This window comes from Podarcis raffonei, chromosome 14 (assembly GCF_027172205.1).
Source record: "Podarcis raffonei isolate rPodRaf1 chromosome 14, rPodRaf1.pri, whole genome shotgun sequence".
Taxonomy (NCBI): Eukaryota; Metazoa; Chordata; class Lepidosauria; order Squamata; family Lacertidae; genus Podarcis; species Podarcis raffonei.
In genome coordinates, this window is record NC_070615.1 from 35,209,687 (window position 1) to 35,327,892 (window position 118,206).

General features: G+C 47.0%; 1 protein-coding gene and 1 non-coding gene across 4 annotated transcripts; both read left to right on the top strand.

Moving 5' to 3' along the window:
* Positions 1–16,240: 16,240 nt before the first annotated feature.
* SBK1 (SH3 domain binding kinase 1) lies at positions 16,241–95,641 on the top strand. 3 transcript variants are annotated; one of them, XM_053365322.1, is made up of 4 exons: positions 16,241–17,218; positions 87,173–87,375; positions 88,128–88,330; positions 88,714–95,641. In XM_053365322.1, exons 1-4 carry the CDS (start codon positions 17,157–17,159, stop codon positions 89,500–89,502), a joined length of 1,257 nt encoding a protein of 418 aa, XP_053221297.1. In that variant the 5' UTR covers positions 16,241–17,156; the 3' UTR covers positions 89,503–95,641. The 3 variants fall into 3 exon arrangements, with proteins under 3 accessions (XP_053221297.1, XP_053221298.1, XP_053221299.1); XM_053365323.1 differs by lacking the exon at positions 16,241–17,218 and adding an exon at positions 52,790–53,411; XM_053365324.1 differs by lacking the exon at positions 16,241–17,218 and adding an exon at positions 79,985–80,191.
* A 20,652-nt stretch (positions 95,642–116,293) lies between these two features.
* Positions 116,294–116,365, top strand: TRNAC-GCA (transfer RNA cysteine (anticodon GCA)). The gene has a single exon. It is a non-coding gene; the product is annotated as a tRNA-Cys (tRNA).
* The last annotated feature ends 1,841 nt before the right edge of the window (positions 116,366–118,206 follow it).

The following is a 118,206-nucleotide window of genomic DNA, read 5'->3' on the forward strand; positions in this document are numbered from 1 at the left end:
GGTGGAGAAAGAGCTTCTTCCCACCAACCACCAGTCTTCCTGCCTCGCTTCTTACTGCCCACCCCCCAACCCAAATGAGATGCCTCTGCTCTGACAGGTTTAATTTTCTTAAGTGTTTGCGTGTGGAGAAATAAACAGGTCTGTGGCGGTAGCCAATGCTAGTCCTACTCAGAGTAGACCGCTGAACTCCCTGTTAATGAACTTCCCCCAAAGAATCCTGGTGGGAACGCTAGTTTACCCTTCCCAGTACTCTTAACAAACTACAGATCCCAATATTTTTGGGGAGAAGCCATATACTTTAAAAGGCATGGTGTGTATGCAACCAAAGGTCTTTATAATCATATTTATTTTGACCCTGAGATAGTATGTGACCTATACTGCCCTGGGAGCTGACATGATTAAATGTCCGTCCTTACCAAAAAAATAACAACCCCAGAACAAATAACATGTTAGATTTTTACCTTTTTACTACTGACTTCACCTTTACTGTGTTGAGTATAGAGAAAGAGAGAGAAATCCCCGCTTTCCCTTGTACTAAAACTCAGAGAAATCCAAGAAGCTGAACCCTGGAAGAGCCAGGGCAGAGGGAATAATGTATTCTTGCACACAGTGCATAGTCAAACCATGGAATTTGCTACAGTGTGGTGATGGCCTGTTGTCTTTGTCCATGGAATTTTCTTGGCAGGGATACTGGAGTGGCTTGCCAGTTTCTGCTCCAGGTGGATCACGTTCGGTCAAAACTCTCCACTATGACCTGTCCGTCTTGGGCATAGCTCCACGGCATAGCTCATAGCTTCTCTGAGTTATTCAAGCCCCTTCGCCACAGCAAGGCAGTGATCCAAGAAGGGGTGATCCATGAAGACAGGAGTGCCTGGCGTGCTCTGGTCCATGGGGTCACGAACAGTCGGACACGACTAAACGACTAAACAACAACAGTGATGGCCACCAACGTGGGTGCCTTTAAAAGACTACAGTGGTACCTCGGGTTAAGTACTTAATTTGTTCCGGAGGTCCGTTCTTAACCTGAAACTGTTCTTAACCTGAAGCACCACTTTAGCTAATTGGGCCTCCTGCTGCTGCTGCTGCGCCGCCACCACGCGATTTCTGTTCCCGTCCTGAAGCAAAGTTCTTAACCTGAAGCACTATTTCTGGGTTAGCAGAGTCTGTAACCTGAAGCATATGTAACTTGAAGTGTATGTAACCCGAGGTACTACTGTATTCTCTAAATTCACGGGGGATAAGGTTATCCTCCGTGAATTTATCCGTAGCTACAAACCACAATGCCTATGCTTCGCCCCCACTGGCAGAGACTGTATGCCTCTGAATACCAATTGCTGGGAATCACAGATGGGCAGAGTGCTGTTGCACCCTGGTCCTGTTTGGGGGCTTCCTCTGGTGATCTGGTCCGCCACTGCGAAGACAGGATGCTGGGCATCCTGGGTCTTTAGCCTCATGCACTGTAGAACTCCTCTTATATTCTTATGTCGTATGCAAACAGTACCCTCTGCTGGAAGGAAAATGCCATATCACCGTTATCGGTGCTTCCGTACCGCTGTCATCCGTGCCTTAGAGTTGGGTCTTTATTGGATGTGTGGGGAACCACTAATAGGTTTCAGGCCTTACCTTTGCAGAATATTAAGAGAAATGGCCTAAAAATGGGCATTTCCCCGCAGTCCTGAATGCATCATTGCCCCATCATTGTTCTGAAGCATGTATGGTAGAATTTCACATACACAGCAGACATTTGTGCAACCAGCCATTCATAGAATCATAGAATCATAGAGTTGGAAGAGACCACAAGGGCCATCGAGTCCAACCCCCTGCCAAGCAGGAAACACCATCAGAGCACACCTGACATATGGTTGTCAAGCCTCTGCTTAAAGACCTCCAAAGAAGGAGACTCCACCACACTCCTTGGCAGCAAATTCCACTGTCGAACAGCTCTTACTGTCAGGAAGTTCTTCCTAATGTTTAGGTGGAATCTTCTTTCTTGTAGTTTGGATCCATTGCTCTGTGTCCGCTTCTCTGGAGCAGCAGAAAACAACCTTTCTCCCTCCTCTATGTGACATCCTTTTATATATTTGAACATGGCTATCATATCACCCCTTAACCTCCTCTTCTCTAGGCTAAACATGCCCAGCTCCCTTAGCCGTTCCTCATAAGGCATCGTTTCCAGGCCTTTGACCATTTTGGTTGCCCTCCTCTGGACACGTTCCAGTTTGTCAGTGTCCTTCTTGAACTGTGGTGCCCAGAACTGGACACAGTACTCCAGGTGAGGTCATTCCCTCCAAGCAGGGCATTCTAGCCTATCCCCATTATTCCAGTTTTCTTTCCTATTCTACATTCCATGGCTGGTGAGCATGTTCAGTTCTCACTGGGCTGTTGGATTCCCCCCTCCAAAAAAAATTTTAAGGCTGCATTGCTGCAAATATTGAGGTTCCCCTGAGAATGATTGTTTAATAAATTTATAGTGAAATTCAAATAACTAGTGCCACTAGTAGAAGCCTATCTTTGTCCATGGAGTTTTCTTGGCAGGGATACTGGAGTGGCTTTCCGGTTCTTGCTCCAGGTGGATCACGTTTGGTCAAAACTTGCCACTATGACCTGTGCATCTTGGGTGGCCCTGCACAGCATAGCTCATAGGTTCTCTGAGTTATTCAAGCCCCTTCGCCACGGCAAGGCAGTGATCCATGAAGGGGGATGTCTGGTGTGCTCTGGTCCATGGGGGTCACGAAGAGTCGGACACGACTAAATGACAACAACAGTAGAAGCCTGTGCAAGGATCTCTGCTAGTGCAACAGGACTCCTCCCCTCCTCTTGTGCCCCCAAAATGACTTGGGAGGGGTCAGGAGAAACCCCCAAACAGCACATGGAGGAGGAACAGGGAGGTTGTTCTGTCAGGCAAGCAAAAATGCTTGCTCTGGTGGAATGTTTGTAACAGTGCAACATTGAATTTATCCCTTGTTATGCTATACATTCATCATTTAATAAATGTATGTACCACTTTTCAAGAAAATGTGGTTTGTAAGGCACACACCAAATGTACAATAAAATACAAATTATAACCATAAAACACCACAAAAAATCTCAAAAATTTCAAATAATACATTACTAAAAGCTATGGGGAATATTCACACTGATATCCCCTTCTTGTTTCTTAGTTGCTTAATTTTGATGACAGTCCTGTGGCCACTCAACACCTGAATTCTCCATTAGGAGGAAGATTTCAGGGCAGTGAGCAAACACAATAATAAAATGACATTAAAATTCTGAACTGAAATTATAACAAGCCTGGGTAAAACAATTTTTTTGGCAGGCACTGAAAATACTATAGCAGAGTCTGCAGGAAAACCGCTTTAGGCTCATCTTCTAAAACCTGACAGTGCTGAGCTGTGCAGGCAGTCTTAAGTTAATCTTCACACAAAAATGACATCATCAATGCCCATTCAATGAACAGCCTGCATGTGAGTGACTGATCAGAATAAAGTGGGCTTATTTTTCATGTTATTTGAATGGAATAAATCATGCATGCAAATTGTACACCAAGTCATAGCTAACAAATGCAGCTGGAAAAACAACAAAACAAGTTGTAAAAACAGAAGGAATGCCTAAGACTTCTTGCTAGAGGTATGTTTTTGGGGGTAGGGCTGGTACTGCTTGTAACAGGGCTGGGGTATTGATCAGGGGGGTAGACCCCTGAAGTTAATGGAGATGACTAACTTAGGTACATTGATTTTAATAGGTCTACTCTGAGCAGGACTTATTTGAATACAACCCAACACCTCCAGGGATGATGAGAGAAACAGCCACTCCAGTGGGAAGAGACCAATTTGTGTTCCGGACACTTTTTCTTTTCTTCTAGATGTGGCAGTCGTTTTGTGTTGTGCCATATCCCCATGACAGCCATTTTGTTTGGTCGCATGCCCCACAACTGCCATTGTATGGCTGATGCACACACAGCATTTTCTCAACATTCCACATGAGCCAACTGGCCGCCAAAGGTTGGCTACCCCCATTCTAAATTACGTAAAGGCTTTATTTAAGTTGAAAAGCAATGCATTAAAAGGGTTAGAGCAACCAGCCAGTGTGCATGCTTGCTTAGGAAATAACAAGAATTTTAGAAAAGGAAACTTGATTGAACTCAACAGGCTGTATTCTGGGTTAATCGTACAGTGGTACCTCAGGTTAAGTACTTAATTCGTTCTGGAGGTCCGTTCTTAACCTGAAACTGTTCTTAACCTGAAGCACCACTTTAGCTAATGGGGCCTCCCGCTGCCGCCGTGCCGCCAGAGCACGATTTCTGTTCTCATCCTGAAGCAAAGTTCTTAACCCGAGGTACTATTTCTGGGTTAGCGGAGTCTGTAACCTGAAGCGTATGTAACCTGAGGTACCACTGTATTTCAAGTTTGCCCATTGGAATGGATGGACATGACTATCTTAGGTTCACTGATCTAAATGGGTCTACTCTGAGTTGAACTTGGTTTGATGCAGGCCATTGATGAAATCCCTCTTTTTTCCCCCTTGATGATTTAAATAAATGATTTGCATTGCCTTAATTTAAATTCATCCACCTTAACCCATAGCCCTTCACTGTATGCAATGCTGCATAGTTCGCACATAGGGGCTTCCTGTGCCGACGATCTAGGATGGAAAAACATCCGATGTGTCTTCTGCAGGTCCCATGAAGAGTTAACTTTTTCTAATCCCCTAAGAAGCTAGAAGTATAAATCTATAAAGTCTTTCCAAATCTGTTTCTGAGCTCTCCAGCAGCTCAAATTTAGTTAAATGGATTAATATGCAAATGGGGTATAAAACTTGCAGGAGTGCGAAGCTGTCTTTAGCTTTGATCTGATCAGCTTTTGGGAAAGGGGCAGGATCCTTTCTGTCTCTGGGCAGAATAGTGTTGATACTGACATCTGTTTGCCCCCCCCCCCCACTCCAATTTCACTGGCCGCAGGCTTATCTGGTGGTAGAGACCTGTTCTGGGAAGCCACCCATCATGTTAGAGTTCCCACAATGGCCCCTGAGAGCCCACTAAGAGCAGGCACTCTGGGCCAATGTAAGATATTAGCCACATTGACTAGGTTCCACCTCCGCAGTCAGAGACAATACGTGGGGACAGTGCTGTTGTGCTCCTGGCTGCTTGCAGGTTTCCCGTGGGAATGGAAAATGATGCCCTCTTACACCCCTAACATACGTATGCAGTTAGTTGCTTTGCAATATTCCTAATGATACGTGTGTACTAGATTTAGGTTTTCTTGTATCTCTTTACATGATGAATGCACACAATTTATCAACAAATTGGTCATAACGCTTAACCCCCCCCCCCACTTCTATCCAAATCTCATAAAGAAAACTCAAGCGGTGCCATCTGATTCAATCTTGAGTGCATCAAGAAGCTAAGAATAGGGTTAACAAAGAGCAGCCAGGGGGATCAAAGTAGATAATTTCTGACTTACCAATTAAAGATCTTATTGAATTGAAGAGGGATTATACACACACACATTGAATTATAAGAAGTCCCGTCATCAAAGGCACTTATGGTTTTGCTTGAAGGAACACGCCATTAAATCAAAGAGCTCTGTCTTGTTTTGGAAACTGGTTAAATGTGGCTGTCAGATGTAGAGCAACCTTTGATTGGCAAGCGATTCAAATGGAGCCTGGGAACATCACTTCCTTGCTATTTTTAATCAAAGTGTTTTCAGATCCAAGCTCTGAGCTTCACCATTAGGGGTGGTGAACTGCTTCTCCTTGATCCCCTGACCTCCCTCTCATCTGGTGCAAGGCACCAGGTCTTTCCTGCACCAGCAAGGCAAGATGCAGAGATTGCAGAATCAACTGTGTCACCCAGAGATGTGTAACCTCTAGCCTCTCTGTCTGCCCCCCCCCCCGGACTCTCCTCAACCCTACCTTGCATCCTTCTTGAGTATTCTTGCCTTGACCTCCCACCCTTGCGTATCAGGATGAATGGAACATAGAAGGTGGCCCATGAGTGTGCATGTGTAGACTCTAGCCTACTGCACAAGGTGAGCAGTACACTCCTTGCACCTCTTGACTTCTAACATCATGCACCACGTAAACATTATCCCCTAGTCTTGGTAACAGAAAGACTACAAGTTACTCTTTATTTTCATCTCCCTAGGGATGTGTGTGTTTCTTTTTTGTTTTAATATGGCTTTTATTGATTTTCAAAAAGAAAAGAAAAAGAATTAAAGAAAAAGAACAAAGGAGAAAATAAAGTTACATCATAATATCATAAACATTCCATATATCAAGATTGCTGTGAATCTCTTGACTCCACCCCCCCCCATCCTGTTCACGGGTCCTATTAATTCTATTTTCAACCGCATATCAATACTTCTCCAATTTTTCATATTTCTAGATTATCTGTATTTTCTGTTACCCTACAAGTGTAATTAAAATCCTCTTAATGTTTTGACCCGTTTAAAATGATTTTTTATATACATAATAAACATTTCCCCCTCCTTTTTAAAAAATAAATAAATAAATTCTTGCTTTCTTGATTCCTGAGCTTCCCAGATAGTTTTGCCATTTCGGCTTAGTCCATCAGCTTGATTTGCCATTCTTCTTTGTTGGGTTTGTCTCTTCCTTCCACCTCTGGGCTAACAACATCCGAGGAGCTGTTGTAGCATACATGAACATTTTATTCTGATCTGATGGGATCTCTGTACTGGGACTTGTGTGTTTCAATGAGGGCTTCAGAACAAAGTGGACAGTTATGAGATTTAATATTCTAAAACAAATGGGGAGCCATCAATTTTGTAAACTATGGAACTCTTTCCCACTCTCACCGGAGGCAGTGGTGACAACCAACTTGGATGGCTTTAAAAGAGGACTGGACAAATTCATGGAGGACAAAGCTATCAATGGCTACCAGACATGATGGCTATGCTTTGCCTCCATGGCTAGACATAGTAATACCACTTGCTGGGAATCTCAAGTGGGCACTGTTGCCTTCACATTCTTCCTGTTTGCTTCCCATTGAGGCAGCTGCTTGGCCACAGTGAAAACAGGATAATGGCCTGATCCAGTAGTCTCATATTATGTTCCTTTGTTCTCTCTGCCTCTTACCTTGAAAGTATGGTCCAAATATGTCTGCATACTCATCCTGCATCCCAGCTCCAGATTATTAGAAGTTGAGGAACTGAGGAACAACCACATCACTCCTAGCTTCCCCTCCACCTGCTTGGTTTAACTTACTGCCTGATAAAAGAGTTCTGTGGAACTCAAAAGCTTGCTCGCTAATTTGTTATAAATTAAATTTATCATCTAAGTATGCAACTTTCAAGTTAGGGATGTCAAATAATTCTGACGATAACAGAAGTGGGATCAGAAATTGCCCATGTTTGCTTCTTCTTCCTATTTCCAGAATGCAACAGAATCCAGCAAACTCATAGGCAGTATTCACTGTTGTTGCTGCTTTCAGTTCTGTACAGTAGGACCCAGGACTACCCTAGATTGTTGCCTTTACACTCTGTTTGTAAGACGCTGTTAGAAAATCCAGGACTAAATCAGGGATGGGGAACCTATGCCCTCACTCCAAATATTGCTGGATTATAATTCCAGTCATCCCTGACCACGGTCCATACTTCCTGGGTCTGATGGGAGTTGGAGTCCATAGCTCAGCTGGTAGAGCATGAGACTCTTAGACTTAGGGTCACAAGTTTGAGCCTCACATTGGGCAAAAGATTCCTGTATGGAATCCCTAGGGATCACTTCCAACTCCATGATTCTATGAGTCTAACATCCAGAAGACCACAGTTTCTTCTCTTCTAGACTAGATAAAGCCTTGGTCTGATCCAGAAGAGGTCTCCTGTTCTTATCCACCCCCCTGCCACCCTCTTCTTAAATTACACTTAGCCCCAGCCACATTCAACCAATCCCACCATCCCTGCTGAAATTCCTGCCACAAGTGGTGCCCCCCCCAGCAGTGCTCTGTGTCTGCGAGATGGCCTAGAAACTTAGCACTTGGGGGCGGGGAGGGAAATATCCCAAATTATTTAAGTGACAGTGCATGAAATAAGCTGGCTCAAAGCCAACAAACCAGGCAAAATCAGCCACCCGACTATGACTATTAAAACCTTGCAATTTGTCTGAGGCTGTGATCAAGCTAATGGGTTTTTATTGAGTTCTATATTGTATTTACACTCAAGGAAAGGGACGGGGAGGGGGAGAAATTAAGCATGGGCAAAGCCAAAGAAAGGTCTTGGATCTGGACACCCGGCAATGTGATTCTTCCAGGACTCACTTCCCAGAACTGCTGTGGTTTTAGGAGTGACTCAGGCTATGTTTATGAAATATCATTGATGCATGGCGGGCCTGATGTCCCCAGAGAACAAGGACGCTGCTTCCAAGTTCCTTGCTACCAGCAACTATACGGTGCCTTTTGGGTTAGCCATCTATCGCTTCCTGGAACTCATTAGGGGAATCCCAGGAGCCCTGATGTTTGTCAGTAGATTCTCTCTCTCTCTCTCTCTCTCTCTCTCTCTCTCTCTCTCTCTCTGCACCCCATTAGCTGACACATTAAATTTTTAACATTTCTTTTTGTGGATGTGTGTTTGTACTGCCTGCAGCAGCCTGGGCCGGTCCTGGAGATTAAGCCCCTTACATTGGTGCTAAGGCTGCATCATGTAGGGGACGTTTCAGGATTGGGTTAGGGGGGCCTGATAGGGATGAGCTGATCTGTCAAGTCTTGGTTTCTCTCCGTTTTTCATTTTTCCAGTCTTAAATTCAGTTCCTCACATTTGCACATCAGTTTTCAATGTGTTCTTTGTTTGTTAGGCAAGTTTTTGTGAAATTTAATCAGTGTTTTACTGCAGATTTCTCCTGATATGCACATTTCTGTGTGAATTTTGCATAATGTACAGGGTTTTCTTTTTCTTCCTTTTTTTTTTGGCAAAGCAGCCTTCCCTAATAAAGTGCATTTTTTGCATGTTATTTTCACAAACATATGCATTTTAATGCACACCTTTGAATATGCATTTTTGTACTCATTATCTGGCTTGAGAGCTGCATCACAAAATCCAGAGAAGGGCAAACTTCAAAGGATGGCTGTGGTTCAGTTGGTATGTTGTTTTGGAATGAAGTATAACCCTAAGTGTTGTATTTTATAGAGGACAGTCCTCTTTTAGAGGTTATCCTCCATTCTGAAAGGCTGCCTAGTCCAACTCCAACTTGCATGTTGTGATTTCATGATAGCTCGCACCTGACAATGGGGATGTGAAACCAGGCCTTGCTGGGACAGTTCATAGCTTTCTGTTCAACACACCACACTGATGTCACACAAAGTCTGCCATTTTTAAAAAGCCTAATCAGCAGCTTGATCTTGATCAGGAGAGAGTATAATTTATTATATTTTAAAAATTTTCATTCTACCTATTTCTCCAAGGAGACTCGAAGTGGCTTTGTACAGAATGAAATGCTATGAAAAACTTCCTTGGCTGATCCCCGCAGGTCAATCTGCTGCAAAAAGCACAGGAGCAGATCAAGACAAGTTTGTATCTAGTCAGCTGGCAATCCTAACAGCAATTGTACTCACTGCACACATCTGGATGCAAATTCATGGTTCTGAATTCGCAGGGGATGCTTTGTTTCCCCTCTGAGCCTGATGCTTACAAAGAAGCAGAACAACTGAGATACTGGCCTTAAATTTCACCAGCATCAGAGGCCAAAGAGAGCCCGTCCTGATCCCATTTGTCCAGATAATGCCATTATCTCTGCCTATCACACAGCCCCAAGGCTGCCCAGAGGTTTGTTCTTTTGGAACCTGTTCCAAGCTGCAGGGGGAAAAAACAATTGTTCCATTCTGAGAGTTTGTTGTTTTGTTCTATACGCTCCGGAGAATTTCAATATCATCTGAGAACATCAAGGCCTTGAAAGGCCTTCCACTAATGGGGATGATCTTACCGTCTAGGAGGGCCCTGGGAGGCGTCTGCAGAGAAAACCGATCTAAGTGGTTGAATACAAACACTGGGGCCAGAAGTAATGCTATTCTGAGCGTACTTAAAATTCTTACCCAACCCCTAAAGAAAACTTTTAAAAGTTGGGTTCCACTGAATGGAAACAGGTCCTCTTTTTATAGATTTACAGTGGTACCTCAGGTTACATACGCTTCAGGTTAGGTATGCTTCAGGTTATAGACTCCGCTAACCCAGAAATAGTACCTCGGGTTAAGAACTTTGCTTCAGGATGAGAACAGAAATCGTGCTCCAGCAGCATGGCGGCAGCAGGAGGCCCCATTAGCTAAAGTGGTGCTTCAGGTTCAGAACAGTTTCAGGTTAAGAACAGACCTCCAGAACGAATTAAGTTCTTAACCCGAGGTACCACTGTATATCACATGCTTCCATCTTCAGAGAGCTGCACATCCCATTAACTTAGTCATTTTTACAATACTCCTGTAAAGTAGGTCTGATTATCCCCATTTTGCAGACAGGGAGACTGAAAGTGACTTGCCTAAGGCCAACATGTATATATTGCAAAGTTAGGGGCTACTGCCCCTGCTCCTCCACACACCAACCTGTCAACCCCTTTGCCAACCCTCCTTCCCCACACCTCTACACCTGCTCAAACTCCTCTTCCTTTACACCTCACCTATTCCTTTATAGCTTGCCCTGAGCCCTTCCCCTTACAGCTCACCTCAATCCATTTTAAAGGAGGGGGTATGCATTTGAGAAAGCATTAAAAAAAACATTAAATGCCTCCCCCCACGCAGCCATGTTCAACTGGGGATGGGTGAGGTAGGTGCATGGATCACAGAGTGAAGTGCTTTCCCCCTTCCTTTAAACAACTCGTCTGGGCCCCCTGCTGGGCCCCCTGTGTCATGCTGGACTTGGTGTGGCCGCCTATTGGTGGCAATATGAACTGCAGCATGTCAACAGCCTTACATTTTTATTATACGGGATGATGGAGACAGAGATAGCCTTGATAGTTCTAGCAGAGTGACTGTACGACCTCCCTTTTTTCAGGGACATTGACTGAATGGTGACAAGAATGAGTCCTCTGAATGGCTAAGAAATACCTGAGAAGGAGGGCTATCTCCCCTCCCCCTCAACTAAGGATGATGTTATCTAAACATCCTCCTCTGAAGGGAAACTGGCATTTGGACCCTGTAAGCATCTTATGGTGCTGGACCCTAGCTGCTTGTCCATGTGTCAGCTTTGGATCTGACCACCACGGCTGGATCTATGTTCTACCACCACTGTTGGAGGCAGGATGTCTCTGAATACCCGTGGCTGGGAATCAAAATTGGGAGAGGGTGCTGTTGCGTCCAGGTCCTAAGCTTCCCATCAGCATGTGGTTGACCACTGTGAGAACAGGATGGTAGTCCAGCAGGGCACTTCTTATGTCTTAGGTAGCAGAGGTAGGACTCCTACCAGAGACAGGACGCGGAATGATGTGCAGATTGTACATGTTTACCTCTGGACCTTTTGCAGGACACAATGCTGGCTGGGGGAAGGAGGAATGTACCCAGTGTGCATCACCTTGGGTTACTTCCCTTCTGGCCTGCTCAGGTTCCCTCCAGAACAGCAGCGACATCCCCTCACTGTCCCAGCGGATCGTGCCGTCCGGCCAACTGCTCTTTACGAGCTGCATTCGAAAACCTCCTGGCCCCCATAAATTAATAAGCGATTGATTTTTCCCATTAGCGGGGCCAGGGCTAGGCTGGGGAGATGCATTTCAAACTGAGGAACACTAAATAATTCAGAAGGAGAAATGACAAAGCCCCGTGCTGGGGGGAAAGCCAGGAACCTGTGCCCACCACCCGCTGCTCCCTGTGCCCCAGAACGCAAGGTCATGGCCACGACACTCTCAGCCTACCTACAGGTAAGGACGTCAAAACTGTCAAGTTGAGGCTTCCTCTACGGGCAACGCAGGCCGCTCACCATGAGGCCACACTAGTTTTTTTCCACACAGAAGAATTCCGTGCAGCTCCCCTAAAGTCTGCATTAGTAGTTCTGTGTACACATTCCTATGCCAATCTAAATGAGTCCATTAAAAAAGGAGAAGAATCAGATGTGCAGCTTCCGTCCTTTGGGAGCCATCGAGGGCCCACTGCTTACTAAGGAACACAGAAGACAGAGCAGATGGAAATCTGGGATTGATCTGCTGAGAGCAGCAGAGTGTGCTGGTCCCGGGAGGGGGGGCGGTTACCGTGCGGCGTGGTCTAAGTCTGGTCCTAGGTCGAGGGTAAGGAAGCTGTCCGTCAGGGGTGAAGCGAGGTTCAAAGCGAGGAGTCGGGCATGGTTAGGAACTCAGGTCAGGGTGCCAGCAGGAACAGGTTACCAGCGATATTGCTCCTGCAACCTGGGACTGGGCTGACTGGCCTTTATCTCCTCTGAGGCCTAGGGCGGTCCCGGCCCACAGGTGATTCACCTCTCCTGGCCTTAAGGCAAGCACTCCTCCTGAGAGAACTTAGTTCCCTCCGCCTCTCTGCCCTGAGCCTCTGCAGCTCAGGAGAGGCTGGAGGGTTACTGGACCCAGAGGCAACCTCACCTTCCCCTGGCAGGGCTGGGAGAGGAGCACCTGCAGGCAATGGGTCCTCAATCACCTCCGGAGCCAGAGTGGATTCATTTGGTGTCTGCTCCTGGGGATCCGGCACAGGTGCGGGCCCTTCAGATTCAAGCCCCTGCCCCAGCTCAGCTGGCCCTGGAGGCGGGGACTCCTGTGCAGGCTGGGATTCCTCAGGTTCAGCCTCTGAATCAGATTCCCAGGCCATCACACAGAGGCTGGTCTATTGGGGCAATGGGGCACTGCCCCACCTACCTCAGTCTGTCCTCAGTCAACCCCTACTCTCCTGTCTTCTTGCTTACAACCAGCCCAGGAGATGGCTCTGGCTGTCAGCTCCCCCCCCCCCCCAGTCTCTGTTTTGCCCTGGTAGAACTCAGCAGGGAAGACTATGGGGAACTAGTTGGCTCTGCCTGCCATTAGTTGTGGCTCCCCCTACTGTTGGGCTCCCTGCCTTCTGACTTACCAGTCTCAGTGGGCACAAGTCACCACTGGCTGAGAGGTTTTTTAAAAGAGCCATATGCACTTTTGGGGCCATCTGGTTAACCCATCCCATGTGCCATTATTTTCTGATTTAAATCCCCCCACTGCTGCAATTTGCCTAATGAAGAAGGTTGGTTGGTTTTCCCTCTATCACCCATTCAACAAATGGTCAAAAAAATAACATTTGGAAGTTTCTCCCAGTTTCTTTTTAGCAGACCACAGCATCACAGCAGGATCTCTTCTCTGTTGCTGACACAGTCTCCAATTCTTTCAGGCTGGCTCCTAAATTCTGAGCCCTCCCCCAGGCACAAGGCAATAGCTCTCCATCTAGAGGTTAGGAAAGGCTTTCTGAGGACATCATAGACACACAGAGACCAAGCAAATAAATGAAAAAGATGTCCGAGCCAACTTCATTTGCTCCAGGCTTCATCATAGAACAGCAGCGTGAGTCCAGACCACAGAACCAACCCCAATCTGAATCCTCCTTCAGTCCCACAAAATTGTAGTCTTTTCTCTTAAATGGTAGGAAGGGAATGTCTCATGTATTAGATATTGTGTGGTGGATTTTAATCAGTGAGACCTCGATTCAAATCCTTGCTCCACTATGGTGGCCTCAATCTGCTTCCTCTTTCCCTGCCCAGCCCACCTCACAGGGTTGTCGCGAAGGTAAAAAAAGATGGCCTGAGTTCATTGGATGGAGGAATGCAAAATCAAATGTTTCTTAGCATCGCTTGAGCCAGACCACATAAATATTTTTGGCATCCTTCCGTTGCAAGCAGGTGTGAATTCCAGGTGTGTGAAAGATGACTTGTGTGACAATGCAGATTAGGCACTGAATTTAATTATTGTAATGACTAGTTCGCACATATGCAGAATGAACAGTGCTCTGTTGACTGTGCACACTTGGAGAACAGCAGCTGAATGTATGGACTGACTCCACTGAGAAGCACTTGGGGATGGGCTATAACTTAGTGGTGGGGTGCGTTTTTCTCATGCAGAAGGTTCCCATGTTCAGTTCTAGCCTTCTCCAACTGAAGCATCTCAAGTAGCAACCTTGGGGAAAGAAAGCCCCCTTCTCCAAGACCCTGGTATGCTACTTCTAATCAGAGGAGACCAGAATGAGGCCAGTGGACCAATGGTCTGCTGTGATGAGCAGGGTCTGCATGAGAAACATCAGAAGCAATGGATTCAAATTACAAGAAAGGCAATTCCAACTAACTGTCAGGGGGAACTTTCTGACAGTAAGAGCTGTTCAACGGTGGAGCAGATTTCCTCTGAAGTTGGTGGGGTCTCCTTCACTGAAGGTATTTTAAGCAGAGGTTGGGTGGCCATCTGTCAGGGATGTTTCAGTTGAGATTCCTGCACTGCAGGAGTGCAAACTTGCTATGAAGGACACATGAAATCCTTTATAAACCACTTTCCACACACTTCTTAGTCCAACAACTAGTGAGCAATAGGGTGGCCAGGGGAAGTAAGCTCCTCCTGTGCTCTGCTGAATTAAAAAGTGTATCCAGTAATACACAGAGCAGCTTCTTCACATGACGAAGGCACAGGCAGAGATTTGCGTGATGTTGCAGAATATATTACAGACACAAGAGGGCTGTACTGCAACACTGGAGAATGAGAAGAGGCCAAAGCCCGAGGCTGTCAAGAACAGGACACAGGTATACTTAGGGACAGAAGGATCTGTCCACTTCAGTTCTCTCAATTTCTAACTTTTTCCAATCTTAAATCCTGTTCCCCACCTTTTGCAGACATTTGCACTTTATTTATTTATTATAAAGAACCTCACAAATATTCATCAGCACTTTTGTGCAAATTTCTGAACACAAAATGTGTGCATTTCTATATGCAGTTTTGCCTAATGTGCACTTTGCAAGCCATTCCCCCTAATATAATGCATTGTTGTGCATGATTTTCACTGGTACATTCATTTTTATTCATGTTTTCCTGTTTTTGTAAACATTGGCTGGTTGGCGAACTTGCATAGTGAAATTTGGGTAAGTGCGATTTTTTTTATGGGTAACCGTGTTTCAGTTCGCATATTATTTTGGAAGGTGCAGATTTGATATATTCAGTTTCAAGTGAGACCCAAATCCAATTTCTCCTTCTTTCCTAGCACGACTCAACTTATGCATCTGCAGGTTTCTGCCTGTCCCTCTCCCTGGGCTCCAAGATTAAACAGACATATGGGTCTGTGCTGCATGTCCATATTCTGACATTCCCTACTATTAAGGGATCGGCTGGCTGTGTGTGTCCTCAAAGACTTAGTGGGGTACACCCATCTTGCCCCTAAATAAAAGGACTGCACTGGGGCTCAGGAGATCTGATCCACACTGGGGATTCTACTGCCAGCCGACCTAGCAGCAAAATAATACAAAACAGAGAACAAACGAGATGGGGTATTGATTTAACCTACTTTAATGCACAATAGCTAAGGGGAAAGGTAGGGAGAGAGGAACGGCTTCCCCACTGATCCCCATCTTTGAAAATCAGTGCAAGCTTTGGCAGGGAGCTGCTGGCCCTCTTCAGGGGCCTTCTACCTCCCCGTTGGGCTGCCAACTTCCAAAACTGCTCCTGCTCTTCTGCAGTTTGAAGCATAGCCCAGAGCACAGGAATTAGGGGTTTTTTTTTGCCATGGCTTCTTTTGCTTTTGAAAGGAGAGCTTCCCCCACTTAGAGTGGGCTGTTGTTGAAGGTGCAGGAGCATGGGCAGTTGAAAAGCAAAAAAGAAACCCCAATCCAAATGAGACAGTGGCAACCTTCCACCCCACACCTCCTGGAGACTGAGAGAGCCCGTCCTTGAGCACACGAGCTCCAGTCGCCACTCGGTCCTAGAGAACCTGTAGACGGAGGAGGCTGGGTTGCTGGCAACACAAGAGTTAACCCGCCAGCCTCTCCGCATGAATCTTGAGCTATTAATACCCACGCTGCTTTATCTGTCAGAGGGAGCCGGCTGCTCTGTCAACGAGACAAGCCCTGCGGAACTGGGTCTCTTTGGCGGACCCATAAGTTTTTATTCCCGGGGCGAGAGAGGCTGTGTGCGCTTGGCCAGCCTGGGCTGCTCTCCCGGTCTCCTTGGCTGCGCAGCCTGAATGAACTGTCAAGGAGGAACACTGCTCTCCCTCCCTCTCTCTCTCTCTCTCTCTCTCTCTTTCTCTCTCTCTCTCTCTCTCTCTCTCTCTCTCTCTCTCTCTCTCTCTCACGCATATCTTTCCATACAACTTGCTGCTACCAACTCCTTCTCCTGTCCCACAGATCCGGACTGCTGCAGCTGGCAACGTCCACGCAGATGGTCCCTGGAAGAGAGAGCTTCTCTCGTTGCGCTGGGATGCTTTGAATGCCAGGTTCCGCGGTCTGTCACAGCAATCTGGCCAGCCCAGGACTGACCTCCTGTCCCTTCCAGAAGAGCGACGGCACTTTCAGAGGAGCATCGCCGCCACCACCAACTGGGACGTGCAGTCAAGACTACCTTGCACCTGCTCCTGGGAAAAGACGCCTGGTGATGGTCCTGGCCTGAAGGGAACATCTCCTGTCTTGCAAAGCTCCTCACTCGAAGCCTGAGAACTTCTCTGCCTTCTGCGCCCATGCCAGAGTGGACCTGCTCTGAGGTCTGGTGGTCCACAGCCAAAGAGAGAGGTGCCAGCAAGGTTTGACAAAGAGGGTGCTGAGTGGAGAGGAATCTACCCAGGCCTACACTCCTGCTGAGCAGGCTTGGGTTCTATAGAAGCTACAAGGTGGGCTGAAAGGACTCCCCATGGTGAGACGGGGCAAACCAAGCATGGTAGGAGATCGTCAACCCTTTGAGAAAGAAGGTGTGAAAGCCTGCTTTGGTCTCACTGCCTGTCAGAGAGCCTGCTAAGGCCTGAGATTGATAAGACCCCTTGCTTAGGCTGCAAAACACCACCGCCCACCTCTTTGGCCCTGGAGGCTCCTGGTTCAGCTCCCAGCCTGGCAGGGCCTCTGCAAGGGGAGCTGTGACAGCTTTGCAAGCTGGAAGGAGAGGCAGGTCATGAGAGAGACCAAGGGCTGAGATGCTTCCTCTCAGTGACTGGGCCAGGACAGCAGAGGGCAGCCCCACCCCGTGCAAAGAGAGATGCTAGCGCTGGACTGGAGTTGGTTCGCCCCCTTCCTTGCATCCTCGGGGAGATGGATTCCTTCTGTTTCGCCTGCTTTCAGAAGGAGGAGCTGCAGCCCTTGCAAGTGAACAGGTGGGTCAGAGGAGACTTCCCTGCACGATGGGCAGGTGTTGGGATGTGCGCGGGAGGCGAAGCGGTCTAGGGATGTCCTGTGTCCCATAGTAGTCAAGGCTGCTTATTTATATAGGTCCCAGGGGCTCAACCCTAATTAGAAAGCATGCGTTCCGACATGGGACCCTGATGTTTGCAGGATAGTTCTGATGATCCCACCAGTCAAGAAGAGGTCCTTTGTACATGCCTGGGCACACAGTTGCTACTCTGCTTTCTTAGGACTGAGTTCTGATGCTGAAACCAGACTTGTTTCTGGCATGAGCAAAAACGTCAGCATGCATAGCATTTCATTAGTTAGGTATCTATTGCATTTATATCACACCTTTTTCTCCAATAGGTTCAAGGTGGAGTACATGGTTCTCCCCTTCCTCAGTTAATCCCGGCAGCAACCCTGTGAGGTAGGCTAGGCTGAGAGGCAGTGACTGGCCCAGGGTCACGCAGTGAACTTCATGGCCAGGTGGGGATCCTAGAATCATAGAATTATAGAGTTGGAAGAGACCCAGGGGTCATCTAGTCCAACCCCCTGCAATGCAGGAATCTCTCAGCTCCTAGTCCACAGAGGAAGTTGTTAGCCTATGGGTCACCTCCAGCCAACTTTTACTCAAGAGGCACACCCATGGAAATCAATAGATCCAGGCAAGGCCATGCCCATTAATTTCATTGGGGCTGCTGTGAGTAGGACTAACATTGGATACAGCCCTATGGGTCCATGATGCTCAGATCTGCCTGCTTTTGGCCAGCGGTGGCCCTCCAGGGTCTTGGGTAGAGTTCTTTCCCAGCACCGCCTGCCTGGCCCTTAAACTGCCGATACCGGGGATTGAACCCAGAACCTTCTGCATGCAAGACCACCTGCACCACAGCCCTTCCCACAGAGGCACTGTGTGGACTCTCCACTTTGCATGCTGTGCTTATACATCCCTCCCAAGGTTGCGAACCCTCCAAGGTTATTTCCAGGGCTTTGCTTCAGCTGCAACTCACCAGAACTCAGTTCCTCTCAGGTGGGCACCACTGCCATTATAAAAGAACAAAGGAGGCATTCGTGGTTGAGTTCTGGCACCTCTTTTTCTAATAAAATAGCACTGGTTATTTCCTTACATACTGCAGTTATATTCCACCCAAAGGAGTTCAAGATGGTGACATCCCTGGTTCCCTTCCTCCCCATTTTGTCTCCAAGTAGGCTCACTCAATGCCAAAGGTAATATCAGGTTAGATCCAATTCAGAGTAGACCCACGGAAATGGAAAAAAAACTCAGGTTAGGCTTGCCAATTGATTCCAAGAGGTCTACTCTGAGTAGGAAAAGCATGGAATCATACAAGCCCGTGTGGCTCTTGAACTCAGCTGAGCTGTAAAGCATGAAAAAAATAATCTTTGTGGACTTTGTGGCATTTTTCTACCCCAGGAAACTCACTGCTCGTCCAGATGCCCATTCGTCACGGCGCGACTCACCTTTAATGGAGGTGGTTAAACAATGCTCAGTTTGTATTGACACAAGAGTAGGAGTGCCGTCTTTACTTTTGCTCTTTACTTGCTCTCTGCTCCTGTGTGTTGAATAAGGAAAGGCTTTTCCCGACATGGAGGAAAACACAGGGTGCTTGGGGCCCCTGGGAGCATCTCTTGCGACATTTCTGCGTGTCAGCCATACTGAAGAAACACAGGAGCAAGGCCCCTGAAGAGGAAAGAAATGGTGGCAACCCCTACCTGTGCCCCCAACAGCAGAAAAACAGGCAAACAATATCTGTGTCGCAGACGCCTCTCTGTCTAAAAATAGTTGTGCAAACCAGCCTTGAAATTCATTTCAGAGAGGTGCCAATTTGTAAAACACCCTTGCTTTAGAAACATGGCGGAATCTGAAACGTAGGAAGCTGGGCTTAGGCTGAGTCAGACCATTGGTCCCTCTACCTCAGTGTTGTCTACACTGACTGGCAGCAGCTTTCCAGGGTTTCAGCTCCCAGTCCATCTGGAGATGCGAAAGGGGATTGAACCCGGGACCTTCTGCATGCGACGCAGGTTCTTTCCTACTGAGCTACAGCTCCTTCCTGCAGAAAGCTGCCTTGTACTGAGCTTGAGCAACACTCCCATATTGGGGTCCTGGGTCCATCCAGCTCTGCACTCTCTACACTGACAGGAAGCGGCTCTCCAGGCCTCCAGACAGAGGTCTCTCCCAGCTCTGCCTGGAGATGCCACGAATTGATTTTAGGACTTTCTGCGTGCAAAGCAGATGATCTGCAACAGAGCCAGGGTCTCCTCCCGGCTCACTCCCACCCTTAAAATAGTGGCCTTCTGGAACCACTCACAGTGCAGATGCTCTGCAATGGAGCCAGGATCTCATCCCTTCCCCACAAGCCCTTCCCAGCTGTTTGTTTGTTTGTTTTTAGCAGTCCTTGTTTCAGGAGTCCAAGATGCCTCTTTTACCTTCAAATCTACGGAGGAGTGCTTGAGTTTCCTGGGAATTACCTTTTTGTGCCAGACTCTAGCAACCATTTTTGGAAGGCTACATCGGAGAGACACTATTTTATTAAAATTGCAGGGTGGTGGTGATAGCATTGTGAGGTGGGTATGGATTAAAGGTAAAGGACCCTTGACCATTAGGTCCAGTCACGGACAACTCTGGGGTTGTGGCACTCATCTCACTTTATTGGCCGAGGGAGCCGGCGTACAGCTTCTGGGTCATGTGGCCAGCATGACCAAGCAGTTTCTGGTGAACCAGTGCAGCGCACGGAAACGCCGTTTACCTTCCTTCCTGCCGGAGCGGTACCTATTTATCTACTTGCACTTTGACGTGCTTTCGAACTGCTAGGTTGGCAGGAGCAGGGACTGGGCAACGGGAGCTCACCCCGTCGCAGGGATTCGAACTGCTGACCTTCTGATTGGCAAGCCCTAGGCTCTGTGGTTTAACCCACAGCGCCACCCATGTCCCGGGTATGGATTAAGGGCCCTCTATTCCCTCCCCAAAGTAATGGAAGCACTGCAAAGAAGGGGGAATCACAAGACTGAGAAGGACCAATTCAGCAGCAGAGATAAAAAGGTAAAATCTCTGGGTTGCCAATGGCCAGCCAGACTTCTTCTCCCTGCATACCTTCTGGGTTCTGGTCTTCCTGTTCCTTTAATAATAGCAGCTGATAGGCATTAGTAGTTGATAACGCTCTGCTCCAGGCTAGGGGAAAGCTTCCTTTACGGATTTCTGCCCATGAAGCTGCTATTAAAGGCACAGGAGCAGACCAGCTTCTGGTCAGTTGACAACCTAGCCTGAGTTCTGCTGGCAGCCACTGGGTGGGGTGGGGCTGCTAGCAAGGAACCGTCATCGGGCAGCCTCCACACAACTCCCATGCAAAATTATTCTAGAGGCAATGAGAGAAGGACCTGCCAGGGATCTTGAACTGAAACAACCAGACCGTGGCCTCTGACCTGACGGGACCGCCTTTGATAGGCTAAAGACCTCTTTTCTCACTGTAGAACCTGGTTCCTGGCACGTATTGAACTAATTCCTAATCCCAGGGCAGCAGTTCATGGCCAGCAACTAGGCAAAGCTCCCCTGATCCATTCCAGCGATTAATGTGTGTGTGTGTGTCCCGCTCTGTGTACTACAACAGAGGCTCCGGCTGACTGAATCCGCAAAGTGCAAAGAGCTGGAGGAGAGTGGCACTGTGGGTTCGTTCCAGAAGGCCACTATTTTAAGGATGGGAGTCCGTCACACACCGGCAAACTCAGGTTGTGGAATTTACAGTTTGTCCGGTGTTCTTGCGCAACAAATCCACTTCCCCAAAAGACAGGAAATGCAATGGAAAGTGTGGGGTGACACTCGCTTTGATGCAGCGTTGTCTAGCCTCCCTGCAAACAATTCAGAACAATAGCATTGTAGAGTTGGGAGGGACTACGAGGGTCATCCCCCTGCAATGCAGGAATCTTTTGCCCAATGTGGGGCTCGAACCTACAGCCCTGAGATTAAGAGTCTCATGCTCTACTATCTAAGCTATCCTAGGAATTGGTTGTCTGTGTGTCTTTTAATTTGTCTAATGCAGGGGTCAGCAACCTTTTTCAGCCGTGGGCTGGTCCACTGTCCCTCAGACCATATGGTGGGCCGGACTATATTTTGGAAGGGAAAAAAACAAATATGCCCCACAAATAACTCAGAGATGCATTTTAAATAAAAGCACACATTCTACTCATGTAAAAACATGATGATTCCTGGATCGTCTGCGGGCCGGATTGAGAAGGTGATTGGGCCGCATCCGGCTCCCAGGCCTTAGGTTGCCTATCCCTGGTCTAATGTAACACAGGGATGGGAACTTCTGGCTGAGGACCAAATATAGCCCTCCGGACCCTTCTATTGAACCTCCGGACTGTCTGCAGTTACACCCCTCACTGGCGTCACTTTGCCTGGCTGGAATGTGCCTCTGGACTCTGATAACGCTTCTTGCTTGCCTGGATGAAAGATAGAGAAATCTATTACAGATAATAATATTGTGCAGCTTGAAGCGACTGGGTGCAAAAAACGGGACTCCTTTTAGAAATAAAACATGGTTGAGGCCCACAATTTAATCAGAACTTTACTTGCAGAAAAAGATGCATGGGGGGCTGTTTGTGTGCACATTTAGATACTAGCCTTCTGTACAAAGAAAACACATTGATTGCTGTGCCTACTTTCCCTCCTATTCCTGTGCAGTTCTAGCATAAAACGCCCCTCCCGGAAGATGCCCAGAAGGGAATGTTGCCCGCAGACTAGGGGCAGGGGAGAAATCAGACTCAGCTCACACTTATTTTTAAATATTGTATTTTTCATTTCCACATTTTACAGTTAAATCCCAAATCTAAATATACACATCCAATCAAAGCATCCAGTCGTGATTCGACATTTCCACTTTCCAAAACAATACGCAAACTGAAACATGGGCTTCCTTCCAAACGTGCCCTACCACAAATTTTGCAATGCAGTTCGCCAGCCATGCGAGCCAAGGAATATATAGGAAAATTAGCATACAAGGTGGAGATATGCATTAAAATGCATATCCTAGGGAAAATAACACAGAGACACATGAAGGAAATTGCTTTGCAGAAATATGTACATATTGGGCAAAATAGCACACATGGATGTGTATATTAGGGGAAATTCTCATTAAAATGCTGTGGAACCTGCCCCTTTTCCCCAAAAGAGGAAATGCCTCACCAACAATGGGCAAAAGGAAGACATAGATTTCCATAAAACTTGCATATGCCTTGCACATGTAGAAAGAATTGCTATAATTTTATCCCTGCTGTGATTAGGTAAGCTGTGGGCAGCCTGCTCAGTCTGTTGCCCAGGTGTGGGCAGGCGACTTCAAGGCCTCTCATCCTCTCTAAAAACTTCATCTTTTAAGCTGGACTTGGACCGGACCATCCTTGAAATAGAAAACTGCCTGCTGACCTGACCTTCCCATGCCAGTCAGATCCTAGGGCAAGTGCTTCATTCTGGGGGGGGGGGGCGCCCCTGCATTTGGAAGGTGGGCTCTACCTTTCCTCCGCAGTTCGGAGAGCCAGCCATCGTGCCTGCCTCTCTCATCGCAGGCCTTCCCTGCTGGGACCTGGGACTTGTGCCTGACCCAGCACGCCAGCCGGCAATGATGGAAAAGTGTGATCAGAAGCATATGTCTGAGCAGGCTGTCGATGGTCGGGTCTGCTCTTCCCAGGCTGCCGGAGATTGCTGCAGGAAAGTGGGGGGGGGGCAAGGAAGCTCTCCACCATTCCCCGTGGCAGGGCTACCCCTTTTCATTGCCCATTAACTGCTTCTCTTGCTGCCACTTTATCAAGATCCCTACATTTGAGGCTCACTCCCCTCTCCCTTGCATTATGTGGAGCCCCCCCCCCGCAATAATAGTGCAATCCGTCTTCAGAGAAAGACCCTGAGTACCATCCATATTTGGAGATGGCTCTCTCTGGGTTGGAATCCTGCAACTTTAATTCCTGAAAAAAAACCCAAATCATCCCAGGGTGTTGCTGCATATTGAGGCAAAAAGTCACATTGATGTGTATGAGATGTTAGGGGAGCATTAGGACTTCTGTTGGGGGCATAGCTGTCAACTTTTCCCTTTTCTTCCGAGGACTCCTATTCGGAATAAGGGAATTTCCCTTAAAAAGGGGGGGGGAGTTGACAGCTATGGTTGGGGGACACATTGTGCTCCTTCTGGGGCAGTTTGTGTGGGAATGTTCAGGGTGGCAGGAGAGGATATATATTGTTTATTAATATCCTTCCTAACTTGCGCTAGCAAGTTCCTTTACTTAGCAGAGTTTACATTCCCCTTTTTACATGCACAGCAGATAGCTGGTTGCAGGCTCGTGTAAGCCTCTCACTATTATACAATTCAATCTGTCTGTGATTGAATTGTACATTCCTGGTAAGTTCTCTTGAGTCCCTCTTAAAAGAATAAAGACCCCACAATCTTATTCAAAGTCAATAAAAGAAGTTTACGTACTTACATCAGTCCACAGTTGGATCCATGAAGGCAGACTTAGTTACAAATATGTACATGTGGATCTACCCCATATGGGGAGGGGCAATCCCAGTGCTTCTGCTAGCTGAGAGCTAGCAGAGCAGTCCTAGCTAAAAGCTGGTCAAACGTAGAAGGAAGTGAAAAAGAGAGGGGTGCGCTGCGTGACTCGCCCTTTTGTTACCTGGACAGGTAAGGTCATGTTACAGAAAGGTAGCCGTGTTGGTCTGCCATAGTCAAAACAAAAATTTTTTTTCCTTCCAGTAGCACCTTAAAGACCAACTAAGTTAGTTCTTGGTATGAGCTTTCGTGTGCATGCATACTTCTTCTGAAGAAGTGTGCATGCACACAAAAGCTCATACCAAGAACTAACTTAGTTGGTCTTTAAGGTGCTACTGGAAGGAAAAAATTTTTTTGAGGTAAGGTCATGTCCACCTTTTGTCACATGCAAAGGAAGGATACTCCAGCCAGGAGGAACAGGAAGTTTCATCTGGCTGGACCAAACATTCCCTCACATGTCTTCTCTAGCATTACAAGGAATGTTGTATTTGACTGCTCCCAGTGGATTACCTCCCACAGTTTGTCCACCTTTGGTTCTCATCTTGCACTCAGCTCTCACCAGCGGCTCCCAGAAGCTGTCAGCTTGCAACAGTAGCCGCATCCCGGAAATGGCTTCAACTGGCCAGCTAAACCAGGTGAGGGTAGCTGATGGGTCTTAAACTCTTAGTGAGTTAGGGACTTCCCCTGCATGCAAAGACAAACAGGCAGATTGAGTGGATGAGACCAATAATGGGTCAAGAAGGCAGTTTATGTGCTGTATAAAAAATCAGAATGAGCAAGCATCTGATATCGCCCTAAGAAGCAATCCCAACTTAGTGGATTATTTCAGGTCCAGAGCTAACAGTATTTGTCCTGGAATGAGCCACAGCCTGAGCAACTTGCCTCAGAATAGCAGCCACCTGTCTCGTATATTGGGCGAGCTGAAGATTGCAAAGTACTTCTGAAATTGAAAGTGCCATATAAATTAATTATTAATTGTCCCTTTCTTGGCATACGCCAGTTATTGATCAAAACATCATTATGTCTCGAGGCCTAATGATGTTGGTTCTCCACCAACACCATCCTTTTATAGGGAGGGGAAATCAAGGAACCGCCTAGTCACAAGCGGATATCTTTACTTGCAGAGTGACTATTGTTATTATGGTGTAGTTGTCAGCATCTGTGGGATGCTCCGAGGTGCTCAAGCAGCATCACATCAGACAGCAAGTGAAAGCTTATGTGATGGAATGTTCATCCATGTCACCCATCTAAAGGAGGGAAACTCCCTGCACATAGAAAACTAGCACCTCAGGGAATAGGCCAGATTGGGGTAACCAATGTACTACTCCTCCAGGTGTTGCTAGACTCTAGCTCCCATCAGCCCCAGGGATGTTGTAGTCTACCAGAACCTAGAGGGCACCAGGTTGGCCACCTCTGGGCTAAGTTCACACTGATGGGCAGCATCACTCCTGGGTTGCAGATATGATTTTTCCCCACCCCTAGTACCTGGAGCTGCTAGCAATTGGACCTGGAACTTCCCTCAAGCAAAGCCTATGCTCTGTACCACAGAACTACAGTCCTTCGCCAAACATTTAACCCCATACCACAAATTCCAGGACAATACTTCGTAAGATCATGATCATCATAAGAGCTATTTAACTTTTAGTATTGTTTCCCCCCACTTCCTACCCTGTACTTTTCCTTGTGTGCTGTGTCTTTTGGGTTGTGAGCCTGCTGTAGTAGGACTGGGGGAGACATTCAACTTGCTTCACATTTCTGAGGCAGTACCGAAACTGAAACCCAGCCATCCTTTGAAATCCATGCTTTTCAGAATTTGCGGTACAGTTCTCTAGCTAAATAACATGTGCGAAAATGCAAAATTTAGGGGAAAGTGTGTATTAAAAATATTGTGTTGCTTAAAACAGCACACAAAATGTATTGGGGAATAGTGCTTTGTATTAGGCAAAGTTCCATACAAAAGTGTGTATACTAGGAGAAATCGTGCTAAAATGCTGATAAATTTTTGGACTTCCGGGTTAGCGCCATCGGCGAATGGCGGAGTTCCTCCAACTGGAGGAACGGGCTCCGTGGAAACTGGGGTCTCCCGCCGCGGCGAAGGCGGGGGCCCGTTAGAAATCCCAGGCGGAGGAAGCCTGGGACCGTGGGGTTCGGCAGGCACCAAGAGCGCCTCCCCTACTCACGAGGAAACCCTTTTTTGGGGCTCCGAAGTGAAGTGAGGGTGAGCAGCGCGGTGCATCGAACCGATCGCTATTTCCATGGAGGGAAGCTGCGCAGCCATCGCCGGAGAGCGCTGACTTTTTCCTGAGAACATTCGGACTTTAAATCAAGTACCCATGAGTAAAATGGAGAATTGGATTAAGAACTTACAAAATTTATGAATTAGGCACGAAGGGGGAAGGTGTAAACAGGAAGTCCGCCTCCCGTTTTGTATATGGATTGAAGCAAAGACCTTGCAAACTAATAGCTTAAAAAGTCTTTTTAAAGTTGGAATTTTCCTGCACCCTTAATCAACATAACCCCCCTTGGAAGCAGGAAAGGGGGGGGAATTTGACTGCTTAATCCTGCAGTTTTAAGATTTTTAATAATAAGACAGGCTTAAATGGAGTAAGGTAAATTGAATAACAGTTTACTCTAAAAGAAGGAAAAGGTATGTTGTTTAATAAATAAGATAGAGTGTGATGACTAACTATTTAAATTAAAATTGAATTGCGAGAAGAATTTGCTGAAACAAGGACCTAAAGTGGAATACAAAAAGGGAGGTGTGAGGAGGTTGAAGAACTAAGCAAACGAAACTGTACTTTGAGATTTGTATTGTATTTTTTCTTTTTTTTATTCTTTTTTCTTTTTCCTTTTTCTGGGCTAGGGGTTTTTCCTATGTATTGTAAAAATCTTGAATAAATATTATTTAAAAAAATAAAATAAAATGCTGATAAATTTTCATGTGGACTTAACCCCCCCCCAACACATTTCATACTGATATGGAATCGTGATAAACTGAATTGCAGATTGGGGAAATGAGAAGCCGAGACACACTGAATACGACAGATCCTTCCCTCCCTAGCTGTACGGCTATTAAATCCAGTGTCTAAAATTATCTTGGTGCCCTGCTGCCTGCCCCCCTAGCTGCTAGCTTTCTGCTTTCTCGTGTCTGCTGTTCACCCTGAGTTATGCCCTGAGATCATGGAGATGTCTTGCTTTTTAAATGAGCCTGACTGAGGCGGGGTGGGGTGGGGGGGTGGATGAGAAGAGGTGCTTGATTCAAATGAACCTTCTAAGGAGAAGTAAACCAGCTGTTTGAAAATCTGCCAGCAGGTGTCTCTGAGCTATCTATCCCCTTGTTGTTTTAAAAATCCTTGCTTAATCTTTGCAGTTAGCTTTCTAGTTGAAAAGAGAGAGAGAATGGTAGAGATTTAAGGGAGGTCAAGAAACATAGAAGGCATAGCTACCACTAGGCATTACCTCCTTGACCTCTTCAGTCTGTGGAAGTGGCCCTGTTACAGATACCACATAACACTCATTCTGCAGAAACTGATCTTCCAATATGGCCGCACCCTTTGGAACTCCCTGCCGATTGACATCAGGCAGGTTCCTTCCCTGCACTCTTTTCCGCTGAAAACATTTTTTTAGAAAGGCAAGCCTATCCAGACATGTAGAACGCTGGCATGTGTTAAATCTGGGTTTTAGTTTATTGTTGATTTAATTATTTTAAAAATGTGTTAGATGACTGTTTCAAACTCTATTTTATTGATCATTTCATTGTTTTATTCTTTTTGTAAACCACTTTTAGGGTTGTTGTTTTTACAGTGAAATTGTATATACCTTTAATGAAATAATAGTAATAATAATAATAATACAGTGGTACCTTGGGTTACATATGCTTCAGGTTACATACACTTCAGGTTACAGACTCTGCTAACCCAGAAATAGTACCTCAGGTTAAGAACTTTGCTTCAGGATGAGAACAAAAATGACTCATCGGCGTGGCGGCAGCGGGAGGCCCCATTAGCTTTCAGGTTTCAGGTTAAGAACGGACCTATAGAACAAATTAAGTACTTAACCCAAGGTACCACTGTAATAGCCGACAGCTCTGAACCTTTGGAGGTCATAGCTGCCTCTGTCAGGCTAGTTTGCATCTTAGCATATTGATATATATATTTAAAATCTATTACTGATGCGATGCAGGGTTGAGAAGACTGGTCCTTCTCTTCCCCCGGGGGACAAGTGCTGGAGATTTCCCCACCACTGGTCAAAGGAATATAGGAAGCTGTCTCATGCTAAGCCAGACCATTGATCCATCTAGCTCAGTACTGACCACACTGGCTGGCAGCAGCTCTCTAGGTTTCCAAGAGAGTATGTTTCCCAACTGTAGCGGAAGATTCCAGGGGTTAGGGGTGGGTGAATATGGCAGTTCCAGTTTCTCCCAGTTACCTGTTTTCCCAGTCTTCAGTTCTCCACATTTCCAGATCAGTTTGCAATAAGTAAATAAAAAGTACGCCTGAAAATTCATCAGCAGCTTAGTGCAAATTTCCCTTAATAGACACACATCTGTATGCTACTTGGCCTAATATAGACAGTTCTGTAAAGCATTTCCTCCTAATATCAGGCATTTTGTAGGTCATTGCTACCAATATATACACTTTCCATGCACGCTTTACCCTAGTATATGCATTACTGTACACACATGGCTTGGCTCCCTTGCAAAATCCAGATACGTCTGAATTTTGCTTCCGTTTGTGCATTCTTCAGGAAAGTGCAAAAAGTGCACATTCGTCTTTAAATGTGAACTGCATTGGATTTTCCTCCCTTCCCTACTGGGGATCAAACCAGGGACTTTCTGTGTGCAATGCAGATTTCTTCCTCTGAGTCGGGGCCCTTCCGCAAAGGATGCAGCTTTGCAGTTTGTCCTTCTCACCAGGGGACAAGCACTGGCAGAGCTTGGCTGTTCTGGCTCCTCTCCTTCCTCCCTGCGGGCCAGAGTCCAACCTGCAGTGGGCAAAGGGGCAGTTATCCATTTGTGTTATTTATTGCCTTCCTTGCTGCGCTCCCAACACATATAATGAAGGTGAACTGCATGGGCTATAGATAGCCGTCCCAGAGCATCCTGGCTCTGCGGTCTCCCTTCTTATTCCTCTGTCCCATCCTGCGGCTCCACAGGGTAATTAAAGCATCTCTTAGCCATACATTATTCACTGACATAAAGGCTGCAGATGGATGTCAAGGGGGGGGTGGAGGTCAAGGGGAATGATCTGGGCAAGAGCCAGACTCAGCAATGGGGGGCAGGTTCATTTTTAGGAGCCAGGGGCTGTTTTCCAATGCTCAGAGTAAACTCCTTCAGGTTAATGGGCATGGGTGGCACTGTGGGTTAAACCTCAGAGCCTAGGACTTGCCGATCAGATGGTTGGCAGTTCGAATCCCTGTGACGGGGTGAGCTCCTGTTGTTCGGTCCCAGCTTCTGCCAAACTAGCAGTTCAAAAGCACGTCAAAGTGCAAGTAGATAAATAGGTACCGCTCCGGCGGGAAGGTAAACGGTGTTTCCGTGCACTGCTCTGGTTCGCCAGAAGCACCTTAGTCATGCTGGCCACATACCCGGAAGCTGTCTGCAGACAAACGCCGGCTCCCTCGGCCAATAAAGCAGGATGAGCACCACAACCCCAGAGTCGGTCACGACTGGACCTAATGGTCAGAGGTCCCTTTACCTTTAACTTAGGCGTGCTGATTTCAGTGGGTCTTCTGTGAGTGGAGCTTACACAACCCCAGGTCTCCACTGAATGTATCAAAAGGACATGGTGTTGAATGGTTTATTTAAATGTAAAGGTTCATCATTGTTGCACCCGATGTGTATGTCTTTAAGGGGCCAGAGCAAGGGCCAGAGTAAGATAACGAGACCCAGCTTTACAGCTGTGAAACGTAGCAGGTGCTGCTGAGTTGTATTTGATTAAGGTGTGTCAGCATTTGGGTGTAGTATATAAGGAGCAGCACCTAGCTCTCCCATTACCCTGGGGGATGGGTTGGTGGTTGGGTCTGGTTTGGTTGTTAATGTACTTAGTGTAAAAGGAGTTTTTGTTTTTCTTATTAAAACCTAGTTTAAGTTATTTTTGAGTCCTTTATTTTTTAATGCATGGTCTCCCCAGCAAGCTCTCTGCGCTACTAAACTGCAAACAGCCAACATCTTTGGTTATGGGCCCAGCTGCTGAGTGGATGACTGCATATTTTTGGACTCTGAGAAAGGTTTGAAAACTCCTTCTCCTGTTAGCGTAGTTCTGTGGGTCTGGAAGAGTTCCAGAATGGTTGACCGGGTTCCTGAAGCTGAGAAGGCTCTGGTCTTCCCACAGCTAACAGATGAGAACTATAGTTTATGGTCTTTTCGGGTGGAGGCGCTTTTGACCTCTAGAGAAGTATGGACCTATGTAACTGATGACCCTCCTGACCCTGTGACTAATGCTTGGTCGAAAGGAGATGCAAAAGCCAGGGCGATAATTAATTTGGCAGTCAGCGACCAGCAAGTAGTCTATATAAGAAATAAGAAAACTGCCAAAGAAATGTGGGACAGTCTTGCAGCAGTGCATGTTAGAAAAGAGTCAGCATCTGCATTGACGTTTTTCAAGCAGTTGTACCAGACGAAGTTGCAGCCTGGTGGTGATTTGGCAGCACACTTGAGACGTCTGGAGGCAATACGCTGCGAATTAATTCGAAGGGACATGGACATACCTGATATTCAGTATGTTTTTATCATTCTTTGTTCCCTTAACGAGGACTTTGATGGCATAGCTAGCCAGATATCTGCTGTTCCACCAGCACAATTAACTGTGGAAGGGGCAACGGCAAGATTAATGGGCGAGTTGGACAGAAGGGAGGCTTGTGCCATAAGCACTCCTATTTCCAGAAGTAATGAGGAACGCCATATGCAAACCTGTGGTGATACAACTGCATTTAAAGCAGCAAAGCGTTGTTGGTTCTGCAATAAGCAAGGACATTTTGCAAAGGACTGCAGATCCAAAAGAAAGCAAAGTACTCCCAAGCCTGTTTCTGTTCGTCAGTCACGGTCGTCAGCCCAGCAGCCGACATTGTATAGTAGAGACAGAAACGAGCCGCGAGTTTTCCATGCTAGGACAACAGATCGTAAAAGACTTAAACGTGCCAAGTGGAAGTCTTTTGTTGTGGACTCAGGAGCATCTCAGCATATTTGCAACGATCGAAGCTTGTTTATTTCTTTCGAAGAGGAAATTGGTAATGTACATTTAGCCAATTCACAAGTCTTGCAGTCGCTTGGCAGGGGTACTGTTAAACTTGACTCTTTAAACATCACAATAGCGAACTGCATTTACTGCCCGTCAGTGGACAATTTATTGTCAGTAAGGTGCTTTGCTCGTCAAGGCATAACTGTGCGTTTCTTAAAGTCAATGTGTGAGTTTTTCGATGGGAACAAACGTCTATTATATGCCCGGGAATCTGATGGTTTATATAGACTGTATTTTCGCACCTACTCACAATTGCCTATAAACTGCAGAGCAGCACAGTCAAGCCAGGGGTTGAGGAATGTAAGGCCTCATTCCGGGTGTGTCCATGAGGCACACAGAATTCTGGGACACCTGAATTTTGCTGATGTAATTAAGACAAAGAATATTGTTAATGGCCTCAACTTAAAACCATGTAAATTCTTTATGCAATGTCTATCCTGTTGCAAGAATAAGATTAAGGTTGCACGCAAGGGTAGATGCTCAGATAGGAAAGTAACTGAGCCATTTGAGCGTGTACATTGTGATTTAGTTGGGCCACTCCCACCATCATTAGGAGGTTCTAAGTACTGGCTTACTCTGATAGACCAGTATAGTAGATATTGTTGGACTTATGCCATAGCTGAGAAGTCCCAAGCATTTGAGAAGTACAAAGTTTTTTGCAACTGGGTAAAAACGCACTTTAACAAACCAATTAAGAACCTGTTTTCTGACCGGGGCGGGGAATTTGTTTCTGAGGATTTTGAGAAATTCCTGGAAGCGCAGGGGACTACTCATGAGTTATCTTGCCCCCGAAGTCCCTGGCAAAATGGGCTTGTTGAAGTTGTGCAGCGTGACCTACAGGCAGGGGTTAAAACGTATCTGCACGATGCTAATCTGCCCAAAGACTTTTGGGCTGAAGCGCTTAATGCGTTTTGTTATGTCAGAAATCGCAGTTATCATTCTGGTTTAGATGTCACCCCCTATGAGAAGCTGTTTAAAAAACGCCCTAATCTGAAATACCTACGCATTTGGGGTTCAGATGTAATTATGCATTATCCCGCTAAGCAGAAATTGGGTGAACGTAGTGTCCAGGGAAAATTAATGGGCTACCAGCAGGGGGCATACAGAATTTACGTACCAGCAACTGGCAAATTTCATATTACCAGAAGCATGATACAAACTGTAAATTGGAATGGAGTTGCTGTCTTCCAAGATACTGATGGTATAGATAATACTGAGGAAGAAGAGGAAGAAGAAGCAGCAGCAGGAAATGGTGCTTCTGAATTAATGGAAAAAGACAAAAAGTCTGTTGAATCTGATTTGTTTGATGATTTAAAGTCACAGGCACCCAAGGGGAGGTTAGATTCTCTTGAGTTTTCTGATCGTGAGCTTAGCCTACAGGCATCTCTTCAATCTGACAATGGTTTACAACCTGAAACTAGTGGTTCACTTAGTCCCATTAAGTCTGAGGAGTCTGACTCTCCTTCCGGACTGAGACGTTCAGATAAAAAGAGACAGAAGCCACAACGTTTTGCAGATGAACATTTTAATACTGTGTATGCCAATAAGGCAGTTTTTGAGCCAAAAAGCTACAATGATGTTCAGAAATTACCTAAGCAACAAGCTGCAAATTGGTATAAAGCTATGAACTCTGAGATAGCTTCTTTAAAAGAGCATAACACTTGGTCTCTTGTACCACAAACCCCAGATATGAGACTTATTGATTCAAAATGGGTTTATAGAGTTAAAATGAATGACAAAAATGAAGTTGTAAGGTACAAGGCTAGATAGTTGCTAGGGTTCTCAACAAATTACAGGTGAAGATTATGATTTGTGTTATTCACCAAGCGTAAAATTTGAAACAGTTAAGCTTTTGTTAAAAGATGCATCACAACGTGGACATTCTGTTTTGAAAGACATGTACAAAGTATGCTTTATGTTTTTGTTCCACAATGATGAACCGCAGGGGAAATGTTGAATGGTTTATTTAAATGTAAAGGTTCATCATTGTTGCACCCGATGTGTATGTCTTTAAGGGGCCAGAGCAAGGGCCAGAGTAAGATAACGAGACCCAGCTTTACAGCTGTGAAACGTAGCAGGTGCTGCTGAGTTGTATTTGATTAAGGTGTGTCAGCATTTGGGTGTAGTATATAAGGAGCAGCACCTAGCTCTCCCATTACCCTGGGGGATGGGTTGGTGGTTGGGTCTGGTTTGGTTGTTAATGTACTTAGTGTAAAAGGAGTTTTTGTTTTTCTTATTAAAACCTAGTTTAAGTTATTTTTGAGTCCTTTATTTTTTAATGCATGGTCTCCCCAGCAAGCTCTCTGCGCTACTAAACTGCAAACAGCCAACACATGGGTGCAATGTGCAAGGGTGAAATGCTGCCCATTCTACTTTCTCATTTTCTCAATCTTAAACTCAGCTCTTCACATTTCCACATCTGTTTGCAAACTTTTTTTCATTAGAAACAGGCCACGCACCAACGTTTTAATGTGCTTTTCTCCAGATATACAGTGGTACCTTGGTTCTCAGACTTACTCGGTTCCGGAAGTCCGTTCCAAAACAAAGCGTTCTAAAATCAAGGCACGCTTTCCCATAGAAAGTAACGCGAAATGGATTAATGTACTTCAGACTTTTAAAAACAACCCCTAAAACAGCAATTTAACATGAATTTTACTATCTAACGAGACTATTGATCCATAAAATGAAAGCAATCAACAATGTACTGCAGTCACACAATCAATCAATCAGTAGCTGAAATGGGTTCCACACAGTCACAAAAACAAAACAAAAAAGCCGCAAAAGCAAAAACGCAAAATAAATAGCAAAACAGACAAACCTCAGCGTAACACATAAAACAGAAGTGTTGCATTCAAATCGGAAGTGTAACTCTCAAAACGGAGCACGTTCGGCTTCTGAAAAAAGTTTGCAAACCGGAACACTTACTTCCGGATTTGCAGTGTTTGGGTTCCAAGTTGTAAGAGTACCAAGGTGTTTGAGAACCAAGGTACCACTGTGTACACATTCATATGTACAATTTTGCCTCATATGTGCATTTTTTTGCAAATAACTTGTGCTTTATTTTCACAAATATCTGCATTTTATGGGCACTTTACCCCAGTCTATGCATTTCTGTACACAGTTACTTTGGCTAGAGAACTGCATTGAAAACTTTGGAGAAGTGAGGATGTCAAAGGGTAGATGACTTTTGGTTTGCATATCAGTTTGGAAAGTGCAAATTAGGTCTGTTCTCCTTTAAATGTGAACTGAATCTATTCCCCCCCCCCCATTCATAATGGAGGAGCAGGGCTAACCCTTTCTTAAGGAGCCCAGATGAGTTTGTTGTGGCTTGGAGAATATTGTGGTTGGTTTTATCATGAGGTTTGCACATGCTGTGGAAAAGCAAGGTAGTGAAAAAATGTGTACCAAGAAATGCATGTAGCAAACTAAGGCATACATTAAAAAATGCATGCACTGGTGAAAAGAACGTACAAAAATGCATTATTTTAGGAGAAACTGTTTTGCAAGAACATGCACGCCAGGCCAAATATGCATTTATAATAATAATAATTTATTATTTGTACCCCGCCCATCTGGCTGGGTTTCCCCAGCCACTCTGGGCGGCTTCCATAGAAACCAAAAATACAGTAAAATATCACAGATTAAAAACTTCCCTGAACAGGGCTGCCTTAAGATGTCTTCTGAATGTCAGGTAGTTATTTATCGCTTTGACATCTGATGGGAGGGCGTTCCACAGGACGGGAAAAATTCACACTATTTTCATGAATTTTGATGGTTTTCTGTAAACTGATGTGGAAATGTGGAGAACTGAATTTAAGTTTGGAGAAATTGAAAGAAACTGAAACTGCCCATCTCTATCCCCCGCCTGACCCCCTGGTTTTCTATTTTTCTTTTCCAATTCACACTCAATATTCCATTGCTACTGAGCATGCTCAATTGTCATCTGACTGCTTTGGGGGGTTTTTTTTGGAGGGGAGTACCATTCCCTCTTAGGCTTCTTAAAAGAAGTGGGTTTTTTGTTCTTCTGCAAACTTCTAGGTTCCCCTGAGCCTGCTGAGACCTCTCTCTTGTTTTTTCATGCCCCTGCTTTGACTCCACTTCCGTTGGCACTCACCCACTGAGTTCGCTCTTACAAGGAGCGGTGGTGGAGAAACCCTATACTCGCAGGACAAAACAAACGCAGCCAGAAAACTCAGACTTGGTAGCCAACTGACCTTTCAGAACTCCTCCTAGCATGCCAACCCACCAGACAAAATTCCTTCTATTAAGTACTCCAAGTGGAAATCTGAGGGATGGGATGGATGTGGCAACTCTATCCTGCCCAGTTGTGCCTGCTTTTCATGTCTTCCTTCCTTCCTTCCATCCAACCAACCCACCCACCCCAAACTCTCAAGATGAATAAGCAGCTGTCATGCCCCTCCCTAACAAACTCCAAATTAATTACCTGGCCTCATTTGTGGAACAGAACCAACTCTATCATTTTAACCCTTCCCTGTCCATCAACCGCAAAGAGCCTCCACTATGAGGAAAAGTTGCAGCATTTGGGGCTTTCTACTTTAGAGAAAAACTAAATAAGAGTGGATATGACAAGACATTTATGAGATTATTCACAGTGTAGAGAAAGTCGAAAGAGAATTTTTTTTCTTACAAACTAGAACTTGTGGCCACCCAGTGAAACTGAATGTTGAAAGATTCAGTACGGACAAAACAAATGACTTTGTCATGCAGAGTTAAACTGTGGAGCTTTGCAACCAGAGAGGCATTGATGGCCACCTATTTGGATGGTTTCTAAAAGAGGATTGGACTAATTCATGGAGGATAAGGCTACCAGTGGCTACTAGCCTTGATGGCTATGCTCTGCCTCCACGGTCAGAGACAGTAATACTTCTTAAAACCAGTTGCTGAAAACCACAAGAGGGCTCTTGTGCTCGACTCCTCTTTGAGAGTTTCCTGTGGCGTAGCGTGGGTTGCCAGTGCCCAAGGCCATGGGGAGGGTCATGAGAGAGAGGGAAACGGACAGAGTACAGTGGTACCTCAGGTTAAGAACTTAATTCGTCCTGGGGGGTCTGTTCTTAACCTGAAACTGTTCTTAACCTGAGGTACCGCTTTAGCTAATGGGGCCTCCCACTTCTGCCATGCAGCCGCTGTGCGATTTCTGTTCTGATCCTGAAGCAAAGTTCTTAACCTGAGGTACTATTTCTGGGTTAGCGGAATCTGTAACCTGAAGCGTCTGTAACCCGAGGTACCACTGTACACATGTACATGCTACTGCCTAATGGCGTCCGCATCACCTAGGAGATCACAATCACAGACATAAGAAAAGAAGAGCTGTTCCATTGTCTGGAGAAGCTGCTTCCTGGTTCACATGGTGAGCCGTTTTCAACGGAGCCCAGCTACAGAAGCATGCGGCTGTATTGAGGCAGAGCCGGGTGTTGAAATTTTGCGTCCCTAACCATCTTCTGCCCAGGGCAACCACCCCTTGTGCCCCCCCATGCTGCGCCACTGAGAGTTTCCCACAGGAATCTGGTTTGCTACTGTGAGAACAGGATGCTGGACCATTGGCCTGATCCAGCAGGCTTTTCTTACGTTCTTATGATATTCCCTGCTCCCTGCCTGAAAGCCTTGACAGCCACTGCCATTAGTGCAGCCAATACTGAACTAGCAGACCGATCATCTGACTCAGTATAAGGTGGCTTCCGATGTTCAGCTAGCCATCCCACTTAGAAAATGCCAGCTGGTCTAGAAGGACTAGCCAGAGCGGACACAGTGGGCTGGGCAAAGGGGGGGGTGTGTGCTGGCTGCGATCTGACCCCAGCGGGGAATGTGCTCTTCTCCTGCCACCCTCGCAAGGCACACAGCGGCGGCGGCGGCAGCTGTTTCCTTGGCTCCCGCTTTGCTTATTAGCTCTGAAACACATTAGCAAGCAGGGTGCGGGAGGAAGCTGGGGACGGCAAGTATCACTTCAGAGTCCAGAAATAGTTAGGGAGTGCTAATACCTCCCTTCCTGCAGAAGTCAGGTTGGAGGGGGGTGGAGAGACACACATGGGGGGCACATTGAACCGTTTCCATTTTGGGACACACTGATGGGACCTCGGCCAGGCTGCTACTCTCAAAGCTATCCCCAAATCTGCTTGTCTCCGTTTGCCTCCTTATCAAGCCGTGGCTGAAATGACACACACATAGGTGATGGAAGCAAGGACCTCTGCCAGAGAACTGCTGCCAATTGGCATAGGCATTATGGAGCCAGATGGACAAAGAGTCTTTCCTGGTGTAATGCAGCTTCCATGCCCACTTGGCACCCCTTGGGTCTTTTCAACTAGAGATTCCAGAGGTTGACCTGGTTACCTTATGTAGGAACCCTAGGAACCTGCAGAGTCAGACCACGGGCCCATCTCGCTCAGTATTGTCCACGCTGACTGGCAGCAGCACCCCGGGGTTTCAAGTGAAGCCTCTCTTAGCCCTAAAAAGGTAAAGGGACCCCTGACCATTAGGTCCAGTCGTGGCCGACTCTGGGGTTGCGGCGCTCATCTCGCTTTATTGGCCAAGGGAGCCGATGTACAGCTTCCGGTCATGTGGCCAGCATGACTAAGCTGCTTCTGGCGAACCAGAGCAGTGCACGGAAACACCGTTTACCTTCCCGCCGGAGCGGTACCTATTTATCTACTTGCACTTTGACGTGCTTTCAAACTGCTAGGTTGGCAGGAGCAGGGACCGAGCAACAGGAGCTCACCCCGTCGCAGGGATTCGAACCGCCAACCTTCTGATCAGCAAGTTCTAGGCTCTGTGGTTTAACCCACAGTGCCACCCGCGCCCACTCTTAGCGCTACCAGGAGATTAAACTTGGAAACCGCTGCATGCAAAGCAGATGCCCTGCCACCGACTTACAACCCTTCACTATTCTGAGTGGTCCATCTAGCTCAGTATTGTCTACACTGGCTGGCAGCAGCTCCCCAGGGATTCAGACCAAGGCCTCTGCCCAAGCATCTGCCTGCCACAGGAAAGGCAGAGATGTCCCTTTGCACTTAGTGGAGCTTACCTCTGAGTAGCAGTGCCTGAGACCGAGGAACACAGACTGCATTTTCCTTTATTCGTTTGTAACATTACTGGTTGTTCTAAGGGCAATTACTTTAATGTTTGCTTGTGATGCTGATTGTTAGCTAGATGAGGAAATGAAGTTTTTCTTTTATTCTGCAATCCGCCCTGAGATCTTACCATGAAGGGCGGTATAGAAATCTAATAAATAAATAAAAGAAATAATAAATTAAGTTGGAGTGTAGTAGCAATCTAATAATGACCCCAAGATACATGGGAAAGGGCTAAGGGAAGCGAGCACAGCCCATGCTCTTGGGCTGCTTATGAAGAGTCATTGGGTGGGTTGTATCTTTAAAAAATGAGCAACAACGTGACTGAAATACAAACAGGTAGAGCATGCTGTTCTTGTACAACGATATGCGGAAACGGTGAAAAAAATTGGAGAGGTGTGGAACCACAGAGTGCTTCAGCAGACCAAATGGATTTGGAAAATGCATATTTTCAGCTGTGATGCAGTTTGCCCTGAGATTATAGTGTGCATTTCCCAGAGTGATTTAACCATCAATCCCTCTTCTTCTCAAGGATCTTTTGAAATTGTAGCTCTGTGAACCAAAAAAGGGTTTCCTAACAACTCTTAGCACTGCAGTTCCCAGGATTTGGGAGAGGCTATGGCAGTACACAAGCACTTTAAATGTTGTAGTGGATGTGGCCCATGTCCTCTGTGATGTTTGGACAGAAGGCTCCAAGCTTTCCTTTATTATTTATTGCTTTCCTACAATAAGGCAAAATAGTCACTAGAGGGCACTTCAGCCTCAGATTCTGCAACAGGGACCATCCTTTGTGAGGGTGTTTCTCCCAAAGAAGATTCCTTGGGTGATAGATGTTGAGACTGTTTTATTTAAGCTATTTATATACTGCTCAATTACCGAAGTTTCTGAGCGGGGTGCATAAAAATGAAAAAGCATACAATGGATAAGAGCAATTAAAATTAATCACAGAAACAGAAAACTTCCTAAAAATGCCTGCTGAAATGGAAAGGTCTTTGCCATGAACCTCAAGTTTAGCAGGGAGGGGCCCTGTCTCATCTCAACTGGGAGGGACTCCCAGAGAAACAGCAAATGCACAGCTTCTGGGGGATGTGAGTCATGCATCTGAACTATGGGGGAACACTAAGAGAGACTCTCCCCAAGATCTCAGTGATCAGGCAGGGATATAAGGCATTTTTATTTTTATTTTTTGTATTTATTAAATTTATATACTATCCTTCGTCCAAGGACTACGGGGCGATTTACAGTATAAAAACACAAAAATACATAACATACAGTGGTACCTCAGGTTACATATGCTTCAGGTTACAGACTCCGCTAACCCAGAAATATTACCTTGGGTTAAGAACTTTGCTTCAGGATGAGAACAGAAATCGCGTGGTAGTGGCGCAGCAGCAGCAGGAGGCCCCATTAGCTAAAGTGGTGCTTCAGGTTAAGTACGGACCTCCAGAACGAATTAAGTACTTAACCCTAGGTACCACTGTAATAACAAACTAACTAATAACACACGTGCCCCAAGACACAGTTTTAAAGGCCATAGATTGTTGACTGAGATATGGCCCGGGAGGAAAGGAATGTTTTTGCCTGGCACCAAAAAATACATAATGAAGACACCAGGTGAGTCCCCAGCCTTGTAATCCATACAAAAATATACATACGAATGCAAAGCGTGCATAAAATCTCCCTGGCATGCTAGCTTTCTAGGGACAGGAATTCTTTGAGTGTTCAGCTATCTGAGCATCCTTTCTGCTGTTTGAAGCAGTATAAGTCAGGCATTCCTCCATGAGATCTAAGCCAGTGTTAAGGCCATACAAATATGCGGCAACAATTTTAGATTGGAGAAAGGTGCCCATTAAGAGCGATATATTCTCACATACCCTGAAAGTAAACCTGGCAGGGTATAAGAATGACTGGTGGCTCTGAGTTTCTGAGGTGCTGGTGGGGAGGGAAGGGGTGTGCATTTCTCATCATAAGCTGTCCAAATCATGGATGCTGGTGCTGATTATAATATCAGGTAATGTGTGTTTGGAGTGAATTATGCATGTCCCAGGCTCGCATTGTTGTAAGTAGTAACAAGGAGTCACCGGTAGTCCACACCAGGAAGCACCAACACAAAACCAAACCGCTGTGCGTGTCTTTCTGTAGAATGATGAGCCAACCAAGAGTGAGTCCAACAACATCAGGAGGCTTCCCATCAGAAAGAGAAAGAGAAAGAGAAAGAGAAAGAGAAAGAGAAAGAGGAAGAGGAAGAGGAAGAGGAAGAGAAAAAGAAAGAGAAAGAGAAAGAGAAAGAGAAAGAGAAAGATCCATGTTTCCTTTTGTTGTTTATTTGTTAAGTCGTGTCCGACTCTTTGTGACCCCCATGAACCAGAGAATGCCAGGCACTCCTGTCTTCTACTGCCTCCTGCAGTTTGGTCAAACTCATGTTCGTAGCCGCAAGAACACTGTCCAACCATCTCATCCTCTGTCGTCCCCTTCTCCTTGTGCCCTCAGTCTTTACCAGCATCAGGGTCTTTTCCAGGGAGTCTTCTCTTCTCATGAGGTGGCCAAAGTATTGGAGCCTCAGCTTCAGGATCTGTCCTTCCAGTGAGCACTCAGGGCTGATTTCCTTCAGAATGGATAGGTTTGATCTTCTATGTCGGCAAAAGAAAATGGGTCCTTGATATATTTTTTAAAATAAGTTTGGTACCATGGACAGCTCCCCAGTGAGGAAGAGCTTGTTGACACATTCTTCCTTGGTTTAAGGATTCTGGAATCTTAACACCATCCAGCACAAGACAGTGGCCATAGCATACATTTCAAGAACTCTTATACCACTTTAACAGCCATGGGGAATTCCTGGGAACTGTGGCTTGATAAGATTTCTGGGAAGCGTAGGTCTGTGAGGTCAGCACCCTTAATGTGTTACAGTCCCCACAATGCTTTGGAGGAAGCCCTGACTGTTAAAGTGGCAGGAGCATGCTTTAAATGTATGGTGACCGAAGGAAGCTTTAAGTGTATGGTGTAGAAGCTCCATTTCCACTGGGCTTCTGGGTAGGCATGTCTAGGATTCTGCTGTTAAACATGGCATTTTAGACCAGGGCTGTCCTGAACTAAGGCAATGTTTACATGCCTTGCTCTTCCCACTTTTGCCTTGGGCCCCACCCCAAACTGGAATGTGGCCCTGAGAAGGCTGCCCAGAAGGGAATGCAGTTTTCAGGCTGAAAAATGGTTCTGCACCTCTGTTATGAACACTTCAAATGTATCACATGTGCTCTCTGGACCGAGTTACTCGATTCCACAAGTTTTTCCCTTTTCTCAAAACACACACACCAAACCCACCTTCCATGTGCCAGGAAAACATGCTCTATAAATATTTTCCATGTTCCAAAGCTGTGAACCCCCTTAGCAGTTCTGAGTAACATAAATTTCTGAATGTGGCTATTATTAGTGCTAAAAATAATCCAAAGCCATGAAACAAGCAGTGAGACGTGTTGTTGCACGTGGAAGGTACATGCTGTCAGATATGCATTATTGTGAGGCTGATTTAGGAAAGGAGGGAGAGAGAGAGAGAGAGAGAGAGAGAGAGAGAGATCTAAGTTTCCTAGCAGAGCGATGGTTGAAGGAGACTGTTTTTGGTGACAGAATGCTCTTATTGGCATTCACCCCTTCAGAATCTACACAGAGACCCAAGCTTCACAGGCTGTGGGAGATTCATGATCAGACCTCCCAATGTTGTAAAGAAAAGAAAAAGAACGAGTGTAAAAGGAGCCCACTGGAGAAGAAGCAAATTAGCTTTGGGAAGCTGCTGTGGGGAAGAGGGAATTCCACTCGTTCCACCCTGCTACTTTGGCTAGCCAACCAGGACCCAAATTTGCTTCAATTCATATTTAATAGGAACGGGGAATCTTTTTCAGCCTAACCACATTCCCTTCTGGGCAACCTCTTGGGGGCCAGAGGCAAAAGCAGGCAGAGCAATTAATGTTGTGGGTTTGAGCCCCAGATTGGGCAAAAAGGCTCCTGCATTGCAGGGGGTTGGACATAGGCAAACTCAGCCCTCCAGATGTTTTGGGACTACAACTCCCATCATCCCTAGCTAACAGGGCCAGTGGTCAGGGGTGATGGGAATTGTAGTCCCAAAACATCTGGAGGGCCAGGTTTGCCTATACCTGGACTAGATGACCCTCTCATGGGCTCTTCCATCTCTACAGTTCTATGATTTTCTACAATTGGCTAGTTTCCAAATGCCTGCCCATCTACCCACCCATTGCATATATATCCCACCTTTTCCTCCAAGGAACTCAAAGTTGCACACGTGGTTCTCCCCCTCCCTATTTAATCTCCACAACAATCCCGTGAGGTAGGTTAGCCTGAGTGGCAGTGACTGATCCAGCGCCACCCAGTGAGCTTCATGGCTGAATGGGAATTTGAACCCTACTCTCCCCGGTCCTGGTCTGACACTAACCACTACACCAGCCATAGCTGTCAACTTTTCCCTTTTCTTGCGAGGAATCCTATTTGGAATAAGGGAATTTCCCTTTAAAAAAGGGAAACGTTGACAGCTATGCACCATGCTAGCCTCTACACTGTAATGTAATACCGTCCTGAACGTCAGTATCACATCTTCGTACATCCTTTTCAGGAATATATGTGTTTGCACACGCAATTTACCCTAGCATATTCATTTTGGTACACATTACATCGCTGGAGAAGTGCATTGCCAAATTTGGAGGTGTGCGGATTTCAAAGGATGGCTGTCTTTTGGTTCTTGTATAGTTTTGGAAACTGCAAAATATGTGAACTTACAATTCATCCTCATTCCTTTGCCACTTTTAACGGTCATGGCTTCCCCCAAAAAATCCTGGGAGCTGTAGTTTGTTAAGAGTACTGAGAGTTGTCAGAAGACCCCTCTATTCCCCTCACCGAGTTACAATTCCCAGAGTTACCTGGGAATGAGAGGTTGACTATTAAACCACTCTGTAAATTGTAGCTCTAGGAGGGGAAAGAGCTGGGGAAACTCAAAACCCCCGGAGAGCTACTGCTGGTCAGTATAGATGACACTGAGCTAGATGGACCAATGGTCTGACTCTGTATAAGACAGCTTTCTATGTCTCCATTTGCTTCTGCCCTTAACTCACAACCATGAGGGGTGGAAGGTTATTTTTTGACAGACACAGAACCTCTTTTCTGGCAGGCAAAAAATCCCAGGTTCATTCCCTGATATCTCCAGGTCACGCTGGAAGATACCCCTGCCGGAAAGTGTGGAAAGCAGCTGCTCAAGGCAGACAATATTGCTGTTGGCCAGGTGTGGGGAACCTTTGGTCCTCCAGGTGTTGCTGAGCTACAGTTCCCATTATCCCTGGCTATTTGCCGGGCTGATGGGAGTTGTAGTTCAGCCACATCTGGCAGGCCAAAGGTTCCCCACGTCTGAGCTAGATGGCTTGACTCTGAAAGACAGCCTCTTCTGTTCCTGTGAAAGACCATTGTGAGCCCAAGGTGCAGCTGTTCTGACTTGGGTACCAGGCATATGCTTCGATGAAATGAGCATGCCAGGTGCATGTGCTTGAATCATGAAACCATCTTTACCTCCAGCAGCCTTCCTTACCGTTACTCATCCTACCTGACCTAAAAAGAGACAAGAGGAGAGCTTTAAATAGAGAGATGGGAAGGGAAGGGGAGACAGGGAGTTGGAATGGTTTGAATCATAGGCAGCTTGGAGAAGAGAATGATTATATAATAACAAGGCTTATCTTGTACCTTGTGCTTTGAAGTGCTCTGGGAAGGGACGTAGTTCAGTGGCAGGGCAGCTGCTTTGCAAACTAAAGGTCTCTGGTTCAATTCCCGGCATCTCCAGTTTTAAAAAATAAAAACCAGGAAAAGCCTCTGACAACAGACCCTCCAAGTGTCCCTGTTTTCCAGGGACAATCTCAGATTTTCAGAAGCCATGCCCGTTTCTGATTTGATCCCGGAATGTCCCACTTTTCCTTAGGACGTCCCTATTTTCATTGGAGAAATGTTGGAGGGTATGGAGTTATGTGACCCCCCAAGCCAAGGAGATAAGTAACTATACAACCTTTAGGAGACATCTGAAGGCAGCCCTGTATAGGGAAGTTTTTTTAAAAAAAAATGTTTAATGTTTTATTATGTTTTTACATATGTTAGAAGCCGCCCAGAGTGGCTGGGGCAACTCAGTCAGATGGGCAGGGTATAAATAATCAAATTGTTGTTGTTATCGTTATGGAATAGGCTATCCTTATTTTCATCAGAGAAATGTTGGCGGCAGAGCAGGCAATAAGAGAGATGGACACATAGATTGGCTGGGTGTAAGGCAGTTTGCTTCTTCTCCTCCATCTGGCTCTCTGCACCAGTCCTGTTATTTGAGTAAGTCCTGAGCATTCCCTATCTTGCATTCCCATAACATGTGCAAACCTCATGACCAAGCCAACCACAATACTCTTTGAATGGGGATGGCTGTTAACTGACTCCTTCTGTCCCTCTCTCCCTGACACCCCTCCCTGGTAGTGAGGCAGGAACATCTGAACTGCCCAAGGATTGCTTGTCTAAGGGCCCTTGACAGAATAATAAAGCATTAGTAGTGGACGTCTCCTGCTTGAGCTTGTTTTGAGATGCTTCCTCCTCGCTTACCACGTTAGTGCTGTCCTGAGGATGGCGTGTTATAGCTCAGCAAAAGCAGGGCAAAAAGATACCAGAATCTCTGTGGTATAAAATGCTCTGGGATTTCAGCAGGAAGTTACAGTATCTGCACTGACTAGGAATAAAGCAGTATTACTACTGCAAAACCTTTGCAGACACAAACGAAACTGAAAGCACATGTGACCACGCTGATACCAACACGAACGCAAATCATCACGAGTGCACAATGAAAAGGACATCTGGAGGGAGCCTAAGAGCTGGAGTGGGTATTCACAAGCATTTGCAATTTGCCAAATGACTTTGCCCTTCATATTCTGAATTCAATAGTTGAATCTGTACTTTGTGGAATTTTAGCTTCAGAATCCCAAGCCGATTCACTCTTCCCAGAATCTTTCCGTTCTTTGATTTGGGAAAGCATCGTAAATATCATAAGGTATCAGCTGGCAAAAACAAAACGGGCCAGGGATTAAATGCTGCCGATGGAAAACATTGAAATGAAATGTCAAGTTTTAGAAAGAGTGAGATCAGATATCACTGGATGCGAAACAGAGATTCAAGACTTTTGGCAAAAGTTGTATTCAGAGACTACCTGGAGAAAATTCAACATCAATATTTGCCAAGGAGAATTCTGGGAACAAATTCAAATTCAATGCCAGAGACTGAATTTGATCTAGCTACAAAGTCTCCATGAAATCAGTGGCATCCATGGTTTCCATGAGACTTCCCTGTGATTAGAGATGAGCGAATCTGTCAATTTCAGTTTCCAATTTTTCCAGTCCTAAGCGAAGGTCAGGTTGGTAGTAGAGCACGTGCCTTGCATGCAGAAGGCCCCATGTTGAATCCTTGGTATTTCCAGGCAGGCTTGGGGAAACCCCCAGAGAGACACTGGCAGTCAGTGCAGACAACACTGAGCTAGGGTGGGAGGGTGGCTCAAATTAGTCAGGGCATGATGAATGCTGCTTACCTTTAGGCAAGGTACATGTTTCTTGGTGGGTAATATGACAGGGTACCATGTTCAATATTGCTGAAATGAGTTTATTAAAATCATATGAACACATGAACACAGAAAGAAGCAATATGTTAGTGTGGCACCTCCGTTGACATCAGGCAGCTCTGTTGACATCAGACCTTCTTCACTGTATTCTTTTTCCTGCTTAAAACATTTTGGTTCAGGCAAGCCTATCCAGCTACGTAGGATGTGGACATGAGTTTTAAATTCTTTTTAGCTACTGTTGGTTCTAATCGCCTTTTGAATGTTTTTGAATACTATTTTTAATTGGTTTCTATCAATAATGCCTTCAGATGTCTTCTAAAAGTCAGATAGTTGTTTATTTCCTGGACATCTGATGGGAGGGTGTTCTGCAGGGCGGGCGCCACTACTGAGAAGGCCCTCTGCCTGGTTCCCTGTAGCTTCATTTCTCGCAGTGAGGGAACTGCCAGAAGGCCCTCAGAGCTGGACCTCAGTGTCTGGGCAGAACGATGGGGGTGGAGACGCTCCTTCAGGTATACTGGGCCGAGGCGGTTTAGGGCTTTAATGTTTTAGTTTATATTTTTTAGTAAACCACTTAGATCTGTTTCCTTACAATCAAGTGGTAGATAAATTTTGTTACATAAAATAAAGAATTCTAAGGGTCAAACTAGACATTTATTTTTTTCATTTCTTTATTAGAAGGAGCTCAAGATGGTGTGTTTGGTTCTTTCCTCCCCTACCCATTTTTATCTTCACAATAACCCTCTGAGGTAGGTAGGCAAGTAGGTAGATTAGGCTGAGAGACTGGCCCATGGTCACCCAAATGAGCTTTGTGTCTGAGTGTGGGATTTGAGCCCTGGTCTCCCAGGTCCTCATCTGACACTCAACCACTGCACCACACTGGTGCTAATGACATCATTACAAACACAACTGTGGTTGTTGTTGTTGTTGTTTTTATTTTTATTTTATTTTTAAAGAAACCAGAAGGTTTTGATGGGGAGGTCAATTTTTGTCGCCCTCCTGCCTGCTATGATTATTTTTTTTATAAAAAAATAAAAAATAAACACAGCCATTGTGGTTTGTAAGGGTAAATTCCCCCACAGAAGCTACCAGCCCCTTGAAAAGTTCCAAATTCACTACCATCTTCCACTTGCTAAAGGCAGCTTAAAGCAGGTGATTTGTGGTGGATCTGTGGTGGGGGGAAAAAGGAGTTAAAGTTCCCCATGCCCTGTGGTCCAGATGGAAATCCTCCTCTACACACACACACACACACACACACACACACACACACACTTAATTTTAAAAAGCACCACAGATACGGTTTGCAATTCTTTGTTAAGGTCCATTTTAGACGGTCCCCCCTTTAGGACAGGGAGCTTTCGTACCTGATCTTTGTAAAGTGCCACACTTATGTCATTCTCTCCTCTCCTTTCAAATTAATAAATACAGGAAGCTGGGGTGTACAATTGTGAGAATAGATGTTTAGAAAGGAGATGGTTAAATGGATTCTTAAGTAAAGCAGGAGACAGCACTGGGTGGTTGCCAAGCATCTCTCTTGTTTGGGAAATTATAAGCCGTCCACAATTACCAGGAACTACCTGAAAGGGAGATTCTTCTTCCACCTCTGCAGGCTGCAAAAACACAATACATTTCTAGCATGTGATTTCTTCCCCCAAGGAATCCTGGGGACTGTAGTTTGTTAAGGGTGTCAGAAACCGTAGCTCTGCGAAGGGTAAATTACAGTTCCCATGATTTTTTTTGTGGGGGAAGTAACATGTTTTAAAGTTCCAGCCTTTCTCAACCTGTGGGTCCCCAGATGTTGTTGAACTACAACTCCGATCACCCCTAGCTAGCAAGGCCAGAGCTCAGGATGATGGGAGTTGTAGTCCAACAACATCTGGGGACCCACAGGTTGAGAACCGCTGTACGATAGCATATATGCAGACAGACACTCCTTGACTAAGGAGGTTGTCATCTCACTGTAGAGAAAGGAATCAAAGGACAGCCTGCAGCTTGAGTTCACGTGTCACTTTAAACCATGGTTTAAATAAAACTTAAGTAAACCCTGGCTTGGGGCAGACTTGGGGGAAACCTATTGAACCCCAGGGCCAGATTCTGACTTGGTGAACCTTCTGGGGGCTGCATTCCAATGGTAGGGTGGAGGGCAGAAGACAGTTTTGGTAGGTAACTTGCTCTGTCTCTGAGCCATCATTTGCTCTTGACTGTGTTCCCTAACCCAGCCTCTGTTTAATTGGTGGAGCTCAGGATTCTCGCAAAAAACAAAGCAGATCATCCCACAAGCCTGAAGCTTCCCTGTATCACTGCTAAAAGAGAACAGATTTTTGACTTTTGGAGTGCTACAAACATACATACGTTCACTGTGCACCCCCAAAAGCCCAGCCCAGTGTTTGAGAGCTCCTGTCTCTTTAAGAGCCTTTTGGCTGCATTCCAGCTGCTTGAAAGAGAGCTAAAGAAACCCACAAAAGAGGAGGGGGGTGGCGGAGAGTGTGTGTGTGTTTGTGTGTGTGTAAGACAGTGTATGCCTTTGTCAAGTGATGCAAGGTTTTTCTATTCCGGAAAGAATTTTGTGGGGGTGGATGATGAGCAGATAGTTTTTAAATGGTCTTTTAACAGGTTTTTAATCTAGATTTAAGCCACCTTACCATGAAGTCAGGAGTTAATACTCCAATTGATTTTAAATGGAGCTGGATTGCATTCTGCATTTATTTACTTGTAATCTCTTGAGAAAATTTGTTCCCTACCCCTCAGTTGAACATAAGAAGATCCCTGCTGAGTCCAAAGCACTCTCTTTTCCAGCATTCTGACCAATTAGATGCCTATAGGCAGAAGCCCACAAGCAAAACATGAGTTCATTCTATCATCTATCTATATCTATCTATCTATCTATCTATCAATCATCTATCTATCTATCATCTATCATCTATCTATCTATCTATCTATCAATCATCATCTATCTATATCTATCATCTATCTATCTATCATCTATCTATCTATCTATCTATCTATCTATCTATCTATCTATATCTATCTATCTATCATCTAATCTTGTTGTTTACTGGCCCTTCACCCTTAAGGTCGCAGGGCCGGTTTTTACAACAATTAAAACACAATGTTAAACACAGTTGAAAACAACTTACAATAAGGTGTGTCCTAAAATTATACATCACAGATGTCAAAACTCAGGGGAAAGAGGTGTGTATTCAGCATTTCCTGAAATTTGTATAATGAAGATGCCAGATTGTGGAGTTCCACAGCTTAGGGTCTGCCACAGAGGATGCCCTCTCCCAGGCCAAACACCCTTGAACTTGAGCTTCTGATGGTGGGCAAACTACCCAGAGCCACCGCCTCTGCCAATCTTAGCATGCAAGGAGGGCAATTTTTCAGGTATTGGGGTACCTAGGTTGCCCATAGACTCATAGAATTCTAGAATTAGAAGTGACCACTGCCGTCCTCTAGCCCAACTCCCTGCAATGCAAGAACTTTCGATTCCCACGACTCTGAGTTTAAGTCTACCGACTGAGCTTTGGTTAGGGCTTTGGAACACTAATGTGAGCACCTTGAACTGGGCCCAGAAATGCATCGGCTACCAGTGCAGGTTTATGTGAGATCAAAACGAAACCCCAGCCAGTAATCTGGCTACTGTATTTTGGACCAGCTGAAGTTTCTGAGTTGTCTTCAAGCACAGCCCCATGTACAGCACATTGCAATGTTCCAGTCTGGAGTAGCTCTCTCCTGCTCATGAGCCCCAGACTGATGTTCAGAGCTATCCTGCTTCTCATCCTAGAGACAGCTTGTGGTTAATCGTCATCATCTAGATGTATTACCCGCCCTTTACCATAAGGTCCCAGGGCTGGTTGCATCGATATATATATAACACAAGATTAAAATAAATTAAAATGATTCACAATGCAAGTAATAGCATGGGTCCTTAAAAAATTCAGGTGCCAAAAGTCAGGATAGAGCCTTGTAGCCATGGATGGCCTGATCCTCCAGGAATCTGCATAATGCCTTTTTAAAATTGTTCAGATTGGTGGAATTTAGGAAGCTGCCTTATATTGAGTCTGACAATTGGTCCATCTAACTCAGTATTGCCTACACTGACCGGCAGCAGCTGTCTGGGATTTCAGGCAGGGATCTCTCTGACCAGGGATTGAACTGGGGAGCCTCTGCATGCAAAGTTGAGTGCTCTACCCACTGAGCCACCATCCTTCCTCCAAACACCATAATCACATCTTTTTTTATTTATTGCACTTATTAGAGACTTTTTTATATTTTACAAAAAGTGAACTCAAAGTGACTCAACATATAAAATAAACATATAAACATATAAAATAAAAGTTGTATATAGTATACAACTAAAATAGAAGCTTAAAAAACTGCCATACTTAAAAAGCAGCATAACAAACCCCACCCACTGAAGGAGGGCGCAATATCTACCGTATTTTTCACTCCATAGGGCACACCGGACCATAGGGCGCACCTAGTTTTTTTTGGGGGGGGGAATAAAGGGGGAAAATTATTCCCCCCCCAGCTGCGGGGCTGGGGCAGGGGAAGCCCGAGCTTCCCCTGACCCCAGCCCCCAGAAGAGGCTGCTTTCTGCAAGCCTTTGGAGCCCGAAGGCTTGCAGATAGCTGCCTGAAGCCCGGGAAGCACAGTGGGAGTTGGCGCTGCGCTTCCCGGGCTTCAGGCTGCTATCCACAAGCCTTTGGAGTCCGGCGGGAACTCCTGCCACTCTCAGAAGGCTTGCGGATAGCTGCCTGAAGCCTGGAGAGCGAGAGGGGTTGGTGCGCACCTACCCCTCTCGCTCTCCAGGCTTCAGTGAAAGCCTGCATTCGCTCCATAGGACGCACACACATTTTCCCTTCATTTTTGGAGGGGGAAAAGTGCGTGCTATAGAGCGAAAAATATGGTAAATCTCTCCAAGCTTAAGGGCCGAGAGCCTGCCTGTCACCTAGAAGTAGGCAGTGATGGTGCCAGGAGTGCCTCCCTGGAGAGACCATTCCATAAATGGGGAGCCACCACTGAGAAGGCCCGTTCTTATGTCACCAACTTTCACACCTCTCTTGGAGATGGCGCAAGGAGAAGGACCTCAGATGATGAATGCTGGTTGTGCCTATGCACAACTCACAGACTTAACATACAGAATAAGAACAAAAAGAACATATGTTTAAAGAAGATTGGGAAACGTTTATTGAATATATGGGAAATAATTGTGTACAGCTGAAAACACTGGCAGCGTTAAGATAAATTCAACAGTGTAAACAAGTTTTGATGGGTGCAATAATGGAATACTGAATGGTATAGTTTTTGTAAAATATGCAGGGATTTATGATATGTAAAAATGAACCATAGAAAGAGAAGGAGGGAAGTCATTGATATCTTAAGGATGTAAAATGAGTATTTTAAAGGGAAAACTTAATAAAATTATATACAGATGATGAACGCTGGGTGCAGGCTGGTTCATGTGTGGCCTTAGGGTAGCAAATTCCTTCAATTTACTATATGAAGAAGTCCTTCATTTTGTCTGTTCTGACTCTTCCAACATTTGGATTTAAATATTGTAACCTGTGTTCGTAGGGGAGTCGCTCCAGCCCCCTGGTCATCTGGGTTGCCCTTTTCTTCACCTTCTCCAGATCGGCAATATCCTTGAACGAGTTTTCCGGGAGCTCACCTTTCAGGTGATGTTAGCATCAGAGGCTATTGGCCATGACAGCTAAGCCCTGCAGATATAGCACTACTGTTGGCTGGCTTTAAAAGAGGATTATCCAAATTCATGCAGGGAAAGGTTGTCCATGGCTACTTCTACCTCCACCGTGGGAGCAACAGTGCCTCTGAATGCCAAGTTGCTGGGAATCACAACTGGGGAGGCTGCTTTTGGGCTCAGGTCCTGTTTTCAAGCACAGGGGCGTCTGTGGTCCAAAAAGAGAAGAATCAGAAGGCGGGAATGACTAGATGCATCATTTAACAAGTGTACAAAAGAAGGGGGGGGAGAAAGAGAGTACAGTGGTACCTCAGGTTACATACGCTTCAGGTTACATACTCCGCTAACCCAGAAATAGTGCTTCAGGTTAAGAACTTTGCTTCAGGATGAGAACAGAAATTGTGCTCCGGCGGCGCGGCAGCAGGAAGCCCCCATTAGCTAAAGCGGTGCTTCAGGTTAAGAACAGTTTCAGGTTAAGCACGGACCTCCGGAACGAATTAAGTACTTAACCCGAGGTACCACCGTATATGGAAGAGGCAAGAGATTTGATGCGGCAACACTTAAGGATAATATTTTCCATATCAACAGAACCAAGGTCTGCCCCCCCCCCCCCGCCAATTGCAGCCAAGAAAAATAAATATCAATTCAACACAAACACACACAGGTCAATCACGAAGTAGGATTGTCAAAGTGAAGGGGGATGTTGCTGGCATTGACTGGCCTTTAACAGCTGCTGGAATTCAGATATAAAGAAAGTCCACCTGGGTTGGTCCCTAGGTTTTCTCTTTAGCCATGCGGACTAGTAACTTCGGGCGACCCTTTCCGAGGCATATTTTCCCAAATCCAGCAGAGGGCAGATTGCGTCTGTGCTGATATGTCTGAAACCTCCCCCCACTCCACAAATTCCAGAAGATCCTCTACGAGAAGTGTCACGACCCATTTCACCCGCACCCCAATTTCCTGCACCCACAATCCACTTCAGTTCCCCAAATGTCAAAGCAGCATGTCCGGTATTTTTAAGAGGCTTTTTTCTTCATCCCCCCCCCCCGCGTCCGCCGCATTCACAAGTGAGACGCAAACGTGTAGAAGAAATCCCTTGCGTGGCTTCAGGAACACCCGCCCCCTAGAAGCGGAGAGAAAGAAGGACTTAACCAACAACAGCATCCAGTCATATATATATATATCAAAGCAACCAGATTAACCCTGATCCTTAAAGCCCGACGCTTCTTCCTTTGAACCTTTTGGCAGCCGCTCAAAGCGGTCGCAGCAGCTCGGGCTTGACCTAGAAAACAAGACAGAAATGGGTGAAAGGAAGAGCGGCGGAACCCGAGGCGCTTTAGGACCCGGCGGAGCCGAAGCGGCTTCGCCAAAGCAGGCAGAGCAAGCAGGCAGGCAGGCTGCACACACAGAGCGAAGCGCGGAAGCGCCGGGGAGACCCTGCCCGCTCTCCAGGCAGGCGAGGAGAAGATCCACACGCAGACATTCATTACAGAGAGGCGCAGAACAAAAGGGAGCAGCCACAGGGCGGGCTCGCGTCCATCCATCCATCCAGGCGGGGAAGGAGCGCGCGGCTGGGCTGGGTGGAAAGCGCTGCTTCTTCCTCGCCACGATGCCTGCCTGCTCCGCGGGCTGCAAGCGGCGCTGGCGACCATGGGGCTGCAGCTGAAGGCAGCGGGCTGTCGCTGCTGCAGCCGCCGCCGCCGTCTCCGCCGGTGCTCGCCGCCCGTGCTGCAGAGCCGCTCCCGTCTCGCCCGAGCAGCAGCAGCCGCCGCCGCCGCCGGTGGCCAGCAGCAGCAGCAGCAGCAGCAAGGGGCTGCGGCGCAGCAGTAAGGCGGCCGCGGCGGGCGGCGAGCCCCCTCGGGCGCCTGCCTTGAGCACGCCGCTCTCCCAGGGCCCGGCGCGATCCGGAGGGAGGAGCGAGCGAGCGGCAGCCCGCGACACAGCCGCCGCGTCTGCGAGGACATGAGGGCAAGAGCCCGCGCCCAGGCAGGTGGGTCCGGCTCTGGATTCTTGGGGGAAAGAGCAGGATTGGGGCATCGCGGGAATGTGATGTATTGGGGGGGGTTTGGAACTCTGGACCCCTCCCCCCACGCTTGGAAGCGACTGCGGAGGGGTCTTGGTTTTGGGGGGTTGCATGTGTGTGGGGGGGATCAAGACAGGTGAGATGAAAAGGGGGTTTGTTGTTGGGGGAGAACTGGAGTGGGGTGGGTCTCCCTCTTGCACAGATGCAAGGGGAGGGGAGCAGTTTGGGGAGGGGGCGCGTGCGATTGGGTTAGGGGGTTAGGAGCGTGCGCGAGGAGGAAGACGTTCTCTCGGTCTACCTCCCCCTCCCCCCTCGGGTTGGGAGAGGTGACTCGGGTGCTAGAGGGGGGAGGGGGCGCGGTGGGGAGGGGAGGGGAGAGCGCCAGCCAGGCGAGGTTTCGCTTGGGCGCCTTTAACACAAAGCGCCGCTGAGAACAATGAAGCCCCACCACCCCCACCACCGACACCCCGTGCGCCGCCCCTCCTCCCAATTGCTACTTTCCACCTGCAGCGGCAGGAAAGGCGATGCCAGGATCATTCCCCGCTGCAACCCAGGCGGGGATGGCGAGAGCAGGCGGGCAAGGTGCGGGTGTGGGGAGGTGGCGATTCTTCTAGCGCAAGGTCAGCATGTACTTTGTGAACACCCCGCCATCACCACCGCAAGTGCAAAAGTGTGTGCGTGTGCATGTATGGAGAGAGCTTGGATCTCTCCGGGGAAAGCACACACACACCCCTATCTTAATATGGGGCTGGGGCTCTGTGAAGGAGGGGCTCAGCTTATATAGTCTGCGTTGCTTGGAAAACACCCCCTTCCCTCCCGCCTCTACACACTATATTGAGCGTCTGTAATGCAGGACAACAACGACAACCCCCTTCTCGTTTGCGCGCTCTCTCTCTCTCTCTCTCTCTCTCTCTCTCTCTCACACACACACACACACACACACACCCCAGCTCGGGGATCTGCAGAAGGTAAGCCCCGTAACCAGCATTTCCCCGCGCGCGCGCGCGCACCAGCACACACGCATGCATTCATGCACATGGCTTTGTCTGGCGTGCACCTTCTTCCTCTCTCCCCCCCCCCGTAAGGGGGGGAGGGAAGACAGAGATGGCAAGGCAATGTAGGTGGTGGGGAGGGAACAGAGGCTTCCTTTTTCTCAATGGGCTCTTGAGAAGACTCCCTGCTGTGTTCTGCCCATTCCAATCCCACCTGTTTGGGGTCGTTGCTGAAGCAGACAGGGAGTGGCCAGTGTGTTGTAGGATGGGTGTACTGTGTGTGTGTGAGAGAGAAAGAGAGATTATGGTTCTGTAGCATCCTTTTCCCAGATCTCTCTCCCTTTCTGGATATGCAGAAGGGCCTGTAAGGAGAGGTGGTACTAATTTAAGGGGTAAAATATTCCCCTTGGTTACTCCCTGTCTTTACTGTGGAGTGTTTGTTTGTTCATAGGAAGGTGCCATACACAGAGTCAGACCACTGGTCTCCTTGGCTCAGTATGTCCAGAATTTCAGACAAGGGGCTCACCTCCCTACCTACCTGGAGGTGCTGAGGACTGAACCTGGGACCACTGCAGGGAAAGAAGATGCTCTATTCTTCTGGGCTCCACTCCCCGCCCCAAACCAGTGCTTTATTGCAATGGCTTTCTAACCCTTTCCTGGGAAATAGCTTTGGAAGGTAGTCTGTCCATCATGCTCAGCCTTCTGCAATGCACAGAGGACCATTGGATGTGTCCTGGGTTTTCAGTGGGGAAATGATGAGGGCAGGGAGACCTGCCCAGAACCCTACATTGACCTCCAGCAACCAGGCACCCTCCAGATATTTTGGACTACAACTCCCAACATGCACTGGCTGGGGCTTGATGGGAGTTGTAGTCCAAAACCTCTGGAGGGTCCCTGCTTGCTGAAGGTTGCCCTCCATGAACTTGGTGTGCATCCTCAAGCATGCTCCAGAATCCTCAGTAACACAACAACATTCCTTCGCAGACGGGTCTGGGGGAAAAGACTGTGAATCTCTCAATGTAGAAAGTTTGGGGGGCAAAGCCCAACATGTTGCTTTATTGGAAAGATTCATTTGCCGGTGACCGAAAGGGCAGCTGCAGCTCCAGTGGTGCTGCTGGTGATGACCAGGCTGATAAGATGCAATCCTGTCCTGCAGTTTTTCTTCTGATTCTTGTCTGCATGGACAGGTTTAGCTTGGATCTGGTGGAGGGGTAAGATCTGGGGACCCCCCAGACCCACTGCCCATATTTTCAACCCATTCCTGACAGCTTGGGACACAGTATGGTGTCAGACAGAGCCATCTCTTTCTCAGTTCCTGGCAGCAGAGAGACACTCTTAGCAGTGCTGTTTGTTCATCTTACGTCCACTAAGACCAGGGCCCTTAGTGTGGTGGCCCCTGCCCTTTGGAATGTGCTCCTGATTGACAGCAGGCAGGTACTAAAGTATTGGCATTTAGGTACCTGCTTAAAACACATCTGTTCACCCAGGCTTTCCCTGAGGAGTGATCCAGCTTTGTATGAATTTGTGGTGCATTTTGCATTTCTTTTATTAGTGCCATTTTATTGTTGATCTTCTGCTGTTCACCACCGTGATCCATTTTTAAAAACATTGGCGGTATAGAAATTTTTGCAAATAAATGATAATAATAATACAGTTGAGAAGGGTAGCTCTGCTCCTTTGAGGGAGCAAAACCAAGAGAGTACCTTGTGGTACCTTAAGGACAATATGGCACAAGCTTCCGCAGACTAGAATCCACCATCCAGTTGCCTCTCACAATGTGGACCTCACTCCCCAAAATATTCTGCTGTAATAAAATCTGCCTCCATCACGGGATGAGGGTCATAACCCAACCCATTCAGGTCCTCAGTAACCGTATCAATTTACCTGAAGCGTAGATTTGATAGGTTCTGAGGACACAATTGGGCCCTGTCCCTAGTACTGAGGTCTGCAGTTCCTTCTCTACTTCAGTTCCATGATGCATTATTATTGTTAATTCTTCCCTTGGTTATTTGAACTCAGCCGGGAGATAGGTAGGCAGTTGTGTAGAGTTTTTCTTCCCAGATACATTCAATGTCTGATGATGTTTGGCAAATCCAAAAAAAAATATGAAGGGGACTACCTCCCAGAGTTCTTTGCTCTCCTGCCTCCATCATGTGACAGGGGTTGCAAGGTGCTGCAAGATTTTGTGTGTTGTTTTAACACAGTAGCAAAGCTCCAGGGCTCTTCTCCCCATTTCTTGGAGCTGCCAGCATCTTGGCTTTGACTTCTCTTCCACTGTTTTCTTTGTGTGATAAATGGCTGTCGACTGCTTTCTGGTTCCAAAGAGAGAGGTGAATTCCCGGAAATGATGGGATCTGTATATATTAGCTGTATGTCGTATCAGTTGGTCGCTTCCAGACAACCTTTTCGGTTGAGCTTTCCTCCTGATTGGTTTGCATAAAGTTTTCGGGGTGATGTCAGCTATTTACTGAGTCTTTATTTTGATTTGTTTGCAGGGAGGTTACACAGTGTTGCATCAAGCAAGTGTTATCCCACAATTTCCAGTATATGTCCCTACCACTTTCCTTTTGGAAAAAGACCAGTTGCGTGCACGGGGGATGGGGAAGGGCAGTTTGTTGTGCAAGAGCACCAAAGCGGCTTGAACTCCACATTTCCCGGAATGTGATTGCATCTCAACCCAAAATAACAATGGTCAGAAGCAGCATTTATCTGTTTCCCCTCTGTGATCAGTGTTGTTATTGACGTCGTCATTAGAGGGTTGGGCTAGCAACAGGGAGACCAGGGTTCAAATCCCCACCCAGCCATGAAACTCACCGGGTGACAATGGGTCTGTCACTGCCTCTCAGCTTAATTTACCTCACAGGACTGTTGTGGGGATTAAACGAAAAGGGTGGGGAAACAACCATGTACACCACCTTGAGCTCCTTGGTGGAATACAAATGCAATCAGTAAAATAAATATATAAATAGAATAACGTCTTGGCCTATTGCAAGTTCCATCATTGATTATATTGATGTTGGTTAAGAGAAGTGAGTTTTTATAGCCTCACTGTTTACTAAAAGAAGCTCTCTTTCTTAGACTTTGTCCGTCCAGCCATGTGTTGTCTATGCAGGCAGGCAGCCTCTCCAAATTCTCAGACTGAGCTCTGTCCCATCACCAGTTGACTACCTTTGCAACTGGAGATAGTGGGGATTGAGCCTGGCGCCTTCTGCTTCACCCCTTCCTACTTTGATGCTGGCAAAGTTATGAACCTAAGAAGACCCTGGCTGCTGGATCTGGCCCAAGGCCCACCTTGTCCATCATCATCTTCTCAACAGTGGTCAACCAGAAGCCTCAATGGGAAGCCGACCAGCAGAACCTGGTTGCAACAGCACTTTCCTCTCTTGTGATTTGCAGCAACTGGGATGCCGCCTCTAATCGTGGAAAGAGAACATCGTTTTCATGGCTAGTAGCCATTATCCTGGATAAATTTTATCTGATCCTCTTTTAAAGCCATCCAAGTTGGTAGTCATCACTAGTCTGCATCTAGTGGGAGCAAAGGCATGCTTTTAATTGTGCATTGCGTGGTGAAGTCCATCCTTTTGTCTGTGCTAAATTTTCAGCTTATTTGGATAACCCAGGTGGGTTCTAGTATTATGAGAGAGGAAGGAAACCTTCCCCCTGTCCACACCCATTTTATACACCTCTAGGTTGGCAGGGACGCGGGTGGCGCTGTGGGTTAAACCACAGAGCCTAGGACTTGCCGATCAGAAGGTCGGCGGTTTGAATCCCCGCAACGGGGTGAGCTCCCATTGCTCGGTCCCTGCTCCTGCCAACCTAGCAGTTCAAAAGCTCGTCAAAGTGCAAGTAGATAAATAGGTACCGTGCCGGCGGGAAGGTAAATGGCGTTTCCGTGCACTGCTCTGGTTCTCCAGAAGCGGCTTAGTCATGCTGGCCACATGACCTGGAAGCTGTACACCGGCTCCCTCGGCCAATAAAGCGAGATGAGCGCCACAACCCCAGAGTCAGCCACGACTGGACCTAATGGTCAGGGGTCCCTTTACCTTTACCTTAGGTTGGCATAGTCCTGGCTTGTGCCAGTTTTCTTTGGCTCCTCTGCAAGTCGTGGAGACATTGTGCCGCACCCGTTTGTAGACTGAGGTTAGATGACCACAAAGAACACAACAAAGAGCCAAGGGTTATAGGCCACTGCACTATTCGAACTCAAGGCACACTCTGGGATGTCCTGCAGTCTTTCCAAGAGCACCCATTTCACAACAATGACCTGCTTGCGTGGCTGTGTGTATATGCTTTTTTAAAAAAGGGAGTTTGGGGTATTAATTGCAATTGCCAGATAGCCAACATGGCTCTGAATTCAGGCCCAACACCAGCAGTTACCCAGGGTGGGCATTAGGGTCACCCTGTCGTTTGCCACCCCACTGCCCACCCACCCCCCTGATTCTTTTTAGCAGTGCTGCTGCTTTTGAATTGGAGTTTTATTGTTTTCATAGTTCTGTAGTCAAGGGGGATCTCTACCCCCACCGGGGGGTGATTTCAGCATGGTACCAGAACCCCCAAAGGCTGGCACCAGCTGCATCTGAAGTGAAAGAGGATATAGGGCAACACAGAAGCCTCAGTCCCCAAAGATTTCACTGAACAGGTGCCCAGATCTAGGTGCCTCAGAGTCTACTTTGCTGCTCTGCCTGACCCGGCTCCTTCATGGCACGGGCACAGAGCCGTAGCTAGGTGATCTTGCGCCCCTGGCAGAACCATCCAGATTGTGCCCCCTAAAAAAAAGGTAAAGGGACCCCTGACCATTAGGTTTAGTCGTGGCCAACTTTGGGGTTTAACCCACAGCACTACCCGCGTCCCATTGTGCCCCCTAGCCATGGACAAATTAGCTTTTCTTTTCGCCTCTCCTCCAACCCCTCTCCCTCCACCCATTCAATTCACCCTCTATTGAAAACCTTTTCTTATGAGGCAATAATCGATACAGTGGTACCTCGGGTTAAGAACTTAATTCGTTCTGGAGGTCTGTTCCTAACCTGAAACTGATCTTAACCTGAAGCACCACTTTAGCTAATGGGGCCTCCCGCTGCCACTACACAATTTCTGTTTTCATCCTGAAGCAAAGTTCTTAACCCGAGGTAATATTTCTGGGTTAGCAGAGTCTGTAACCTGAAGCGTATGTAACCTGAAGCGTATGTAACCCAAGGTACCACTGTATTTTAAATTATAGACATATTTTTAGTGGATTATGTGTCCCCTCCCCATCTGTTCCCCTGGCAGGGGCCCACCTCACCAACCCCCAGCTACAGCCCTGCAAAGGGGGGGGGGGCGGCTGTATCTGCCATGGAGGGATGAGCCAGGATCAGACATATCTAGTGGCAACTTCACATGCTGGGGCCCAGAAGTCTTCCAACTAGAAGTGTCATGCATAATTAATCCACAAGGCCCAATTTTTTACATGCCCAGAAGACACCTGGGTAAATTAATTTGCTTTGCCAGGATTAATGATGGGTGGAACCATTGGTACTTCAGATATATAGCATCCATAAAGAGGCTTCACTTATTGTATCTTGGTAACCTTTACAATGCTCTTTTAAGGTAGTCTAGCACAATCTCCAATTGACACGTTATATTTGGTTAATTTATTGTCCGCCTTTCATTCAAGGCAGAACTCCAGGTTCTGGTTCAATGGTGGTCTCCCATGGACTCAGACCTGGGTAACTTCAGCAGAATTATTACCTCTTGTGCTGATAGACCAGAAATAGTCCAGATATTGCTGGACTCAAAATCCCATCAACCCAAGTCAGCATCGCTAATGGTCAAGGGATGATGGGTGTTCACAGCTGAGTTGAAATTTGATCCAGGGGGTTCTAGGTTCTTAGATAATGCTCTTACCCACTTTGCTAAACCAGCCATGTCAGTCAGGGGTGGGGGACCTTTATCAGCCAAAGGTCCACATTCCCTTCTGGGCAAACTTCCAGGGGCCGCATGCCAGGGGAGGGCAGGGCCAGAGTCAAAAGTGGGTGGAGCAACGAATGTGAATTTTAGCTGTGTACAGTAGGCTGGTGTTTAAACCCACCCCTGTCCTCCATCCAAGCAAACTAGAGGCATGTTAATACACCCTCCAGCCAGGAAAAAACTCCCAAGGAAGGTGTGAAGCAGGGCCAGTGAAGGGTATAGCCTGGAGAGAATCCCAAGGGCCAGATAGAGAGACTGGGGGCCGCATTTGACTTGCAGACCTGAGGTTCCCCCACCCTGGCACCGTTGTGTATGAATGTCTGCAGCAGTAGTGACCACTCTTCTGTACCTAGCCCAGTTTCATTAAACACACACACACGACCACACACAATGCAAAATGTGTGAATGTTGTTGATGTGGTTTGTAAACCAGGAAGCAGCTATTTTTAACTCAAATTCTATTCCTTAGAAATGTGACTATTTAATTTGAAAGATCTGGTTGGAAGCCTGGCTTCCGGTTATCAGCTGGTCTCTTAAATATAGGCATTAGCTGTTGCCAATCACTTTTGGGTGTTTGTGGTCACAGGAAATTAGAGCATCCATGCTTTCTGCCAGAGAAACAGCATCTTCCGCACTAAAATAAATAAAAGGTACCGCTTTCGAAGAGCGTGAAAACTTGGAGAATTTAATACATGGGCGATCTGTGTTGGGATGATGCTATTGTAGAGAAACAAGGAATTCAAAAAGCAATTTGCCACACAATTTAATGCACGCCTACTAGACGCCATTGAGTTCAAGGGGATTTATCCCCCGATAAGTGTGTATTGTTATTATTAGTTTAGTATTTATTAAACATAGTTGCTTTATTAACAAAGCCACTCAAAGCGACTTACAATATTGTATAGGCTTTTCAAAAACCTTAATTGTGTTTGTAAAGCACACTAAGTGGATTGAATGTAAGAAGAGGTCTTACATTCTGGGTCAGAACAAAGATCCATCTTGGCCAAGCCTGGGGAACCTGTGACCTTGTAGGTGTTATGGGACTCCAAATTGCAGGAGTACCAGCCTGTATGGCCTATCCTCAGGGATGATGGGAGTTCAGCTGTAGGCTGAAGCCAAGCAAAGGAGTTAGAATACAAAAAGGTCCCATTCTGAACAGGAAGTCTTTATGTAGCCCTTCTTGTCGGTGAGATAGCCAGCCTGGGGAAGCAGAGTCACTTCAGTGCCTTGGAAACCCATTTCCTTGGAGATGCCCCAACCCCAAAGTGTCCCATTTTGTGGGCAGCTCTGCACACAACTGGGAGCCCTTTGCTCTAGTCCAGGCAGCTCCTGGTACCCTTTCAGGACTGTTTTTTCTCTCTATTTGTCTGACACATCATAAAACAAGTTCTCTAGGTGTTGTGCAAAATCAGGTTCTAAGAAGGATGCAATAAATCTTAAAATGATAAATCTTAAAACAAAACCCAACCCAGCATAAAATCCAGAAACACAAAAGATCAGCACACTAAGTTACAACACAGATCACAGAACCGGGCAAATACAGCCCAAAGTTGCATTTTCTCGAAGGAAAACCGATGCAAATTCTAGGAGTCCAATGTCAGCTGTTGTGCAAGAGTTCTGAGCAAGGGTGATCATGCACGCACCTATAAGGTACAATAGTATCATTTCCTGGGCAAAAGAAGCAGCTGTGCTTTGGCTTTGCAGTCTCCAGAGCTCTTGGGACTTCAGGGCTCTGATTTCTGCCATTACCTGTCATTGCTTCTTTCAGCTCAGTTCTGTCCAAAGTGAACTCAGCTATGGAGTCATGGTGAAGATCAGGATATACATTTATTTCCATCTGGAACCTAGCCCGTACCAAGAGCTCAGGGTGGTTTGAGAAGGAAAGAGCGAAATTCACTGCAAGAAGCTGAGCCTGCATTCGGATGTGGGGAAATTGCCTTAGTTTTGCTGGCTATAATGCTTCCTCTTTTGCCCCATTTCCTAATGCTTCCTTCACACTGCAGCGGCCTTTTGACCGATATAGTGGCATGTTGTGCCAAACTTAATTCACACCAGTGGGCATGGTGTGACACAACAATGAATGTCATTGGACAACACTGATGCTTTCTGCGCTGATACCAACACACACTTTCTGCACATGCCTTCTTCTGTTCCCCCATGATCCCCTCCCCCATGAAAACAGCAGGAAAGAACTGTACGCTGATATATTGCCCCAAATTTTGTCACTTTGCTCCCATGATTTTCCTGGTCAGGGGTGCTATAAGTGGATTTATTGTGGAATCAAATAATATGGAAATGAGCATTAACATGAACTATATACCATTAGCTTTCCAGAAGTGGCTTTTGTTTTGAAAAATCTCGAATACCTCAGGTTACATATGCTTCAGGTTACATACGCTTCAGGTTACAGATTCCGCTAACCCAGAAATAGTGCTTCAGGTTAAGAACTTTGCTTTAGGATGAGAACAGAAATCATGCAGCGGCGGCACAGTGGCAGCAGGAGGCCCCATTAGCTAAAGTGGTGCTTCAGGTTAAGAACAGTTTCAGGTTAAGAACGGACCTCCGGAACGAATTAAGTACTTAACCCGAGGTACCACTGTATAATGTGGAACTGTTGGAGAAATGTTGCGGTATGAACTGCTGTGTGAATGCAGCCTGAACAGAATACAGAATCCCTGTTGGTGGAGCAGACTTGACCTTGGGTACAATCACACTGAGGCTCTGGGTTTAGGAAAATAAGAAGGCTAATATTAATTATTGGAAATACATATTTAATAGGAAAGATCTGTAAATCTATATGGCTAAGGGGGGGATGCAATAAGCCATGCTTGCTCTTGCATCTCAAGAGACGAGAGCATCTGTGATTTCGTGAGGGAGGCATAGAGAAAGAGGAGGAAGGCGAATAGGAAGTGAGGTCAGCAACCCTAGCAATACAGTGGTACCTCGGGTTAAGAACTTAATTCGTTCTGGAGGTCCGTTCTTAACCTGAAACTGTTGTTAACCTGAAGCACCGCTTTAGCTAATGGGGCCTCCCACTGCACCGCCGCGCCACGCGATTTCTGTTCTCATCCTGAAGCAAAGTTCTTAACCCGAGGTACTATTTCTGGGATAGCAGAGTCTGTAACCTGAAGCATCTGTAACCTGAGGTACCACTGTATCAATCTAACACTGAAGGAAGATCAGCAGGTCAACATGAGAAGGACAGTCTAGGAAGCTTGGAGGTTCCTCTCTCTACCCTTTCTCATGTAGATGCATCAGCCCATGGTGCAAGCTGAGTTGCACCCTGGTACTTCCAACACAGAACAACTTAACAATTAGGTCTGTAATGTTGCATTAGTTGGGTGGACATGGGCTGGTCCAACCGAAGTTTGGCTTGGAGATATAGAACCATCAGAAAGGAAAGCAGGAGGGGCTTTGAGGATGTCTATCAATGTTCTGGGCTGACGAAACGTAGGTCAGTTATTCCCCAACTTGGATAACTTTAAAAGAGAATCGGACAAATTCTTGGAGGATAAGACTGGGATTGGCTACTAGCTGGAATGGCTATGTTCTACCTCCATGGCTGGAATCAGCAATGCTTCTGGATTCCAGTTGCTGGAAGCCACAGGGAGGCTGGAGGGCTCCTGTGCTTGGGTCCTGCTTGAAGGTTTCCTGCAGACATCTGGGTGACAATTGTGAGAACAGGGTGCCAAACTAGATGGACCATTGGCCTGATCCAGCAGCCGCCTCTTAGGTTCTTAAAGGTAAAGGGACCCCTGACCATTAGGTCCAGTCGTGACCGACTCTGGGGTTGCGGCGCTCATCTCGCTTTATTGGCCAAGGTCATGTGGCCAGCATGACTAAGCTGCTTCTGGTGAGCAGCGCACGGAAACGCTATTTACCTTCCCACCACAGCTCTACCTATTTATCTACTTACACTTTGATGTGCTTTCGAACTGCTAGGTTGGCAGGAGCAGGGACCGAGCAATGGGAGCTCTCCCCGTTGCGGGGATTCGAACCGCTGACCTTCTAATCGGCAAGTCCTAGGCTCTGTGGTTTAACCCACAGCGCCACCCGCATCCCTATCTTAGGTTCTTAGGTATGTTATAAATCATATCCAGAGAGGCTGTGTTGATGTATGGAAGTGAATCATGCCCCTCACCTCATATACATCAGTAGTATCTTTGGTTTTATCACACTGCCAGAAACTCATTTTTAATTAGACTGGTATTTTGTGTTTTCCTCCATTTCGTTTGTATTTTTGTATCCTTGTTAAATGTGAATAAGAATTAATTGAAAAAATAAGATTCCCGTTGGCAGTTAGCAGCATCTGAGTGGGACAGGAGAAAGCGCAGGCACATTGATCATCGGGTTGCAGACTTTCCTAATCATCATCATCATGTATTTATTTATACCCTGCCTTTCTTCCTGACGGGACGTAATGTAGCAAGGTCAATTGCATTTCTGTTTAAATTATGGTCATTCTTTCTAAATTTCATGCAGATCTCTGCCTGCTTTCACCCACTTTTTTTTTACAGTTAGTAAGCAACCATTCCATTAATTAGTGAATCAGTCCCCCAAAGCTTTGGATCAGCTTTTGCCAACCTGGCGCATTCCAGATGTTTTGAACTACAACTCCCAGGGGAGCTTGAAGCTCTTCTGCTCTGGTGTGTTATCCTGTAAAGGGGGATGAGGCAGAAAATACCCAAGCTGTTTTTCTCCCCCCCCCAAAGTGATGTGAGTGGAAGCTTATTAAATTATTACCTTTTGTAAGCTTCCTTCTCTTATCTCAACAAGGACATCTCTATCGAAGTTTGGTAGTTTGCATATGCACTGAATTATAGCCCAGCCCTATGCATGTTTAGGAACGCGGGTGGCACTGTGGGTTAAACCACTGAGCCTTGGGCTTGCCGATCGGAAGGTCGGTGGTTCAAATCCCCGCGACGGGGTAAGCTCCCGTTGCTTGGTCCCTGCTCCTGCCAACCTAGCAGTTCAAAAGCATATCAAAGTACAAGTAGATAAATAGGTACCGCTCTGAAGGAGAAGGTAAACGGCGTTTCCCTGCGCTGCTCTGCTTCGCCAGAAGCGGCTTAGTCATGCTGGCCACATGACCGGAAGCTGTACGCCAGCTCCCTCAGCCAATAAAGCGAGATGAGCTCTGCAACTCCAGAGTTGTCCACGACTGGACCTAATGGTCAGGGGTCCCTTTACCTTTTATGCATGTTTACTCCAAGATAAATGCCACTCAACAGCATTCAACTAAGTTTTACTCAAAGTAAACCCGTTGAAGTTAATGGCCCTTAAAGGCCATGTTCATTAGAACTTGGTAACAAACCATTTAGTATAATCAGTAAACTGGCCAGCTCAGCCCTTTGCTAGATTGTTTATGAACAAGTTAAAAAGCACAGATCCCAACACCCACAAGGACAAAGGGAATGGAGCAACTCTCCAATGAAGAAAGGCTGCAGCGTTTGGGACTTTTTTAGCATAGAGAAACTTTAAATAAGAGGTGACATGATAGAAGTTTATAAAATTATGTGTGGCCTTGAGGAAGTGGATGAAGAAAAGCTTTTCTCCCTCTCTTGTGACACTGGAACTTGTCATCATCCACTGGTGGTGAATGTTGGAAGATTCAGGACAGAGATAAAAGAAAGTATTTCTTGATGCAGTCCATAGTTCAGCTATGCAACTCACTCCCAGAGGAGGCAGTGATGCCCACCAACTTGAGATAGCTTTAGAAGAGGATGGACAAATTCATGGAGGATAAGGCTATCCGTGGTAACTAGCCGTGATGACTATGTTCTCCGGCCTCCATAATTGGAGGCAGTAATGCATCCAATTACCAGCTGCTGGAAGCCCCAGGAAGGGAGAATGCTCTTGTGCTTGGTCCTGCTTGCCAGTTTCCCATGGGCATCTGGTTGGCCACTCTGGGAACAGGACGTTGGACTAGATGGCCTGATCCAGCAGCTTATGGTGACCAAGTGATTCTGGTTCAGATTTGGCTGTGGCTGGCGTATTAGACAAAGCTGGTAAATGGTCCTCCTAGCCACTGAGAAGACTTAGAGCAGGCATGTCCAAAGTCCATTTGGAGGGCCTAATCCGGCCTGCCTGTCAGTTTAATCCTGCCCCTGTGGCAGTTTATGTACTGGGGTAAAATCCTAAAAAAAATCCCTTAACAACTTCAATCCTAAAAGAAGCTCAACAACTCCAACCCTACAAAAAGCTCAACAACTTTGGGGTAAAATCATAAAAAAAAACCTCAATAACTTCAGTCCTATTAAAAAAAAGGTCAACAACTTCGGTTGGCCCTTTGGTCGGCCCCCACAGCCCTTCACTTCATCAAATCTGGCCCTCTTTGAAAAAAGTTTGGACTTAAGAGTTCTAATCCCAAAGATAGACCGAGCAGTATCTCAAAGTGTGGTGTACCTGCTGCAGTTTCACCCAGTGCAAGCAACTGACCTACCCTCTGGACACAGGAATCATCTTCCCACAGAGACTTGTTCTTCCTGAGGTTCAAGCTCAGCTTGCAATATAATGGAAACCTATATGAAAACAGAACGATTGCATATATAAAAACAGTTTAAAACAACAACAGCACATACAGAAAATCAATTCAAATCCAATACAGTTCCCAGCTGGGATAAAGATCTCCATTTAGGCTTGTTGAAAGAGGACCGTCTTTAGCAGCCTGCACTGGAAGAACAACAGAGAGATGCATAGGATCACGCACACTGTAAATGTGTGGCACAGATGGGCCCATGTACATTGTAATCTTCTCTGTCTTTATTCAGGAGTAATAATCCCCGCTGCATCAAAAGAAGTTTACTCCTGGTGTGTGTTTTAGGACTGAAGCTGCTGAGAGACTGAGGAGGCAGAGTTTAAAGGCTCATTTGCATGCTCATTTCCAGAATTGCCCAAATGCTGCGCTCCTCTAGACATAATGCACTTTCCAGACCTTTATTGCTCGGATAACATGCCCCCCCCCCCAGCACTGCGCAATCCAGTCCTATTTTCTTCCTGTCGCAGTTTCATGACTGACTTAATTGGGTTTCCCTCAGTCTCTCAGTGCTAAACAATATACCTGCAAAACAGCAAGTACAAATGGGTTTGTGTGCATGAGAACTGGGAAAAGTCTACATTTGATGGAAGTGGGATCAACTTCCAGCCCCCTGGCAGCCCTTCAGTTTTGATAGGAGAGATGGGAACTGCTGAAGCTGACAGAGTTTGTTGGTTAATTTCTCTTGATTGGAGTCGGCAGAGGTGGCTTCAGGTTTGGGCCTACCTAGTGGTGTCAGGCAACGCTGAACAATTGAGCCCAGCCACAATTTTAGTTTCCTATGCTGCCCTAGAGCAGCCTTTCTCAACCTTGGGTCCCCAGATGTTTTTGGCCTACAACTCCCATCATCCCTAGCTAGCAAGGTCAGAGTTCAGGGATGAGGGGAGTTGTAGTCCAACAACATCTGGGGACCCAAGGTTGAGAAACGCTGCCCTAGAGGATTGTGGGGGGGAAATTTTAAGAGTGATTAGGCCCAGCTGCGCAACACTGCTTGAATTGTGGGCCAGCGATTTTTGTTTTTAAAAAGTTGGTCATTTTAGGAGTACTTCTCCCCAAGGTTTGGAAGCAGAGGGAGGGGGGCGCTTGGAAACTTAGGTATCAGGTATGGGCTAGTGGTTAGGGAATCTGGGTCCCTGGATCACATCACTGTCTGCAGGTGAAAAAGATCCGCCAGCTGTTCTGTTCTGCTTTAAAGCACTGATGTTGGGAAAGATGGAGGGCACAAGGAGAAGGGGACGACAGAGGACGAGATGGTTGGATAGTGTTCTCGAAGCTACCAGCAAGAGTTTGACTAAACTGCGGGAGGCAGTGGAAGACAGAAGTGCCTGGCGTGCTCTGGTCCATGGGGTCACGAAGAGTTGGACACGACTAAACAACAACAACAATTGCAGAACATATCCAAATTACACATATATCTATCCAGGGGGAGATACAACACTATATTGGGGAAAGTGGGTGGGAGGCACAGAATGAAGGTCACTTTCAGAAGCAAAACAAAGCATCGGGCGGAGGGGAAGCATTTCCAATTTAGGGCCTGGATGACCCATGATTTTAATGAAGTGGTTTTAATTTCTATAGGTCAAGTTCTCTTTCCAGCCAGGGTTGACAAGCATCTAGAAAAAGAAAAAACACCAACCCATCAGCCCCGGAAATTGGCAATTTTTGAGCTGGACCAGTTGTATGTAAAGCCTGGGCATTTGGGTCCCTGGTTTCTGGTCTGTTTTCAAGCACATTTCAATTGCTCAATTTTTTGCGCACTGTGTAGTACCTTGGTACCCAGGGCCAGTGTGCCAGATTTAGGAGAGCCCTTAGCCCCAACCCTGGTCATTGAACCTCCCTGTATGTCAGGGACTGGCTGGATGAGGAAGAGTGGTGGGGGCCACCCGCCCAAGAGCCTCCCAGGAAGGGCACAGAAGACGATGACTTAGATCCCAGATCCTGATGGTGGGACACTGAAGAGCAGTCTGCCGAAGGGAGAAACTGGGAGGTGCTAGAAGCAGGGGCTTTGAGTGATCAAGGGGGGGTCAGGGCCTTCCAGGACAAGGTTAGAGGCTGGGAGTCTCAGTGTGAGCGCAGACTCAGACAGAGGAGCCAGAGGTTGCCCCTGCTACACAGCAGCAGGACAGTCCCATCTGCTTGGGAAGGAACCAGAAAGAGAGTCTAGAGAGGGAAGGATGGGGCTAGTGTTCAGTTTCAGCAGCGTCTCGGCTGGAATAAGACAAATCAGAGGACTACTGTGTTGCTATGTTCTGCTAAGAAAAAGTTAATTGCGTGTGTGTGTGCCTGCCCTGTGGATGACCTGGCTCTCTCGACAGCTCCTTGACACTGCAAATGTCTCAGAATGAATGCACTTTAAATAGCCCACCTCGTCTGATCTAACTGCAAACAGATCAGAACAATGCTCCACAGACAGGACCCCTGGTGAGAGGGGAAATTGGTGGGAGTAAAGCTTGGGAGTTGGCTTTTGCGGGGACATGGCTCCCAGCCCTCACCTCCACTACACCTGCTGCCAATGTTCTTTTTGAATTTAATCTCTTTTAGGGATGTAAAAACACATCATTTTCAGCAACGGTCTGTATTCATCACATGCAGCACTGCTTCCATTCCACCACAGCTCGTCTTCTGCCAAAAAAACCACAATTTGTCTCGCTGCTTGCTATGGTGAAATTACATAACTTACCGTATTTTTCGCCCTATAGGACACACTTTTCCCCCTCCAAAAATTAAGGGGAAATCTGTGTGCATCCTATGGGGCGAATACAGGCTTTCGCTGAAGCTTGGAGAGTGAGAGGGGTCGGTGCGCACCGACCCCTCTCGCTCTCCAGGCTTCAGGAAGCTATCAGCAAGCCTGGGGAGCCCGCGGGAGTTCCCGCAGGGCTCCCCACGCTGCGGATAGCAGCCTGCCGCCCGGCACGCAAGGCACTCTGCTTCAGGGCGCCCTGCGCGCTGGGCAGATATCCGCAGCCTGGGGATAGCTGCCTGCTGCACGGAGTGCGGGGCGTGCTGATGCAGAGTGCCCCGCGCTTCGGGCAGACATCAGCCAGCCCCACAATCTCGGGGGACAGCGGGGAGGTGCAGCGCCGCCACCCCGCTGTTCCTCGACCTGGTTTGGTTTCCCCAACCTGGTTTTTTGGGGGGGGAATAAAGGGGGAGGAAATTCCTTTATTCCCCCCCCCAAAAAACTAGATGCATCCTTTGGGACGGAGCGTCCTATGGGACGAAAAATACGGTACATAATTTATTGAATTTATCACGTAATTACGTTATTCCCTCCAATTCATTTCATTGCAAAGCAAACACAATACAAATGGAAGGGGGCTGGGCACTCTCAATGGCATATTGCTTGTCAACTGAAAGCAACAACAGCAAATACTGACCATATCCATTGGATTGATTTCCATTCTGGATGTGGGACGAATAAGTGAACATTGGCGATTTCCACTCCTGTCTCCATTTTTTCTGGAATTCTCTGATATCTCTGGTCTCTGCACAGGGCCAGGGGACCTGGGAGGGCAGCTTATGGCGATGATTTGCTCTGCCATGAAGGATTGGAGGCTCCGAATGGATGTGACTCCTGACTTGCCTAGATTGATTGCTTAGATTGATTGTAGGGAAGGGGGAAGGTGATGGATGGGGGAAAGGAAAGGTCAAGAAGGAAAACAAACAGAATCTGTGGCAGCAAAGGGAGGGTGGGAGGAGGAAGATGAGTTGGTGGCAAAGCTTGGAATGAAGAGCCATAGCTCAGTGATAGAGCGTCTGCTTTGCGGTGCCTCCAAGTCAGGCTGAGAATGTCCTCCTGTGTGAAACTGGAGAGCTGCTGCCAGCCAGTGTTGGCAGTACTGAGCTAGATGGGCCAATGGCCTGACTCAGTATGCAGAAACTTTCTATGTTGATTCTAAGTTTTGAAAGAAGGGTGGCAGCTCAGTGTTATAGCATCCACTTTGCAGGCAAAAAGCCCCTGGTCCAACTTCCAGCACGACTGAGAAAGGCTCCCTGTTGAAATCCAGGAAAGCTACTGCCAGGTTGTGTAGGCAGTACTGAGCTCAATGGACTAGATCAGCGCAAGGCAGCTTCCTATGTTCCTATGTCTTTGGGCTTTAGCTCTGTGGTAGGGCATCCTCACTGCATGCGGAAAGTCCTGGGCTCAGTTCCTGGCATCTCCAAGTTGGGTTGGGAATGTTCCTCATTTGAAACCATGCAAAGCCACTGCCATTCAGTGTGGACAGCACTGAGCTAGATTGACCTGATATCAGCCACCCGCAGAGCTGGCAAGAAGGCAGAAGGGAAGAGATGCTGTGAGGGACGGAAGAGTTAATTGGGCATTGTTCCCAACTGTGTGGCAGAGCTGAGGTTAGCTGAAGCCATCAATACAGCCAAACAGAGGGGATTTACTTTCAGGTGGGATATTCTGTTCTGTTGGCCATCAGTGCGTTCTTGAAAAGCAAGCAGAGGGGAGATGTAATTCCATCTGGCCATGCCTTGAGCTGAGGCTGGAGTCCCAGAGGCGACCCATCCGCGAAGCAGAGGGAGGCGGGTGCTTCCTGCAACGGGCTATAGGGCCTCAGCAGGGTGGTTAAGGTGTCTGATCCTTGGGGAATTTTCCTGCGTTGCAACAAGCCCCGCTGGAATGGAAGGGAGCTGTGCCACGTTGCTTGGCGGGGGGGGGGAGTTGTTAATTAGCTTTGGGACCAAGGCAGCATTGGGATTCTGCACCTCAGGTCACAAAATTATGAATTAAATCGCTGAGTTCTGCAAAGGCAACATGGAGGAGGAGGAGGAGGAGGAGGAGGAAGCTGACAGCCATTGATTCCCCCTGGACTAGTGTTCAAGGAGGCAGGCAGGAGGGGATCTGGCTGAGAGCAGGCTGCACTTGGTGGGGCCACTCCCCACTTGCCCTGGTTGACGAGCCACCATTCCCTATGCAGAGCACACCTGCCTACAGTTGCAGGGGGGTTGAACTAGATTACCCCTTGGGTCCCCTCCAATTATATGATTGGTGGCGCTGTGGGTTAAACCAGAGAGCCTAGGACTTGCTGATCAGAAGGTCGGTGGTTCGAATCCCCACGACGGGGTGAGCTCCCGTTGCTCGGTCCCTGCTCCTGCCAACCTAGCAGTTCGAAAGCTTGTCAAAGTGCAAGTAGACAAATAGGTACCGCTCCGGCGGGAAGGTAAACAGCGTTTCTGTGCGCTGCTCTGGTTCACCAGAAGCGTCTTAGTCATGCTGGCCATATGACCAGCATGTACGCTGTACGCCGGCTCCCTCGAATAAAGTGAGATGAGTGCCGCAACCCCAGAGTCGGTCACGACTGGACCTAATGGTCAGGGGTCCCCTTTACCTTTACCTAATTGCAAGTGACACTCTGTGCGTCTCCTGATTCACTGGCAGGATTCCCAGAATGGACAGTGATTTATCCATGTTTCAGTGTATCTGAAGAAGTGTGCATGCACATGAAAGCTTATACAGTGGTGCCTTGCAAGACGAAATTAATTCGTTCCGCGAGTTTTGTCGTCTTGCAATTTTTTTCGTCTTGCGAAGCACAGTGTCGGGAAAGTTTTGGAAAAGCTTCAAAAATCACCAAAGTCTTTAAAAACCTCAAAAAAGGCTACCACACCGCGTTCTATGAGTTGCTCCTCGAAGTCAAGTCGCAACTGTATTAACGGTGTTAAGAAAAAGGAAACAAACTTGCAAGACGTTTCCATCTTGCAAAGCAAGCCCATAGGGAAAATTGTCTTGCGAAGCAGCTCAAAAAACAAAAAACCCTTTCGTCTAGTGAGTTTTTTGTCTTGCGAGGCATTCGTCTTGCGAGGTACCACTCTACCCAGAACAAACTTAGTTGGTCTCTGAGGTGCTACTGGACAATTTTTTAGTAATTTATCCAGGGAGACTTAAGCCCAGGTAATGCCCCAGTTTTTCAAAATGCACAGTAAGGTTGCTATCTGAGGTAGACCAACAGTGATAATGGAGAGTGCGCTCCAGATATTTTATACAGTGGTACCCCGTGTTAAGTACTTAATTCGTTCCAGAGGTCCGTTCTTAACCTGAAACTGTTCTTAACCTGAAGCACCACTTTAGCTAATGGGACCTCCTGCTGCTGTCGCGCCGCCAGAGCACGATTTCTGTTCTCATCCTGAAGCAACGTTCTTAACCCAAGGTAATATTTCTGGGTTATCGGAGTCTGTAACCTGAAGCATATGTAACCTGAAGCGTATGTAACCCTAGGTACCACTGTATTTTCCTGTGTTTAGGGTATTTTTTCTTTACTTCAAAGGGATATATAGGTCCCAGGGCATGATCTGCAGGCATATGATGTTCTCTGGAACAGGTTCAAAGGAGAGCCGCACATATGGTCAGGGATACGAGGAATGATCAGAAGAAGTGGGAATATTTGGTCTGGAGAAGACTGAAGTGGTAGCCCACTTCAAATCCCCAGAGGACAGTCACGTAGAAGAGAGCAATGATTCTGTTGAAGTGCTGTACGTAGATGGTATATAACAACATGTGATGATAATGATGGCAATAATATTAATAATATCATTAAATAAATAATAAAGTGTAGATGATCACCAAAGAGGAACTGTGTCAGAGAAGGGGTGGAGCCATATATGAATATACATAAACAGAACAGCAATAAAAAAAATGTGGTGCAGCGATTAATATAAATAAACTGTAATAAATCATCCGCGCCAGCTGGTGTTTGGCAGGGAGAATCCTGAAGGGGCTCAAGAATGAAGTGAGTGAGCTACCAACAAAGCAACATAAATTATCATTAAGCAGCGCTGGAGAAAAGTGAAGCCTGGAAGGCAGCCAGAAGCACATTGGGTGTTGGTTTTTTTTAAGAAGTGCTTGCTGTGCAAACACTGGGAATTCTGGAATCCCAGACAAGGGAAAAGGAGCAGAGAATGTGTGTAATAGGGTGGGCTTGCTTTTAGAGATTTGCAGAGAAAGAGGGCAGGGCTGAGGAAAAAGGGACGATAAGACACGTTGTCCACTTTGCCTTTGAGGAGATGCCTTTCAATGAAGTCTGTTCAAAGGAGACTGGATAACTGGTAACCCTGGTAACAACTGGGCAAGAGGTGCAGGGTTGCCATGGTTTGGGATGAGCAGAGGCAGCAATGCACCCTGGGAAATTGGTATGCAGAATGCTTGGCCGTCTATAAGCAAAGGCTGCTGCGCTCCGTGAGGTCCCTGGTATCCTGGGTACAGATAGCCGGCGTGCAAATTGAATGCGTTAACACGCCAGATGTGACGGGTGTAATAAACCACAGCATTTCCCTTCAAATTAATTGCAAGGGAGGGGGCTTATCTCCTGTCCTTTCCTAGTTGTCACTTTTGCTTTGAATGCATGCCACTGAAGTTCCACGGAGAGGTGGCGAGATAAAAATGCAATAAGCAACATAAAATCAGTCACATGTGAAGCAATATTCCCTCAGTGTGTGTTGAATAGGGTAGCCACTAGTACAGTGCAGAAAAAGAGGTCACATGGTTGTAGTCTTACTCAAAGCAAACCCACTGAAATTAATGGATATGACTAGGTTAATTAATTTCATTGGGTCAACTTGGAGTAGAACGTAGCTGTCTATCTAAAACAATATACCCTGGGTGTGTCTCAAGTATGGTGGTTGCCTACACATCACCCAAAAAGGGGACACGGATTTTCATTTTGATTGTCATTTTACACCAAAACAAGCTCAAAGTGACCTACAGAATACAAATGACTGGCCCTACCATTAGACGGAGTGAGGCAGCTGCCTCAGGCAGCAAATCCTGGGCAGGCTTTCTTGCCTCAGGTGCTTGGAGGATGCAATCCTGTTGCCAGTGTAGATGTAAGATTTCAGCTGCACAGTTGGCCGGCTTCTGCACATAGATTTGGAGGAGGCAGGGTTGCCATCCTGGCCTTTGCCTCATGAAATGTCTTGGGCCGGCTCTAGAGATCGCCGTAGAAGCAGGATATGACTAAAATATTCTATTTGCTGTTGGATCCTATTTTTTCTATGTTCTGCTAGCGAAAAGTGCCCTGGCAGTTGAAGAAACAAAACAAACAAAAAAAAAAAACCAGTGCCTTTTTGAAACCAGCTGTTCAGATAAGTGCCACTTTGAAAGGTTGAGACAGCCATCTTGATTCAAAATGGCGCCCGATTGCAGCTAAACATAGATGAAAACCTGCTGCTTGGTCTCCAGAACCGTTGTGCAAAATTTGGTGATGGTCTCTTAAAAGGTACCCAAATGCATGGGAAACAGACAAAGAACTTTCCAAAATGCACAGTGCTCTGTTTATGTGTCGGTGTTGGTTTCCATGCTTCTGATCCATCATCTCCAGGCAATAAACTGCAGGCAGCAGTGATGGGAAACTGCCTTTACCTGAGACCCCAGAGTGCAAGTCAGACCAAGAAGCATTCCACTAGAGAGCCTCCCTGTGGCCAGTGCAGTGAGAGGTATTCTGGAACTCTGGATTCAAGCAAAGGCAGCATTGTACGTTGATCAAGGTGGGAGCCGGCTGCCTGTACTCTGTCAAAGTGACCGGGTTGCTATGCTCCTGTAATTATGAGTGGATGAGTTTTCATCCTCCTCCATTTCTAATCAGTTAATTGGCCACATCACCCTCTCCTCTTGCCTGGTTTCAGCAGGGATGCCTCTCTTCGGCTGCGGCAAGCCAGAGCCTTGATTTTGTAGGACTTGATGTGGTCATTAAGATTGATATTTTGTAGGGGTTCATTTGCCTTTGTTTGTGTGTGTGTCAGGTGTAGATCAGCAATAAAAACACTGCTGTTTGTGAAGTTAACTCTTTATTCAAAGAAACCAAAACAGTGTGATCCCTGCAACTCTTCCCAGTAGGTCTTGCCCCAATGAGGCAGTTGTGAAGGTCCCTGCCTTCCCACAGCTGCCTGGATTTGTAACTGGCTGACTGACCGAACCCAAAGGGTGCTCATCAATGGTTCCTCTTCATCCTGGAGAAGAGTGACTAGTGGGGTGCCACAGGGTTCTGTCTTGGGCCCGGTCTTATTCAACATCTTTATCAACGACTTGGATGATGGACTCAAGGGCATCCTGATCAAATTTGCAGATGACACCAAACTGGGAGGGGTGGCTAACACCCCAGAGGACAGGATCACACTTCAAAACGACCTTGACAGATTAGAGAACTGGGCCAAAACAAACAAGATGAATTTTAACAGGGAGAAATGTAAAGTATTGCACTTGGGCAAAAAAAATGAGAGGCACAATACAAGATGGGTGACACCTGGCTTGAGAGCACTACATGTGAAAAGGATCTAGGAGTCTTGGTTGACCACAACCTTGACATGAGCCAACAGTGTGACGCGGCAGCTAAAAAAGCCAATGCAATTCTGGGCTGCATCAATAGGAGTATAGCATCTAGATCAAGGGAAGTAATAGTGCCACTGTATTCTGCTCTGGTCAGACCTCACCTGGAGTACTGTGTCCAGTTCTGGGCACCACAGTTCAAGAAGGACATTGACAAATTGGAACGTGTCCAGAGGAGGGCAACCAAAATGGTCAAAGGCCTGGAAACGATGCCTTATGAGGAACGGCTAAGGGAGCTGGGCATGTTTAGCCTGGAGAAGAGGAGGTTAAGGGGTGATATGATAGCCATGTTCAAATATATAAAAGGATGTCACATAGAGGAGGGAGAAAGGTTGTTTTCTGCTGCTCCAGAGAAGAGGACACGGAGCAATGGATCCAAACTACAAGAAAGAAGATTCCACCTAAACATTAGGAAGAACTTCCTGACAGTAAGAGCTGTTCGACAGTGGAATTTGCTGCCAAGGAGTGTGGTGGAGTCTCCTTCTTTGGAGGTCTTTAAGCAGAGGCTTGACAACCATATGTCAGGAGTGCTCTGATGGTGTTTCCTGCTTGGCAGGGGGTTGGACTCGATGGCCCTTGTGGTCTCTTCCAACTCTATGATTCTATGATTCTATGATTCTATGATTCTAAGTCCCCTCCTCTCTAGGGGTCCCCCCCCATCTGTGTGCAACCAATCTCTCCTCTGCTCTTTTCCTTTCTCTGCATATTCTGGGAGACCAGTGGGGAAGGGAGCTGGTTGCAGCAGAAGGGGGAGTCTCTCTGGATGCTTTGGCAGTAGGCAAATTCCTGTCTCCTGGCCTCCTCCTCTCCAGCCTCCACTTCAGCCTCAGAGTCTGGACAGCAGTGTACAAAGATTGCTACCAAAAGGAAATAAAGCAAAGATTTAAAATATACCTATAAAACAGCACATCAAACAACGGATATAAGAAAGCCATAGAAGGCAGCCTCCCAGATATTGCTGGACTACAACTCCCATCACCCCTTGCCAACAACATCTAGAGGGCCATTGGTTCCCCATTCCTGGCTAAGAGAGAGAGGCTTGCCTAAGAGCGTAGCAGAGGTCAGTTCTGAACCTGGCACCCTCTGTTTCACAGCTCAGGCAGAACAGTAGTAGACATGCTTTGATGGTGCCTTCGGAGAGCAACATCCACGTTCCCTGGTGCCCTTCCAGCCTTTGAACCAAAGCAAGTCCAGTCAAGGGAGTGATGTAGGATGCTCTTGCCTGAAGCCTGTTAATGAAGCAGCACCTTGGACAGTTGGGCAGGTGCTCTGCTGAGTCCCAGAGCTGGCTGGGCGAAATTCTCCCAGCGCTGAGAGCCAGCAGAGAGCAGCTTGTGCACCTGGAGTGGAATATCTGCAGGATCTATGGGAACTTTGCCCAGTGGGTCACTGAAAGCTTGTGCTTTCTAGGGAGGGATCTAGGAAAGCCATGTGTCTTGCACAAACTAAACTTGGGAGGGATGGCTGAGATCACTCACTGGTGAAAGATACTCTGCATATGCCAAGGGGCACTGTCTTCTTTTGTGTATTCTGGGATGGAGCCCTGGCAAGGAAAAAAGGAAGGAGCTGTGCCTGGATGAGTGCCAATGAGTCAGGGCTGAACCCATATCCGTTGGATTTCTTGTGGTGGGGAGGGGCTTTCATCCATCCCAGCTCTGTGCTTTGTTGAGATTGGACTTTGGGATTACCTGGTTTTAGGTATGAAGACACAAGAGGCTGATGCCATGCAGGTATGGGTCTTGCCCATGTCAGGATGGGCGACTGACTCCCTGAGACTTTCAAGTGCACTGCCTTGGGTACCATGGCAGAAGGGCAAGCTGCCTATACAGAATCAGGTCCATCTACACTGATGGGCAGCGACACTCCAGGATCTCAAGCAGGGGTCTCTCCTAGCTCTACCTATAGATACTGGACTTGGGGCCTTCTGAATGCAAAACAGGTGCTCTATCACTGAGCTACGACCCCCTCCCTTTAGCAATATAGGAAGCTGCCTTATCCTGAGTCAGACCAGTGGCCCATCCAACTCAATTTTGCCCACGCTTACTGGAAGTAACTCCAAGGTTCAGATGGGGGACATTCCCAGTCAAACCTGGAGATGCCAGGGATTGAACCTGGGACCTTCTGCAGCAAAGCAGATGCTTTGCCACCAAGCTGTGGTCCTTCCTTTTAGGAATGGAGGAAGTTCCCTTATCCTGAATCAGACGATTGGTACATCTGGGTCTCTATTGCCTGCTCTGACTGGCAGCGGCTCTCTAGGCTTTGGGGCAGAGACTCATTTCCCAGCCCTTACCTGGAGATGCTGGGGACAGAACCTGGGTCTTTGTGTGCATGCATATCAGAATCTCTGCCACTGAGCTGTATCCCCCCTCTTTTTAAAGTAGCTTCATTTTCTTTGTTGTTGTTCTAATCAGATAATGGCTTAAACACTTGGCTATCATTTGACTGGGCAATTGATCCCGTTTCACCATTGCCACCTATGCAGCCCCTATCAAACACACAACCCCACTGCGCACCCAGAAGGCTCCTACTAGGTGATGTTTCTGCACATTTTCACCTGAGAGGTTTGATGTGAGGAGAGAGGCGTGCCTTCTAACAAATTCTGGAGCCCCTGCTCCCATAAACAAACCTTTTCCCTTGTCTACCCTCTTGTGGGCTAATGGTATTGATTTCTGTGTTAACACCAGCTATGATTCTATTCTATGTTCTGCCACGTAATAATGGGGTGGTTGTTCCCTGCACTGTAATTTCCTCCCTGTTTCTTTCAAGAGGCCGGCTGGACTTAGCAAATGATGTGCAAACTCTCTGGCCCTCCCTGCCCTGAGGGCACAAAGCCTGATCACGTGGCCTCCAGCATTTGCAATGAGCTGCTAATGAGCTGCCAATTACTTATTGGCAGAGCGGATGCACCCAGGGCTTGGGGCAACTGCAGAGCTGAAGTGTGCAGCATCCCCATGCTAAGGAAATAAATCATCTGGTTTTACAGCTTGCGTGGAGAGTAAAAGCTGCTTCCTGCACACATTTTATCATGCCAAGGGTGCTGTAGAAGGATGCGGAAGGTGCTGTTAGTTGATAGTGGCATATTAAACAATGTGTGGTATGGGGAAACTGTCTAGAGAAGAGCTTGTCTCCACTGTTAGAAACACAGATACAGTCATACCTCGGGTTACAGATGCTTTAGGTTGTGTTTTTTCGGATTATGTACCCGCTGAAGCCTGGAAGTACCGGAATGGCTTACTTCCGGGTTTCGGGGGTCGTGCATGCACAGAAGTGCAGAATCACAACTCGCGCGTGTGCAGATGCACCACTGCGGGTTGCGAACGCTGTGGGTTGCGTATGTGCATCCCACACAGATCACGTTCTTAACCCGAACATCCACTGTACAGTATATAAGCTAGGCGCCAAATGGCTCCTTAAACCAAGGTTACAGTTGCCAAAATATAATGTCTTATTGTCATTTTTGGACCAGATGGATCTAAAATCTTATTTTTCAAATGATGGGCTGACTTGAGATTGATTATCAGTTAAACATCTGGCTAGTTCAGATGGCAACCTTGAGCTGGGTTAAGAACGTTGAGAACTTAAAGAAGAAAAGTGACTTGATCCTGCAGCAGTCCGTTTATATATTGGCCTGTTCCTACTTCTGTTTTCTTAATGGTGACACAGACCATTCATAACGTAAGAATATTCTTCACAATTGTGAACAGGGCAGTGGGGTGGGGTAAGTGAAGACAAGCTACAACCATTAACTATAATGTTCCTGTTCTGGCTGCACAGAAAAAGCACTTTGGGTCCTGAAATTCATTTTGATAGCCGATAGAATTCTATAGGATGTGGTATTAGTGTCTGAAAACAGTCAAGATCCAGTGATCCCCAGGCATGCACCTCCAGATGGTGGAGACATCAGGCACTATCCTGGCGCCCAGCCATTCACTTGGTCCTAGTGGCTAATAAAGGTAAAGGTAAAGGGACCCCTGACCATTAGGTCCAGTCGTGGCCGACTCTGGGGTTGCGGCGCTCATCTCGCTTTATTGGCCGAGGGAGCCGGCGTACAGCTTCCGGGTCATGTGGCCAGCATGGCTAAGCCGCTTCTGCGAACCAGAGCAGTGCATGGAAACACCGTTTACCTTCCCGGTGGAGTGGTACCTATTTATCTACTTGCACTTTGACATGCTTTCGAACTGCTAGGTTGGCAGGAGCAGGGACCGAGAAATGGGAGCTCACCCCGTTGCAGAGATTCGAACTGCCGACCTTCTGATTGGCAAGTCCTAGGCTCTGTGGTTTAACCCACAGCGACACCTGCGTCCCTTTCTAGTGGCTGATAGCCAGGTGCAAAATGCGCCTGGTGCCTGGATAATTTCGAACACTTCATGTCTCCCATAACACTGGAGCTCATGGTTGTTAAATGAAGCTGAATGTTGGACAATTTGTCACAGAGCAAAGGAAGTCTTACTTCACATAGTGCACAGTTAAACTGTGGCACTAAGTCCACAGTAGGCAGTGATCGCCTACGACTTGGGTGGCTTCAAAAGAAGATCAGACCAATTCATGGAGGATAAGGCTGTCAATGGCTGGCCTCAACCAGAGCCAGGGCTTTTTCGGCCGTGGCCCCGATCTGGTGGAACGCTCTGCCACAAGAGACTAGGGCCCTGCGAGACTTGACATCTTTCCGCAGGGCCTGCAAGACAGAGCTGTTCCACCAGGCCTTTGGCCAAGGCACAGTCTGACCCACTCCTTCTGTAATCCTCATAGCACTCCAGCCCAATGGTTGCCATTAATTTGATTTTGAATTGATTTTAGAATGAATTGATTTTAGAATGTATTTCAATTAATTGATTGTGATTTTATGTAAACTGTGTTATTTTTATTGTTAGCCACTCTGAGCCCGGCTTCGGCTGGGGAGGGTGGGATATAAAGATTTATTATTATTATTTATGATTATTATTACTAACCACAATGACTCTGTTCCACCTCCACTGTTGGAGGCTGTAGGCCTCTGAAGACCTCTTTCTGGGAATTACAGGCAGGCAGAGTGCTGTTGCACTCAGGTCCTGTTTGCCCACTTCCCACCGGCATCTCACTGGCCACTGTGAGAACAGGATGCTGGACTAGATAGGCCTTTGGTCTGACCCAGCAGCAGGGTTTGCCTCTTGTTTTTATGCTCTCCCACCCATGTTACTGCTGTATGAACTTCAGTTTCCAAGGAAGATTGTGTTACTTTTGGCAGAATCTCTCTGATAACCGACAGAAGCCACTGTTCTCTATGTGCAGCCAGAGAACTGGTAGGGTAGTACCGTCGGAATCAAATCTGTCCTCAAAAACGTATTATGCAAAAAATGGCAGGGGCTGCGTAGGGGCTTAATTGCGCAACTGTGCACATTACTCCCTGGTGGGATGTGTCTGCCTGTGACCTGTAGTTCTTGCCGGAGTGGTACATTGTCTCGATAAGTTGAACTCGCCTTGAAGCACAGACTTGCCAACAAGATTGAACAGCGCTGTATCGAAGCAATCAAGTGAAAATTGGCTGGGGTAGACATTGCCGGAGGGCAGGACATCTCACCATTGGAAACACGGGGCAGCCATCAAAAGTGACATACTGTCCAATATTCCAGCGACAGAAATAAGGACAATCGTGTGCACATGTAACATTCAGATTACCGCACCATTGATTTCTTCCTTAAAGCTGCACTAAACAACATGCAAGCTGTTAACACCAGTCCTCCTGCGAAGTGTTGCGTTCCTGATTTCTTTTGCAAAAATCCTGCGGTGATCTGAAGCAAAAGGACAAGTTTGTGATTTTGGAAAAGAAATGCAAGAAAAGCCTGATTGTGCCCAGTGGGTTGTATTCAGCGTAGCTCTAAGAGGTATGTTCCATCGGTGCAACAATTTCTCCTTGTGCAATGGAACGTTCTTCCTAATATAAATGAATAGCTCAGTCGGTAGAGCATGAGAATCTTAATCTCAGGGTCGTGGTTTTGAGCCTCACATTAGGTGAAAGTTTCCTTCTTTGCAGGGGGCTGGTCTAAATGACCCTTGCGGTCCCTTCCACTCTACAATTCTCTAATTCTATGAATCTGCCCCCCTGGGGTTCTCCCAATCCTCCAGAGCAGATTTCTGGGTGGTTTGGAACCCTTTAAGGAAGAAGAGAGGGGGAAAGTCCTGTGGTGCTGGCATCCATCTTTGCCTGAGCACCAGTATTTAGCTGAATACCGCCAAATGCATAGAGGTCCATTGATTCTAATGGGCTTACTCTGAGTAGAACTCAGTTGGACACTATCCATACTCAAGAATTCAAAATGAACCTCACTCGCAGGGACATTCGTATTAGAGGTTATGCACGGACAAAGCCTTGGCGTTCATAGTTCTACGCTGACATTCATGTATGAAAGAATCAAGAGGATAGTGCCGATTAATTTGTTCAGCAGTGTCCATGGGCATGATGCTTGGCAGAGAATGAGAAGGCCACGCCCTTCCCCCAAGGGGTTTACAATCCAGAAATAGACATAGAGGAGACAGCAGAGGAAGGAGATGGAAGTGGAGGTGGGATAAACAGGGGAATAAGATGTGATTGCTGCAGTTGCATGTACCTAGGCTGTTACTTTAAGATACATGGACAGGTGTTCACCAGAGGTTTGCTGGAAAAAGAAAACTGAGCTCCCATTGCTAATGTGGCTTTGAAACTTGAAGAATAACAATTGTAGAAACTTACACCCAATAGGTTTTTTTTTTTAAAGGCCTCCTCTAAAAGCACGGGTGTTACTAAGGGGCATCTTCTGCCCCAGGTCACAAACGTCCTGCCCCCCCCTTTTTAAACATTGTTTACAGGTAGGGATGTAAGAAAGCATTGTTTTGTCTCCTTCCCTGTATTCATCACATGCAGCAGTGTCTCTGTTCCGCGGCAGTTCATCTTCCGCCCCCAAATATGTTATCCGTCTTGCTGTCTGCGGTGGCAAAATTATATCCCTTACATAATTAACCACCTAAATCATGTAAATTGCATTGTCGTGATGTAATACCTTCCCATTCGTTTCAGTGCAAAGCAAATAACGCCATGGGGGGAGGGGGAGAGGAAGACCCGTAATCAATCACTTATCGTTTGAGGACAGAAAGCAATAACAGCAGCTCATACTGGCCAGATGTGCTGGATTGACTTTGTTTCCAGATATGGGATGAATAATCAAACACTGGCAATTTCCCATCCTGTTTCCATCAGAATTCCACCCAAAGTAGTTACAGGGCAGCTTTTCTGGAAGTTGGCCGTGATTTGCATCTATACATATAAATTAGCATGTGCGGATTTTCTGTCCGCCTTTTAAATATGTCCTCAAGGGGACAGTGTTTCAGCAGGGGTGGATACCAGAAATGCAGACCTTTCCCTGGTGAATTGGGACAGGTTTCATGGTTCGAAGGTTGGATCCAGGACTCAGGAGACCCGGGTTCAAATTTCCACTCAGCCATGAAGCTCACTGAGTGACCTTGGGCCAGTCACTGCCTCTCAACCTAACCTACCTGTGGAACCAAAGAAATGCCCCTCTGCTCTGGTGTAGGGCAGTACAGTGGTACCTCGGGTTACATACGCTTCAGGTTACAGACTCCGCTAACCCAGAAATATTACCTCGGGTTAAGAACTTTGCTTCAGGATGAGAACAGAAATTGTGCTCCGGCGGCAGCAGGAGGCCCCATTAGCTAAAGTGGTACCTCAGGTTAAGAACAGTTTCAGGTTAAGAACGGACCTCCAGAATGAATTAAGTACTTAATCTGAGGTACCACTGTACTGAGGTAGGTGGCCATTTGGTCTGGCTCAGAAAAAGTCAGGTCCCTGTGTTCTGGTACTCTGTCCGTCAATCCCATTATCATCTCCTCTGACTGGTGGCAACTGTCTAGGGTCTTGGCCATTCCTTTATCTGCTGACGGTGCCTTTTTCTCAGGTGGCAATACCCGGGATCGAACCCAGGACTTGGGGCATGCAGAACATGCATTCTCTAGCCTTGGGTCACTGCCCCATCCCCTAAGAGGGATGCAAGGTTTGAGAAGTATGCGGTCTTTTGAGGCGAGAAGCGGCTGTTACCAGAGGGAGACATAGCGACTGCCTATAAATACCTGCCACAGACAACAGAGCGAGGAAGCGGGGGGCGGGGGGGATGATCGTTTAGTCAATGAGAAGCAGTTAAACACAGCAATTTTAGTCTGAGCTGGAGGAAGAAAGTAATAATAATGAATCAACGGAATGAATTATGCAGCAGAGTCCTGGGCTCGCCACCCTATTTATCCCAATTCATGGTATGGAATGAAGTGGGTTTGGGGAGGACACCGGAATGTAATTGTCATTGTGCCCCGATCCAAACATCTAGGTGCAGCTGACTTGGGAATGCAATGTACAGTGGTACCTCGGGTTACATACGCTTCAGGTTACAGACTCTGCTAACCCAGAAATAGTGCTTCAGGTTAAGAACTTTGCTTCAGGATGAGAACAGAAATTGTGCTCCAGTGGCGCGGCAGCAGCAGGAGGCCCCATTAGCTAAAGTGGTGCTTCAGGTTAAGAACAGTTTCAGGTTAAGTACAGACCTCCGGAACAAATTAAGTACTTAACCTGAGGTACCACTGTATAGGCCTGGTTGCTGCATCTCAGATAAGGATCCTCGTGAAGCAGGGCCAGATTTTTAAAATAAATGTACATGATAAAATTATGTGTCTGGGTAGGCTTGCCCAAGTTTTTAAATAGGCATTGAAAGCAGTACAACAAAGGCCTAGTGCCTATATAAATCTATATCTGCTTAATTAGCAAGTCTTCTCAGAATAGCTCAGTGAAAACTCAACGGCCAGAAAAGGCTGGTGGGCAATGGGAGGCGTAGATATAAAGTGACCAGAGAGACCCAACTCCATGTCTGAATGGACCGTTTCCTTGCTCATTTGTTGTTGTTGTTGTTGTTGTTTAGTCGTTTAGTCGTGTCCGACTCTTCATGACCCCATGGACCAGAGCACGCCAGGCATTCCTGCCTTCCACAGCCTCCCACAATTTGGTCAAACTCATGCTGATACCTTCGAGAACACTGTCCAACCATCTCGTCCTCTGTTGTCCCCTTCTCCTTGTGCCCTCCATCTTTCCCAACATCAGGGTCTTTTCCAGGGAGTCTTCTCTTCTCATAAGGTGGCCAAAGTCTTGGAGTCTCAGCTTCAGGATCTGTCCTTCCAGTGAGCACTCAGGGCTGATTTCCTTCAGAATGGAGAGGTTTGATCTTCTTGCAGTCCATGGGACTCTCAAGAATCTCCTCCAGCACCATAATTCAAAAGCATCAATTCTTTAGCGACCAGCCTTCTTTATGGTCCAGCTCTCACTTCCATACATCACTACTGGGAAAACCATAGCTTTAACTATACAGACCTTTGTTGGCAAGGTGATGTCTCACTGCTTTTTAGGATACTGTCTAGGTTTGTCATTGCTTTTCTCCCAAGAAGCAGGCATCTTTCTAAATGTCCCTGGGACAGAAGAGCTCCCCATTCATATGACTGGGAGGAACCAATGAATTGAATGTGGCTGGGGTTGAGCATCGGCACATCTGTTTGCTGACCCCAAAAGAAAACATAACCCAAATTGTGAAAGGGGGGGGAGGAGAACCAATATGGAGGGGCTGCAAACAGCCCATTGGGAAGTGAGTGCGCTCTGTGGGCATGGAGAAGCTGTTGGAGGGAAGGAAAAGGGGAAATGGGGAGTAGAGAATGGAATGGAGCTGGTGGAAGCATGACCGGGTGGGCTCCACACTGCAACATTTTTTTGCAGGGCTCCCGCTTGCACTGACTAATGCAGCTATGCTTCCACTCAGAGGGAGGCACAATGGGACTAACCTCAGATCCGGTCTTCACTCATATCAGGCTAGTCTCTCTTGAATTTTTAGGTGGCGAGCCTTGCAGGTTGGGGGGCAGGGAGCCACCAAGGCAAAATCTGCAGGGGGAGGAGGCAGTGCTCTTTGCAGTAGGTGACATCATGAGGGCTGATGTATCTAGAGCAGGGAGATGTATGGCGCTTCTGCACTGTACCCTGAAAGGGGAATGGCTAGTGATGCCTTTTGGGAGGGGGAGGGGAGTTCCGCCCAGAAAAGTGCAAATTGTGCCCTGCTACTTCCAGACTATCCATATCCCCTCCCCTTAGGCTGCTCTGAAGCAGCGTTTGTGCATGGATCCGACACAAAATGCATGCAGTTATGCAAGACTGGGGGGGGGTGGTGGAATGATAGAGAAAAGTTTTCCTCCTCTAATAATTCTAGAACTCAGAGACATCTAATGCATCTGTATGTTGAAAGAAAAGAAAGTACTTCTGCATGCAGCACATAGTTAAAAACTATGACACTCGCTCCCGCAATATGTACCGATGGCCACAATTTGGATTTCAGCAGCATCTGGAGGGTCAAAAATCCGCCACATCTGATATACGTGCAGCAGATTAAAAAAAAAAAATCAGGAGGGAGAGAAGGTGATATACTATTTTAAGAGTATTTGCCGTGGATATTCTGTATTTGTACTTCATAATAATTACAGCAATGCTAGCCTGACACCCACACTTGTATATTTAAGTAGCTGTGCCTTTGGTATACATATCTAAAACCCCATTCAGTAGTTTCTATAACAACTGGGATCAGTTTTCTGTGTCCTCACTCACCTTTCAGCTTGAACCAGGCGCGGATGTACAAAACCTACATGAGCATCTGAACTGCCGTGGTTCTGAACTCCGCTTTCCCAAATGTTATTTCATTAACTTGCATGTTAACATTGGCATTTGCAGAATTGTGATATTTCAGAGTTCATGGTTTCTGAGTGAAAGTTGGGGGGGGGGGAGAATAGTAGCCTAGGTTTTGGATGGATGCAACTCCTGCATCCCAGAAGGCTTGGGCTATTAGGAAGGCGTGATGGTTGACCAATGCCTTTCCTTTTCTGTCTTCCAGTGTGACCATGAGTGCGGGCTCTATTGAGCAGGAACCAACACGCAAGCTGGCTTGCTGTGGGGTCCCCCTCATCACGGAGGACATGCAGTCACTGGCCATCCGCACGCTGTCCGGCACAGACATCAACAAACACTATGACCTCATCCGTGAGCTGGGAAAAGGGACCTACGGCAAGGTGGACCTTGTTTCCCACAAGAGCACAGGTGAGCTCAGCAGTGCCCTCTGCTGGTAGAGTCCAAGCAAGAGAACACCCATGCCTTAGGTCAGGTGTGAGGGACCATTGTCCCTCCAGGTGTTGCTGATCTGCAGCTCCCATCAGGTTGGTCATTGACCAGGGATGATGGGATTTGTAGCAACATCTGCAGGACCACACATTCCCCATACCTACCTTATGTACTACTGAGATACCTGGCTCCTGAAGCAATTACCTCTTCCACCTGTATGTTTCATTTAAAGCAGCCTGAGGGCCACATTTCCTTCTGGGCAATATTCCAGGGGCCACATTCCAGTGGTGGGGCCATAGTCAAATCTAAATAAGAGCAGTGAATCTAAACATTACCTTTGTACAGCTGTCTAGATCAGACTTCCTCAAATTCAGCCCTCCAGATGTTTTGAGACTACAATTCCCATCATCCATGACCACTGATCCTACTAGCTAGGGATCATGGGAGTTGTAGGCCAAAAAACATCTGGAGGGCCGAGTTTGAGGAAGCCTGGTCTAGATTCTATGCACCCTCAATCCAATTCACCCTGCCCTCTCTCAGGGATTGACCATAACACATCCCACAACCTGTGGGGAACCTTCAGCCCCATCAAAAGTTCCTTTCCAGTTATCACGATTGCTCCATCAAGGCGGTAAACTCTGAAATCATTTTGTTCTGCTTTCGTAAGTCAAAGTGAATGATATTCTGAGCATTCCCCGCCCTTCCTCCCACTTCTCCCTCCCCATTTACAGGCACCAAGATGGCGCTGAAGTTTGTCAACAAGAACAAGACGAAGCTGAAGAATTTCCTGAGGGAGTTCAGCATTACCAATACACTCTCCTCAAGCCCCTTTATCATCAAGGTCTTTGATGTGGTCTTCGAGACGGAGGACTGTTACGTGTTCGCCCAGGAATATGCACCTGGCGGAGACCTCTTTGACATCATTCCGCCACAGGTAACTAGGCCTCAGTTCCACTGGCTTTTTGGCTGTTTGGGTCCCTCAGGCCACATCCAACCCATACATCTAAAGCTCTATGATACCGCATTAAACAGGCATGGCTTCCCTCTAAGAATTCTGGGAGCTATAGTTTGTTAAAGGAGTTGAGCTGCAATTCTCAGAGTGGTTTCACATTCGATCCCAGGAATTGCCTGAACCCTTATATCCTAACTTGAGCACTGAGATCAGCTTCAGGAGAATCGTTGGTTGACAAGGCTCACTTTGATAACAACAGGAAATGGAGCCTTTAGAGTCATTGAGTGTTCTTGGGAGGCCATGTTTATTCCTGGCGTTTCCCGCTGCCCTTTCCTAGCTGATGGTATCTCTCTCTCTACCTGCAGGTGGGGCTTCCTGAGGACATGGTGAAGCGCTGTGTGCAGCAGCTTGGCCTGGCCTTAGATTACATGCACAGCAAAAACTTAGTCCACCGGGACATCAAGCCGGAAAACGTCCTCCTCTTCGACCGCGACTGCCGGCGTGTCAAGCTGGCCGACTTCGGCATGACGCGCAAAGTGGGGTGCCGGGTGAAGCGCATCAGCGGGACCATCCCGTACACGGCGCCCGAGGTGTGCCAGGCCGGCCGGGCCGAGGGCTTCACCGTGGACACCAGCATTGACGTGTGGGCTTTCGGGGTGCTCATCTTCTGCGTGCTGACAGGCAACTTCCCCTGGGAGGCAGCCTCGGCCTCGGACACCTTCTTTGAGGAGTTTGTGAGGTGGCAAAAGGGGCGCCTGGCGGGGCTGCCCTCCCAGTGGCGCCGCTTCACGGACAACGCGCTGCGGATGTTCCAGCGCTTGCTGGCCCTGGACCCGGAGAAGCGCTGCCCTGTGAAGGAGGTCTTCTTCTTCATCAAGTATGACCTGATGTCGGAGGTGCGGCGCCGGCCCTCCTACCGCTCCCGCAAGCACACCGGAGACAAGCTCTCCGCCGGCCCTCACCGCCACGAGACGCCCAGCACTTGCACCCCGACCCCCCTCAAGAGGACCATCCTGACAGAAGGCAGTGTCTCCCGGCTGTCTGCCTCAGAGTCTGGCCTCCCTTCCCCCGGGGCGGGAAGCAGGACTGATGGGCGGCAGGACAAAGGCAAAGGCCAGATGGTCCTGGCCACAGCCATCGAGATCTGCGTCTGACGAGGGTGTGGCAGGCCCCTCGGTGCCTCACGGCCTGCAGTTAAGATGTCAGCACTGCAATGCCCTCTCCTGCTCTGGGACAGGCTGCGTGCGAACGGAATCCATTTTGGGGACCAGGATCCATGTCTTTCGAAGCAAAAAAACAACAACAACGAAAAACAGGGGTAGTGGGGGAAGAGGATAGAAAATGTGGCTTTCCGTTTTCCTCAGACAAGGATGTCCATGGTTGTCTGAGGCCACAGGTGAAGAAAGGGCTTCTCTCCTCATTCACTTGAAGACTGGGAGCTGCGGGCTGGATTAAGGGACTGCTGAGTCGGTGGCAGGAGAAGACGGAGCCCATAGCGCCTCAAGGATGAACATCTGAGGGAATCGGGACTTTGTCTCTGAAGGGAGGGGAGGGAAACCCAGTTGGCCGGTGGCTTTCTCTTTTTGCCCATCAGGAATAGCGTTGAGATGGTTTCTGAGCGGGGATCCTAGCGATGAAAATAATAATAATAATGGATTGGGTTGGGGGTTGGGGTGGAGGGGCAGAAGTGGGGGCAGAAGAGCCCCATTGATCTGGCAAGCAGTTTCTTTCTGGGCCTGCTGGGATAGAGTTGGTGGTAAGCAAAGAGGCTGGGGCTGGTTGTTTAAATCATCCGGAGCCTCTTTGCTGGGCATCAACTGGCTTACAGCGCCCCTACGCCTGGTTGCCAGGGGGTGAAGTCAGAACAGACTCCCAGAAAAAGAGGCTGGTGAGCTCCGTGTGCTGGGGGAGGGCTGTCTGTTGAATTGGCACTTGTACTGGATCCAGCTTCCAATTCCAATAGCAAGGGGGGAACAGGGATCCCAGCTGAAACCGACACGTAGCACAGCTAATATCACTTCCTGAGGAAGTGGCGGGGAGAGTCGTTTTTATTTCTGACTGGCGCTAACCCCCCAGGTGTGAGCAAAGTGCAGCATCAGGGCAATCCGGGGACCACAGAGATATCACAGTGATGCCATTGGTGCCACTGATGTAGCAAGTGTTTCCTGTGTCAACGTGTGCATGTGGCTGTATGTAAATGTGTCTCTACAGTCTGGATGTTCGGGTCAGTCGTCCACTGTTGGCCACGTGGCCATCGCCCCTGAGGAAAAGGCTTGGGTGTTTGAGCCGAATGATGGGGAGGACAAAGGGGAAGCCATTTTGTGTGAGGCCACCACCCGCCTGTGATCACAACCAGGCATGCGCACTGCAAGAGGTGCGCGTGTGAGGGGAAGGGCACTCTGTGTGGGAGCACAAGCTTCTTCCTGCAGCGCACTGGGAGTTCACAGCTCAGACAGGGCTCTCTAGTTCAGGGGTGGGCAATCTTTTTCCTTCTCAAGAACTGCATTCCTTCCATTGAGGTGGGGGACACACACACCTTGAAAGCGGGTGGAACAGGAGTCAAAATCAGGCAGGGCCAGGGCCAAAGGTGAATATGGCTACCCTATCTTTCTCTCTTTCTACCATCCCCTTTTCTCTCTCTTTCTGTTGCTCCCTGTCTTTCTTTTTTCAGTCACCCCCTTTTTTCTCTCTCTGCCACCCTTTCTTTCTGCTGCCCTCTTTTCTCTCTTTTTACCACCCTCTTCCTCTCTTTCTTCTTCCCCCTTTGCTCTCTCATTTCCTCTCTCTTTCCGTCATCACCTTACACCTCCACCCTTCACCCATGTGAAATTAGGCCAAGATTCCCATGTGGCCCTAGGGCCACAACTTGCCCACCCCTGGTCTTGTTGAACACCAGTCCAATAAGGAGCAATTGGGCAGAAAGTTTCAGGGTATGTATGGCATACACCTAGGGTATGACTTACCCCTTGGGTAAGACTGGGTAGCTTCATAAGAATGTATTGAGCATCAGAGAAGCTCTTGAACCGAGGCCTGCTAAACTCTTTTATGGTTTTCTAACTGGCCTAGCTTTTATATAAAGAGAAGAATCCTATATAAAACCTGAGTTGGAGCAACGGCTTAGGATTCTAGTATGCTGGAAAACATGGACATCTAAACATCACAGGAGCCAGGACTAGAGCCCATCCGAGAGGGAGCAATGCCCTGTGCCTAATGGAGACCCTCAGATGACACTAAGGGCTGCCAGTTCATACTGCCCATCTCTCTGGGCTGACTTTATAATCAGGATTCTGGTACAGATATATTCTTTGGGACAGGGTAGGGTGTGGGGAAGAAAGGTAGGGAGGGTCATCACAGTATAGTGTAGACTGTGCTAAAACAACATTGCCCATGGCAAAATGTCCCCATAACCCACTGGCCGCAGTTGGATGGGGAAATCAGTTGAGAATGAAGACCAAAGGCCGTGCCTGTGCGTTGTGGGAAGCCACAGGGGAATGGATCTGCTTTCAATTCAACTAGGGCTTAGGAGGCAAACGGCGAGGATTTTTGACCTTTCCACAACGGGGCTCCTAGCGACGAGACGCCCTCCTTTCACCAAGGGCTTAGACCAACACTGACCTCCCTTTGCTGTCGACTTGAACCCCTTGAGCTGTGGGGAGGCCTTGCTCCCGGGAGTCACGGTAGTCACCCCTTGGTGCTGTTCCTTTGGGGAGGGTCAACTCTGTAGAGGAAGGCAGGCCTTTTGCAGTGTCTCTCTGATAAAGCCAAGTCTGTTGTTGCGTCTCCTCCCTTCGTCCCCCTTCGCTTGCCTCGCCTCCCATTTCCCAACCTAGGTGAGAATGGCCCTGGGCAGAGCGGCTCAGCTCAGCCCTTCGCTTCCTGTGGGGTCGTACACACTCATCTCTCCTCCGAGCCAGACTGCGGGCCTGCCGGGTGTGTCTTGTGTGTGTCTCAACCTCCCCAGGGTTCCATCCTTTCCACACAAAGGGCTAAAACGCTATTTCCGAAGCAACAAGCAGTTTACAAAATCTCAAAAGTGGCTGCCCGCCACCACTTCCCCACCCCTTCCCAACTCGAGGGGGCACTGCCCAGCAGCTGGTATTTAACCAGATTGTGTGTGAGTGTGCGTGTGCGTGCATTTGTGTGTGAAAAAGGCAAGGGTGCACTTTCTGTGTCATCAGTGCCAGCTGGCGACTCCCGTTCGTCCCACAACCCCAGTTGTCTGTAAGCTCCGGATAACACAGCAGCCTGAGGTGACCAAGCGCAACCTTACCGTGGCTCCATCCTCTTAGCCCAGACCCTGACCAGGGTTGTGGGAGGGTGGAAGAGAGTGTATGTGAGAGACACCACTTTAACTGCCTTTACCGCTGCCTCCTTTCAGGCAAGCTCTGCGTGTTGGGGGTGCACCAGGCAATTCCTGACCTCCTTTGGTATGACCTGGCACACCCCACCACTCCTCTCTTCGCCAATTCGTAGTCCCCGCTTGTTAATCCGTATGTCTTGACTTCCCAAGTGGGCGCAGCTGTTTCCCCTCCCTTTCTCCTTGGCGTCACTGCCGCCATCTTGTCTCTGTGTGGGGTGGCAGCCGAGGCTAGACTTTTTTTAGAAATAGGCATTGCACAGAATTTTTAGATATTAGCCGCAACGTCTCCTTTTTGCCTTAGGTTCCAATTGTCCTTGATCTTTTGTGCAATAATGTAGATAAGGATTAAGAACACCATATAGACCTTGTTTTGGTTTATTTTTATTTTTTGAATTGTTTTGAGGGGGGGAATTGAGGGGGAAGGTTGGGGATGTTGGGAATGGGGTCCGTTGGGTGCGCGCGAGTGTGACATGTTTTCCATTATCCTTGTTCTTGGTCTTTGTTTTCCCTTCTGTTGCCCGTCCACTTTTGGACTTGCTCCCCTCACCATATAAGAGGTTTTCCCCCTCCCCGTATCAAACATGAATTACCTCAGTTTCTGTCACAATTGAGAAGGAAAGCTTTCTTTCTTTTAATTTAAAACAAAAACATTACAATGGTAATAATTTTTTGGAAAGCAAACAAAAAAAAACCTCATGTGGAAGATAGGTGTGTTATGGAAAATACTATGTTTTTTATTTTTTAAAAGAAGAAAACACATTTAAGATAATGGTGATTTCCTGTTGTAGCATTGAGGCAGTGAAACTTCCCCAAATGTGTGATTCTGATGAGGCTCCTTCAGATCTGCAGAAAAGGCTTTTCCCCAAAAAGGAAGATACCAAAATCAAATGGGGGAGTGGCATTTAGCGTTTGGTTGTTGCTCTTCATAAGAAAAGGGACCATATTCCAGAGAGCTGTTGGATTGGTTCCTACACTGCTTTAAGCTATAGTCAAGCTTTGCTATGGTTGAAAGGCCACTTCTTGCTGCTGCTGGGGAAGGGAAGAAATTTGATCGGTTTGCATTTAGACGTGAACTTGCTTAATTCGGTTTCTGAAATAATATGTAAACTGAAACATAGCCGTTCTTCAAAATTCACACCTCTCCCAATTGTGCACTGTTGTTCTCCAGCCAAGTAATGTGTGTGGGAAATGCATATAGCAGACCAATGTGTGCATATAAATGAATACACTAGTGTACAGAACATGCAAAAATGCATTACGGTACGATGGCGATTTATGCCAGGGTTCAGTTCCAAGGGTACAACCAACCCATAGCTGGAGGGAGAGAGAGAGATAACCAAGTATGAGGCAGAGAGTCTAGCAGCTCTTTTTGTGCCAAGAAACCCCAAGCAGACCTGGCCTCCCAAAAGGTTTTAAGCTCTCTGTCTTGTTAGAGAGGCAAGAGACGCTCAGCACATTGGCTACAGGTGTGCTTGTGTGAGATCTCGCAGGAGCTGGGATGGCCTCACGAGAGCATCCCAGAGTTGATGTACTGAGCTTCCCCCCAAGCAAGGAGGAGAGCTTTAAAGCTCTTCCCATGCATAGCAACCCCAAGCGGACTCCATGCAAAAAGAGCTTTTCAGTTATCCCCATTGCTTGGATTTAACTCGTGCAATTTCAACCAGCCTGCCTTCATAGAACTGCAGAGTTGGAAGAGACCCCGAGGCTCATTTAGTCCAACCTCCTGTAATGTAGGAATCGACTACATAGGGTTGAAATTGCACATGAGTTAGATGCTGGTAAGATGGGATTGTACTGTATAGTAAGCAAAATTGATTTGCAATAAAATATAGGCAGAATAGCACACACAAAACGTATGTGAGAAGAAATCCACACTAATGTGCCAATGAATTTTCACGAAGGCTTGAAAAATAAATTAATAAATTGTAAACGGATGTGGAAAACTGAACTTAAGACTGGGAAAAGGAGATAGCAAAAGAGAAACCAAAACTGACTGATTTCCCCATCCCTATCTGCTGCCACCCTACACAGAGCTAAGCCATGGTTTCGCTTAACCGTACATCCGAACCCAGGATCATGGTTTGTTTTGCTCAGTCAGATCATGAGGTGTAAGCCAAGAGCAAACTTTGGTTATAGTTCATGGCTTTTTTTGTACAAAGACCAAGGTTCAGACATAACACTAAGCAAAAACCATGACTTAGGTCCAGCCGAGATGGCAGGAGCTAATGGTAGGGCCGGCCCAGCCTCTTTAATGTGCCTCATCTGCTTCCCACAATGCAACTCTTAATAATAATAATAATAATTTATTATTTATACCCCGCCCATCTGGCTGGGTCCCCCCAGCTACTCTGGGCGGCTTCCAACAAAACACTAAAATACAATAACCTATTAAACATTGAAAGCTTCCCTAAACCGTGCCCAGACTCCACCCCTTCACCTTGCCTCACGGCCAGCCCTCCTCTGGGATGGGGTGATGGTAGCCCTTTTCAAGGACTATTCTCTTGTTTGGAAAAACCACACCTTTGGGGAAGCTTCACTGCCTTACGTGGTTGTGTTTGTGACTTAGCATTGTGAACTGGTTGGATGTGTAAGCGCCGTTCTTATAGTGTACTCCTGCAAAGGAGAGGGAAGGGGTGTTGCCAAGCCACCATCAAGGATATGTGCCAACGTGGGGCGTACATATTCTCTCTCTCTCTCACACACACACACCCCAGATAGGCAACTTCTTCCACTCCTTCCCAGAGGAGAAAGAGAAAAGATTTTAAAAATGGAGCAAAGAAACATTCACCATCACACACACACGCAACAGCGCGGAACAAACGTTTGTAAATATTCTGGAATTCTCTTGACTTGTGAAAAGGAGGTTTTTAAATGTTATTTAATTAATTCTATATTGCGGACAATTGCTATAAAATAAAAAGGGGGTAAAAACATTGACCTGTCTATCTTCGTGCATGCAAGAGTGGGGAAATATGGTGGCATGGGGGAGAAGAATTGGGCTGTTCTGTCCCCCAGCACTAATGCCAATGTGAATTGCCGTAGTTCAGTGACAGGGCATCTGTCCTGCATGCAGGGTCCCAAATTCAATCCTAGGCATCTCCAGGTAGGGCTGGGAAAGAGCCTCCTCTGAAACCCAGGGTTGCTGCTGCCGGTCAGTGTAGACAATACTGAGTTAGATGGATCTATGTTCTGGCTCCCTATGCTGGGAATGTCCTCTTTACTCACCCAGAACACCTGTTGAAGAGTAACAGATGCAACAGCTTTGTTCAGGCAGGCTTAACACGGTAATTCAGTTGCAAACACATACTTAGGTCTAGCTTCAAAGGTAGTCTGAGCTTGGAGCTCGGATATCCAGATGTTCTCACATTGCTGGCAAAGAGGTGGAAAGAGGAAGAGGGTGTGCCCAGGCAGGTAGGAGAATACATAGCTATGCCCTCCGCCTGTCAGGGCACAGTGGGAGTGTCTCTCACATATTTAGCAACTTTACAGGAAAACGCTGTGAGCTTCAGCTCCTATCATGCGCCTATCTAGCAAAACATGAATTGTTGGTTTGACTGCACTTTAAATGGGGTTGCCATATGTCCAGCCATACTGGAAGTCTAGATTTTGCCAAATTTTCTCAAAGGCAGCAAATATTTTTTGAGATTTTGCAAAGAAAGCTCAACAACTTTGGGCATAAGTGTCTGGATTTTCACTTTTTGACACATTCTGCTCAATTCACTAGGTCGTAGTTGTGACTTCCTGCGGTGTCCCCTAGGCGCCCAGTGCAGCAGAACCAGTTGCGCTGCCCTAAATCCGCCTCTGGTTTAGCAATCAATCCCTCTTCCTAGGGGATTCTGGGAGGGGAATAAGGGTCTCCTATAAACTCTCAGCAACCTTCACAAACTACAGCTCCCAGAATCCTTTGGGGGGGACACACACTGTGACTGGTAAAAGTGGCATCACAGGTATGTATGGTGTGAATATGGCCCAGGTCTGAAGCAAATTCCCTGTCTACCGGTTTCAGCCTGACCGTTTACACAGCTGGAAGGAGAAGGCTGTTTCCCAGGTCAAAGGATGTTGGCTTCCAAGGAGCTTTGAGCATGCCTGGGGGTGTGGTGATGGGGGACTTCATTCCAGCATGAAGTGAGAGAGGGCTTTGATGTGCACTCTGTAAAGGCTGGATCCCGGGAGACTCAGCAACACAGACCCAGCAGGGGAGGGTGTGTGCCAGGCTTCCGACACAGCTCCTCATGAATATGCATGCCGTGTTTTCCTTGATCCATGCCTGGCCCTGCGACAGCTGAGCCAATTCTGCCGGGAGCTCCGGGAGCTGCCAGAGGCCTCAGGCGACACTGCAGGCGAACACAGAGTGGAGACACAGCAAGACCGCCAGCCTGAACCAACACGGGAGACCGGGAGATGGGCTCACTGGAGCAATTGTGGATCAGTGTTAAGGGGAGAGACTTCATGAATTCAGGGCCCAAGCAGGATGGGAGGCATAGCCGTCAACGTTTCCCTTTTTTAAAGGGAAATTCCCTTATTCTGAATAGGATTCCTTGCAAGAAAAGGGAAAAGTTGACAGCTATGATGGGAGGGGCAGTACAAACTTGCAACATTGGCCTCCTCTCACATTTCCAAATCTCGTTCCATACACGCGATCTCATCCTGGTTTGAATGTTACGCAAGCCCTGCAGAAAGGGCAAGGGAGAAGCAAGCTCTCCGTGATCCCCATTTGATTCAGGGATTAGGCCAAAAGGATCTTAATGAATGGCAGGTAATTATGCTGGATGCTCTCTTTGGGACTCCGATCAAGAAGATGGAAAGGGGAGAGAGAGAGAGAGAGAGAGAGAGAGAGAGAGAGAGAGAGAGAGAGGAAGGAAGGAAGGAAGGAAGGAAGGAAGGAAGGGAACAGCTTAGGATCAATCTGAATTGGAAAAGAGCTGTGGAAGGGGCCGCTCAGCTCCCCTGCATTTAGGGAGCAAATTGGATCCTTACAGGTCAAGACCAGCACTTTGAATTGGGCCCAGAAACTGATTAGCAGCTTTGGATCAGTGTAATATGCTCAAATCGTCTTGCCTCAGTGAGCAACCTGGCCACCAAATTCTACACCAGCTGACGTTTCTGGACCTCTTCAACGCTACAAATAACGCGTTGCAGTAATCTGACCTAGAGGTTACCAGAGCATAGATGACAGAAGTTAAGTCATCCTTGTCATAATAGGGTGCAGCTGGGTCACCAGCCAAACCGGATGGAAGGCACTCTACGCCACTGAGGCCACCTGAGCCTCAATTGACAACAAAGGATGCAGAAGTCCCCCCCAAGCTGCGTACCCACTCCTTCAGATGGAGGGCAACCCCATCAAGAGCAGGCAACCTCCCATCCACCTGATCTAGGGAACCACCCACTAAAGGTGCCTCAGTCTTATCTGATTGAGCTTCAGTTTACTGGCTCCCATCCAGTCTGTTACCGAGACAAGACACTGGTCCAGCACTTCCACTGCCTCGCCTGCAGATGTAAAGGAGAAGTAGAGCTGTGTGTCATCAGCATATTGCTGACAATGGACTCCAAAACTCCACATAACCCCGCTCAGTGCTTTCATGTTAAGCAGCATAGGGGATAAAATCAGACCCTCAAGGAGCCCACACCGAAGGTGCCATGGGGCTGAAGAGCATCATCATCTGGAAATGTCCATCCAAGTAGGATGGCACCAGGTGGACAGCTCACTAAGAACTTGGCAGAAGGATTTCCCAACCCTGGGTCCAACCCTTACCAGGATATCCCTTGATCACAATCCAGCCTTCTAGTCACTATGCCACATTAGTTCCCCTCCAAGGTTTCTCTCATGAGAGCAGGAATTCCTAGGTGTGTTGTGGGAAAATCTCTTCCCAGTGTCATCCTTTTATATGGCTGAATCTGACAGTCTCTCTCTCTCTCTCTCTCTCTCTCTCTCTCTCTCTCTCTCACACACACACACACACACACACACACACACACACTCCAGGGTCAAGAGATGGACACAGAATGCATTCCAGCCACGTCGCCAGGCTAATTTCAATTTCCTAGTAATTATGCAAATGAGCCAGGATTTAATTAAGGGCAGATTTCATTAAAGCCTTATTGGGAGGCTGGAGGAGCTAAAGGAGAAGGCAAGAAAGAGCGAGGGACGCTGCTCAGCCCGGGGAGGGGGACTGGCAGCAGGTGCACAGAGCCCAATTAGAGCTCCACTTTAAAATCCACAGAGGTAGAGGAAATCTCTTCCGAAGCCTCGCCAAGGCAGCAGGCAACGCGCGAGGCTGGCTTCCGAAGAAAGCCTTAGATGCGCCTCTTTTGCCTCTCGCCCCTTTCAGGTGGCCTTTGTTCTCTCTCGCCCGCCCGCCACACACCCGCTGCTCTTCATTTATTCCTCTGACCTCATCTATTTCGGGGCTCCGAGTCTCTGATCCCATCTCGCTGCTCTTCCCTTCCTCTCGCCCTGCGCAGCTCTGGCTGGGAGCGATAACAGCACCGCTTTCATGCGGCAGAATCAATGGGCCTCTGTCTTCCGGTCACGGTCGCATCTGCAGAGAGGCAACCTTTTGCCACGGCCTGCTGGTCATTTCATCATCTCCGACATCCATCAGCTTCTCCAAACCATGCAGGAGCCACTGCGGGGATTTGCTCGGCTCAAAGGGAGACAACTTTTGTTGGAATCAGAAACTCAGTTTTGGATTTCTATATACAACAGGGGGGGCGGGGCGGGGGGAGCACCTAATCTGTCCAGGACGGATCCTTATCTCCCCTGTTACTTGAGGCTGGCGCTGTCCACCCGTCACACACCTGATTTTTTAAATTAAAAAGTATTTAGGAAAGCAAGAACATACACTTCGATAACACATAGGAACAGCAGCCTAAGAAAAGCAACGGAACTAAATGTCAACTAAAATTAGACAAGTACAAATTTGGGTTGTTTCATTCAGATTCCCTGGGAGAAAAATTGTTGTTTTCATTTTGGAGGGTAGTAACATTTCTAGGGACACGGGTGGCGCTGTGGATAAAACCTCAGCGCCTAGGGCTTGCCAATCGCATGGTCGGCGGTTCGAATCCCCACAGCGGGGTGAGCTCCCGTCTTTCGGTCCCAGCTCCTGCCCACCTAGCAGTTCAAAAGCACCCCTAAGTGCAAGTAGATAAATAGATACTGCTTTATAGCGGGAAGGTAAACAGCGTTTCCGTGTGCTGCGCTGGTGCCGGCTCGCCAGAGCAGCTTTGTCACGCTGGCCACGTGACCCGGGAGTGTCTCCGGACAGCGCTGGCCCCCAGCCTCTTAAGTGAGATGGGCGCACAACCCTAGAGTCTGTCAAGACTGGCCCGTACGGGCAGGGGTACCTTTACCTTTACCTTTTTAACATTTCTAAAAAGATTTGTTTTAGTTAAAAATATCAAGATATTGTCTTTGAGGTCTTATGATAACCTCACTTAAAGCTGTACACTTAGTTAGAATTCTATGTGTAACATATTTCACTGGATCACAGAATCATAGAGTTGTACAGCTGGAAAGGACCCTAATGGTCATGTAGCCCATTTGGTCAGGTTCTTTAGCTGTAATTCCTGCATTGCAGGGGCTTAGATTAAATGGCCCTTTGGGACACTCCCAACCATTCTATGACAATCATAGCGTTGGAAGGGACATTGAGGATCATCTAGTCCAACCCCCTGCAATGCAGGAATATGCAACTGTCCCTTACAGGGGATCGAACCTGCAACCTTGGCATTGTCATCACTATGCTCTAACCAACTGAGGTATAAAATACAACTGTGTGCAGAATATATAAGTTATATATTATAACACACACACACACAACAGCAGGAGCAATGCCCAAATAAATGCACAGTCATTAATACAATGGCAGCGGAAAATGAACGCACACCTGACCTGTAGTCTGGAGCACAAATGTCGAAAATGACATTTGGTGACTTTTGGCTGAGGCAGCTAACATGAAGCCAGCTGCTGATCTTGACTGCGTCCTTGCCTGACCGATGAACAGTCAATTATTTAGAAGCCTGACCAAAGAGGCAGCCCCTCTGGAGACAGATGGAGAAAGTTAATTAGGCTGTGGGGCAGTGGGTGGGTGGGTGGGGAGAGCAAAGGAAGCGTTCTGATATTCTGCTTCAAGCACCAAGAGGAAGAAAGGCAGAAGAAAGATTCTATCCAGATTGAGAACAGCTGTTGGGAGTAGATTTCCGGAAGTAGACCAATGGGATGGGAACATGAGAATATAAGGACCTGTCTTATATGGAGTCAAACCATTGGCATCTCTAGTTAAATGGATCAGGTAGCAAGCGGAATAAAAGACCCTGGGAAGCCACAGCCAGATAGCATAGACACTGCTGGGTTTACAGGCCCTCTGTGTCCCTGTTTTCCAAGAACAGTCCCTGATTAACAGAAGCTGTCCCAGTTTCTGATTTGATTCCAGAATGTTTCACTTTTCCTTAGGATGTCCCTATTTTCATCAGAGAAATGTTGGAGGGTATGGAGTTACCGGTATGTGCCCCCTCCCCCGAGTCAAGGAGATAAGAAACGATAAGACATCTGAAGGCAGCCCTGTATAGGAAAGGTTTTTCCTAATGTTTAATGTTTTATTATGGTTTTATATATGGTGGAAGCCACCCAAAGTGGCTGGGGCAACCCAGTCAGATGGATGGGGCAGCAGCAGCAGCAGCAACAACACTGCTATGGAATAGGTCGTCCAATTTCACTGGAGAAATGTTGGAGGGTCTGGGTTTAGATCAGGGCTGGGACCACAACTCCCATCATCCCTGACCTTTGGCTATGTTGGCTGAGGCTGATGGAAGCTGGAGTCCAGAGGGCCACTGGTTCCTCATCCCTTGTTTAGATGGGCAAAAAGCAAAGGCACCAACCTGCGAGAGAGATTGGGGAGGGGCAATATCATGCAGGCGACATCAGAACATCAGGAGTCAGATGTGGCAACAGAGCTCCTTCAATGGTTGGCAGCTTCTTTCTGATATTAAGCCATCTCCTCAGCCTCCTCCTTCTGCCACTGGCTGGGCCTGCTTCCCCGTCTTTCTCTTACGTGGCAGGAGGAGGAGGAGGAGGAGAAGGAGCCGGCCACTGAAGCCAAGCCATGCTTGGCTGTGCACTTGGCGTGCTCTGCCCCTTGATTCTTTTGAGCATGGGGGGTCCCACCCCAAAAAAATATTGGGGGGGGAGGAAAGAGCTGGGCCTCTGAGAGTTGGCGCCTATGGCAGAGCCTCCGTTGGAAGAAAGGTACAGTGGTGCTTTGGGTTACAGATGCTTCAGGTTACAGACTCCGCTAACCCAGAAATAGTACCTCAGGTTAAGAACTTTGCTTCAGGATGAGAACAGAAATCGCGTGGCGGCAGCGGGAGGACCCATTAGCTAAAGTGGTAGCTCAGGTTAAGAACAGTTTCAGGTTAAGAACAGGCCTCCAGAACGAATTAAGTTCTTAACCTGAGGTACCACTGTACTATGGTGTGAATGTGGCCAGTGGGAAATGACAGCCATAGCTACATCCTGGGCTGGTTGTACTGCCAGAAGGCAGGCAGGTGTTGGCTGGCTGAGGGCAAACTGAGATGGGTGGGGTATTGCCCCATTTGCCCTTACAAACCAGTCTGTGGTTGGGACATGAAAAGTTTGGGAGCATTTGAGTCAAGGAAGGGTTCTGAGGCTGGCACATTTCAGCCTCGCAAGGTGAGAGGAGAACTGAGATGTATTATCTTGCCGTACTAGTGGAGTTCCTGTACTTCCTTGCCTCCCCGTCTCATCCCCCCTCCCACATCCAGAGTTGAAGCTGTCTGCCACTGATTCTGTGCAACAAGGCTCGCTGGCACCCTGCAGGCCTCTGCCAGTTGCCATGGCAACCGCAGCTGCTGGGGCTTGCTAAGGCTATGAAAGATTCACCACTGAAGAGCCTTTTTCCTAACAGAAAGGGGAGGGAGGCTGAGATCACCTGCAGCCCGTAATTTGTGGCAGGGTGCAATAGCAAGGATTTTGCTTTGCTTTGCCATGACCTGGCTCAGGGACGCGGCTTAGGTCAGTCAAGAAAACAATGCCATGGCCAGAGGACCTTTCCCTCACCATCCTTCCTGCGCATCTTGAGTTGTATCGCAGATAGTTAAAGTCACTTAGCACTTATTGTGCTGAGGAAATATTTTGTAACAGTGGGGTGCTGTTGCGCAAAAGAATACACAAGTTGGTTGCTGGTAGCATTGCTGCGCAACGGATTGCGCTGTTGTGCAACTGTTGCATTTTATTCCTTGGGTGCGCATTATTATTAACACTCGCCCGCCTGCTAGCTCAACACCCTTTGCTGTGTCTTAGAATCACAGAATTGCAGAGTTGCAAGGGACTCCAAGGGTCACACAGTCCAACGCTGAAATATAATGCAGGAGTTGCAGCTAAAGAATCTCTGGCAGATGGCCACCCAACCTCTTTTTAAAAGTCTCCAATGAAGGAGAGTCTGTCACTTTCCGAGGGAATTCGTTCCACTGTCCGGCAGCCCTTACAATCAGAATTGTGGGAGCTGCTTTCATTCCACCAAGAACACAATGGGGAGAATCCTGCCACAGTCTTGCCCCATTGCTTTTAAAAGCAGCGCCAAGCCTGTTTCAATCTCTCCTTTCCAAACCAGTGGGAATATAAAGTTCTTTTTTAGGATGATGGAGGTAAGACAAATCATAAACAGATACTGGGGCATTGTATCTCACATTGCAGGTTGTGATCTCTCTCCCTTGATAGGGTTCTGCAGACCGCACAATTTAAAATATTTTCTGGTTCACAGTGATTTTAAAAGACCACAGAAAATTTCTCATCTGCCACTGGGACAAAGTGTGGAGGCTGTTTAGCCTGCAACCAAGTTATTGAAACTGCCTCTTATCGTGTCCCTAACAGCTCCACGATTCTGAAATCGAATGGGTCCACTTACTGTGGCACCCGAAATGTGATTTATTCAATCGAATGCACTTGCCAGTTGATATACATTGGTGCCACCACCTGCCCTGTTAAGACTCTTATTTTAGAACACTGATCCCTCATTAGAAGCAAAATCAGAGAGGCGCCACTGGTTGAACACTTCACTGAACAAAACCACACTTCTGATGACTTTCACTTCTTTGTTGTAAAGCACATATCTTCACCTTACTCATTAACTGGTGTTAATGTGTCCAGATTACTTTCCCAGATGGAACCTAAGTATATTTATAAACTCAATCCAGTAGTTCCATATGGATTAAATTCAACATTAGAGTTCGCAGGATTCATGCAATTACATGCAGCTGTATTTTTGGACTCTTCACCACTATGTTTTTAAATTTGTGAGTCCTACCCATGTTTCCTAAGGAGGTTTAACAAACTGAAGGACATCGTCCTCTTTCTATGGAAACATGCAGATGGGGACAGGTAAGTTTCTATACAGATTTTTTTGTATTAGTGGGACTGGGGGTATTAACTATGTATGTTCTAGTAGACTAGTTATTGTCTCACCTTTATTCTTGTACAGTCGATATACCCCTGCTTTAAGTCATTTACATGCTCATTAAGTCATTTACATAATCTCTCGCATATTATTCACTACAAAGGTATGTCTTAATTATGCATTCTCAACGTATTTTTAATTTTAATTTTCCTTATTCTAATTGTTAATTCAGTGCAATTCTGTTACAATTGATTTTGACAGCTCGATGTCTAAGCTCTTTAGCAACGAAACCTCTGATTACCGGAATGACATCTGAGCACTGAACCACTGGTATATCACAAATGGACTCTTTATTACTGTGTTTTCAATTGTTCAAGATAAAATCTATTTTGGAAAGAGAAGAATTGAGCACTGAACCACTGATATATTACAATGGAACTCTTTATTTACTGCGTTTGCAATTGTTTAAGATAAAACCTATTTGGGAAAGAAACTACTTTTGCCGTTTTTATGGACGTTTATTGTTGTTTACAGATAGTTGCCTTGGTGATATTATATTGTGTCAATTGCAAAAATCAAGGAAAGCCAAAGATGCCAACGAGTCCCAAACACTCGGTTTTCAAATTTTGAGATACACGTTTCACATTCAAAATGGGAAGCTGAGTTTGAAATGTCACATTCAACAAAACTAAACAGTCCAGTCAATTTTCAAAGGATGGCAAATATTCACTTCAGCTCCTTCAGGTCAGGCTGAGGGATTTGTTCTTCAGGGTCATCAAAGCTTCATCTATTGAAATATCTGATCCTTTCACAGATGATAATTATGATTTTTGGTGTCCAGCCTTGCCTCACCTCACCGTTCAAATTCAGGTGTCAGCACCAATCACAGATTTGGCTTGCTCTGCTGGCCTGGCATACTAAGCCTGGCATTCTGCAATGCGAGGAGCTCCAGAAGGTGTCAAAACTCTGCCCTGCCGCTCCCCGCTTCTGCTGCAGCTATTTGTGCCTTGACCCAGCTGGTTTCCAAAAGGAGCCCAGAGGAAGAAGACTGACACATTTGTCATTCTCTGCTCGCTGCTGTCAATTCAGATTGTCGCAGAACCATCAACTCACGCCAAAAGTTAAACTCTAAGCTCTGCTCCAAGGCCTAGGAAAACAGCTTGGAGGAAAAAATCCCTGCTGTCTCAAAAAACCCAAAACCTCGAAGAAAGGAAAGGGGAATGCAAAGGGATTCAGAACAGCTGAACATAAAAGAGAGAAGGCTCACTTCAACAAGGTCACTAATGCAGGCCACAGCCAAGATGGCACCGCCCTCAGAAGAGGCCTCTTCCTCGTTGGAGCAAGAAAATGGTAACAACATCTTAAAAGAAGAATTTGCAGTGTAAGAATGAGCCATAAAGGAATTTAGTAAAAAACAAACAAACTAATGCTTCCAATGGAAACGAAACTGACAGGACGTAACACGAGGCTTGACTCTTTAACAGAAACAACTACAGCAACAAAAGAAATAAGCCCAATCCATGACAAAAAGATCAGAGATTAGAAAAAGAAAATATAGATGCAGAAAATCAAAATAGGACATTTGTGTTCTTTTGAAGATGGAGTGAAAGAGAGTGATCCTACACAGTTTGTTGCCTCGTGGCTTAAATCACTGCTTGCAGACCTCATAATCTTTGAACGGGCACACAGAGCACTCAGGCCCAAATTGAGGGCGGGAACTACCATAACAAGAAACCTTAACAGACTCTATTCACAGAACTCAAGCCCAAAGCATCTGGGAGTTCAAGGTGACTGAGGATGTCTGGTGGAAGCAAAGTGCCGTGGCCTTAAGGGTGGCAGCACAGCAACCTCCTGCCTTCCCCATACCTTCCCTTAAGGTTAAAGGTAAAGGGACCCCTGACCATTAGGTCCAGTCGTGGCCGACTCTGGGGTTGCGGCACTCATCTCGCTTTAGTGGCCGAGGGAGCCGGCGTACAGCTTCCGGGTCATGTGGCCAGCATGACTAAGCCGCTTCTGGCGACCCAAAGCAGCACACGGAAATGGCGTTTACCTCCCCGCCAGTTGTTGTTGTTGTTGTTTAGTCGTTTAGTCGTGTCCGACTCTTCGTGACCCCATGGACCAGAGCACGCCAGGCACCTCTGTCCTCCACTACCTCCCGCAGTTTGGTCAGACTCATGTTTGTGGCTTCGAGAACACTATCCAACCATCTCATCCTCTGTCGCCCCCTTCTCCTTGTGCCCTCCATCTTTCCCAGCATCAGTGTCTTCTCCAGGGAGTCTTCTCTTCTCATGAGGTGGCCAAAGTACTGGAGCCTCAGCTTCACGATCTGTCCTTCCAGTGAGAACTCAGGGCTGATTTCATTAAGAATGGATGCGTTTGATCTTCTTGCAGTCCATGGGACTCTCAAGAGTCTTCTCCAGCACCATAATTCAAAAGCATCAATTCTTCGGCGATCAGCCTTCTTTATGGTCCAGCTCTCACTTCCATACATCACTACTGGGAAAACCATGGCTTTAACTATACGGACCTTTGTTGGCAAGGTGACGTCTCTACTTCTCAAGATGCTGTCTAGGCCTGTCATTGCCCTTCTCCCAAGAAGCAGGCGTCTTTTAATTTCGTGGCTGCTGTCACCATCTGCAGTGATCATGGAGCCCAAGAAAGTAAAATCTCTCACTGCCTCCATTTCTTCCCCTTCTATTTGCCAGGAGGTGATGGGACCAGTGGCCATGATCTTCGTTTTTTTGATGTTGAGCTTCAGACCATATTTTGCACTCTCCTCTTTCACCCTCATTAAAAGGTTCTTTAATTCCTCCTCACTTTCTGCCATCAAGGTTGTGTCATCTGCATATCTGAGGTTGTTGATATTTCTTCCGGCAATCTTAATTCCAGTTTGGGATTCATCCAGCCCAGCCTTTCGCATGATGTATTCTGCGTATAAATTAAATAAGCAGGGAGACAAAATACAGCCTTGTCGTACGCCTTTCCCAATTTTGAACCAATCAGTTGTTCCATATCCAGTTCTAACTGTAGCTTCTTGTCCCACATAGAGATTTCTCAGGAGACAGATGAGGTGATCAGGCACTCCCATTTCTTTAAGAACTTGCCATAGTTTGCTGTGGTCGACACAGTCAAAGGCTTTTGCATAGTCGATGAAGCAGAAGTAGATGTCTTTCTGGAACTCTCTAGCTTTCTCCATAATCCAGCGCATGTTTGCAATTTGGTCTCTGGTTCCTCTGCCTCTTCTAAATCCAGCTTGCACTTCTGGGAGTTCTCGATCCACATACTGTTTGAGCCTTCCTTGTAGAATTTTAAGCATAACCTTGCTAGCGTGTGAAATGAGTGCAATTGTGCGGTAGTTGGAGCATTCTTTGGCACTGCCCTTCTTTGGGATTGGGATGTAGACTGATCTTCTCCAATCTTCTGGCCACTGCTGAGTTTTCCAAATTTGCTGGCATATTGAGTGTAGCACCTTAACAGCATCATCTTTTAAAATTTTAAATAGTTCAGCTGGAATACCATCACTTCCACTGGCCTTGTTATTTGCAGTGCTTTCTAAGGCCCATTTGACTTCACTCTCCAGGATGTCTGGCTCAAGGTCAGCAACCACACTACCTGGGGTGTACGAGACATCCACATCTTTCTGGTATAATTCCTCTGTGTATTCTTGCCACCTCTTCTTGATGTCTTCTGCTTCTGTTAGGTCCTTACCACTTTTGTCCTTTATTATGGTAATCTTTGTACGAAATGTTCCTTTCATATCTCCAATTTTCTTGAACAGATCTCTGGTTCTTCCTATTCTGTTGTTTTCCTCTGTTTGTTTGCACTGCTCGTTTAAGAAGGCCTTCTTGTCTCTCCTTGCTATTCTTTGGAAATCTGCATTCAATTTCCTGTATCTTTCACTATCTCCCTCACATTTTGCTTGCCTTCTCTCCTCCGCTATTTGTAAGGCCTCGTTGGACAGCCACTTTGCTTTCTTGCATTTCCTCCCCGCCAGAGCGGTACCTATTTATCTACTTGCACTTTGATGTGCTTTCGAACTGCTAGGTTGGCAGGAGCAGGGACTGAGCAATGGGAGCTCACCCTGTCGCGGGGATTCGAACCGCCGACCTTCTGATCGGCAAGTCCTAGGCTCTGTGACCCACAGCGCCACTCACGTTCCCTTAGTCACTTTCAATTGCCATAATCAATTATTGGCTTCAGCTCCTGTCATACACATGGGTGTCTGCACTGCAGGGGCATGCACATAGATAATACAGCCCAGGGGATGGGACTGGCCACATGGGGAGCCATTCTGAGAGCAATTACATCATGAAGCAAGGATCCAACTTTACAGAGATGGCCATAACCTCATCACCATCACGTTTTACAGAAGGAGACAGGAATTAGCCCTGGGGTTGTAAGAAGGCATTGCTTAATGTTCCGCTTTGTATTCCTCACAGGCAGCACTGTTTCCATTCCTCTGCAGTTAATCTTCTGCCATGAATGACGTTATTTGTCTTGCTGTTCTCTGCGGTGAAATTACATAACTTTTGCAACATGTGTAACTTCTTTAAAAAAGAACAAAATGGCAACAGGAAACTCTTAGCTCCACCCAGAAGCAGCCAGTGTCACCTAATTGTGGGAATGTTCAGGGATGCAGGAGGGGATATATTGTTTGATTATAGCCTTTCCAACTTGTGTTAACAAGTTCACAATTTAGCAGAAACTTCTATAAAAGTATAAAAAGAGTTTACTCACTCACATTCTGTTCACAGTTGGATCCCAGAAGGCAGACTTAGCTTAGAAAAGTAACATACACCTGAAACTATCTCATAAGGAGACAATCCCTTTGTCCTCTCTTGACTGGAAGCCAAGAGAGCATCTTTGGCTAAGCAGATATTGCTTCTTCGACACATGTAGTCAAAAAAGGAGAGAGACGGCTGCCCTGCCCTGTGCTTTTGTTGTTACCTGCACAGGTGAGGCCATGTCCACCTCTAGTCACATGCAGAGGAAGTCTGTCCCAGCCCAGAAGGAAACAGGAAGTTTACCTGCTGGCTGGACAAACATTCTTCCCCATGTGTAAACATGTTCACTCTAGGAATGTTGTACTTGACTGCTCTTGTGTTTCACATCCCACACTAGTGACCATGCTATATAAAAATGCTTCCCACACAGCAAGGATCCCATTGATTTGGGGGCAGGCGCAACAGCACTGGCAGAGACCAGCACTTTGGGGCAAGTTCAGAAGCAGAACCCAGGTCATAAATGGTCACTTAACCTAAGGCAGAGTGGGGAAATGCTTGAGTTTGCCCTTGTGTTCCTGATAGCGGACTCAGAAAGAAAAAATCCTTGCAGATTCCCGCCCCCCGCCCCCCCTCTGGTCAGTTGGTCTAATTTTAATATCCAATTATGTTTCCTTCTGCTGAGTCCCAGGAATCCCCTCCCAAGGACTCTGGGCGAAGAAGGGAGGGGAGCAGACGATATCCTGCATAATTTCCCTTCTAAATGCCATTTCTTTTCTTTTCTTTCTTTGAGAAGCAAACAATCTCGCTTGTTTTGTCCTCAATTTTTTTGCTTTCATAATCTAAATGAATTGTTTGCAAGTAAAGGCCAGCTGCGGATAGCTGAGAATTCCTCCCCATCAACGCGACTTCCCTCTTTGTGCTCTTTCCCTCTCTCAACATTTATTAATTTTACTCAGCTCAGGCTGGCTAATCCCTCATGCTTGGAATGCAAGCAGAGGAAGGCAAGAATCATAGAGTCACAGAGCTGGAAGGGACCCCAAGGGCCATCTAGCCGAACCGCCTGAAATGCAGGAACCTCAGCTACATCATTCATGACCGATGGCCATAGAACTTCTGCTTATAAACCTCCAAGGAAGGAGAGTCCACCACCTTCCAGTGAAGTCCATTCCACTGTCGAGCAGCTATTACTGCCAAAAAGTTCTTACTGATGTCTAGTCAGAATCTCCTTTCTTGTAGCTTGAATCCATTGATTTGGGACCTGCCCTCCAGAGCAGGAGAAAACAAGTTTGTTCCCTCTTGACAGCCCTTTAGATATTTGAAAATGTTTTATCACATGTGGTGGACATGCGAGAAAATAAAATCATTTTGGGAGTTGATTTATAACGAATTGAAAAAGATGTTTAAATGTACCTTTCCCAAAAAGCTGGAAGCCTTTTTGCTAGGCTTGATGGGAGAGGAAATTGCAAAGATGGACCAAAGACTGTTTATGTATGCAACAACCGCGGCGAGAACTTTATTAGCCGAAAATTGGAAATCACAGGTATTATCGACGTTGGAGGAGTGGCAGAAGAAGATGATGGACTATGCAGAATTAGCAAAACTGACCTGTAGGATCCGAAACCAGGATGAATCAAAATTCCAAAGAGACTGGAGTAAACGTATTGACTATATAAATAATAACTGTAGAAGTTTGAAAACACTAGCAGGATTGAAATAAATCTTACGACATGGACTTGAAATAACCAGGAAACTGTGGATTTAGATTGGAAATAGAATACCTGTTGGCGGGAGGGAGGGAAGTCACTGCTCAGCAGAGTGGAGGGAAAGAGGTGTGTAAATGGATGTTGAAATTTACTGGTTTTTGTTTAAAATGAAAATTTAATAAAAATGTATTCAAAAAATAAATAGATATTTGGAAATGTACCCAATTCCCTCAACCATTCCTCATAAGGCTTGGTTTCCAGACCCTTGATCATGGGGAGTTCAGTAAGATGTAAAGCACTTTCTCTGGGTGGGTTGCCTGACTGGTGTCACAAAGGAAAGGCTGTAGCTTAGTGTTAGAGCAACTGCTTTGCATGTGGCAAATGCCAGGTTCAATCCCTGGTGTCTCCAGGTAGGACTGGAGAGAAAGACTCCAGGAAAGCTGTGGCCAGGCAAGGTAGGCAAAGCTGAGCCAGATGGACCAATGGCCTGACTCAGTATAAGGCAGAGTCCCATGCTTCTATTTAATTCAGCCCTATCTTCAGAACCATGAGGACTGGGAGCTTACTCTGTTTGTTGCAGGCAGGCCATAGGGCAGCACTAGAGCACATATTCTGCATGCAAGGGGTTTGAGCCTGGATAGCTCAGCTGGTTAGAGAGTGGTGCTGATAACACCAAGGTTGCAGGTTTGATCCCTGTATGCGACAGCTGCATAGTCCTGCATTGCAGTCGGTTGGACAGATGATCCTCAAGTTCCCTTCCAGCTCTAGGATTCTATGGTTCCCGGTTCAATCCCCAGGAAGGACTAAAAATGATTCCCCTCCTGAACCTCTGAAGAACCTCTGCCAACCAGTGTGGACAGAGGTGGATGGACCAACAGTCAGACTCAGTATCATGCAGCTTCTTATGCACACTGGATGCATCTGTAGCTCAATGACTGGCCCCAGGTTCAAATCATGGCATCCCCAGGCAGGGCTGCAAATTTATGAGGATTAAATCCCTGGGGTGTTGCTGCCAGTCAGTGTAGACCATGCTGAACTAGATGGACCAATATTCTGACTCCGTTTAAGGCAGCTTCCTATGTTCTGACTTGGTTTTAGGGAAGGGTGGTAGTTCAGGAGTAGAGCATCCCCTTTGAGTGCAGGTTTCAATCCTCAGCATCTCCAGGTAGGGCTGGGAGAGACTCTTGGTCTGAACTGCTGGGGAGCTGCTGCCAGTCAGTGCGGGCAGTACTGAGCCAGATGGCTGAAGGGTCTGGCTCAGTCCAAGGCAGCTTCCTATGTTCCTGAACAAGTAGCAGGAAATCACCCACAGCTCCTTGTCACTAATAATTGCCTCTCCTTTGTCTTCCAAGGAAGGTGACCTTGAGGCTATATCTGCTGAAGCTTCTTCATTTTGTTCTCCTCCACATGCAAGCTGCTCTCAAGTCCTTGGGGGAAAGAAATAAGATTCGGTCCAAATTTAAAGGCAAACCCACCCAATTCACAGTCACACTTTAAATTTCACGCATCTCTGAATTTTGCAGTGCGTTTCTCCAGCCACATAACACATACAGAAAGGCATATACCTGGTTAAAATGTTTGTAAAAATGCATGTATTAGTGGAAATAGCTTGCAGAAATGTGTTATATTAGGGAAATTGCTTTGCAAAAATGTGTTTATTGGGGAAAATGGCATGCAAAATGGTGTGTATTAGGACAGATTCAATAAAATGCTGATGAATTTTTGTGAGGACTATAAAAAAATGTGAACTGATGCAAAATGTGGAAAAATTGGACCCAAGATTCATATATATATATATATATATATATATATATATATATATATATATTCTAAATTACATTTCAAAATATTTATTTAAACAACCTTAAATCAATGACTTCCCTGCTTCTCCTTCCATGGTTCATTTTGCATACCATACATCCCTGCATATTTTACATGAGCTAAACCATTCAGTAATCCAATGTTACATCCATCAAATCTTATTTACACTGTTGAATTTATCTTAATGCCACCAGCATTAAGATGAACACATTAAATGAACACAATTTTCACCCATAGTAAACATTTTCCAGTCTTCTTTAAATGTGCCTTCTTCTTCTCTTCTTCTATATGTTAAATCTGCAGGCTGTGCATATTCCAGTAAGATTCAAAAAATGAGAAACTGGAATTGTCTGGCTCACAGTCGAAAAAGGGATGACACAAAAGGTAAAAAGGATGGGCAGGGTAGAGGAAAACAAGCAAACTGAAATCTGCATCTGAGTTACTACAGGCCGGGTATTCTAACAATCTAATTTAGGAAAGGAAAAAGAGCAAAAGCATTCAGCAATGTACCTTTTAGCCACCTCAGTTTTCCACACCACAGCTGCTCAGATAAGAGCTATAGATTATATGAACTTATTAGTGGCTAAACGTATTGGTGGGAGGCTAGAAGATAGCCTTCGCCAGGTGAGTGAGGCCCACCTTCCCCTGCTAGAGACCTCCAGGCGCCTGGCTCTGCATCTTGCTGAGGAAAGGTGAGAGCAGGTCACAAGTGTGCAAACAGCAGGAGATGCTCTTTGCCCCTTTTTGGAGATGGCCTTCGGGGCACTGGCCACGGGGGAGAAATATGACCGCCGAGGATGTGTCGCTGCCTGGATAGGAACACATCAATAACATCCCTTTGTGGGGGAAACAGACAAAATAGCCTTAACAGATGGCACCAAGGTGGCTGTAATTCATTCTCCAGGGACGTCTGGACATTCAACAGCACTTAAAAAGGGCTGTCAGCCTGCAACTTGCCCTGACCAAGCAGGGCTGTAATTGCTATACAAGCTGGAATCTTCTTTTCTTTGGCGATCACTCGTAGCCGAGTAAGATTGTCTTCCATGAACACGGTCTTAACAGTGAGTCTGTAAGTGACTGTAGTGGCCAATTCTGGATCCACACATCTTTCCACAGTGGGGACATAGGTTTCCGGGTAGGAGTTGATCATGGTGAGGGTTTGCCAAGCATGCCTTCCTCTTAGAATGTTTCTCCCTTTTGTCCTGAGTTCGAGCGTCTTCAAAGTCTACGATACCTTTGGTAAAGGCTGTTCTCCAAGTGGAGCGCTCGCAGGCCAGTGTTTCCCAGTTGTCGGTGTTTATACTACATTTTTTTAGATTTGCCTTGAGAGAGTCTTTAAATGTCTTTCGTCGGCCACCAGCATTACACTTTCCATCTTTAAGTATCGCTTTGGAAGGTGATAATCAGGCATCCGCACAACATGACCGGTCCAACAAAGTTGATGTTGAAGAATCATTGCTTTGACACTGGCGATCTTTGCTTCTTCCAGTACACTGGCAATAGTTCGCCTGTCTTCCCAAGTGATGTGTCAAATTTTTCGGAGATACCGTTGATGGAATCTTCCGAGGAGCTGGAGATGGCGTTTATAAGTGGTCCATGTTTCACAAGCATATAGTAAGGTTGGTAGTACAGTAGCTTTGTAAACAAGCATTTTTGTTTCCTTGCGAATGTCCCAGTCCTCAAACACTGTGCACTTCAATCGGGAGAAAGCTGCACTCGCACAGCTCAGGCGAAGCTGAATTTTGGCATCAATGTTGGTCCTTGTGGAAAGATAACTGCCCAGGTAGGGGAAGTGACTGACATTTGGGATACAAGTTGGGATAAGCCTCTGGGAGCTCAGTCTGACCCATCAAAGAACTCACCACCAGCCTTCCAGTAGAAGCCGCCATCTATAGTTAAGGCAGCTCAGAGGCATCACCTCTCATGATGTTAGAAACTCAGATATATGAGCTGGGCACCCAATGGCACATTAAAGGTTATGGCCACCACAAGGGAATGTCTATTCACAGGGGGTTGGACTAGTGGGTTGGTCCCTTCCAACGCTACAGTTCTATGATCTCAACTATATTTCTTGACTGTAGCTTGCTCTTGCAACAATTCACTTGTCCCGTTATGCAAGAAGGAGAATTACACAGAGTGGAAATGAAAATGGAATTAACTATGGACTAAGGCAGAGGTTTTTAAACTGTGGTTGCTAGCCTGGTGCTCAGTAATCTCCACAGTCACAATTGGACCTGAGTCAGTAGCAACTTCACGTGCCTGGTGAATTTTGAACACTGCCCATGTGGCCCTGAAGGGCTCTTTAGACTCAAGAACATGACAGGTGAGTAAGAAGTGACATGGCAGACGTTTATGAAATTATATACACCATGGAGAAAGTGGATAGAGAAGTTTTTTCTAAACACTAGAACTTGTGGACATCAAACGAAGCTGAATATGGGAAGAGTCAGGAAAAATAAAAGAAAGTCCCTCCAAAGGAGGCAGTGATGGCCACTAACTTGGATGGCTTTGAAAGAGGATTGGACACATTCTTCACAGAGGATAAGGTTATTGATGGCTACTAGCCACGATGGCTATGCCTCCACTGGGAGTTGCAGGAGGAGAGAGTGCCTTTGTGTTTGGGTCCTGCTTGTGGGTTCCCCTGGCAGGATGCTGGACTAGGTGGGCCATTGGCCTGATCAATCAGGACTATTCTTTCTTACAAAGACAGAGGAGGAGGAGGAGGAGAGAGGGTTGCTGAAAAGCACATAGGAATGCTATCAGTTCCAGGACTTGGGGGAGCCAGGACCCTTTCCAGGACGAGGTGGGACATGCAAACATCAAGGCTTGTGCATTGTGCAAATGGCACCATGTTAGGGCCGTGGCCTCTCAGCTTTTTGGGTAACCTAGCAAATGCTCAGCCTTGGCACCATCTGGAGCCAGCCCTGCTCCCCAGAAAAGCTCAACTTTAGGGGGTGATCTCCTTAAAAAAAGCTCAAGAACTTTGGTGTATCTGCTAGAAAAAGCTCAACAATTTTGGCTGCCCCTCCCCCCATGGGAGGGAGGACCATTGGCCCATGTAGTTTAGCATTGTCTACACAATGGTTGACCACAGCGCATGGGCAGCCCTGCCTGGAGATGCTGGGGATTGAACCTGGGGGCTGGTTCTACCTGGAGGCATCTGCCCTACTTCCCAGGTCCCACATGCCCAGGGCAGAACAGTTCCTGGAATCTGTGTTGCGCTGCATTGCCCTGGAATCAGTGGAGGCTAGTGCATTAAGGATCATGGGACATTGGCCCACCAGGAAGCCCCCAGATGCCTGCCTCCTGATTTACAACCAGTCCAGGAGGTGGCAGCCCTGGCTCCCAGCTTCCTCTTGTAGAGCTCATCAGGGAGGAGGCAGAATGGGGACAAACCTAGCATTAGGTGGCTGCAGCTGCCATTGGCTCTGGCTCACCCTAATGTTGGGCTCCCTGCCTTCCATCCTATAGGCTCCTGCAGCCACCTCTGCCAGGCATGTTAGGGCAGTTCACGTTGTCTTGTTTAATTTGTGGGGCTTTCTGGGCCAACCTTCAGCCTCACTGTGGATTGCTGTCAGGGCTGCACTTTGGCCACGTGAGCTGAGCTCTGCCCTCTTAATCAACAGGGCTGTGTCCTCAGACACCGGCCTCTCGAGTGACAACAGCTCCAGGCTGCTGCGGGAACTGTATGTGCTAAGCCCGTCTTGGGAGGCAGCTGCTAGCAGGCTTTGGGCAAGGGGGGTAATGGCACAGAGATGGAACTGGTCCTGAAAACACAGCCATTAAACAATTAAGGATAATGAAATATAATTATAGGTACTCTGAGCAAGGAGTGCAGCACGGAGTAAACCTGTCAGAGGGATGGAAGCAAACAGCAGAAGCACGATCTGTTAAGTGTTATTATAGAGGATGCTTTTCCAGCCAGTGGGGGTATAGCTCAGTGGTAGAGCATTTGATTGCAGATCAAGAGGTCCCTGGTTCAAATCCAGGTGCCCCCTCTTTTCTTTTTTTGCTTTTTTTAAAAAACAAAGATCTGGAAAAACTCCTCTTAGCTAAGGCTCAACATTTACATTCCTCCCTTGGTTCGAATGGCATGTAACATTTAGAAATGCATCTTCAGGACAAAAGCACACATAACTATTTTCCAACACTCCCAAGGATTTGTTTTCCCCAGGAACGGTTCTGGGCTTTTAACACCAGTGCAAACCAATGCCTACTATATCACTGCAGGTCCATACCGCAGCAGGGCTGCCAACTTTCCAAGCAGTTATTGTAGCTGTGCCTTCAACAACATGCTGTTTTTCAAGAGAATCAGCCACATAAGGGTTTTGATTGCAGGGAGATAAACATGATCACCCACTAATGTCTCTCTACCTGTAGCTGCTGTGAAAGGCATTTCAAGAGGGGCCAAGGAAGGGCTGTAGCTCAGTGGCAGGGCTCAGGTTCAATTGCCAGCATCTCCACAGAGCGGTTCTCAACCTGTGGGTCCCCAGATGTTGTTGGACTACAACTCCCATCATCCCTGAGCTCTGGCCTTGCTAGCTAGGGGTGATGGGTGTTGTAGTTCAACAACATCTGGGGACCCACAGGTTGAGAAAGGCTGACAGTGTTTCCAACCATGGGTCTCCAGCTGTTTTGGGACTACAACTCCCATCAACTCTAGCTAGCAGGACCAGTGGTCAGGGATGATGGGATTTGTAGTCCAAAACAGCTGGAGACCAAAGGTTGGGAAACCTGGTTTAGAAAGACCTTTGTCCAAAACCCTGCAGAGCTGCTGCCAGTCAGTGCAGACAATACTGCCACAGGTACACCAATGGTCTGATGTGGTAGAAGGCAGCTAGAAGGTGCTGGCAACTCTACCATGTGGGTGGGCAGTTGCATTGCTAATGGCCACAGGTGATGGGAGTTGCAATTTTTTTCAAAAAAAAATGTTACTGAAGTACTTCCTGTACACAGGGTAGAGGGTTTTTTTATTTTTTACAACCAAGCGATATTTAAATTTTGTTAAATAAACAAATAAAATGTGGAGGGCCAAAGGTTCCCCACACCTGGTCCAACAGGGTAGGACTGCCAACTTTTGAACTGGCCTCTGTTGCTCTGTCCCTTTAACAAGCAGAGGCGGTTTTAGGGCAGTGCCACCGGTTCACCTGCACTCGTTGCGCAGCCAAGGAGGACACCTTTTCAAAGCCCGGCAAGCTTTCTCCACCTTGGAGAAAGTGGGGTGAGGGCATCAAATTCTGGGCGCCGTATCACCAAGGTGTATCCCCTGTAACAAGATCTTGCTTTGCTGGTGGGAATGTTTTGTTTTCCATGGCAAAGTTATATGTGGAGGCCACACCTTCGTTGCAGGAAAAGGAGCAAGTTAGGCTATTCTTTCCTTTCCCCTCCAATGATAAGCTCACCAACAGTACAAAGCAGCCAAGCTCATGACTCCTTCCAATTAACCACAATGGCACCAGTATCTGTGTCATTCCCTGGCGTTCCTCTCTCTGCCTCATCTCTGCATTCGTACCGGCCCCAGTAGACTGAAGGTTGCCGGATTCTGCTCCTGTGCCTTTAACCGCAGTTCGTTCTGTAGACATTCGCTGGTAATAATGCCTGCCTCCATGCTGCGATGAGCTCCACCTGCTGATTTCTGCAGGTTTAGTGGCTACTAAAGGCATAGCAGCAGGCTGGGCCTGCTTTTCTCATCAGCAGGTATCCCATCCCAAATTCCATCTGAGTATTTGCTTGAGCCGAATGGAAGGCAGTGATGGCTGATGATAGCAGTGTCTCAATATCAAGCTAACAAGTGGCATATGCAATTATAATGTGAATGAATCAGCATGTAAATTGCGGA

Excerpts from the sequence above, each read along its gene's own strand:
- SBK1 (XM_053365322.1), top strand. The coding sequence starts at position 17,157 with ATGGATTCCTTCTGTTTCGCCTGCTTTCAGAAGGAGGAGCTGCAGCCC. Across the intron at positions 17,219-87,172 it reads CAGCCCTTGCAAGTGAACAG|TGTGACCATGAGTGCGGGCT; the intron begins GTGGGTCAGAGG and ends TCTGTCTTCCAG. Across the intron at positions 88,331-88,713 it reads TTGACATCATTCCGCCACAG|GTGGGGCTTCCTGAGGACAT; the intron begins GTAACTAGGCCT and ends CTCTACCTGCAG.